The following is a 117,078-nucleotide window of genomic DNA, read 5'->3' as shown; positions in this document are numbered from 1 at the left end:
TCAGTGCCTCAAGAGGCAGATATAGTGTGATCCTGGGTTGGTGACAGAAGATAAATGAGCTTCTGGGAGCTTGTGTGCAAGTCATTCTACTGAGGGATGGCTCCAGCTTGATGAGCCTCACTTAGGAAAAGCCAGCCTGAGGGGGGAAGGGAGGAGAGGGTTCTGTATCCTCGTCACATCCTGCACCTCTGCTCCGGCCCCTGAAGCTTCCCTCCTGGGCTACAGAGCTCTGGACAGGCTGAAGAACCATGGCCCCATCCCTGTCTGCCCTTCTCTGTCTTGGTGAGTCCTGAGGATTGATCTGGGAAACGCTGAAGGATAGGCAGTGGGCTATGAGACTAAGAATGTTTTAAAAATTGCATCAGAACTGAATTTGAGGACAGCTGGTGACCTATGAGGGCCCCTTCCTTTGTTGGTTGGGAAAACCGGGACCCAGGGAGGTGGTGTTTGTCTGTTATTCTGTTCTCTTCTTGGCTGGGTCAGGAGAGAAACAGGTCTTCCAGTTTTGGGTGCAACTTTGTCTCTATACACTGTGTTTTAATTGTTTAATTATTAATTCATATTTTGTATGTGGACTTGGTGACATCAGGACTAGATTACAGATTTGTCAGCAAACCTCACGGCACGGGGACAAATAATCCCGCCATTTGCAACAATATGGATGGACCTTGAGGCCATTATGCTAAGTGCAATAAGCCAGACACAGAAGAAAATACCGCACAATCTCACTTACGTGTGAAATCTAAAAAAGTCGAACTCATTAAGGCAGAGAGTAGACTTGTGGTTGCCAGGGGCTGGGGAGTGGGAGGAAATGGGGAGATAGGTGGACAGAGTACAAGCTTCTAGTTATAAGATGAGTAAGTTCTGGAGATCTAATGCACAGCGTAGGGACTATAGGCAATAATACTATAGAAATTTACTGAAAGAGTAGATCTTAAGCATTTTCACCAAACCAAACCAAAAATCAAAACAACTTTGTGAGGTAGTGGACGGGTGGTGCTAATTTGACAGTGTGAATGTCCATCAGATCATCATGCTGTACACCCTAGAATACAGTGTTTCTTTGTCAACGATACCTCAATGAGGCTGGAGTAAGAGCCTCCCGTAGTGGGATTGGTGGTAGGATTATGTGTGTTTATTGCCTGCCCTGGCTAGGCAGGTTGTGTGCACAGTTCCCTTATTTATTCAGAAGAGCCTCATTGCTAAAAGGATGGAGGCTCCAAGGAGCCAAGCAGGAAGGAAGAGCTGTGTTAAGGGGATAAGAAAACACGCCATGAGCACAGACCACCTGTCAGTCATTCATTAACACACACTCACATGGCACTTACTATGGGCTAGATATTACTCCATGTTTTTTAGCAGACACTTACTTAATTCCCAGAATGGCCTGACGAGGTAGGGCCTTTTTCGTACCCCCATTTTACAGAGGAGAAAGCTGAGGCCCAGAGGGATTAAGGAACTTGTTTAAGGTCACACATCTAGGGCTCAAATAAACTCAAGAGTTTAGTGCCAAGTTCACATTCTTTATCACTAAAATATGCTGCTGGTGTTTGAATCTACCTCCTACCAGCTGCAGGATGGTGGACAAGATACGGTCTCCATAGTCTGATCTGTAAAATGGGGCTAATAATGGTCCCTAACCAGAAGGACTGTGGTGATTCAGGGTCCATCCAGGAAGTTCTCAGAAGGGCACTGGGAGTATTTTCAGTCACGCTAGAAGGTTGGATGGAAACCCACGAAAAGACCAAGGTGGGGTTGTGTTGGGCAGCAGACAAAGGTGTGGGTAGAACTTGGGTACAGGGAGCAGAACCTGGTGTGGATAGAGGTTCAGAGGGGGCTGGAGACAGGTGTGTCACCCCTGAGCTCTGGAGTCAGGGATGATCCAGGTTCTGCCACTTCTTAGCTGTGTCAGCTCAGAGAAACTGCTTAGCCTCTCTGTCCAGTTTCCTTATGTTTATCATGGAGACAGTAACTGCCCCTTCTCGTGTGTGTGCACACCTGAGCGTGTGTGTGTGTGTGTGTGTGTAAGGATAAGAGTTACCAGGTAAAATACAACATGCTCAGTGAAATTTAATTTCAGGTAAACAACAAATAATATTTTAAGCCTAAGTATATCCGATTATATTTTGTGGGTCACACTATGAAAAGAATTTTCATTGTTTATCTGAAATTTATATTTAAATGGGAGTCCTATGTTTTTATTTGCTAAATCTGTGAGACTACTGTAACCCTAGTGAGACTAAAACAGGTTATGCTACCAACCCAGCAAAAAGGTTAAGAAAACTAATGATGTACTGTATGTTGGCTAACTGAACATTAAAAAAAAAAAAAAAAAGCCAGCTTGAGAGAAAAAGGCAGTTGTTCAACCTAGAGAAGGTAGAAGGCAGATGGAGGAAAAGCACCTCCACCAGAGAAAGTGGAATTGATTGATTATGCAGTTTGACAGGTGTGTAAAATTACACGGGGAGGCTATTTGGAACCGTGGAAAGAATCAGACACAGGGTCAAGGAAAACTATGCAGACGGCACTAAGCCAGACAAATATTGATTCCAGGTTCAATAAATAGGAAAAATATACAGGTACAATACTACACTCCTCAGGTGTGAATAATATTTGCACAGTCATAATGTAATTACAGAATATTGATTTAAACAAAAAGTTAGAACAGTGGGAAATCCATGATTAACACAGCCGGTGATCTCTAGACATGATAGAATGCAATAGATCCCATCTGGATCTAATGTACAGCATCGTGATTTCTTTTTTTAAAGATTTTATTTATTTGAGAGAGAGAGAGAGAGAGAGGAGAGAGAGCATGAACAGGGGGAGGGGCAGAGGGAGAAGGGAGAAGCAGACTAACCACTGAGCAGGAGCCCGATGCGGGCTCAATCCCAGGACCCTAGGATCATGATCTGAGCTGAGGCAGACACTTAACTGACTGAGCCACCTAGGTGCCCCTACAGCATGGTGCTTATAGCCAATAACACCTTGTTGCCGAATATCCTGAATGTTCTCACCACAAAAAAAGAAATGGTAATTATGTGACGGGATACAGGTGTTAGCTAATGCTGTGGTGGAAATCATTTTGTGATAAATCAACACATACCTTAAATTTACACAATGTTGTACATCAGTACTCTCGATAAAGCTGGGGGGGGAATAGACCACATCCTGCACACAGCCCCCTTTTCAGAGAGGAGACAGTTCTCTTCACAGTTGTCAAAAGTGTGTGCATGGGGAGGGGGGGCGAGGAATCCCGGGCTGGCTTTTTAAAAACTGTGGTAAAATAACAAACTTGACATAAAATGTATCATTAATGACATTTAGTACATTTGCAAGGCGTGCAAACATCACCTCTGCCTTGTTCCAAGACACTGTCTCCCCTCCAAAAAGACACCATAACCCATGACAGTCAACCCGCAACCCTCCTTCCCCAGCCCCTGGCAACCACGGATCTACTCTGTGTGTTTCCAGGCAGACTGACCTAGTGAGCACGTTTCAGATAAATGGAATCATACGATACGTGGCCTTTCATGGCCGGCTGCTTCTGGCACTTAAATTATGTGAGTGTGTGTGTCCTTAAAAAAAAAAAAAATGAGGACAAGAGAAAGTTACTGCCTGCAAATGTCTAAAATCACCTGCTTTGCATGCAGAAGTGTGGGCTCCGGGAGGTCCTAGCCTTCGGTGCTTTTCTTCTCTGCTCAGGGCTGTGTCTGGGGCAGGTGGTGCAAGCTCAGCACGGTGAGTCCTTCCCCACCCCGGAGTCCCGGAGTCCCGGGTCTCTCCTCTGGGCTCGGGAGGGTGGGGGCGATGGGAGCCCCGGGAGGGGAAGTCTGTTTGGAAGCTGCCCTCCACCAGGCTCCACTTCCCTTCTAGGCCCGCTGCCCAAGCCCTCCCTCCAGGCCGTGCCTAGCTCCCTAGCGCCCCTGAAGACGCAGGTGACCATCCGCTGCCAGGGGCCCCCGGGGGTGGACTTGTACCGCCTGGAGAAGCTGAGGTCCGGGAATTACCAGGATCAGCCCATTCTTTTCATCCCGGCCATGGAGGAACGTTTCGCCGGGTGCTACCGCTGTTCCTATCAGAATGGGAGCCGCTGGTCTCCCCCCAGCGACCGGCTGGAGCTGGTTGCTACAGGTACCTGGTGGGGCTCGGGGCTGTACCCGTGGCCTGGGGGCTCCAGGAGGGTGAGGAGGGGGATGGCGATGACGGCGAACCCCGAGACCCAGGGGGCTGGGATTGGGGTGGGAAGTGAAGCGCTAGCTACGTTTAGGAGAGATGCCCCAAACCGCAGGGATCCACGTAAGTGATACATCAATGCACAATCTTTCTAAAACAACAAAAACCAATGCGAAAACATCCACGCTGAACAAAACACCACACTTTTAAGACAGAATCAGGCAGTGCCGTTTCAAACCATACCTGAGCCGGAGGCAAAAGGCGACATGCATACCCTCTCTCCACGTTCTAATGCCTTCTTTTTTAATTTTTTGATGAAAGAGAGAGTTCTCAGCTTGTCCTTTTATTTCTAATGCATTTTCAAATGGTTATTTTCTGAACAGATTTTGAAAATATCATTGATGAGTTTGTTTCCCTAAAGCCAGGAGAGGAAAAGGATAATGAATTCTTTAAAAATTTTTCTTGGTATAAATGAAAGAAACTTAAAACAATTTGTGAGTCCTAATAGCCTACTTTGAAGTTTTTCAATTTTTTTCAACTATGTTAATAGTGTGGAAAAAATTAACCATAAAAATACACAAAAGTGTTTTGAGCCTTTTGCCTCTCCACTAGGCACAGTTGGAGTCTGTTTTTGTTTAAAATCTTGGTTATTTTGTTCAGTATGAATTATTTACATTAATTCTGGTTTAAAAATTGCATTAAAATAGTAGGCTATTTTGTTACTACTGTCATAGTTTGGGAGCTCCCTATGCATTAGGCAACTATGCTAAGTTGCTTCATTCAGTCATTCCCATTTTCTTTTTTCTTTTTTTAAAATTTAAATTCAATTAGCCAACATATAGTACATCATTAGTTTTTTTTTTTCACCTTTACAACTATGGAATTATCTTTATTTTTTAAATTTTTAAATTTTTTGGGTTTTTTTATTTTATTATATTAGTCACCATACATCATTAGTTTTTTTAAATTTTATTATGTTATGTTAGTCACCATACATCATTAGTTTTTTTTTTAAGATTTTATTTATTTATTTGAGAGAGAGAGAGAGAGAATGAGAGGGCAGAGGGTCAGAAGGAGAAGCAGACTCTCTGCTGAGCAGGGAGCCCGATGCGGGACTCGATCCTGGGACTCCAGGATCATGACCTGAGCCGAAGGCAGTCGCTTAACCAACTGAGCCACCCAAGGAGCCCCATCATTAGTTTTTAATGTGGTGATCCACGATCCATTGTTTTTGTATAACACCCAGTGCTCCATGCAGTACATGCCCTCCTTAATACCCATCAATGGGCTAACCTTTTTTTTTTTTTTTTTTTAAGATTTTATTTATTTGACAGAGAGAGAGAGACAGCGAGAGAGGGAACACAAGCAGGGGGAGTGGGAGAGGGAGAAGCAGGCTTCCCGCTGAGCAGGGAGCCCGATGCGGGGCTCGATCCCAGGACCTGGGGATCATGACCTGAGCCGAAGGCAGACGCTTACCAACTGAGCCACCCAGGTGCCTCCCGGGCTAACCAATTTTAAATTTTTTTAAATTATGTTCAGTTAGCCAACATATAGTACCTCAATAGTTTTTGATATAGTGTTCAATGATTTATCAGTTGCCATTTAAAAGAACACTGAGGCACAATTTCTTTCATGAGTGTTCTGTAGTTCCTAGAGTATAGATCCTTTACCTCTTTGGTTAGGTTTATTCCGAGGTATCTTATGGTTTTTGGTGCTATTGTAAATGGAATTGTTTCTCTAATTTCTCTTTCTACAGTTGCATTGTTAGTGTATAAGAAAGCAACTGATTTCTGTGCATTGATTTTGTATCCTGCCACATTACTGAATTGTTAGATCTATAAAGAGCTTCTCAAATTCAACAGCCAAAAAACAATCAAGTCAAAAAGTGGGCAGAAGACATGAACAGACACTTCTCTGAAGAAGACATACAAATGGCTAACAGACACATGAAAAAATGTTCATCATCATTAGCCATCAGGGAAATTCAAATCAAAACCACATTGAGATACCACCTTACACCAGTTAGAATGGCAAAAATGGACAGGGCAAGAAACAACAAATGTTGGAGAGGCTGTGGAGAAAGGGGAACCCTCTTACACTCTTGGTGGGAATGCAAGTTGGTACAGCCACTTTGGAAGACAGTGTGGAGATGCCTCAAAAAATTAAAAATAGAGCTACCCTATGACCCAGCGATTGCACTCCTGGGTATTGACCCCAAACACACAGATGTAGTGAAAAGAAGGGCCCTATGCATCCCAATGTTCATAGCAGCAATGTCCACAATAGCCAAACTGTGGAAAGAGCCGAGATGCCCTTCAACAGATGAATGGATAAAGAAGATGTGGTCCATATATACAATGGAATATTACTCAGCCGTCAGAAAGGATGAATATCCATCATTTGCGTCAACATGGATGGGACTGGAGGAGATGATGCTAAGTGAAATAAGTCAAGCAGAGAAAGTCAATTATATGGTTTCACTTATTTGTGGAACATAAGGAATAGCAAGGAGGACATTAGGAGAAGGAAGGGAAAAATGAAGGGGGGGAAATCGGAGGGAGAGATGAACCATGAGAGACTATGGACTCTGAAAAACAAACTGAGGGTTCTAGAGGGGAGGGGGGAGGGGGGATGGGTTAGCCCAGTGATGGGTATTAAGGAGGGCACGTACTGCATGGAGCACTGGGTGTTATACGAAAACAATAAATCGTGGATCACTACATCAAAAACGAATGATGTATTGTATGCTAACATAAAAAAAAAAAAAGAACACTGAGGCACAGATAGAAGGGTAGATTGATCTCCAGGATCACACAGCCCCTAAGGGACAGAACCAGAATTTGAGCCTGGGCACTGCGATACGATCCTGGTTACGCTCCCTGAACCCTTTTGTGAGCTGGTGGCAGGGCCGGTGGCTTCTCTAGGATGGATATACCTGGAAAGTTCCCTAACTCTTAGGAGGTGGGGGGACCTTCCCACCCCCATGGCCACACACTGGCCACGGTCTTTAACACAAAAGCTCTTTTTTCTCCCAGGAGTTTATGCCAACAAGCCCTCGCTCTCAGCTCAGCCCAGCCCGGCTGTGTCCCCAGGAGGGGAAGTCACTCTCCAGTGTCGGAGCCAATACAATTTTGACCAATTTGCTCTGTACAAGGAAGGAGATGCTGGGCCCCAGAAGGGATCTGAGAAGCAGTACTGGGCTGATTTCCCCATCACCGCAGTGACTGTTGCCCACAGTGGGACCTACCGATGCTACAGCTTTTCCAGCAAGTTGCCGTACCTGTGGTCAGCCCCCAGCGACCCCCTGGAGCTTGTGGTCACAGGTGAGGGAGCTGCAGACCAAGCCTTTCTTCTTCAGCTCTTGCACACTCTGGTGGAAGTTCCAGGGGAGGGGCCAACAGGTGTGAAGAAGGTGGGAGGCCAGGAGAAACCTGAGGCTTTGGAGGGTGTATTTGTTTCTAGTAGTGCTGTCACAAATCACCACTAACACACTGGCTTAAAAAAACATAAATGTATTATTACATTTCCGGAGGTCAGGTACCGAATGGGTCTCATTGGGACAAAACAAAGGTGTCTGCTGGGTTATGTTCCTTCGGGAGGCCCCAGGGGAGAATCTGTCCTGTACCTTTTCCAGCTTTTAGAGGTGCCTGCATCCCTTGGCTCCCGTGGTCCTTTCGTCACGAAAGCCAGCAATGTAGCATCTTCAGTCTCTCTGTCTCAGACTCTTCTGCCTCCATGCCTCCTGCTTTCACATTGAAGGACCCTGTGATGATACTGGGCCACCTGGATAATCCAGGATACTCTCTCCACCCCGTCATCCTCCCACTTACCATGTAAGGTGCCATATTCACAGGGCCTGGGGATTAGGACTTGAGCATATTTGGGAGGCTGTTATCCTGTCTACTACAGAGTCTATACACTAGAAAAAATAATTCTCAATACCAGTGATAATGCCTTGAATCTTGTCTAGGTTTCAAACAAACAAACAGCAGCAAAAAGCTTATGGAAATTACTTAAAAAATGCCACTATAATAGGAAGGAAACTTTGCCTCCCTTTACACCACTAACACACACTCAGTCTTTCTTATTTGTAATAGTCTAAGCACAAGGTATCTGAATAACAAAGCTTGCTGCTAAATCCTTTACATCAACTGATGTAATTTAAAAACCATTATTGAAGTTTCCTGCTCATCATTGTTTTACAGTTATGTTCCGTCACAAGTATTGAAGCAACTGAAGTATTTAAAGTCTATTTTTTTTTTTTTAAAGATTTATTTATTTACGAGAGAGAGCGAGAGAGAGGAAGAGAGCAGGGAAGGGCAGAGGGAAATTTTAGCAGACTCCAAGCTGAGTGTGGAGCCCGATGTGGGGCTGATCCCACCATGACTTGAGCTGAAACCAAAAGCCAGATGCTCAACCCGCTGCACCACCTAGGGGCCCCAAAGTTTATTCATTTATTTTTTATAATCTCTACACCCATCGTGGGGCTCAAACTCATGACTCTGAGATCAAGAGTGGCATGCTCTTCCTACTGAGTCAGCAAGGTGCCCTAGCAACTGAATTATTGAAAACGCCTCAATAGGGGCACCTGGGTAGCTCAGTTGGTTAACCGTTGGACTCTTGGTTTTGGCTCAGGTCATGTTCTCGGGGTCATGAGACGGAGCCCTGCAGAGGGCTCTATGCTCAGCATGGAGGCTACTCAAGATTCTTTCCCTCATCCGCTCCCTCCCACTTTGCTCCTCCCCACCCTGCTCACGCACTCTCTAAAATTAAAAAAAAAAAAATCTTAAAAAAAAATGAAACGTCCCAATATACAAAAGACTAATGACTCTATTAGCAAAGGGAAAATTCTTATCCTTTTGGTCTCTAGTGGATTAATGCAGGGTAAAATGAAAATGTACTTGTATTCAGACTTATTTTCATTGAAATCTAGCTAGTGAGGTCATTATTCAGTAGAAATTGCCCTCCATTTTTTGTTTTATTCAGGTATGGTTTCTAGACCTACAAGGTTACCCACTTTAAGTGTCCATGGTCTTTAGTGAGCTCACAGAGTTGTGCAACCATCACCACAACCCAGTTAGCCCATCTCCATCACCTCCGAGGGATCTCTGGTGCCTGTTTGCAGTCATTTTCCATTCAACCACTAACTACTTTCTATTTCTATAAATTTGCCTCTTTGGGGGAATTTCATATATCTGGATTCCTAGAACATGTGGTCTTTTGTGACCGGCTTCTTTCAGTCAGCCTCGTGTTTTTGAGGTTTGCTCACACCGTAGCAGCTGTCAATCCTTCATTCTTAAAACGTGCCTCTTTCAAAGAGGACAGCACAGTTCATAAAGAAAATGCGCATAAACACAGTGGAATATTATACAGCCCTAAAAAGACATGTGCTACAGTATGGATGAACCTGCAGGACGTTACACTATGTAAAAGAAATCAGTCACAAAAGGCCATATACTGTCTGATTCCACTCACGGGAGGCATTGGAAAGTTGTCAAAATCAGAGGCAGAGAGTAGAAAGGCTGAGGGAGGGGAAAAGGGGAGTTAGTGTTTAATGGACCCAGAATTTCAGTTTTGAAGTTGAAAAAGTTCCGAGATTTTTTGCACAACAATGTGAATGCACTTAATACTATTGAACTGTACACTTAAAATAAATAAAATGGTACAGTTAATGCACATTTAAAAAGAACTTGAAAATTAAAAAAAAAGACACATTTTCCTGCTATAATACTCAGAGGCATTTTCTTGTAAATCTTGGTGTCTTGGCCCAACTCCTGCTTTCTACTACATCTCTGAAACCTGTCCCTAATGTGACAACTGAACACCTCCACGGCTCTACCATCCATCATGTAGAACTGGGTTATTCCATACTTGTCTGTGTCCACCTTTGTCCCCTTTAATTTTTTAATATTAATTGAGAGATAATTGACATACAACACTGCATAAATTTAAGATACAGCACATGTTGATTTGATACATTTATGTATCGCAACATGATTGCCACTGTGGCACTAGCTAACACCTCCAACCCATCACAAAATTGCCATTGCTTTTTTGTGGTGAGAACACTAAAGATCTGGTCTCTTAGCAACTTTCAAATCTGTAATATAGTGTGGTTGACAGTAGGCTATGCATTAATCTCCAGGACTTATTTATCTACTGGTTGCAAGTTTGTATACCTTTGCCCCTTTAGAATGTTTGCAAAACTATGGCAAGAGGAATCCTTTTAGAACAGGTTGTTAAAATCAGATGATTTTGCTCAAAGCCCATAGTGCTCCCTGATGCTCTGCCCTCATCCACTCTGCCTCAGAGACACTGGCATCTTGCTTCCCCCCACCCCACTTTTAAATTGAAGACTAATTGACATACAATGTTGTCTTAGTTTCAGGTGTACAACATAGTGATTTGATATTTATATACATTATGGAATGGTCACCACGGATAAGTCTAGTTACCACCTGTGATGGTTATATTACTGACTACATCCCATCTTGCTTTTCCTTGAATATGCAGGCTCACTATGTCCTCAGGGACCTTGCACTTGCTGGGATGCTTTCTCCAGATCTCATGGCTCAATCCATTGCTTCCTTCAGGCCTTCTATCAAAGGTCACATTCTTGCCTCTCTGATGCTATCTGCCTCCTTCCCTGCCTAATTTTTCTCCATAGCACCTATACCTGTTCATACATTGTACTGATTTATGGTGTTTATCACCTGTCTGCCCCCTGCATCCTGGAATGTAAGCTCCAGAAAGACAGACGTTTGTGGCTGTTTTCTTTTTTCTTTTCTTTTTTTGAAAATAAACATATTAGGGCTTTAACCCTCTAAAATAAAATTTAAAAATTCAACATTAACATTTAAAGTGTACCAAGCGTGCAATTCTTGGATTTTGAGCAAGTCCATCTTACTGGGGATACATTCAGGTCATCAGTAACTAAGAGAGATCTGAACATTTCTACAAACAAATGAACAACAGTTCCTGGCACATAATAGGAACTTAAGTCACCTGTTTTAATTGTACAATGCAGTGGTTTTTAGTAAATTTAGAGTTGTGTGGTCACCACCACAATCCAGTTATAGAACATTTCCACCACCCTATCATATCCCTCATGTCCACATGCAGCCCCTCCCTCCTCCTCCCTCCAGCCCAAGGAAACCGCTAATCTTCCTGCCTTTATAGATTTGTCTTTTTTTGGATCCCTGCTCATTTATTGCTTCTTTCATTGAACGTATTTCAAAAGTACCTATGCTTTTTGTGGCTGTTCTTTGCTGGGGACCTGAAGCTCTCTCTCTATTGTATCTTTTCCTTTACGCACACCTGTTACACACACACACGTAATACATACATATAGTAATTAGGATAAAGTCTTAAAGGGTATCCGATACCTGCATAGCTGTCGCTGTGACATGCATTATGAATTAGAAGTACATAGTGCTGTTAGAACCTAGAAGGGGAGGCAGTTCGGGAACACTTCTCTGAGCAGTCGCTGTTCGACCTGGATCTTAGGGCAGAGCAAGAGGTAAACAGGTGGATGGAGCAGTGGGATGGGCTGCAGGTGTGCAGGATTGTATGAGCAAATGTCCTGGGGTGAAAGGAGGTGGGCAGGTTGGTGCAGCTACAAAGCTAGGGTGGTGGGGGTGGAAAGGGGTTGTGTTTTGCTACATGGCCATCACCCCTTCTCCCTACACGTATCCCACGGCTTCTGCCTCCTCATCTGCTTTCCAGGACTTGAGAGCTGGTTTTGCTCCTAGGGATAAAGTAAGGTGCAGGTCACAGAGATCCAGAAAAAGGGACAGAACTGAAGTTCAAAAAGCAGGGAGGGCAGCTACAGAGACTGTCATTTTTAATTAGTCTCAGAATGCGCTAGATGTGCTATTTAACACCCATGACAGTCCAGTGATGTGAGCTTCTTTGTATTCATTTTCTAGGTGAGGAAACTGGGTCGCAGAAATGCTTTATTATTTGTTCAGGATCCATAGCTAACAGAGCACAGAACTCTCTTTTTCTGATTTCCCAGGGACCTCTGTGACCCCCGGCTGGTTATCCGCAGAACCACCATCCTCTGTGACAGGTAAATTCTGGAGGATTCATCCTGGTGTCTGGGGTATAGACCAATAGACCCCTTCTTTTCTTTCTCCCCTTTATCTAGATTTCTCAATTTAATTCACTTGTCTCTTTCACAAATTTGATTTAAAAAATCACTTATTTCCGCCTGTAAAGAAGATTGGTATAATAATATTAGATAGACATTACTATGCTGCCCTACACCCCCACTTCTATCCAGCCTTAGGTTGATGGTTTATAATGTCTAATGTGAAGAAGAATAATCTGAGTGGCTTATAAAATCATAGATCCCTCGACTCTAGTTTTGAGTCTCTGATTCCATTGTCCAGTGGTTCTCAAACATTAGGGGGCCTGAGAATCACCTGGAGGTGATCCAGGTTTCTGGACCCCACCAGTTCCTGATTCAGAAGGTCTGGGATGGGGTCCAGTTATGTTCATTTCTTTCTTTCTTTTTTTTTTTTTTAAGATTTTATTTATTTACTTGAGAGAGAGAGAGAGCGAGTGAGCACAAGCAGGAGGAGCGGCAGGCAGAGGGAGAAACAGACTCCCCGCTGAGCAGGGAGTCCAATGTGGGGCTTGATCCCAGGACCCTGAGATCATGACCTGAGCTGAAGGCAGATGCTTAACCGATTGAGCCACCCAGGAGCCCCCAGTTATGTTCATTTCTAACAAGTTTCCAGGTGACACTGATGCTTCTGATCTGGGGATGTCACTTTGAGAGGGACTGCACTAAATTTTGAGTGAGCCATCATATTCTCCCATCTTCAAAGTATCTTAGTTGATTCTGGTGTGTTGCATACCACCCTGTGCCTTAAGAGACTGTGCATTAGTCTGTGGCATTTCTAACATTCCCTGTGTCTCAGGGTAGACCCAAATTCTGAGGAACAGAAGCATGTTGAAAAGAGCCAAGTTGGACAAGAACGTGCTGACTTGTGTGGTTGAGGGTGGTATGGAGGCTGTCATGCTAAACGAGGCACACTGCGTGTGCGCATGTGTGTGCATGTATTTCTCATTGGAATTGTAAAACTTTTATTTCTGAGATGTAGGTTCACAAGAAGTTGCAAAGACAATACAGAAGAATTCCCTGTACAGGTAGCACCTGTACCGTTTGCCTAAATTTCTCCAATGGCTATGCCTTGCATAATTAGAGTACAACATAAAACCAGGAACCTGACGTTGATACAATATTTGTATCTAGTTCTATGGCAATTTATCACATGTGTAGATCCATGTAACTACCACTGCACTCAAGATACAGAACTCTTCCATCCCCACAAAGATATCCCCCTCAGACTACCCCTTTATGGTTATATCCACCCACTCCCCTCCCACCGTTCCTACCCCCTGGTAAGTACTAATTTGTTCTTCTATTTAACTTTGTCATTTTGACAATGTTATATATAAAGGGAAAGGTTCGCCTATCATGGACTGTTTTGGGATTGACTTTTCTCATTCAGCGCAATGCCCTTGAGATCCATCCAAGTTATTGTGTTATCAATAGTGTGTTCCTTTTTATGGCAGAGTGGTATTCCATGGTATACATGTACTTCATGTTCAATCTAAATTCAAACAAAAATTTATTTATTTTTTTGAGAGACAGAGTGCATGCATGTGAGATGGGGAGTGGCAGAGGGAGAGAGAGAATCTTAAGCAGGCTCCACCGTCAGTGCAGAGCCCCACATAGGGCTCCATCTCAGAACCCTGAGATCATCACCTGAGCAGAAATCAAGAGTTGGATGCTTAATGGCCTGAGCCATCCAGGTGCCCCTCAAACAAAAATTTATTAATGAGGCTCACAGGAAGAGAAATAACAGAGAACAAATAATATCCAAGGTCTTACTATACCACAGATAGGTGAGCATAAGCTAGGCTTTGATGAGCTGGTTCCACCATACAAAGATTGTCCCCAGCCTTAATAGGAGCTACATATTTATAGGTTGTAGGGTTTTAGGAGATATTTTGGTGCCCATGTAACTGGGGAGGTCCCTGGTTAAGAAAATGGCCTTAATAGGGAGGGGAGCCTCTTGTGTTCAGAGGCTGGCACCAACCACTGAGCTTGCACAGATCTACCGGTCCACTTCTTACTTTTTAAATTGAGATATAAGTCACATACCATGAAACTCATCATACCCACCAGAATGGCAATAGTAATTAATAATAATAATAATAAAGCACAACAACAGGTGTTGCTGAGGATGTGGAGAAATTGGAACTCTCATACATTGCTGGTGGGAATGAAACATGGTGTCACTGCTGTGGAAAACATTTCAGCATTTCCTCAAAATAATCATCATATGACAACATCATAAAAGTACCACAGGACCCAGCTATTCCACTTGTAGCTATATGCTCTCCCCCCAAATAAAAAAATGTATGGCCATTCAAAAATGTGGACCTAAGTGTCCATAGCAACATTATTGATAGTAGCCCAAAAGAGGAAATAATGTAAGTCCATCAGTGGATGAATGGATCCATTTCTTATTCAGCCACTGAGGGATAGAAGATAATATGTCTTATAGCAGCTCTACATTTGTCTCTCCTCAGTGTCTATGCAGTGTGTGTCAGAGAAAGGGGTTCTGGGAAGCCCAGATATCTCAGAAGGGCTATGCAGAGTAGGGACTCCCTGGGCAGACTGACATTATCCACTTTCTTATTACCCTCTTGCCTTCCCAGAATTCCCAGAAGCCTCCAGGAAACTGAGCATCGCACTCATCAACAAGAGCTCTACAATTGGTGAGTAACCAGGCGCTCAGAGCCCAGCAGAGAGGATTATGAGGATAGGTTTTTCTCTCATCATCTAAGGCTTTAAGTCTGCTTCAGGAGATCACCTGACTCTCCCAAGGAAAGTCCTTGGCTTGAGGATCAAGGATGGGATAGAGGTGGGCTCTGAGCATGGGGACAGATATGCATTCTGGGTAATGTGGCCATTTCAAAGATGGCGGAGCCAAGGCTATGATGGGAAGACCATCACTCATTCCTACACACTGCTCTTCTGGCTTTGCTCTGGTCCATGTGTGTAACTTTTGTCCCCTATTTTTCACTGCCTCCTCTTATCATTGCAGTCCCGTGCAACATACCTCCCTCACGCTGTAATTCTCTTTCCCCTCACTTTTCCTGGAAAAAGTATCCACTTCCCTCAAGACAGAAACCTTGACAGATCCCCTGAGGATAGGTCCAATATCTCCACTGGGTCCACCAGACTTGAGCTCTGTTAGACTCCTGATGCCAGTAAGTTCTTTCTAAGACCCTGATGAGATTCTTTATCACCCTCTGTTCAAAATCCTTCTGGGTTCCCAGTCACCCTTAGGATATAGCCTGGGGTTCTCAGCTTGATGTTCAATGCTTTTAGATGCAATGCCCTTAGATCAGCCACTGTCTGATCCCTCCAGGGGAGGGACAAGATCCCTCCATTCTTGTCTTCATTCCTCATGCAAATCTCAGCCACACAGAGTCAGATGAAGCTCTCCTGGATCCCTGGCACCTCCTCCTCACTCTGCATCCAAGCCACTTGCTCTGCTTTTCCTTCCATTTCCTCCTGGCTTCAGTCCCTCAGGAGAGCCTTTTCTGACACTGGGTTGTATAGTTTCCTCTGTCCTATGGACTATTATAGCGATTTACACAGTATATTAAAACACACACCTGTCTGATGTGTATGGCTGAGCACCTGGAAAGCCTCTGGAGATATTTGTGGAATTAGACAAGAGCTACCATGTGTGGGGTGCTTAACATATACCAACCACTGTGCCTTATGCTGTTATTGTTATTGGTTTAAATTTCACATTAACCTGTGATGTATTATAATTATTTTCACTGGACAGATGGAAAAACTGGCCCATAGATATTAAGTCTATTGACAGAGGCCCCACATCTAATTAGTGATGAATCTAGGGTTCAAATCTAGACAGTCTGACTCTGTAGTTCATGTTTGTTTTTTTTTTTAAGATTTTATTTATTTATTTGACAGAGAGAGACACAGCGAGAGAGGGAATACAAGCAGGGGGAGTGGGAGAGGGAGAAGCAGGCTCCCCACGGAGCAGGGAGCCTGATGTGGGGCTTGATCCCAGGACCCTGGGATCATGACCTGAGCCGAAGGCAGACGCTTAACGACTGAGCCACCCAGGCGCCCAGTTCATGCTCTTCTTATGGTCATGGGATTCTTCCTCAGAAGTGTGTGCATTCAGGATAGGAGCAGGAACAGGGCTAGGGGAGATGACCTTATCCCTTTATACTTTCCCTTTTTGATTCCCAGAGCCTTCTAGGACTATCACCATCTCTCCAAAGGGGCCAGAGTCTCCAACTGGTAAGTGGTTTTCTCTGGACCTCTTCATTTCCACCCCTGTATTTTCCCCTAAAGCTGACTGCTTTCCCTGTACAGAGGCTACAGATCTATGGTCTTGGGTCCTGGTGTATAAAATACTAAGGGGAGGGTAAGTATCCATACTTGGAACTCAGAATTGGGCAATAAGATCAGGGGGGAAGGTTGAGGTAAATCTAGACAGCCTGACTCTGTAGTTCATGCTCTTCTTATAGTCATGGTATTCTGTCTCAAAAGTGCATGCATTCAGGATAGGGGCAGGAACAGGGCTAGAGGAGACGATCTTATCCCTTTATACTTTCCCTTTTTGATTCCCAGAGACTTCTAGGACTATCACCATCTCTCCAAAGGGGCCAGAGTCTCCACCAGGTGAGTAAGTGGTCCTCTCTGGACCCTCTTCATTCCCACCCCTGTGTCTTCCCCTAAAGCTGACTGCTTTCCCTGTACAGCACTATGATCTTGGGTCCTGGTTTATAAAATATTAAGGGGAGGGTAAATATCAATAGTTGGAACTCAGAATTGGGCAATAAGATCAGGTGGGAAAGTTGAGATTTTCTAAAGGATCAGGGAAAGATAAATTCCATCTCTTTCCACTCCTTGTAACAGTCTTTTCTGCTGCAATTAGCCAATGGCCAGGTAGTGTCTGTGTGTGTGTGGAGGGGTTGTATCAGAGGCCTATGAGGGGGTTGTATGGAAGAAATGATATTTAGAGAATTGGGCTTATCTAGCCCTAACCTTGGTGAGGAGGGGAGGAGCCCTCTAGGAAGGAGACTGACATTCTAGATAGCAGAGAATAGGGTCTCGGATGAGGGATATGGCTATGAGAAACCCAAGATGTACCTTGAAGTGGGTCCTAGAGATAGGCTTTCATCACCTGCTCCTGTCTCTCTTTGTTCCTCCAGATCTTGCCCAGCAGCACTACACCAAGGGCAATCTGGTCCGGATATGCATTGGGGCTGTGATTCTAATACTCCTGGTGGGGCTTCTGGCAGAAGATTGGCACAGCAGAAAGAAATCCCTGCCACGCCGGGTCAGACCTATCCGCAGGCCACTCCCACCCCTCCCGCAGACCCAGAAACCACACAGTCAGCAGGATGGGGGTCGACCAGATGGCCATAACCATGGGCACCACCATTAGAACTCCAAGGCTTGGTTGTATCTATGAGACAGGGGATGTAAAACCATGTGTGGAGTGTATGGAATGTATGAGCAGGAGGATAGTGGTTATAACTGTGGAGGAGGAGGACCTTGGGGCCTCTCCTTGGTGCCCCATCAAGGAGCTATTGAGCCAGTGTCTATTTGGCTTTCCATCCAAGGACTCCCTTCATTTGGGATTGGAGGTATCTAGTGGATGCCAGTATCTTCTCACTCATATCTTGCACCTTGTGGATCTTATGGCACCCTAACTGGACCGTCACACTGACCTCTTCAACCTTTCCTAATACATATTCCAGATTGACTTCTGTATCCCCAAGCCTCATAGCTGACCCTGTTCTATCCTCTGTACAAAACTCTCCCATGCTTCCTGTTGGCTCCTGTGTTTTCTCTGGGTATCCATGGTTTAGCTGATTAATTCAGACTAGTACTCATTTCCTGAGCCTCTCAGCCCAGGCTCTCCCCTAACCAGAAACATTTGGTTATATGTGTGAATACTCAGGGCTTGCCCCACCACACCTCCCCACCCTGAGGATGCCCTTCTCCTACTCCTTGATCTCAAATGCCATTTCCTCAGACATGGGCTTTGGGTTCATCAATTTATGGCCACATCCTCCTCCTATCTTGCTCCATAGTTAATACTACACTCACAGAATCTCTAAGTCACAGGTGAAATTGGCAGAGTATCTGTCCCTAAACTGATGCACACAGGCTTCTCAATTTCTTTTCCCCTAAAGGGGGCAACTATGGGGCATTTTGCACCCAAGGGATATTTGTCAGTGCCTGGAGATATTTTGGGAGGGAGGTGCTGGTATTTAGTGGGTAGAGGGTAGAGATCCTAACACTCTAAGAATGCACAGGACAGTGTCTCTCTCCTCAAGTATCTCTCCATTTTGAGATACACTTAAGATAACAAAGAATTATCTGGCTCCAAGTGTCAATAGCACAGAAATTGAGAAACCCTCAGCTAGAAGACATTGAGATTCCTTCCTAGCTTTAAAAAATTGTGTGCCTCTTTCTTCTTTTAACAACCCCACCCACTCCCACTGAAGGCAGCTACCACACCTCAGACCCTGAGAATGAAGATGCTCTAGGAAAGACCTATATCCAGCTGAACAAGAGCCCTTGAGAGAGAAACAGAAGGAAACTTGTAGGAAAATCCAGGAGCCCACACCATATGCAGGGACATCACTGAGATGATGACACACAAGCACATTAAATGGAGGTTTGAAGGGGATGTCTGGGAATGTGGCGTATTTGGTGAGAATGATGAACGAATGGACCCCACTGAAGAAATAGGGGAAAGTAGGATGATTGGAAGAAAAATTTAAATATTAGTGCTTAATAAAAAAAAATTGATTCTTACAGTTGTTGCTTTAAGGACTTTTGGGATTCTGTCTGTCACAAGGAAATAAGGGGGACTCTATGGGAAAGAGCATACCAGGAAGTACATACCATGAAGTTATGTCTTCTGTAAGTAAGGTTGGAATTATTAAAAAGCTAATCAGAGCAAGGACATGATCATATAAGGGCTTCACTGAAGTACTTAAGAATGCTACAAAATATTGTAGGATTGGTGGAGAAATACTCTACAAGGAAGACCTACTAGGCAGCTATGCAGGCAGGTCAAGGAATGCCAGAACTGGGCAGTGACTGGCAAGGTGAACAGACCAGTATGATCACAAACATTTCTGTCCCCCTTTTCTTTCTGGGTTAGGTTCTCCCCAAACAAAGAATCTTCTGTCTAAATTTGGTCAGAATCCATTAATAAAAACCTCCATGAATGCTTTCATGCCTTTATTTCTCTTGATAGACTCGAGATATAGGCATTCCATCCATAATGGGGTAAGCCACCCGTGTGTGTTTCATGGAAGCCAAAGCATAACCAAGGCTACCGTAACATCTGGCCAAGCACCTAACATCACTGAGAGGGCTCAGAGGAAGTTCACCATCACCTCGATGATTCTGGACTTTACTGGGGAATGAATAAGTCCAGGGGATTCAGAAAATAAAGTCATTTGAAGAAGGTTGGTTATTGGCTGGATCTGGATTATCACTCTCAATTGTCAGTTGTGGGTCATGTTCTTGGATTTCTTTCAGCAGCTTCTGGATTCGAGGATCAGATTCATCTATCTTCAACCTGGAGTTACAATGGAGCAAAAAGAATGTTTCTTGTTGCTTCAAGGAGATTCATTCCAAATGCCCAAGTGCCTGCAAGTCTCATGCTTTAGAGCAGGGGCAGGGGCAGTCTTTACTGATTATTGTATGCTCTAAAGTAGGGTTCCATATTGATTTGGTAGGGAAAGAGAGACAATACCAGGTTAACATTGTAATGCTTTTGCATGCTTAGATGTTCTCAGGCGATCCTCATATCATGCTTGGAGAGATGGAATTGATGGATACATCTGTGATGTAGTTCTAACACCTTCCTACTCCATAGCTCACTTTGGCAGCTTCTACTTGGTGGATCCAGGACAAAACACATACATTTGAACCAAGTTACTCAGACCAGACTTCAGTCCCCCTTGGCTACATATACTAGCTGACCAATACCTTTTATTTGACCTGTGATAGTGACAGCTTCATTTGTAGGATTCATCTTGTGGTAACCATATACATCTGTGTGATGTGGAAATGGGGAACAGGGTGAGGGGGGAGCAAGAGGGAATAAAGCAAAAATATGTATAGGGAGGAGGCAAGATGGTGAGTAGTAGGGGACCCCACTTCAACTAGTCCCCTGAATTTAGCTAGATATCTATCAAACCATTTTGAATACCCACAAAATCAGCCTGAGATGTAAGAATATATATCTGGATCTCTACAAGCAGAAAAGCAACTGCTTTTGACAAGGTGGAACATATGGAATCCTGAATCTGCAGGGAGATATCAGAAGCTACACAGAAGGGGAGGGAGCTGCCATAAGCTGGTGCCTGGAAAGTGACACAACACCAGGGCACAAAATTGGAACCCTTAGAAATCTGCTCTAGTAAGAGACACCCCTCCCTGAAGGGGCTTTGGAAATGAAAAGGCAGAATTCTAGGTAGGGCATTATGGTCTCAGATTATGAGGGACCACAGAGCAAAGGGAGATTCCTGAAATGGTAGAGGGCCCAAGCATTGGAGCCAGGAAGCAGGTTCTGGTCAGTGAGCCCAGGAAGGGACTCTCAGCTCGAACTGCCAGAAACCATGAACTGGGAGGGTTGATATCCACTCTTTTCCTGAACAGCCTGAAAAAATCTGGAACCTGCGCCTGCAACTGGGCAAAAACTCACAGAGCAGTAGTGGCTGGGAAAGGGCTTTAGGTCGGAACCCAGACCTGATTCTGGAGCTTTGGGTGCACATGGGAGCCCACAGCCCCTTGTGGTTTTAGGAGCACAAAGATACTTCTGGACCCCTGAAAACACTTCTCAGAGAGTAGCTGTGGGCATGCACCATGGGTGGCTGTGGCTTTCAGAGGTGCAAGCAGAAGTGGAGACTGTTTGTCCTGGACAGTTTATTAAAGATGGAAGACTGCAAATTTTCTGCTCTGGGCCAGAGGTTTGGCTGTGGCCATTTTTGCTCTGATCCCCTGAATAGGTGTTCCCCAGGGAACAAAAGAGGCACAGAAGACTGGTTTCCACTGAGCCCACCCCCTGAGAGGGGGTGGGGCAACTCTGCATATGCACCATGTCCCTCCCCCAGAATATAGGCTGGAAGAACAGGTGGATGACAATCCTTTGGATTCCATAAGACTGTAAAATCCCAACGCCAGGGGAAAATTGTATATTGAGCTCCAGGTTGTGGCCTAATGACTGTTTATTTTTCAGATATAATTCTCATTTTCTTTTTTTTTCTTTCTCCTTTTCTCATGCCATTTTCCCCTTCTGTATTTTTCTTTATACCTTCTCATTTTTAACTAGATGTCTATTATACCAACTCATTATTCATAGTTGCTTTTTGAACTTGTATTTTTACACACCCATATTTTTTATAGATATATGCTTTATTTTAGCCCATGTTTAAGTTAGTTTTACCTTTTTATATATACAAGTTTTACTTTCCCAATAATTTTAGGATGTAGTGTCCTCTAACACAGAGACCAAAATACACCCAGGAACAACTGAAACACCCTGCTCTGTCCACATTGAGAGATTATAGCTCCCTTTCCTCTCCCCCCTTTTTAAAAATTTATTTTAATTTATTTTTATTTTTTCAATTTTATTCTTGTGTTTCATTTTGGCTTTGTATTTTCAGTGGTGGTGTCTGACCACTCTGGATTTTGTTAGGGTGCATCTAGCTTGGGTTGTAGTTGACATTTTGGAATCCATCCATTCACTCAACCATCCCTTGACAGAATGACTAGGAGAAGGAAGTCCCAACAAAGAAAAGAACCAGAGACAATGTCCTCTGACACAGAACTAATGGATATGGATATAAGAAAGATGTCAGAGATAGACTTCGGGAAATCATGAAGTCAATATCTAGGCTTGAAAAAAGCATTAGTGACAATATAGAATCTCTAAGGGTGGAAATGGGATCGAATCAGGCCAAACTTAAAAAATGCTATGAATGAGATGTAGTTTAAACTGGATACTCTAACAGCCAGGGTAAATGAGGCAGAAGAAGGAATTAGTGATCTAGAAGATAAGCTGATAGAAAGGAAGGAAGTTGAAGAAGACAGGGATGGGCAGCTAGTAGCAGATGAAAATAGACTTAGAGAGATCAACTACGCCATGAAATGTTCCAATGTCAGAATTATTGGGATCCTCGAGGGGAGAGAGATAGAGAGAGAGAGGACTAGAAAGTATATTTGAGTAAATCATAGCTGAGAACTTCTTAATCTGGGGAAGGAAACAAGCACTTGTGTCCAAGAGGCAGAGAGGACCCCTCCCAAAAACAATAAAAATAGATCAACACCCCAACACGTGAGAGTGAAACTTGCAAATCTTAGAGCCAAGGAAGCTATCATGAGAGCAGCTAGTGGGAAGAGATCTCTTATGTACGGAGGGAGGAACATCAGAATAACATCAGACCTGTCCACAGAGACCTGGCAAGCCAGAAAGGGCTGGCAAGACATATTCAGGGTACTAAATGAAAAGAACAGGCAGCCAAGAATACTTTATCCAGCAAGGCTGTCATTCAGAATGGAAAGAGAGAGAAATAGCTTTCAGAACAGGCAGAAACTGAAAGAATATGTGACCACCAAGCCAGCCCTGCAAGAAATATTAAGGGGGACTCTGTAAGTGAAGAGAAACCCCAAGAGTCACATAGTCCAGAAAGAAACAGAAAACCTACAGAAACAGGGACTTTATAGGCAGTACAATGGTACTAATTCATGTCTTTCAATAGTTACTCTCAATGTGAATGGGCTGAATGCTCCCATCAAGAGACACAGGGTTTCAGATTGGATAAAAAGCAGGACTCATCAATATGCTGTCTACAAGAGACTCATTTTGAACCTAAAGATACCTCCAGATTGAAAGTGAGGGGATGGAGAACCATTTACCATGCCAATGGACCTCAAAAGAAAGCTGGGGTAGCAATGCTCATATCAAACAAATTATATTTTAAACCAGAGACTGTATTAAGAGATGTAGAGGGACACTATTTCATACTTAAAGTGTCTATGCAACAAGAAGATCTAACAATTGTAAATATCTATGCCCCCAACATGGGAATAGCCAATTATATAAACCAATTAATAACCAAAATAAAGAAACATATGGATAATAATACATTAATAGTAGGAGACCTCAACACTCCACTCACAGCAATGGACAGATCATCTAAGCAGACAATCAACAAACAAGAGCTTTGAATGACACATTGGACCAGATGGACCTCATAAATATTTACAGAACATTCCACCCTGAAACAACAGAATACTCATTCTTCTCAAATGCACATGGAATTTTCTCCAGAATAGACCACATACTGGGTCACAAATCAGGTCTCAACTGATACAAAAAGATTGAGATTATCCCATGCATATTTTCAGACCACAATGCTGTGAAACTGGAACTCAATCACAAGAAGCAACTTGGAAGGAACTCAAACACTTGGAAGTTAAAAAGCATCCTGCTAAAGAATGATTGGGTCAGGGGTGCCTGGATGGCTCAGTTGGTTAAGTGTCTGCCTTTGGCTCAGGTCATGATCTCAGGGTCCTGGGATCAAGTCCCACATATGGCTCCCTGATCAGCAGGGAGTCTGCTTCTCCCTTTCTCACTCTCCCTTTGCTCTCCCTCTCTCTCTCTCTCTCTCTCTCTCAAATAAATAAATAAAAATCTAAAAGAAAAATAAAGAATGATCGGGTCAACCAGGAAATTAAAGAAGAACTTAAACAATTCATGGAAACTAATGAGAATGAAAACACATTGGTCCAAAACTTATGGGACACTGCAAACGCAGTCCTAAGGAGGAAATACATAGCCATCCAAGCCTCTCTCAAAAAATTAGAAAAATCCCAAATGCACAAGCTAACCTTACACCTAAAGGAACTGGAGAAAGAACAGCAAATAAAACCTAAACCAAGCAGGAGAAGAGAAATAATAAAGATTAGAGCAGAATCAATGAAATAGAAACCAGAAAAACAGTAGAGCAGATCAACGAAACTAGAAGCTGGTTCTTTGAAAGAATTAATAAGATCGATCAAACCTCTGGCCAGACGTATCCAAAAGAAAAGAGAAAGGACCCGAATTAATAAAATCATGAATGAAAGGGGAGAGATCACGACTAACACCAAGGAAATAGAAACAATTATTAGAAATTATTACCAGCAACTACATGCCAACAAATTAAGCAATCTAGAAGGAACGGACGCATTCCTGGGAACTTACAGACTACCAAGACTGAAACAGGAAGAAATAGACAATCTGAACAGACCAACCAGCAAGGAAATTGAAGCAGTAATCAAAAACCTCCCAAAAAACAAGAGTCCAGGGCCACATGGCTTCCCAGGGGAATTCTACCAAACATTTAAAGAAGAAATAATACCTATTCTCCTGAAGCTGTTTCAAAAATAGAAATGGAAGGAAAACTGCCAGACTCCTTCTATGAGGCCAGTTTTACCTTGATCCTAAACCCAGACAAAGACTCCATCAAAAAGGAGAATTAGAGACTAATATCCCTGATGAACATGGATGCCAAAATACTCAATAAGATTCTAGCCAATAGGATCCAACAGTACATTAAAAGGATTATTCACCACGACCAGGTGGGATTTATTCCTGGATGCAAGTGTGGTTCAACATTCACAAATCAATCAACATGATGGAGCACATTAATAAAAGAAAAGACAAGAACCAGATGATCCTCTCAATTGATGCAGAAAAAGCATTTGACAAAATACAGCATCCTTTCCTGATTAAAACTCTTCAACGTATAGGGATAGAGGGAACATACCTCAATATCATAAAATCCATCTATGAAAAGCCCACAGTGAATATCATCCTCAATGGGGAAAAACTAAGAGATTTTCCCTTAAGGTCAGGAACATGACAAGGATGTCCACTTTCACCATTATTGTTCAACATAGTAACAGAGGTCCTAGCCTCAGCAATCAGACAACAAAAGAAATAAAAGGCATTCAAATTGGCAAAGAAGTCAAACTCTCTTCGCAGATGACATGATACTTTATGTGGAAAACCCAAAAGACTCCTCCCCAAAATTACTAGAACTCATACAGCAATTCAGCAATGTGGCAGGATACAAAATCAATGCACAGAAGTCTGTTGCATTTCTGTGCACCAATAATGAAGCAGCAGAAAGAGAAATTAAGGAATTGATCACATTTACAAGTTCACCAAAAACTATAAGATACCTAGGAATAAACCTAACCAAAGAGGTAAAGGATCTATACTCTAGAAACTATAGAACACTTATGAAAGAAATTGAGAAAGACACAAAGAGATGGAAAGACATTCCATGCTTATGGAGTGGAAAAATAAACATCATTAAAATGTCTATGCTGCCCAGAGCAATTTACACTTTCAATGCCATCCTTATCAAAATACCACTGACATTTTTCACAGAGCTGGAACAAACAATCTTAAAATTTATATGGAATCAGAAAAGACACCGAATCACCAGGGGAATGTTGAAAAAGAAAACCAGAGCTGGGGGCATCACAATGCCTGACTTCAAGCTACATTACAAAGCCATCGTCATCAAGACAGTATGGTATTGGCACAAAAACAGACCCATAGACCAAAGGAACAGATTAGAGATCCCAGAAGTGGATCCTCAACTCTATGGTAAACTAATTTTCGACAAAGCAGGAAAGAATATCCAATGGAAAAAGACAGTATCTTCAATAAATGGTGCTGGGAAAACTGGACATCCACATGCAGAAGACCATTCTCTTACACCATACACAAAGATAAACTAAAAATTTATGAAAGACCTCAATGTGAGACAGGAATCCATCAAAATCCTAGAGAAGAACATAGGAAGTAACCTCTTTGACATTAGTCTCAGCAACTTCTTTCAAGACATGTCTCCAAAGACAAGGGAAACAAAAACAAAAAGGAACTTTTGGGCCTTCATCAAGATAAAAAGCTGCACAGCAAAGGAAAGAGTCAACAAAACTAAGAGGCAATCCACAGAACGGGAGAAGATATTTGCAAATGACATTTCAGATAAAGGGCTGGTATCCAAGATCTACACAGAACTTCTCAAACTCAACACCCAAAGAACAAATAATCCAGTCAAGAAATGGGCAGAAGACATGAACAGACACTTCTCTGAAGAAGACATACAAATGGCTAACAGACACATGAAAAAATGCTCCACATCACTTGTCATCAGGGAAATACAAATCAAAATCACAATGAGATACCACCTTACACAAATTAGAACGGCAAACATTAACAAGACAGGAAATAAGTGTTGTCGAGGTTGTGGAGAAAGGGGAACCCTCATACACTGTTGGTGGGAATGCAAGCTGGTACAGCCACTCTGGAAAACAGTATGGAGGTTCCTCAAGATGTTAAAAATAGAGTTACCCTATGACCCAGCAATTGCACTACTAGGTATTTACCCAAAGATACAGATGTAGTGAAAAGAAGGGGCCCATGCACCCCAATGTTCATAGCAGCAATGTCCACAATAGCCAAACTGTGGAAGGAGCTAAGTTGCCCTTCAACAGATGAATGGATAAAGAAGTGTGGTCCATATATACAATGGAATATTACTCAGCCATCAGAAAGGATGAATACCCACCATTTGCATCGACATGGATGGAACTGGAGGGGATTATGCTAAGTGAAATATGTCAGTCAGAGAAAGACAATTATCATACAGTTTCACTCATATGTGGAACATAAGAAATATCGTGAAGGACCATGGGGAAGGGAAGGAAAAACTTAATGGGAAGAAATCAGAGAGGGAGACAAATCACGAGAGACTCTGGGAACCAAACTGAGGGTTACAGAAGGGAGGGGGGGTGGGGGAATGGGGTAACCGGGAAATGGGTATTAAGGAGGGCACATGTTGGGATGAGCACTGGGTGTTATACGCAACTAATGAATCATTGAACACTACACCAAACACTAATAATGTACTATATGTAGGCTAACTGAACCTAATAAAAATTATGTATAAAAGTAAGAGACTGAAGATATTAGCTGCCATGTTTCTTGTTGGCATTGTAGTCCTGGTTTTGCTAACACACACACATACATTTTTGCCCCTACTATTACATTTTACTTATTTTTTTTAAATTTTATTTTATTATGTTATGTTAATCACCATACATCATTAGTTTTTGATGTGGTGATCCACGATTCATTGTTTTCGTAGCATATATATTTTTTAAAGTAATTTACACACCCAATATAGGGCTTGAGATCATGACCTTGAGATCAAGAGTCACACATTCTATTGACTGAGCCAGTCAGGTGCTGTGGGAAACAGAACACCACAACGACCACTGGTGCATGTTCATTCAGACTGAGATCTCTGAGAAAACTCGAGATTGCAGGGTTAAAAATAAGCCGAAAGGATCAGAGTGAAATGCCCTTGGGACATGTGTGGTCTGTTCTAAAGTACGCAGCAGAAGATGTTTTGTAGATAGGAAGCCAGCTGTAAACAGCACACTATGCATTCCCTTCTTTGTTCTCTTAACCTGTGTTAAGGGCCGAGTACAATGGTGTTTACAATTAATTGATCACAGCCAGTTACAGATTTCTTTATCCCTTCTCACTCCCATTGCTTCACTTGACTAAGCCTGTGTATGTGGAAGAATGTGCCTTATTAAGCCCCTGTTGTAAATCATTATAGATCTATATCACTGTAGAAGGTATATTAGATTATGGAAAATAAACCTCGGCACCTCGGGCTGTTTGCTCAGGGTCCCCTGTGCCTCGCTATACTGTCGTCTCTTTTTTTCAGTTCCTTTGCCACCCCAGGTCCTCGACTCTCTGAGGTTGACAAGGTGCCCCTGGCTTTGCTAGCATATTAATCTATTTTTGTTTTGTGGTTTAAGATTCACAATACATCCATGCAATAAGGCTTCAGTTACAAGTTCTGGAGGTCTAATATACAGCATGGTGACAATTAATAATTCTGTACCATATATCTGAAATTTGCTAGGATAGTAGATCTTAAGCGTTCTCACGACACACGTATACACAAAAGGTAACTATATGAGGTGATGGATGTGTTAATTAGCTTGATTATGATGATTATGTCACAATATTTACATACATCAAAATCACAATAAAATAACTTTGGTTAAAGTAAGGGCCAAGGAGCTTCAAAATATTTTCAACATGACCCTCCAAGGTCAAATTTAATTTTGTCTATTCATGATTGTTGGAGGTTAGTCATGGTCTGCAGTAGAAGCACAAAATTAGTTCCCACAGTCAAGCTGTGTCTGGCCAAGTGATGAAGGAATCAGAAACAGTGTCACCATGCAAGAGAAAATGACTCTAGTTAACTTAAAAGAGCATATCAGAAGGATATGGGGTAGCTGATAAAATCAAAGAACTAAAAACCACATTCTGAATCCAGGGTTTCTGTGCCTGTCTAGGATCTGTGATTCAGGAAGAAGACACCCCTGCCCCCAATTGCTCATCTTGAGATTCAAAGACTCAGGAAAGAACATCTAAAGAAACAGCTCAAATGTTGTCTCTGTGTGGGCTTTACGCCTGGAATAAAACTCACTGATATTATGTAAAGTAAGAGGGCTAGCTCACCAGAATGGGGCTAAAAACAGAAACAAACACCAGAGTCTACACATTCCTTTCGACTAGCAAGCTACCTTGTTAAGTATACATATAATCTGTTTCTTCTACATAATTACCATTTCAAGCCATCAGTTGTCTACATTGCATCTGAGAATTTAAACAAGTCTGTGCAAGACAAAGAAGAGTTGTAGGGTTCTCTGTTGCCATGGTAGCAAGTAGACAACACAGCTCAGTGGCAGCTTGCTTTGATGACCAACAGAGGACACAGACTCCTTTCATTCCAAGTCAGACTCACTCCAGAGAACATGCTTCTAAGGCAGACCTACTGCCAGACCTCTGTTACCAATACGGCCCCAACACAAACTTTTTCAGGACACCACAGGAGAGCTGCAGCTTGATTTTCCTAACACAACAATGGCCGGCTGCCATAACTCTCCCTCACTTAGAAGAAGTCTAGCTTCTTGGCTTCAGACAGGGTTTGGGTCTCATCCTTTGACTCAGTTTCTCAGCATTAGCAACAGAAGGGACCAACGGGAGAATTATCAGACAATCAAACATCAATGGATGAAAACTAAATGTTAGCTGTAGTTGCCTACAACAAATTCCTATGGTTCGTGCTCCCCCCACAAACCTACCATTCCTGGAGGCAACACCGTGAGCCGCAGGAGGATCATACCTGAGTGTCCGGAGGAAGGAACGCTGAAGTTTCAAGGTGTCACACAGCATCTTTATTCCACTATACCCCAAGGAATTCTGGCCCAGGTCCAGAGTGACCAGGCTCTGATTGCTGCCTAGGGCAGATGAGAGGATTTCAGAGCTGAAAGGGGTGATGGCACATTCCTACAACCTACAGGGGAGACACAAAATTATTTAGTTCATTCAACCAATGTGTACTGATATGGTCCTATACCCCAGGCACACTCTTGGGTGTTGGGGATCCAACAGGGAACAACAGAAGTCTCTTCCCTCTGAGCTCATGTACTAATAGGAAACAGATGTCTGTAGTGTGTCATATCCAATAAGGTTATGAAGGGCAAAGGGAGAACCTGGGGGGTGCCCACTACAATGGTTGAAAAAGACCTGAGGGGTGAACCATATGAACCATAGAGAGATCTGGAGTAGGAGCTCCCAGGCAGAGACATAGCTTGTGCAAAGGCCCTGAGGTTGTGTAGGATTATCATGTAAAGCAATACTGAGGTAGCCAGCTTAAGCGTGAACCAGGGAGGGTTGAAAGAGATGCGGTCACAGATAAGAGGGAGCCATCTCACAGAAGGTTCTTAAGACATTGTAAACTTTGGATTTTACTTGGAATGAGATGGGGAACTATCGAGGGTTTTGAGCAGAAACATGACAAGAACTATAATTTAGAAGTTATTCTTAGTACTTGGTTGGAAAACTGTAGGGAACAGAGAAGGCAGAATACAGACTAGGCTGAAGGCTATACAACCACCTGGATGTTACCAGGAGGTATTGGGGGTATGAGAACAGATTCTAGATATCTGGAAGACGGCAGCAGTAGGCTTGGATTTGATATTTGAAAGAAAAAAGGAATAAAGGAGTTTGTTTTGAGCAAATAATATTGTACAAATGTTCAAGGGGTTTGCATATATATGTGTACACACACAGACACACACATGAGATTAGGTCATACATTTAAGTATTTCCCAGGATTTAGAAGAGGCTAAACTTAACACCAAACATTTAGCATACTTCCTGGCACACTGAATAACATGCAAACATATTTCATGATCATAGCCAACTCTTCTGGTGAATACAACCAACTCCATTTCCTAGAACACGTAACTGAGATGATACCATCAGGAAGTCAAGGCTTACTAGATACATCCCTACACCAGTAGTGCATGTGGTTAAGAGAGCCCCCTCCTCATCATTATTAACATCACCAGCCTCCTGCAAACAAGCACCTGCCATGAATTGTAACAACCAGAGGTTTCCCCACCTGCAAGCTCGAGGATTTGTTCAGTTGGCATCCTCACCAGTGCTGGGAGCTTTACAAATACTGTTGTCTGGGTCTTGTGGAGATCCCGATTTGAGTGGTCTGAGGTACAGCCTGGGTGTTGGGATCCTCAGAGCTGCAAGCATTTCTACTACACAGTAGAGGTTGGACACCACAACTCTGCCTTATCTTCTTGCGCTGTAGAGGCCAGAAAACTAGCTACCATCTGAGAGTCCCTCACAAGTAAGGTTCCAGATTCAAGTACGTTTGAGTGATGGTACCTAACTCACACAGGATTGTGAGACAGAACTGAGTTGAAGCCATTTATCTGCTCATGGAGGTGACATTTTCTGCAGTATCGAATTCCTAGCTCTCTGGAGGCTGGGAGCTGGGGCAGCGACTCCTTCTCGATGACTTAAGTGTTGCAGCTTAACATGGTCCACAGGTGGCCTTTGGATGACCTAGACTAGAAGCTATTCCTTTAACCGTTCTAGTGAATTTTCTCCCCCAGCTTTACTGATGTATAATTGACAAATAAAAATTTTATGTATTTAAGTTGTACAATGATTTAATATATGTACATACTGTGAAATGATCACCACAATCAAGTTAATTAACACATCTATCAGCTCACAGAGTTACCATTTTTTTGTGTGAGAACAATTTATTTGCTGAGAACTGTTTTATTGTTGAAAAGTAGAAGTTTTGGAGATTTTCTTAAATCTTTATGGAGATATAATTGACATAAAACATTGTGTAAGTTTAAGGTGTGAAATGTGTTGATTTGGCACATTTATATATATTGCAAGATGATTGCCACTGTACTGTTAGCTAACACTTCCATCCCAACACATAATTTCTTCTTTTGGTGAGAAAATTTAAGATCTATTTTTTTTAAACAGGCTCTTAACTATTAACTACAAGGGAACAAACCAATGGTCACCAGAGTGGAGGTGTATGGGGGAATTGGAAAAATAGGGGATGGGGATGAAGGAGTGCACTTGTCCTGATGAGCACTGGGTGCTGTATGGAAGTGTTGAATCATTATATTGTGCACCTGAAACTAATATAATACTGTGTTAATTGCACTGGAATGAAAAAAATCTATTCTTTTAGCAACTTTCAAGTATATAACAGTATTATTAGCTATAATCGCCATGCTATATGTTAGATATCCAGAACTTATTCATTTTTTTAAAAAATTTTACTTATTTGACAGAGAGAGACAGAGAGAGAGGGAACACAAGCAGGGGGAGTGGGAGAGGGAGAAGCAGGCTTCCTGCTGAGCAGGGATCCTGATGCAGGGCTTAATCCCAGGACCCTGGGATCATGACCTGAGCCAAAGGCTGATGCACAATGACTGAGCCACCCAGGCGCCCCTGGAACTTATTCACCTTTTAACTGGAAGTCTGCTTTTTTTTTTTTTTTAAGATTTATTTTTTTTGACAGAGAGAGAGAGACAGTGAGAGAGGGAACACAAGCAGGGGGAAGTGGGAGAGGGAGTAGCAGGCTTCCCGCTGAGCAGGGAGCCTGATGCGCAGCTCGATTCCAGGACCCTGGGATCATGACCTGAGCTGAAGGCAGACGCTTAACGACTGAGCCACCTAGGCACCCCTGGAAGTCAGCAACCTTTGATCAACACCCCTCCCCATTTCCTCCCACCCCTTGGCCCCTGGCAATCACCACTCTACTTTGTCTCTATGAGCTCAGCTCCTTTAGATTCCACATGTAAGTGGTATCATACAGTATTTGTCTTTGTCTTATTTTACTTAGCATAATACCCTCAAGTATCATCCACGTTATCTCAAATGGCAGGATTTCCTTCCTTCTCATGGCTAATATTCCATTGTGTGTGTATATATTTCACATCTTCTTTATCCAATCATCTGTTGGTGGACACTTAGATTGTTTCCTATCTTGGCCATTGTGAAAAATGCTGCAATAAACATGAGAATGCAGATATCTTTTCAAGATCCCGTTTCATTTCCTTTGGATATATATCCAGAAGTGGGATTGCTGGATCATAAGATAATTCTATCTTTAGCTTTTTGAGGAACCCCCATATAGCTTCCAGAGTGGCTGCACCAGCTTGCATTCCCATCAACAGTACACAAGGATTCCCTGTTCTCCATGTCCTCACCAACACTTGTTATCTCTGTTCATTTAATAACAACCATCCTGAAAGGTATGAAGTGATAGTTCATGTGGTTTTGATTTTCATTTCCCCAGTGATTAGTGATGCTGAATATTTTTTCATGTCCCTGTTGGCCATTTGTCTGTCTGATTTGGAAAAAAAAATCTCTTCATGTTCTTTGCTCATCATTTTTATTTATTTTTTGCTATTGAGTTGTATAAGTTCCTTATCTATTTTGGATATTAACCCCTTATCAGATATATGGTTTCCAAATATTTTTCTGTAGGTTGCCTTTTCATTTTGTTGACTGTTTCCTTTAGTAGACAGAAGCTTTTTCATTTGATGAAGTCCCCCTTATTTATTTTTGCTTTTGTTGCCAGTGCTTTGACCATCATATACAAAAAATCATTGCCAAGACAAACGCTGAAGAGCTCATGTCCCATGTTTTCTTCGAGGAATTTTACAGTTTCATGTCCTAAGTCTTTAATCCATTTTGAGGTAATTTTTGTGTATGGTGTAAGCGTTCAATTTCATTCTTTTGCATGTGGATATCCAGTTTTTTTCAAACCTATTTATTGAAGAGACCATCCCTTCCCCACTGAGTATTCTTGGTGCCCTTGTCAAAGATTAGTTGACTGTGTATGTGGGGGGTTTATTTCTGGGCTCTCTATTCTGTTGTTTTGGCTTATGTATCTGTTTTCATGCCAGCACCATGCTATTTTGATACTATGATTTCATAATATAGTTTGAAATCAGGAAGTGTGATGCCTTCAGCTTTGTTCTTTGTCAGAACTAATTTGGCTATTTGGAGTCTTTTGTGGTTGCCCACAAATCTGGGGATTTAAAAAAATTGTGAAAACTGCTATCCTACTGGATTTTAAAAATAATCAGGTTTGTTCCAATCTCTTGTATTTGCGCTGGGGGATTTGCTGCACCAATATTTTATTTCAGATAGAGAATAAAGTAAAAAAACCTAACTTACCATAGACATTTGAGGTTACACGTTGGCTTCTTCAAAGCCTCACACAGAAATTTCAGTCCAGCAATTCCTATGTGACTCAGCCCCAGATCCAAGTGTGTAAGGCTTGAATTTTGCTGGAGAAGTGTTGACAGATAACTGCAGCCACTGCTGGTTATGCTGGAGTACCAAAGCCTAGAAATCAATCACATGAAGAAAATAAACTGAGTCCTTCCTGAGGAGATGTACCAAAACCAAGCTCGTTGACCTCAAGCCACAGGTTTTACAGAAGCTTGCAGACAATGAGACATGGAAATGAAATCATGGGTGGAGTTATAATTACTATATAAGTGATTATATAGGCCCCACCCACCCCCTCTACTCCACACGTGCAAAGATGTCTACATCCTAATCCCTGGTCCCTGTGAATATTTGATGTTATGTGTAAAGAGGACTCTGCAGGTGTGGTTAAGGATCTGGAGGTGGGGAGATTATCCAGGTGAGCCAATGTAATCACAAGGATCCTTACAAGAAGGAGCATGAGAGTCAAAGCCAGCAAGGGGGAGAGGTAATGAGACAGACAGAAGGACACTGAAGACACTACACTGCTGGCTTTGGACATGGGGGAAGGGGCCATGAGCCAAGGGATGCAGGCACCTCTAGAAGCTGGAAAAGGCCAGGAAATGGATTCTTCCCTGGAGATATCAGAAGGAACACAGCCCTGTGGACACCTTGATTTTAGCCCAGGGAAACCCATTTTGGACTTCTGGCCTCCGGAACTTTAAGACAATGAGTTTGTGTTGTTTTAAGCCTCCGAGTTTGTGACAATTTGTTATAGAAACAGGAAAGTAATACAAATGGTATTTATTATTTCTACCCTAACTATGGGACAGAGAATATCCATCTTGCCTTGACTTGCAACTTCTATTAGGGAAGGGGCCAATTATACTTCCTAAATCCAGTTATTAGACAGGTAGTATCTAGAGGTAGAGGGCACCAGTTCTCATCTGGACAAGTCTGGCACTAGATCTTAGATATCCATTAATCAGCTACACAGGATATCAGTGGTACTTCTTCTTAAGCATTGAAAAAAAATTTTTTTTTGCCTTTCCCTGGTTTACTATTAGTGTTCTGAACTTGATATTAGCAGAAAACCAGAGATGATTGAACTTATCATTGGCTACTTTCATAGGCAGAATAATGTCCCTCAGAGACGTCTGTGCTCCAATCCCCAGATCTTACATGGCAGTTGAGATTGAGACTAGGGATCCTGACATGGTGAGTTACCCTGGACTATACAGAGGGGCTGAATCTAATCATAGGAGTCCTTTCTTACTGAAGTGGAGAGAGACTCAATATGTGGGCTTGACCCACTGCAGCTGGCTTTTTTTTTTTAAGATTTTATTTATTTATTTGACAGAGAGAGACACAGCGAGAGAGGGAACACAAGCAGGGGGAGTGGGAGAGGGAGAAGCAGGCTTCCCGCCGAGCAGGGAGCCGGACGTGGGGCTCGATCCCAGGACCCTGGGATCATGACCTGAGCCAAAGGCAGACACTTAATGACTGAGCCACCCAGGCATCCCCCCCAGCTGGCTTTGAACCAAGGAGCACAGCAGCTGTTAGGGGACAAGGCCAGCTCTCAGCTTGCAGGGACACCCATCCCACAGCCACAAAGAGGCAAATTCTGCCAACAGCCTGAATGAGCAAGGGAATGAATCCCTTCCTAGAACCTCCAGAAAGGAACATGGCCCTGTGCCTACTGGTCTTCTGGCCTATGGAAGTATACAAACCATGTTAAGCTGATAAGCTCATGGTAATTTGTTATAGCAGTAATAGAATACTACCATGGCTGCCTTTTAGTTTCAGTGAACTTTACTAAGTGATTGTATCGGCCTTGGCTCCTACAAGGGCCCCCTGTCACATTGCCAGACCCCAGGGAATAGCAGTCATGTGATATATCCAGGGATGTGGGGCCAGAGGCAGCCTTTCAGAGGAACTAACACACACCCCCGTGGCTTGGAAATTTGTAAATTTATAGAAACTTCCAGGACTATGGGGTAACAGAGGAAGGCCCAAGCAAGTTCTGACAACTTAGTAAAGTGGGGACATAGCTCACAAACAGAATTGAGGTCCAGAAAGAAGAGGTCTTGACCTGTAGTTCCTTAGAGTCCTACCTCCACAGGGGTGCAAACACGATGACATTTAACGTCTGAGTCTTAGCTTTCGCACTGCAAACTGGAGAGAAGATATTTATTTTATAAGGCTGGCTGAGTAAATGAAAAAAATCTCTGGCAAGACCTTAGGAAAATGCCTGGCACATATTAATTAATTCAGGTGCTTGATAAGTGTTGGCCATCACTATTTTTTCTGTTTAGATGCTTTGGGTGGCAGTAACATGTAACATAACTTGAAGACAAGAGCTAGTGGGTTGGTAGCATCTTAATTCATATGGAACTTTATATTATTTTAGAGTTTGGGGGCTGAGACAGAGGGGTAAAATCCTTTCCTTCTACCTCTCTCCAGCCATGAACTGAATGCTTCATGGAATTTTAAGTGAGTGAGTAGTTGTTGGATATTGGGTGCCTTAAGGAATATCCTAGATTAAAACTGGTTTATAGGAAATGCTGACAGTTACTGTCAGAGGTGATTTTGTAGATGGCAAGAACACTGGAGATGTTAACACTGAATAGAATCTCTGAGTAGAAACAGTCGATGCAGCTCCATTCCTTTCTCAAAATTTGTCCTATGATTTTAGTGTTAACAAGAGGATTTTACATAAAGTATCATGTCATCTGTGAAAAGAGAGTTTGACTTCTTTGCCAATCTGAATACCTTTTATTTCTTTTTGTTGTCTGATTGCTGTTGCTAGGACTTCTAGTACTATGTTGAATAACAGTGGTGAGAGTGGGCATCCTTGATGTGTTCCTGATCTTAAGGGAAATGCTCTCAGCTTTTCCCCATTGAGGATGATAAAAGACTTCACCCCCAAATTACTAGAGCTCATACAGCAATTCAGTAATGTGTCAGGATACAAAATCAATGCACAGAAATCAGTTGCTTTCTTATTCACTAACAATGCAACTGTAGAAAGAGTATTAGAGAAATAACACCAAAAACCATAAGATAACTCAGAATAAATCTAACCAAAGAGGTAAAGGATCTATACTCTAGGAACTACAGAACACTCATGAAAGAAAATGAAGAAGACACAAAGAGATGCAAAAACATTCCATGCTCATGGATTGAAAGAATGAACATTGTTAAAATGTCTACACTACCGAGAGCAATCTATACCTTCAATGCCATCCCGATCAAAATTCCAATGACATTTTTCAAAGTGCTGGAACAAACAATCCTAAAATTGTATGGAATCAGAAAAGACCCCAAATCACCAAGGAAATGTTAAAAAAGAAAAACAAAGCTGGGGGCATCACATTGCCCGATTTCAAGCTATATTACAAAGCTGTGATCACCAAGACTGCACGGTACTGGCACAAAAACAGACATATAGACCAATGGAACAGAATAGAGAGCCCAGATGCGGACCCTCAACTCCATGGACAAATAATCTTTGACAAAGCAGGAAAAAATACGCAATGGAAAAAAGACAGTCTCTTCAATAAATGGTGTTGGGAAAATTGGACAGCCACATGCAGAAGAATGAAACTGGACCATTCTCTAACACCATACACAAAGATAAACTCAAAATGGATGAAAGACCTCGATGTGAGACAGGAATCCATCAAAATCCTAGAGGAGAACATAGGCAGTAACCTCTTCGACATTGGCCACAGCAACTTCTTTCAAGATTCATCTCCAAACGCTAGTGAAACAAAAGCAAAAATGACCTTTTGGGACTTCATCAAGATAAAAAGCTTCTGCACAGCAAAGGAAACAGTCCACAAAACAAAGACGCAACCCACAGAATGGGAGAAGATATTTGCAAATGACACTACAGACAAAGGGCTGGTATCCAAGATCTATAAAGAACTTCTCAAACTCAACACCCAAAAAAACAAATAATCAAGTCAAAAAATGGGCAGAAGACATGAACAGACACTTCTCTGAAGAAGATATGCAAATGGGTAACAGACACATGAAATTCATTAGCCATCAGGGAAATTCAAATCAAAACCACATTGAGGGGGCACCTGGGTGGCTCAGATGGTTAAACGTCTGCCTTCGGCTCAGGTCGTGATCCCAGGGTCCTGGGATCGAGTCCCGCATTGGGCTCCCTGCTCCTTGGGAGCCTGCTTCTCCCTCTGCTTCTCTCTCTCTCTCTCTCCCTCTGTCTCTCATGAATAAATAAATAAAATCTTTAAAAAAAAAAACCACATTGAGGGGGCACCTGGGTGGCTCAGTTGGTTAAGCAACTGCCTTCGGCTCAGGTCATGATCCTGGAGAGTCCCGGGATTGAGTCCCACATCAGGCTCCCTGCTCAGCAGGGAGTCTGCTTCTCCCTCTGACCCTCTTCCCTCTCATGCTCTCTGTCTCTCATTCTCTCTCTCGCAAATAAATAAAATCTTAAAAACCACATTGAGATACCAACTTACACCAGTTAGAATGGCAAAAATGGACAAGGCAAGAAATAACAAATGTTGGAGAGGTTGTGGGGAAAGGGGAACCCTCTTACACTGTTGGTGGGAATGCAGGTTGGTACAGCCACTTTGGAAAACAGTGTGGAGGTGCCTCAAGATGTTAAAAATAGAGTTACCCTATGACCCAGCAATTGCACTCCTGGGTATTTACCCCAAAGACACAGATGTAGTGAAAAGAAGGGCCAAATGCATCCCAATGTTCCTAGCAGCAATGTCCGCAATAGCCAAACTGTGGAAAGAGCCGAGATACACTTCAACAGATGAATGGATAAAGATGTGGTCCATATATACAATGGAATATTACTCAGCCTTCAGAAAGTATGAATAGCCACTATTTGCATCGACATGGATGGGACTGGAGATGATGCTAAGTGAAATAAGTCAAGCAGAGAAAGTCAATTATCATATGGTTTCACTTATTTGTGGAACATAAGGAATAGCAAGGAGGACATTAGGAGAAGGAAGGGAAAAATGAAGGGAGGGGAGTCGGAGGGAGAGATGAACCATAAGAGACTATGGACTTTGAGAAACAAACTGAGGGTTTTAGAGGGGATGGGGTGGGGGGATGGGCTAGCCCGGTGATGGGTATTAAGGAGGGCACATACTGCAGGGAGCACTGGGTGTTATATGAAAACCATGAATCATGGATCACTACCCCAAAAACTAATGATGTATTGTATGGTGACTAATATAATAAAATTAAATTAAAAAAACAAGAGGATTTTAATGAGCTTGTTGGCAAATAACTCCACGTACACTCAGTTGCAGGTAGAGCTTACGTTACATGGTACTAAGAACATGCATAGGGGATGCCTGGTGGCTCAGTCAGTTAAGTGTCTGCCTTTGGCTCAGGTCACGATCCCAGGGTCCTGGGATCCTCCTTCTCCCTATGCCTGCTGCTCCCCCTGCTTGTGCACACTCTCTCTGACAAATAAATAAAATCTTTAAAGGGGGCATGCATTAAAAACCCCCAAACCTGGAAACCAGCTACATCCCCAAATCCCTATGAAATATTGACACTATGTTTTGTATTTTTTTTTTCTAACACCCTCCTGTCAGGTCTCACCAGATTTAAATGCCAGCATTATAATTGGGGTATTCAAAGGAACTATTAAATGCTTGCACCTGTCCTCTTTGAATCCAGCATGCACACATGCACACACACAGCAGCACAGACTTACACCAGCATCTGTAGTTGACAGTCAGGGTAACTCAAGCCTTCACACAAAAGCTTTACGCCACCATCTCCCAGGACATTCTTTGCCAAGCACAGGTGCGTCAGCCTCTGGTTGATGATCAAAGCAGAGGAGAGCTCCTTGCAACAGGCTTCTGTAAGGCGACAGTTTTCCAACCTGCCAAAGTGTCACACAAGTGGTAAGAGGGTGAGAACATTTCCAAAGCCCAATTTTCTTGGCTGTCGCCAAAGGCTAGAGTCTCCAGCTACAGCTCTTCTTGTTAGCCCCCTTCTTCTCTCATCATGTGTTTAATGCTCAATCATGAAGGACCAAGAGTGAGAGAAGGGTAAGATGCATGAGCCACCTGCCTGGGACCAGAAATGGGAACCAGGTGTCCACATCAGTAGGAGGTCCCATAGGGGTTTCCCTGTATGTCCCGTAGTACTATTGCTCTTCCCTCTGTGGCCCCAGACTTAAAACAGAGATGCTCCATGGGAAGAGAGGCAGTACTTATGATAGCCTCTGCAGGAAGCATCTTGGGCGTCTCAGAGTTGTGCACAACAACTTGGCACTCTCCTCCGGGAGCTCATTTGCTGTGAGGTTCAGGCAAGTGAGGGACTGGTTCATCTTGAGGGAGGAGGAGAAATGGGCCCATTGCTGGATGGTGGCAGAACAAGTCACCAACCTGCCAGAGAAATGGGAACAAGTCATTCTTAAGAATCAACCACTGGATAACTGTCTCCAGTTTTACCCCTCATTCCACATTATGTCATGTCCTGGACTAAATGATGTGGAGCAGTGGCTAAGTGTGGTCCCTGGACCAGCTGCATCAGCATCACCTGGGAAGCAGTTAGAAATGCAAATCCTCAGAAACTCTGGATGCAGAACCCACTGATTTCTGTTTTAGGGTGTCCTGTATCACCTGGAAGATTCCTGGGCCACATCCTCAGAAGTTGATTCAGAGGATCTGAGTGAGACCCAAGAATTTGGGTTTTAACAAGTTCCCAGGTGATGCAGCTGCTGCTAGTCTGGAGACCACATGTTGAGAACTACTTATTTAGAAATCAGTCAATCAAGCATATCAGGCAACAAGGTGCCCATATTCTATCCCTGGAGAGAATATTCTTACCATGGAGAATGGAATTTCATTGGGACATTATGTGTATCATGGCCTTTGGAATGAGGTTTCTAAAAAAAAAAAAAAAAAGTTCTGCCATTTATTGTATTCGAAAATGTGGCCAAGTTACTTAACTTCATCAAACCTCATTTCCATCTTTAAATTGGAAACAAGTCATACACTCATGTTGAGTGTTTATTAAAGTTGATAATTCACATGAAGTGCTAAGTGGACTATGTACCATATAACTAAACTTAAGTAAAATTCAATAACACTTTCTTCTCTTAGAGTCTAACCTATAATAGAGGAACCAAAGTTAACTTGGGCATTGGAACACAAAGTAGAGTATTTAATGGCTTCCCATAAAATAAAACAAATTTCTATGGAGTCTCCTCCTTCCATTTTGGGTATCCATTTACTCCTTGAGAAACAAGTTAATACCCCCAATCTTCAAATTTCACACTTGTCCTGGTGAATCCTCACAGGGAAAAGAAAAGAAGGTCATTGGTAACAGTCAATTATGACAGTGGCTACTATCAATAATGCAACAATGAATACATGTGTGCTTGGACTTGGTTTCATTCAGTCCTCAAATCCTTATGAGATGTGCATTACTCCATCCTATTGATGGGGATAAGACCTAGTTAAATAGCCCAAAATCATAGCAGTAGAGGCAGAACCACAATCTGAGACCAACAGATCACCTTAAACTATGTTCCTATTGCTACTCAAAAGTGGACAAGTGAGGATCAATGGAATCCCATGATGATTAATGAAAATCCTCACAGAGAAATCACAGGGAGTACATCCCAAGGTGAGATCTCTCAACCCAGAGGACTACCAAGAAAGGGAAAACCTGATGCTCTCAAAGCATCCTTACCTGGACAGATGAATCTGGACAGAATCTGGTATTCTGAATCATGACATAGGAGAAACATAAACCATGAACAAATTCTGAGAGAGGACTGTATCCAGTTTCTGAGCATTTCTTTGGACTTTTATGGATAGTTGTTCAGGTTGTTCAATGATCAATACAAGTGGAAACTAAACTCCAGCCCATTTTCTGTTCTGGGCCATGTGCCCTGAGTAGGACTGTTTCTAATCAGAATAAGGGATTTCTCCCCCTAATTTATAGAGTTGCTATATAGGCTTGTGGCAGCTCTGTGCACATGCTGGGAGTTTTCAGTGATGGTGGGATATACCTTAGGTATTGCAGATTACATTTTGGGTGTCTTAAGATCTCACACAATATGGGGAGCATATCATTCTGGTCATTTCCTTGAAGGGTCAAATGCGTGAGAGTCTCATGACCACCAAAAACAATGCAGAAGTTCTAATAAGCATCTGCTGGGAAAATATTTTTGAGGCTAGGGAAATGACAAGAGAGGTGAAATCTTGCATTTCTATATACATGGGAACAAAGGGCCACAACAGGTTTAAACATGGGAAACGGTTCATATTTTTCACCTCCACTGAGGTGTGGTAAAAAAACTATATATATTAAGGTATAAAACTTAATGTTTCAATATACTCCTACCTTGTGAAATCATCACCACAATCAAGCTAGTGAACATACCTATAATTCACATAATCACTATTTTTTTTTTTTTTTTTGTGGTGAGAACACTTGAGATCAAGTCTCTTAGCAAATTTCAAGTATACAACGCAGTATTGTTAACTGTTGTCACATTGGTGCACAGTTACATCTCCAGAACTCATTTTGCATTAACTGAAACTTTGTACAGCTTAACATCTAATTTTAGAAACTATCGGAAGCCCCAGTTTCTTTAGTCATCTCAGACTTTTGCAAAGGGGAAGTTGGTCATCAACAGTCGTTTCAGACAAAAGCTGTTCTGTGACTTTTTGAAAGAGATAAGGAAGGGTAGTAGCTTCTTCCCCTGAAGTGTTACCAATGGGCACATTTCAGGAGCACTATGTCCTGCTCAACATCTTGCATGTAGAATCAGGATCACATGGCTGGTATAACCCTAAGTGGCAGAAGAGCTCCTTCTTTCTTTACATTGAGAAAGAAACCTGTGAAAGAGGACACCTGCATCTGGAGAGGGTCTTGCTGGTACCAAAGCCCATTTTGCTGACTAAATCATGTTTGCTCTCCTTCCCTAAACCTCCCCCACAGTCTGCCCATGTGTAACCTTCCAGGACTTTTCCAGCACATGAGCAGCACAGGTGAGCCCCACAGGAAGACCCTGAGGTGCTGTCATAGGTGAACATGAGCACACTCTATTCTGATTACGAGTATTTAACTTGTGTAATTACCTTTTTCTGGTACTTCTGAGCCCCATCATTTCTTCCCAACTTCATTCAACTACATAGATTTTTGGATCATATTCAGACATACCCAGCCCAGGTCACAGGCCTGTCTCAGCACATCGACACCATCTCTTCAACAGTGCTCCCAGTCAGGGGTGATTTTGTACCCCCTGGGGACACCTGGCAATGTCTGGAGACATTTTAGGTTGTCACAACTGGGCATGTGTGGGTGCCACTGGCATCTGGAAGGTAGAGGCCAGGGCTAGGGCTAAAAATCCTATGATGCACAGGACAGGCCCCCACAACAAAGAATTATCTAGCCCAACCCCAGTGTCTGCAGAGGTCGAGAAATCCTGTTTACACACAGCCCTATGGTTGTCTTAATGGTATTAAAGCTGCCCCCAGGATCTGGATGTTCATCACAGTGTTTCATGGACAGCCAAATCATATTTCACATTGCATTAAAATTACTTTATAAGAAAAAGTGAAATGGTGGTTGCCAAGGGCTGGGGAGAAGGGATCATGGGGAATTATTGTTTAATGGGGGCAGTGTTTCAGTTTTGTAATATGAAGAGTTCTGGAGATGGATGGTGGTGGTGGTTGCATAATTATACATTTAAAAATGCATAATTGTGAACTTAAGAATGGTTAAGATGTTAAGTTTTAGGTTATACCACAATAAAAAATTGGAAAAAAGTGACTTCATATGATTCAGTAGACAAATGTAAGGTATGAACCATCTCAATTATGTCTTGAGTACCCAGTTGGACTTTGGGAAAGGAATTCAAATATTGCTCCAATATTAAAAATGTAAGGAACGTGGTTATGCCCTAGGGGTTTTAATCCTGGGATTAGCTTCTACTTACACCACTTTCCGAAGATTATGGGTAGCAGAGTCCATTTTTTCACAAAGAAGCTTCACTGATGAGGTACTAAGGAATGTCTAGAAATACTGGCTGATGTCTAGAAATACCAGATTCTTGTTTGAGTTGAACACGGAAAAAAGATCCATCCAGAAAGGAAACACATATTGATCATTCTGGAACCTACTGGGAAGAGGCAAAGGATGGAGGGTGCCTGGGTGGCTCAGTTGGTTAAGTGACTGCCTTTGGCTCAGGTCATGATCCTGGAGTCCCGGGATCGAGTCCCACATCAGGCTTCCTGCTCAGCAGGGAGTCTGCTTCTCCCTCTGACCCTCTTCCCTCTCGTGCTTTCTATCTCTCATTCTCTCTCTCTCTCAAATAAATAAATAAATAAAATCTTAAAAAAAAAAAGAGGCAAAGGAGGGAATTTACCAAATATTGCTGGAGAGAAAACTAACATTTGTCCATCACTGTGAAGATATTTGGGGGGAGGTTTCTCTGGGCATATAGCCCTAATAAATAAGTGTAGCTCTGAAAGTCAGATAATTTAATCACTTAGCATCACTATCAGACCACTCATCACAAGACATATCACTGGAGAAAGAACACAAACGTCTTTTTTTTAAAGATTTTTTTATGTATTTGAGGGACTTGGGAAAAGATGGTGGAGGAGTAGGCGACCCTATTCCAACTGGTCCCCTGAATTGAGCTGGATATTCACCAGACCACTATGACCACCCACGAAATCAGCCTGAGATGTAAGAAGATATATCTGGATCTCTACAAACAGAATATCGCAGATGGTTGGTTTTGAGGTATGAAGCAGGGAGCCGTGATTCCACAGGGAGATAATGGAAGATAAACAGAAGGGGGAGGGAGCCATTGGGATCCTGCACCACCGGTGTGTGAAAGCCTCCCACGCTGGGGACAGGGCACAGACTTGCAGACTGGTAGCAGTGGGGAAAGGACTTTAGGGCAGGCCCCTGGACTGAAACCTGGAGTGGCAGAGCTGCACGTGTGAACTGGGGGTGGCTGGTGGTTTTAGAAGCACAAAGGGCAGAGACGTGCCCTGACCTGGAGGTGAGGACTGGGAGTGCTGCTGAGGGGCGCACAACCCAGGATGCTGTTTTTTAGCAGCATAGACAGAAATGGAGATAGTGTGGCCTGGAGTGCTCACTGAAGAACTGTGATCTCTCTGTTCTGAGGCAGAGGGTTGGAAATGGTCTCTTCTGCTCTCTCAGAAGAGACGTGGAAAGCCACCAGGGAAAGCCACCAGAGAACAAAAGCCCCCCAAAACTGGTGTTTGCTGAGCCCATCTCCTGCCACAGGGGGCAGGGCAACTCTGCCCAAATAGGGTTGCCTGAGTAACAGTGTGGCAGGCCCCTCCCACAGACGACTGTGGCTGGGAGAACAAGAGGCTGACAACCCTAAGGTCCCTATAAGATAGGTGCATCTTGCTTGGGTTGTGGTCAATAATTTGGACTCTGTACATTCCCTCAACCACCCCTCAACAGAATGACTAAGAGGAGGAACCCCCAAGATCGAAAGACTCAGAGACTATGACTTCTGCCACTGATTTACAAAAGGATACAGATATAACCAGGATGTCGGAAATGGAATTCAAGGTAGCAGTTGTGAAGCTAGAATAGCTACAATAGCTAGAATGGAGAAATCGATTAATGGCAACATAGAGTCTCTAAGGGCAGAAATGAAAGCTGAACTGGCAGAACTTAAAAATGCTATCAATGAGATCCAATCTAATATTGATACTCTAACAGCTAGGGTAAATGAGACAGAAGAATGAATTAGTGATCTAGAAGACCAATTGATAGAGGCTTGGGAGAAACAGCTCAAAATCCATGAAAACAGAATTAGAGAAATAAGTGACACCACGAAATGCTTCAATATCAGAATTATTGGGATACATGATGGGGTGGAGAGAGAGAGAGAGACGACTAGAAGATATATCTGAGCAAACTGTAGCTGAGAATTTCCCTAATCTGGGGAATGAAACAAACATTTGTGTCCTAGAGGCAGAGAGGACCCCTCCCAAGATCAAGGAAAACAGACCAACACCCCAGCATGTAATAGTAGAGCTCTTAGAAATCTTAGAACCAAGAAAACCATCTTAAGGGCAGTTAGGGGGAAGCGATTCCTTCAGTACAGAGGGAGGAACATCAGAATAACGTCAGACCTATCCACAGAGACCTGGCAAGCCAGAAAGGCCTGGCAAGACATAACCAGGGTACTAAACGAAGAGAACATGCAGCCAAGAATACTTTATCCGGCAAGGCTGTCATTTAGAATGGATGGAGAGATGCAGAGCTTCCAAGACTGGCAGAAAATGAAAGGATATGTGAACACTAAGCCAGCCCTGCAAGAAATATTAAGGGGGGTTCTATAAAAGAGAAAGACCCCAAGAGTGATATACAACAGAAATTTACAGAGACAATCTATAGAAACAAGGACTTCACAGGCAACATGATGACAATAAATTCCTATCTTTCAATAATCACTCTCAACGTGAACGTCCTAAATGTTCCCATAAAATGGCACAGGGTTGCAGATTGGATAAAAAGACAGGATCCATCCACATGCTGTCAAGAGACTCATTTGGAACCTAAAGATACATCCAGACTGAAAGTGAAGGGATGGAGATCCATCTTCCATGCCAACGGACTTCAAAAGAAAGCTGGGATAGCAATTCTCATATCAGACAAATTAGATTTTAAGCTAAGACTGTAGTTAGAGACACAGAAGGACACTGTATCATTCTTAAAGGGTCTATCCAACAAGAAGATCTAACAATTGTAAATATCTATGCCCCCAACATGGGAACAGTCAACTACATAAGCCAACTATTAACCAAAATAAAGAATCATATTGATAATAATACGTTAACTCTAAGAGACCTCAGTACTCCACTCTCAGCAATAGACAGATCACCTAAGCAGAAAATCAACAAAGAAACAAGAGCTTTGAATGACATACTGGACCAGATGGACCTCATAGATATATACAGAACATTCCACCCTATAACAACAGAATACTCATTCTTCTCAAGCTCACATGGAACTTTCTCCAGAATAGACCACATACTGGGTCACAAATCAGGTCTCAACTGATACCAAAAGACTGAGATTATTCCCTGCATATTCTCAGACTATAATGCTTTAATGCTGGAACTCAATCACAGGAAAAAATTTGGCAGAAATTCAAACACCTGGAAGCTAAAGACGACTCTGCTAAAGAATGTTTGGGTCAACCAGGAAATCAAAGAAGAACTTAAACAATTCATGGAAACCAATGAGAACGAAAACACATCGGTCCAAAACCTATGGGATACTGCAAAGGCGGTCCTAAGGGGGAAATACATAGCCATCCAAGCCTCACTCAAAAAAAAAAAAAAAAATAGAAAAATTCCGAATTCACCAACTAACTCTACACCTTAAAGAACTAGAGAAAAAGCAACAAACGATGCCTAAGCCACGCATTAGAAGAGAAATAATTAAGATTAGAGCAGAGATCAATGAATTAGAAACCAGAAACACAGTAGATCAAATCAATGAAACTAGAAGCTGGTTCTTTGAAAGAATTAATAAGATCGATAAACTCCTGGCCAGGCTTATCCAAAAGAAAAGAGAAAGGACCCAAATTAATAAAATTATGAATAAAAGGGGAGCGATCACAACTAACACCAAGGACATAGAAACAATTATTAGAAATTATTATCAACAACTATATGCCAATAAACTGAGCAATCTGGATGAAATGGATGCCTTTCTGAAAACCTATAAAACGCCCAAGACTGAAACAGGAAGGAATTGACAACCTGAATAGGCCAATAATCAGTAACAAGATTGAAGCAGTGATCAAAAACCTTCCAAAAAACAAGAGTCCAGGGCCTGAAGGATTCCCTGGGGAATTCTACCAAACATTCAAAGAAGAAATAATACATATTCTACTGAAGCTGTTTCAAAAAATAAAAACAGAAGGAAAGCTTCCAGACTTATCCTATGAGGCCAGCATTACCTTAATCCCCAAACCAGGCAATGACTCCATCAAAAAGGAGGATTTCAAACTGATATCTCTAATGAATATGGATACCAAAATCATCAACAAAATCCTAGCTAATAGGATCCAATAATACATTAAAAGGATCATCCACCACGACCAAGTGAGATTTATTCCTGGGATGCAAGAGTGGTTCAACATTCACAAATCAATGTGAGAGAACACATTAATAAAAGAAAACACAAGAACGATATGATCCTCTCAAGTGATGCAGAAAAAGCATTTGACAAAATACAACATCCTTTCCTGATTAAAACTCTTCAGCATAGAGGGATAGAGGGAACATTCCTCAATTTCATAAAATCCATCTATGAAAATCCCAGAGTGAATATCATCCTCAATGGGGAAAAGCTGAGAGCCTTTCCCTTAAGATCAGGAACACGTCAAGAATGCCCACTCTCGCCACTATTGTTCAACATAGTACTAGAAGTCCTAGCAACAGCAGACAACAAAAAGAAATAAGAGGTATTCAAATTGGCAAAGAAGAAGTCAAACTCTCTCTTTTTGCAGACAACATGATACTTTATGTGGAAAGCCCAAAAGACTCCACCCCCAAATTACTAGAACTCACACAGCAATTCAGTAATGTGGCAGGATACAAAAATCAATGCACAGAAATCAGTTGCTTTCTTATACACTAACAATGCAACTGTAGAAAGAGAAATTAGAGAAATGATTCCATTTGCAATAGCAGTAAAAACCATAAGATACCGCAGAATAAACCTAACCAAAGAGGTAAAGGATCTATACTCTAGGAACTACAGAACACTTATGAAAGAAATTGAGGAAGACACAAAAAGAAGGACAAGTATTCCATGCTCATGGATTGGAAGAATAAAATTATTATAATGTCTATGCTACCCAGAGCAATCTATACCTTCAATGCCATCCTGATCAAAATTCCAATGACATTTTTCAAAGTGCTGGAACAAACAATCCTAAAATTTGTATGGAATCAGGAAAGACCCCAAATCACCAAGGAAATGTTGAAAAAGAAAAACAAAGCCGGAGGCATCATGTTGCCTGATTTCAAGCTACATTACAAAGCTGTGATCACCAAAACAGCATGGTACTGGCACAAAAACAGACATATAGACCAATGGAACAGAATAAAGAGCCCAGATATGGACCCTCAACTCTATGGTCAAATAATCTTTGACAAAGCAGGAGAAAATACGCAATGGAAAAAAGACAGTCTCTTCAATAAATGGTGCTGGGAAAATTGGACAGCCACATGGAGAAGAATGAAACTAGACCATTCTTTAACACCATACACAAAGATAAACTCAAAATGGATGAAAGACCTCAATGTGAGGCAGGAATCCATCAAAATCCTAGAGAGGAACATAGGCAGTAACCTCTTTGACATTGGCCACAGCAACTTCTTTCAAGATTCATCTCCAAAGGCTACCGAAACAAAAGCAAAAATGAACTTTTGGGACTTCATCAAGTTAAAAACTTCTGCACAGCAAAGGAAACAGTCAACAAAACAGGGAGGCAACCCACAGAATGGGAGGAGATATTTGCAAATGACACTACAGACAAAGGGCTGGTATCCAAGATCTATAAAGAACTTCTCAAATTCAACACCCAAAAAACAAATAATCAAGTCAAAAAATGGGCAGAAGACATGAACAGACACTTCTCCGAGGAAGACATACAAATGGCTGACACATGAAAAAATGTTCATCATCATTAGCCATCAGGGAAATTCAAATCAAAACCGCATTGAGATACCACCTTACACCAGTTAGAATGGCAAAAATTGACAAGGCAAGAAACAACAAATGTTGGAGAGTTTGTGGAGAAAGGGGGACCCTCTTACACTGTTGGTGGGAATGCAAGTTGGTACAGCCACTTTGGAAAACAGTGTGGAGATGCCTCAAAAAATTAAAAATAGAGCTACCCTATGACCCAGCAATTGCACTACTAGGTCTTTAGCCCAAAGATACGGATGTAGTAAAAAGAAGGGGTACATGCCCCCCAATGTTCATAGCAGCAATGTCCACAATAGCCAAACTGTGGAAGGAGCCGAGATGCCTTCAACAGAATGGATAAAGAAGATGTGGTTCATATATACAATGGAATATTAGCCATCAGAAAGGATGAATACCCACCATTTGCATCAACATGGATGGAAATGGAGGAGATGATGCTACGTGAAATAAGTCAAGCAGAGAAAGTCAAATATCACATGGTTTCACTTATTTGTGGAACATCAGGAATAGCAAGGAGGACATTAGGAGAAGGAAGGGAAAACTGAAGGGGGGAGAATCAGAGGGGGAGACGAACCATGAGAGACTATGGACTCTGGGAACAATCTGAGGGTTTCAGAGGAGGGGGGGTGGGGAATGGGGTAGCCCAGTGATGGGTATTAAGGAGGGCACATGTTGGGATGAGCACTGGGTGTTATACGCAAATATTGAATCAGGGAACACTCCATCAAAAACTAATGATAGACTGAATGGTGACTAATAAAAAAAAAACAAAACCCTACTACCCTGGATAGGTACTGTGGCTACTTGAGGGTAATGGAATGGAAGCACAGGAAAGTATCTAACTCACCGTACATCATCACATAGTAACAGAGTTCTAATACAGAACTCAAAGTGAGACAATAAGATCCCAGCACCTACGTTACCTCCTACCATCTTCCATCCCTCAGCCTATAACCGTGCTCAGCTGATTTGAAATCAAGGAATCCGGTTTCCAGATCATAAAAATTTATCTGAATAATTGACTTCTTATATTCCACTCTGCCTCTAAGTCTTGTGAGGCTGGTCATTCGTGTCACTCTGTCTTCTGAAGGATAATTGTCCTTTCTCCTACAGATGGGCAAGGCTACACAAGACCGTGTTTGGGGGTTGCTCTTCCAAAGGCACTAATGGAAGAGTAACTTTATTTGAGTCAATGTAAATATCTTCCTGTTTCAAAAGAGCCGGGAGAAGAAATAAGCAGTTTATAAAGGCAAGAAACTTCATTAGTAGATTTGACTCAACAGCAAGTCCTACACAAAGTAGACATTTTGTGGTTTGAAATAAGGGAAGGAAAAGAAGCCAGACAGAACTTAGATTCTGTCACCTCTAGTGCCCATGGCTGTTTTTTTTTTTTTTTAAGATTATTTATTTGACAGAGAGAGACAGCAAGAGAGGGAACACAAGCAGGGGGAGTGGGAGAGGGAGAAGGAGGCTTCCCGCTGAGCGGGGAGCCCGATGCAGGCCTCGATCCCAGGACCCTGGGATCATGACCTGAGCTGAAGGCAGACGGTTAACGACTGAGCCATGCAGGCGCCCCGCCCATGGCTGTTTTAAGACGAGGTTATACCTTTGGTTTTATTAGTGGTGCTTGCCTCAGTGAAAGACATATTTAAAATTAACAACCTCATTGTAGAACTTGAAGCAACATGAGGAGGACAAGCCATTATAAAGCTAGTTTGTGACTTTCAAAGAGCATGGTCTATATGCTCTGGGGAGAGAAATCTGAGGCTGTGTAGGGTTAGTGCAATGGTCTTATCAAGGTAAGATAATCAAGCCATTATGTAGACCGGGCTCCTTACCACCCTTCTACCTAAGGAAGTGACCTGACTGAAAGCATCTTGTGATTTAAGCATCCCAGGAGTTACAGACCAGCAACGCTATGGGCCTGCAGAAAGGAAAGTGGCAAAAAGCACCTGAAAGGAACGTTCATGAAAAGCATCAGTTTGTGTTTTGGATAAGAATGACCACAATCACACCTAAAGACATCCGTTGCCTTCTTCTCAGATGGGGGGCTCCGAGAACCAAGCAGCCCAACTGTGGTTAATTACCTGTCATTTCAACGTTGGCACCATTGCTGGTTTTAACCAAACCAAGGTTAAAAAAGAAAAAGTAAAAATGGAGACTATTTTGACTTGGGATCTTGGATGGGATAGGGAGAGGAGGCTATTCGTGCAATCTCATTTTCATTCAAAGCAGCTCTTTGATGCCCTCCTGCAGAAGAAAGATTTAGGTAAATCAGCATGTGGGCCTGTGTAAACGCTTGAATGAGAGAAGAAACAAAATCCGGACACAGACAAAGGGATAAGGTCTGTGGACTCCTGGTGATCTGCGAGGTGGAGAAATGTTTGTGCCCAGCTGTCATGGTCCTAACACCCCCTGGGGTGACTTGAGTTCATGGCTCTCTGCTAAATGGGGAAGGAATGTGAAGGAAAGTTAAGGGAATGTGTAAAACAGACACCTCCAACAGGAACGCCAGGAGGGCATTTTATTCTGGCTCCGTGAATATGCATGAGGATTTCAGATACTGAATTTGGATGATAATCTAGGGTTGAGGAAGAGGCAAGTTGATAAAATGAATGTCAGTATGTGTGTGTAGGGGGGAGGGCCCTACACAGGACCATGAGCAGTGGTCTTGGGTTGTGACAGGAGGACTTCATAAGCCAGCAGACTGGAGTTCTAATCCCACTCAAGCACGATTTTCTGAAACCAGGATCCTCAACATGGATTCCTCAACATGGAAGATTACACGTAGCCACCAGGTGATAAATAGTATTTGGAAAGTCTTTATGAGCTGAGCTGATGTTACTTGAGCCTACATCAAGAATAGAAAAGCCTCATGACTGACTGGGGTAATTTCACTGTGTCAGTTGTGTTAGGCAGGTACCCATGATCACCGATGGGGGCCAGCTTTCAGAAACCTTGTGGAATCAACCTCTGACTTCACATCTTTAATGCCTTTCCAACTGTCATGCAAAATGGGACAATCCCATACAAATGGGCAACCTAGACAACCAACATGAGGACTGAAATAAGGTAGAACCATCTGCAAAAATTGCTCAAAGAAAAAAGGAGACAGGTCTCAAAACAAGGTCTGGTTCCAAAGACCCCACTATTAATCTGAGCTTCGTGCTCCCCACCTTGAATGGCAAGCTGGCAGAAGAAATTCTGGCAAGAAGAAAATTCTGACCCTAAGCCACAGGGAGCAGGACACTCTGCCCTGTTCCTAATGCAGCAGGGGATGAGGCTGAAGAGGGCGACACTAACAGAGTGAACAGGGCAGGTCCTTACCGGTCAGCCTGAGCCTCTGATTCCCATGCAGCATCATTCTCCAGGAACATCCCCTTTTCTACCCGCAGCCACATTTTCTGCAAGTTTTCACAATGCTTGAGGCAGAATGCTGCGTGCACCATGTCCGAGGTATCTTGCAAATGCAGGGACACTTCCGTGACCTGGGCCATGGCCTCCTTCACAAGCAGCTCCTCTTGGGATTCAGAGACAGTACAAAATTTCCTTCGTGTCAGTCACCGAGAAGGGTCTGTTCTCGGCGGACCTTATTCTGCATTCCAGTAGCTCCTGCTTGACCTCCGTGGACACCGGGCAGCCAAACGTGGTCCCCAGCTCCCTGGCCCTCTTTTCATTGGCGAGGCCGAATAGGAAGCGCCCCACGGGGGCCAGGTGGGGGTTCTTGAGTCCTTCTTCCTTGGACAGCAGCCTCTGCACACCCCCAATGTTCCAGCCGGGGCTCCCCGCGTCTTGGTGGTCCTCGCTGCCCAGAACGTAGAGCGCAGCGGCCAGGAACTGCTGGACGCTCAGGTGGACGAAGCAGTAGCAGCCCTCACAGTCTCTGCCCTTCTGGAGGATACTTGTGTCCAGGAAAGGGCGCAGGTCAGACTCGTCCATGCCCAGCCTGCGCAGGTCGTGTCCATCGAACACCGAGGTCTGCGCCCACGTGCCCTCGGCGGCCAGCAGGCACAGGGCGCGCAGCGCAGCCGCGAGGTGTGGACCCGGGCAGCTGCCCTGCACCGGTGCGAACCGACTGCAGAGAAAGCACAGCAGCAGCGACGTGGCGGTCTGGCAGGTGGGGCGGGGGTCCTCGGCCTCGTCCATCTGCAGCCTCAGGCAGGTGCACACCATCCAGCACACCGCGGGCGCCGCGCCCATGCGGAACAGTGCCGCATTGCTCTTCATCAGGTGGAAAGCGCGCAGCGCCCGAGCCTCCTCTCCAAAGTGTCGCAGGAAATACGCCCTCCTGTCGCGTTCTGAGAGCCCTTCCATCTCCACCAAGAGTGGGCGCTCCACCAGGAACCGCAGCTCCCTCAGGGCCTCGGGCCGCGTGGTGACCAGTAGGGTGGCCGTGGGTAAGAGCTTTCTCTTCAGCAAGCTCCCCAGGAGGACAGGCGCAGGTCTCTGCGTCCTCCAGTCGCCACACAGGTCGTGCACCAGCGCCCCCACCCCCGAGGGCACGCGCAGCTCCTCAAAAGCATCAATGACGAACAGGAGTTTCTGCGCCTGGGCGAGGACCTGCGGAAGGGCATCCTGCAGGTCTGGGGCGCTCTCGGCCAGCACCTGTGCGAAGGAGCACGTCCCCTTGCGGCTGAGCACCTTGCAGCCGAGGTAGAAGGCGCGGGGGCAGGTCTGTGCGAGGTTGTCCTGCGTCCAGTCCAGCATGCACTTCTTGGCCAGAGTGGTCTTCCCGGCGCAGGTGGGGCCACCGTGTGTGGAAATGGCCCTGCAAGCATTTTCGGATTACAAAATGGGACCAGTGTCTCATATCTTTGGGTGACAGTGTGAATGTTTTCACTGGCTCCAGGCCAAAAGTTCTTCTTCCAGATTTGCTGGACCTTCTTTTTGAAAATACTTCTATATTTATCCTGTTTACCTTCAGTGATAGGAGGTAGGGGACAGGAAAGATATAGCTGATTATTCATTAGGAAAAAAAATACTTCGTGTTAAGTAGGAAAGAGACAATAGAGAAGTTTACAAAGAACTACCTGACACCAAGCTCACCCAGGAAGATAGGATACAGACCTGGCTTTTCTCCTTTCAAAACTTCCTTTGCTTCTTCTGGGTTTCTGACATCTTCTTCCTGTACATGTGTAAGTGCTACAAAAAACAAATTAAAAATGAGCTTGACACAAATACATGTGAATTTCTTTTACCAGAGATATGGTGTTAAAGCAGGCTCCAAGGAGTGCAGAATCTAATCTCTGTCTATATCGTGTGCTGGGAGGTGCAATGGCCGGGTTTATACAGATGAACAGAGTAAATGACCTTCTAAAGCAAGTCACCTGCCTCTCCTCTGTAGACCCATAGCAAGAAATATTTGTTCTAGTTGCTCTACCAAAACTCAACGTGATCTATTGAAACTACTTGTCTATCTTTCCCGCTGGACTAGACTGTGCACCAGGATATCAGGAGATAGATCTTCATACAGCCCAACCCATTATAGCTGCTCAAGTATCTGAGTAAATAAGTCATGTCATGCCTGTGTGGAATGCCAGACAATTCCTGAGTATCTGCCCAAGGTAAATGAAAATGTGTGTACGCCAAGACTAGCACATGAAGGTTCATAGCAGCGTTATACAAGGCAGTTACAAAGTAGAAAAAATTCAGACATCCACCAATGAACGGACAATCGAGTGTGGCATATCCACACAATAGAATATTATTCTGTAATAAAAAGGGATGAATCAGTGATACAAGCAATAATACGGACAAACCTCAAAAACATTATGCTAAGTGATGAAAGATGACAGGAAAGACCACATGTGTCCAGAAAAGGCAAGTCTAGAGAGACAAAATAAAGGGTTATGAACAATGAGAGATGATGGACTCTGAAAAACAAACTGAGGGTTCTAGAGGGGAAGGGGGTGGGGGGATGGGTTAGCCTGGTGATGGGTATTAAAGAGGGCACGTTCTGCGTGGAGCACTGGGTTTTATGCACAAACAATGAATCATGGAACACTACATCAAAAACTAATGATGTAATGTATGGTGATTAACACAGAGATAACAATAAAAAAATAAAAAAAAAAGTAAGGGTTACCTGGAACTGGGGGACAGAGACCAGGGAGTGACCACATGTGGACATGAGGGAACTTTTTGGGTTGATGTAAATGTTGTAAAATCAGATAGTGGTGATGGTTGCAAAACTCTGTACATTTATTGAAAGTTAGTAGTAGCACATTTAAAATGATTGAAATTTATGGATACATAGGTTGTACTTCACTAGGGTCATTAACAAAAAATACCAGCAGGCTGACTTGAGCAACTCACTGACATTAATCGGACCACAGTGCCTGTTGAGGCGAGTCACCCACCTACAGCACATCTCAACTTTCTCATCCAGGAGTTGAGATTACTAAAGTCTGAACATCTGAGATTGAAAAATCAAAGAAAAACTCCGTATGGTACACTAATTTTCTGTGAACTGAAAGAATTCCAGTTCTCTCCAATGGTCCTTTCCTTGCTTTGTTCTTAAGTGAGGGAGGAAGGCATTCTCTGTGAGACAACTGGTGATTATAAATAGTGGAGAAAATGAGGTTGGGGAGATGGAGCTCCCAAAGGGTGGGGGCAGAGAGGACACAACGGGGTGGGGTATGTGTCACTTGGCTTGCTCCAACCCTGGGTGTTCTAAGACCAACCTGGCTCCTTTTCTTCTGCACACTGTTGGGTTTCTTCTAAGTTTGCACATTTTGGTTCTGGAGTCCTGGTGATGCCTGAGGAAAGAGGGGGCATTATAGACTTGTCACTAGGTTAGTATTGAAACTTCTACCTGGGGAGAGAGTGGGACTTCAAGAAGACTTATGTTTGACAACTGGGTCTCATACTTAAGCCCCGATGACATAAAAAGGACCTTAACATGCTACTGGAGATAAAATTAAAGTGTGTCAGGCCACGATCTCAGGCTGCCATGCCTCTTCTGGCTTCCTGTGGTGGCTTCTTATGCAGTTGAGAACACACAGTGAGTGTTCCATGGGAGGGAGGTGTATGCACAATAATCTCCAAAGGCCCAATGAGCCATAAGACTGAAGAAAAAGGCTGACCAGTCCAGCTTGACGAGAAATGGTTTGTTTAAAAATTTTATTTATTTGACAGAGAGAGAGCACAAGCAGGGGGAGCAGCAGGCAGAGGGGGAGAGAAGCAGAATCCCCGCTGAGCAGGGAGCCTGATGAGGGGCTCTATCCCAGGACCCTGGGATCATGACTTGAGCTGAAGGAAGATGCTTAACGACTGAGCCACCCGGGTGCCCCCAAGAAATGGTTTATTAAGGGGATAGAAGTGTGTCTTGGGCAGCTCCAAGACCAGCCTATCTCCATGACCCTGCTTTCCTAGCCCTACAGGCTGGGAGTAGGAGCAGGGGTCCACCCAGGAGGGGGGTGAGAGTGGGTGTGTGCCACAGTCCCATCTCCAGAGCAGGTCAAGGACGACGTTATGCCCTGAGGGTGTACTTAAGGGTGTAAACAAAAGGAGAGACTGTGAAAGTGTGTGTGTGTGTGTTGGGGGTGTGGAGCTCAAGAAGGCTGCAGGTCACAGAGTGCTCATCATGGTGGATTTATCCTAGGTGGCGCCAGTCAAGTTCACACAGTGAGAGAAATGAGCACGTGTGCCCCATTACTCTGTCTTGAGGGCATCAGAAAGCTTTCATGGATTAATTTCCTGGTTTCTGATGAGGTAGATAAAACCACACTGTCCAGGGAGGGAATATAGGAACAGGGTGGAGTCCTGAAAGGAGAGGAAGTACTTTAAGCTCAACACTGGATAAAGAAGAGGTGAGTCTAGGAGAGTCTGGAAGAGATTCCCAGGAGGCAATGGGCTGTGGGCATCTAAAGTTCAGGGAAAATGCTGGTCTGAAGTTATCCTTTGGAAAGACTTCAGGCATAAATAGCCAGTAAGACTCCAAGGGATATCTACCAGGACCAGGATGCTGAGTGGTAAAATGGCCAGCCAGTCATCCATTTTGAAGATGAGGCAGAAGAACAAGAATTCTGAAAGAACGGAAGAAAAAATAATCCTTAACAAGCAACAAGGCAAAGGCAACAATGTCATAAAAGCCAAGAGGAGGATTCTGAACGAAGAATTCTGTGCTTTTAGCCCAAACACTTAATGGAATGAATACCAACTTTTTAAGCAGGCAGTATTCCTTTAAGTACTGCCAAATGTAAGATCTGATGGACCACCAGTCTACCTTTGATCTTTATTTAGGTCATCATTGTGGAACCTTTTAACACATCTGTGTATTGGTAGAAGTCAGGACATCCGGGGTTGAGATTATCAATGGTTGTGCCTTTGCTCTTCAAACCACCCTCCTGTTTACTGTTGCCTTGAGCCCAAGTCCTGTCATTAAGGATACTGGTGATTTGGGATGTTGAGAGGAGAGAATGTTGAAAATCACTAACTCAAAAATCCTTTTGGCTGGGGTTAGCAAACTTAATTTTCTTGCTCCTGCAAAAGGCCAGACAGTAAATATTTCCTGCTTTTCGGGCCACACCTCTCATCTCTGTCCTTGTAGGGCAAAAGCTGTCACAGACAACATATAAGCAAATAAGTAGGCCGTGTGCAAAGAAAACTTCGTTTATGAATAATGAAGTTTGAGTGAAAACCCTCACCTGTCCATTGAAGACAGGGAATATTAAACTAAAAACAGATCCCTTGCTGGAATAAAACTGGTCTTTTTTTTTTAAGGAAAAAGAAAATTGTAGGTAAGGCAGAGCCGTTTTGAATACCCTTGCCAAAGAGGAAGACAGAAAAGGTCCTCTAGAGCAGAGTGCTCTCCAAAACAAATATAACACCTGTCACAAAAGCAAGCTACCTATGTAATTTTGTATTTTCTAGTAGCCACATTATGAAAGGTATAAAGAGGTACAACTCATTTTCATAATTTTTATGTATCTAAAATGCTAACACTTAGATGTGTAGTCAGTGTAAGAGTTGCTCATGAGATGGTACATAAAAGCATGCAGTTAAAAGCCCATGTGTATTCTAGCCTTGTAGCATGCTTGAATCAAACCAGCCATGTGCCAAGGGTGTACTAACTGCATATGGCCACTCTGTGAGGCAGCAGAGCCCTGGACATTATAAAACCTTGGGTGCACACAGGCATCATCTGAGAAGCTTTCAAGAACCCCACACCTAGGGGAGACACAGATCATTTAGCTAAATCAGAGTCTCTGGTGACCAGTTCTGGACATCAGTGTATTTAAGCTTCTGAGGACATTGCCCAGAATGGTGAAAGTTGACAGCCACTGCCCTAAAACACTGTTCTCTACTCAGGGGCCATTTGGCAGTGCCTAGAGACATTTTTGGCTGTTGCAAGTGAGGGGACTGTGCTCCTAGCATCTCATGGGTAGAGGTGCTGGAATGCTAGCACTGGGGTCCCAGGGATGCTGCTAAATATCCTGCAATGCAAAATATGTCTCCTCACCCAGCCCCAAATGCTATTAGTGCGGCTGATCGAAGGGAAGGTAGGGGTTTCTGAGTGTGTGGAAGGAAACATGAGTGGGAGCTGAAAACCAAACAGAAGGTGTGTAATAATTTAACATCTTGGATGTATAAGAGAATGGGATCCAGAATATACTCCAGGAACAGTCTCAGAAAAGAGAAGGGATATAGACTGAGGAGACCAGGGAAGGTATACAATACCTGGACGGAGTAGAAATAGCTAGAATGAGAGATGCCACCAGACTTTATGAAGGTCTAGCATTTGAGTTCAGGACAGGTGGCCTCTCCAAGGCTCAATGTTATTCCTATACGTGTAAAAGCCTGGAGGCTACTCCTCCTTCCTCCTATGACACTGTGTGGGCTCGTTTCTACTTACCCCTGATCTCATCCTTTGCTCTCTCAGACAGATCTGTTCGGTTCATCTTGTCAAAGACCTGGATGGTCACCATCTCTACCCAGAGGCTGGGGCAGTGATTGGTGAGAATTTCTGCCAGTTGCTTCCCATCGGCCTCCTCTACCTCTGTCTCAGGGATGTGCTGTAACTCATCTTGCAGGGAAAGGGGCCTCAACAGAGACTTGAACTGGCTCAGCTCATCCTGGCTGAGCTGCTCCAGGAGGGGCTGCAGGCTGAAACCCAGCTGTGCAGAAGGTTCCATCTCACCCTGCATGAGAGATCCAAGCTTTGGGCATTAAAGAAGTAAGGAGAGAAATGAAAGAGACAGCAAATTGGTATTCCTGTCTTAAATACTGGTTGCTTCTGTGCCAGAAACTGGGCAATTCTCACTCCTGACCTGCTGCTTTAGGAACCAACTCTCCAAGATAGGAAAAATTCACACAAAACTCCCCTAGTTTTTGCCTTGACACAGCGGTTCCCATTTTGAGAGTCTGGGACTCTTTTGAGAGTGTGCAAATCCCTGACGATAGGTAGGAAGTCCATGCAGAGGCATCTTCTGAACCTAGCAGATCATGTTAATTTTTAGTAAATTTGGTGTACAAATGAGCTAATGAGAACTACTCACTTTAGCTCTCTAGAACAACCTGACATGTTGTTGTCTTAGTATGTTTATGGACCTTGACTACAAAACGGTCTCAAGTTGAAAATATCTCAACAGAGACTCACCAAGCAGTTGGATGGTACACTTTTTCAATTTGCCATTGCTTACAAAGAGTTATTTCCTAACCTCAACAGACATGGGTTTGAAATTCTATTCATTGAACAGATGAGCATTTGAGTCAAGGGTCCAATGGCCAGATTTCCAGTTGTAAAACAAGTATGCCATCACCCACCTCATTAAACGGCCATGGGCACTAGTTTATTCAAAAAAATTTCCCGTTGGGTGCCAGGAACAATTTTAGAACTAAAGGGACAGTTACAAAGATGGGTAAGAACCCTGCCCACTTGGGGTTTATACTCAATTTGGGTACACGTATAGGGTGCGAGAAGCAGACATTTCACAGATCAATTCAAACAGAAACAAGTGACATAAAAATATGAAGACAGTATGATACAGAAGCAGAATGAGGCAGATTTTACATCACATGAGCATGGACATTTTCTCAGAGGAAATAGGTCATTGAGAACATGAAGACAAGGAGCTACTAGCTGTGAGAGTTTTGTGGGGGGTAAAGTCTAAGCAGAGTGAATGAGTATTAAAGCTCGGGACTGAGTGGAGTTCAGCATGGGCACTCATTGAAACAGATGAACACAGGATGGGACTCATACCCTAGGGTCAGATCTCTGATCATGAAGGCAGTGGCTAGTTATATTTGGATTTTAAAAATTTGATTCCAGGTATAACAGGAAGCAGGTCTGAGGTTTCTAGCAGGGATGCCACATAATCTGACTTATACACAGAAGCACTTTCTCTTGCTGCATGCGGAAGATGGAGAGCCACACCAAGAAGCTGGTAAAGGAAACTTTTCACGACCCTTGAAGATGGTAAGGAAGGCTTTATTGGAGAGAGGGAGCTGCTGCTAGGGTTTGGAGGTAGGGGAGAGATGTGGAACTCAGCTCCCAGCACAGCAAGGACAAGTGGGGCAGATCCAAGGAGGTGGGGGTCAATGGGTGGGCAGTCACCAAGATTTGTGCTGAGGCCGACCAGGTCAGACCTCCACTGTGTTCCTGAGGTGCACGCCCACTCTACCTGCTTCTTCGTCACCAACTCCGTTCACAAAACCATGTTTCAGCCAAGAGCACTCAAGGAACATTGCTAGCCAGTGAAATCAGCTTAAGCCTTTTCGGTGGGGCTTTCTAGAATGTTATTTTTGTCCTGATAAAGAGAGGGCAGAAACAGCTGAGTGGCCTTTGACCTTTGTTCCTCCACCCTGCCAGGCACGTGGAGAGGGTACCTGCAATTGGGAAGTTGCAGTAGAGCTGCAAGAGGGAAGCTGGACCCTGGGGAATTAGCCTGCAGAACCTGCATCTGCTCCAGACCTTGGTGTGAGGGATGAACTCAAATGAAGCATCACAGGTGTCCACATCCTACTCTGTAGAGACATGTCCCCCCCTTCCACAGATACCAAGGCTGCTGGAACACACAGCTAATAATTCTGTTTGTATTGGGTTTGAAACCAATCTTCTTGACCATTCAACTTTCTTTGTCCATGTAAGCATAGATTTCTCTTTTCTTAAGGTAACATTCACGTAAAATTAACCATTAACCATTTTAAGTGAACAGTTCAATGGCATTTAGGACATTCACAGTGTTGTGTAACCACCACCTTGGATTAGTTCCAGACACTTTCATCCCCCCAAAAGGAAACCCCATACCCATTAAACACTTGCTCCCCATTCTCCCTTCCCCGCAGACCCTGGCCACCACCAGTCTGTTTCCCGTCTCCATGGATTTGCCTGTCCTGGAAGGTTCCCATAAATAGTCACACATTACAAAAACTAACTCAAAATGGACTAAAGAACTAAATACAAGGGAAAAAACCACCTAACATTTTGAGGTATTTATGAGCTGCCTGAAGTCTTATGCCAGTTTAAAAGGAAGGACATTTTTCTAGTGTTTCTTTTCATATTAATAAGCAACTATGATCCTCCCTGCCCAGCTCCCTTCCTCCCTCTGAAGGCAGAGAGCCACTGCTTGAGATCCTCAACATCTTGGTTCCCGCTCCCCCACCCCAGTCTGCAGAGTCCTTCCTGGCCCTATGGTCTCCTCAAATTTGACTTCAGGTCACATTTACCAACAGATTTCATAGGTCTTCCTTTTTTATTTTTATTTCTTTTTTTTTTAACGATTTTATTTATTTATTTGAGAGAGAGAGAGAGAATGAGAGATAGAAAGCACGAGAGGGAAGAAGGAAGAGGGTCAGAGGGAGAAGCAGACTCCCCGCCGAGCAGGGAGCCCGATGCGGGACTCGATCCCGGACTCCAGGATCATGACCTGAGCCGAAGGCAGTCGCTTAACCAACTGAGCCACCCAGGCGCCCAGGTCTTCCTTTTTTAAAAGGGATGATGTCAATGTCCCCCGCCCAAGTGCCATTTATAGGCCAATCAAGCCAGGTGTTCAGCATATAATTTAGCCCTGTTGAAAGAATTGGATGGGGTCATTGGGTAAAAATGATCCTTAAAAAGGCAGAGAAGAGGAATTTACAGAGGTTGCGTGCCAATTCTCACCCAGCTGTTAAGTGTTGAAGACAGTATTCTACTCAAAAGCAGTCTTATCCCAGAACCCATGATCTTGATTCCTCTAATTGATTCAAATAGATGCCACTCTAAAGGCTACAATAATTATACAGAAAAAATAAGGACAATTCAGAAGAGTAAAATCAACTAAAGACAGACTAAAGTATTCTGTTAAGCCAGCAGACAGATTCAGCAAATTGTGTCAAAACCTGACGGATTTTCACGGCTGGTGATCATTATACAATATTCACTGTATAATTACAGTGGAAAGAGAAAAGTTACACTTGCAATGTTGTTTAGAACTGCAGCAACGAAGAGAATCTTATATGGAAATAGTATATATATATACCCAAACATTCTGCAGTCGTATTAACAATGCAATGCAATGGAGGATTCTTATTGCCAGCCTTAGTCTTTAATTAGCATGCATTTTATTTGCAAAACATATTTAGTAGGAAAACAATTCGGCTACATTTTGGAGACTTGTCAGAGAAGGACCAAAAAATATCCTTCGCATTTCGCAGACAAAATCTTAAGAAGAGCAATTTCAGGAGAACAGTAGGACAAGCAACTAGATTGCAATGAATAAAAAATGCACAAAATTCTTGGGTATATGGGCATAGAATGCTGCTTCTAGAAACTCAACTCGAGAGAGAGAAACCTTTGCACAAAAAGGAGTTTCACTTGAAATCTCCCCAATAACCCTCAAAGGTGTGACACCCAAACATTCAAAGAAAGGGAGGAGAAATTTTTATTGTAGAGACTGAACAGTTGAAAAAAGAAATGGAGAAATGAAGTAAAGAAGCGGGAACGTTACTCACCTCCCCAGCCCTAGACCTCCTCTCTGACTGTGAGTGCTGCAGACACATAAAGCCTCCTATATAGGAGTTGCTCCAGACCCAAGCTCTGTGATTGGCTCTTAGGAGCCTTTGCAGAGAACGCCCTGCATCCACAGGTGGAGGCCATTTCCCGAGGGTGAGCCTCACCTTCTCCTAGACTAGAGGTTAACCTTGTCTGCCTATAGAACCCACCACCCTGGGGCATCATTTCAAAGTATCCGTTCCCAGAGATTCTGATTTATGAATCAGATTGGGGCTGCCCAGACATTGGGTTTCTTTAAAGATCCCCAGATGGTAATTGGGGGATGGGCATTAAGGAGGGCATGTGATGTGATGAGCACTGGGTGTTATATGCAACTGATAAATTGAACACTACATCTGAGACTAATGATGTATTATATGTTGGCTAATTGAATTTAAATTAAAAAATAAAGAACCCCAGATGATTGTTATTGCAGCCTATCTTGAAAAGCACTGCTCAAAGCCTTCAGCTGTGAATAGCTGCCCTGTTCTGTCATACCAGATATTTAAAAGTCCACCCACATTTCACGTTAAATATAAGTGACATGTAAATACAAAAGGTATATCAATAGCCAAGTTCATCAGTTTTACACTGACAATATTAATTTTTGTAGATACATAAATAACTTCAAAATTTTAGTGTTCAAAGTTTTTGAAAATTTTTTTAAATTTTATTATGTCACCATACAATACCTCATTAGTTTTTGATGTGGTGATCCACGATCTATTGTTTTTGTATAACACCCTGTGCTCCATGCAGTACGTGCCCTCCTTAATACCCATCACTGGGCTAACCCATCCCCCCACCCCCCTCCCCTCTAGAACCCTCAGTTTGTTCCTCAGAGTCCATAGTCTCTCATGGTTCATCTCCCCCTCCGATTCCCCCCCTTCATTTTTCCCTTCCTTCTCCTAATGTCCTCCCTGCTGTTCCTGATGTTCCACAAATAAGTGAAACCATATGATAATTGACTTTCTCTGCTTGACTTTTTTCACTTAGCATCATCTCCTCCAGTCCCATCCATGTTGATGTAAAAGTTGGGTATTTGTCCTTTCTGATGGCTGAGTAATATTCCATTGTATACATGGACCACATCTCCTTTATCCATTCATCTGTTGAAGGGCATCTTGGCTCCTTCCACAGTGTGGCTATTGCGGACATTGCTGCTATGAACATTGGGGTGCATATGGCCCTTCTTTTTACTACATCTGCGTCTTTGGGGTAAATACCTAGGAGTGCAATTGCTAGGTCATAGGGTAGCTCTATTTTTAAATTTTTGAGGAAACTCCACACTGTATTCCAAAGTGCCTGTAGCAACTTGCATTCCCCCCAAGAGTGTAAGAGGGTTCCCCCTTCTCCACAAACTCTCCAACATTTGTTGTTTCTTGTCCTGTCCATTTTTGCCATTCTAACTGGTGTAAGGTGGTATCTCAATGTGGTTTTGATTTGAATTTCCCTGATGGCTAATGATGATGAACATTTTTTCATGTGTCTGTTAGCCATTTGTATGTCCTCTTCAGAGAAGTGTCTTTTCATATCTTCTGCCCATTTTTTAAATTTTTTATTGTTATGTTAATCACCATATATTACATCATTAGTTTTTGATGTAGTGTTCCATGATTCATTGTTTGTTCATAACACCCAGTGCTCCATGCAGAATGTGCCCTCTTTAATACCCATCACCAGGCTAACCCATCCCCCTACCCTCCTCCCCTCTAGAACCCTCAGTTTGTTTTTCAGAGTCCATCATCTCTCATGGTTCGTCTCCCCCTCTGACTTACTCCCCTTCATTCTTCCTCTCCTGCTATCTTCTTCTTTTTCTCTTTTCTTAAAATATGTTGCGTTATTTGTTTCAGAAGTACAGATCTGTGATTCAACAGTGCACAATCTTCTGCCCATTTTTTAAAAATGATTTTATTTATTTATTTGACAGAGAGACAGAGATAGTGAGAGAGGGAACACAAGCAGGGGGAGTGGGAGAGGGAGAAGCAGGCTTCCCGTGGAGCAGGGAGCCCGATGCGGGGCTCGATCCCAGGACCCGGGGATCATGACCTGAGCCAAAGGCAGACGCTTAACGACTGAGTCACCCAGGCGCCCCTTTCTGCCCCTTTTTTGATTTGATTATTTGTTTTTTGGGTGTTGAGTTTGAGTTTTTTTTTTTAATTTTATTATGTTATGTTAGTCACCATACAATACATCATTAGTTTTTGATGTGGTGATCCATGATCCATTGTTTTTGTATAACACCCAGTGCTCCATGCAGTACGTGCCCTCCTTAATACCCATCACTGGGCTAACCCATCCCCCCCACCCCCCTCCCCTCTAAAACCCTGTTTGTTTCTCAGAGTCCATAGTCTCTCATGGTTCATCTCCCCCTCCGATTTCCCCCCCTTCATTTTTCCCTTCCTTCTCCTAATGTCCTCCTTGCTATTCCTTATGTTCCACAAATAAGTGAAACCATATGATAATTGACTTTCTCTGCTTGACTTATTTCACTTAGCATCATCTCCTCCAGTTCCATCCATGTTGATGTAAAAGTGGGGTATTCATCCTTTCTGATGGTTGAGTAATATTCCATTGTATATATGGACCACATCTTCTTTATCCATTCATCTGTTGAAGGGCATCTTGGCTCTTTCCACAGTTTGGCTATTGCAGACATTGCTGCTATGAACATTGGGATGCATAGGGCCCTTCTTTTCACTACATCTGTGTCTTTGGGGTAAATACCCAGAAGTGCAATTGCTGGGTCATAGGGTAGCTCTATTTTTAATTTTTTGAGGCACCTCCACACTGTTTTCCAAAGTGGCTGTACCAACTTGCATTCCCACCAACAGTGTAAGAGGGTTCCCCCTTCTCCACAACCTCTCCAACATTTGTTGTTTCTTGCCCTGTCCATTTTTGCCATTCTAATTGGTGTAAGGTGGTATCTCAATATGGTTTTGATTTGAGTTTCCTTGACGGCTAATGATGATGAACATTTTTTCATGTGTCTGTTAGCCATTTGTATGTCTTCTTCAGAGAAGTGTCTTTTCATATCTCCTGCCCATTTTTGGACTTGATTATTTGTTTTTTGGGTGTTGAGTTTGAGCAGTTCTTTATAGATCTTGGATACAAGCCCTTTGTAGTGTCATTTGCAAATATCTCCTCCCATTCTGTGGGTTGCCTCCCTGTTTTGTGGACTGTTTCCTTTGCTGTGCAGAAGCTTTTATCTTGATGAAGTCCCAAAAGTTCATTTTTGCTTTTGTTTCACTAGCTTTTGGAGATGTATCTTGAAAGAAGTTGCTGTGGCTGATGTCAAAGAGGTTATTGCCTATGTTCTCCTCTAGGATTTTGATGGATTCCTGTCTCACATCGAGGTCTTTCATCCATTTTGAGTTTATCTTTGTGTATGGTGTTAGAGAATGGTCGAGTTTCATTCTTCTGCATGTGGCTGTCCAATTTTCCCAACACCATTTATTGAAGAGACTGTCTTTTTTCCATTGCGTATTTTTTCCTGCTTTGTCGAAGATTATTTGACCATAGAGTTGAGGGTCCACATCTGGGCTCTCTATTCAGTTCCATTGGTCTATATGTCAGTTTTTGTGCCAGTACCATGCTGTCTTGGTGATCACTGCTTTGTAATATAGCTTGAAATTGGGCAACGTGATGCTCCCAGCTTTTTCTTTTTTTTTTAAAGATTTTTATTTATTTATTCATGAGAGAGAGAGAGAGAGAGAGAGAGAGAGAGAGAGAGGCAGAGGGAGAAGCAGGCTCCCAAGGAGCAGGGAGCCCGATGCGGGACTCGATCCCAGGACTCTGGGATCATGACCTGAGCCGAAGGCAGACGCTTAACCATCTGAGCCACCCAGGTGCCCCAGCTTTGTTTTTCTTCTTCAACATTTCCTTGGCAATTCGGGGTCTTTTCTGATTCCATACAAATTTTAGGATTGTTTGTTCCAGCACTTTGCAAAATGTCATTGGAATTTTGATCGGGATGGCATTGAAGGTATAGATTGCTCTCGGTAGCATAGACATTTTAACAATGTTTATTCTTCTGATCCCTGAGCATGGAATATTTTTCCTTCTTTTTGTGTCTTCCTCAATTTCTTTCATGAGTATTCTATAGTTCCTAGAGTATAGATCCTTTACCTCTTTGGTTAGGTTTATTCTGAGGTTTTTTGGTGTTATTGTAAATGGAATCATTTCTCTAATTTCTTTCTACAGTTGTGTTGTTCGTGTATAAGAAAGCAACTGATTTCTGTGCATTGATTTTGTATCCTGCCACATTACTGAATTGCTGTATGAGTTCTAGTAATTTGGGGGTGGAGTTTTTTGGGTTTTCCACATAAAGTATCACGTCGTCTGCGAAAAGAGAGAGTTTGATTTCTTCTTTGCCAATTTGAATACCTTTTATTTCTTTTTGTTGTCTGATTGCTGTTGCTAGGACTTCTAGTACTATGTTGAATAGTGGCGAGAGTGGGCATCCTTGATGTGTTCCTGATCTTAAGGGAAAGGCTCTCAGCTTTTCCCCATTGAGGATGATATTCGCTGTGGGTTTTTCATAGATGGATTTTATGAAATTGAGGAATGTTCCCTCCATCTCTATACTCTGAAGAGTTTTAATCAGGAAAGGATGTTGTATTTTGTCAAATGCTTTTTCTGCATCAATTTTGAGGACCATATGGTTCTTCTCCCTCCTCTTATTAATGTGTTTTATCACATTGATTGATTTGCGAATGTTGAACCACCCTTGCATCCCAGGAATATTCCCACTTGGTCGTGGTGGATGATCCTTTTAATGTATTGTTGGATCCTATTAGCTCGGATTTTGTTGAGGATTTTGGAATCCATATTCATCAGGGATATCAGTTTGAAATTCTCCTTTTTGATGGGGTCTTTGCCTGGTTTGGGGATTAAGGTAATGCTGGCCTCATAGAATGAGTTTGGAAGTTATCCTTCTGTTTCTATTTTTGAAACAGCTTCAGGAGAATAGGTATTATTTCTTCTTTGAATGTTTGGTAGAATTCTCCAGGGAATCCATCAGGCCCTAGACTCTTGTTTTTTGGGAGGTTTTTGATCACTGCTTCAATCTCGTTACTGGTTATTGGCCTATTCAGGTTGTCAATTTCTTCCTGTTTCAGTCTTGGCAGCTTATAGGTTTGCAGGAAGGCATCCATTTCATCCAGATTGCTCAGTTTATTGGCATATAGTTGTTGATAATAATTTCTAATAATTGTTTCTATGTCCTTGGTGTTAGTCGTGATCTCTCCCCTTTCATTCATAATTTTATTAATGTGGGTCCTTTCTCTTTTCTTTTGGATAAGTCTGGCCAGTGGTTTATTGATCTTATTAATTCTTTCAAAGAACCAACTTCTAGTTTCGTTGATCTGCTCTACTGTGTTTCTGGTTTCTAATTCATTGATCTCTGCTCTAATCTTAATTATTTCTCTTCTAATGTGTAGCTTAGGCATCATTTGTTGCTTTTTCTCTAGTTCTTTAAGATGTAGAGTTGGTGAATTCGGGATTTTTCTATTTTTTTGAGTGAGGCTTGGATGGCTATGTATCTTCCCCTTAGGACCGCCGTTGCAGTATCCCATAGGTTTTGGACCGATGTGTTTTTGTTCTCATTGGTTTCCATGAACTGTTTAAGTTCTTCTTTGATTTCCTGGTTGACCCAAACATTCTTTAGCAGGGTGGTCTTTAGCTTCCAAGTGTTTGAATTTCTGCCATATTTTTTATTGTGATCGAGTTCCAGTTTTAAAGCATTGTGGTCTGAGAATATGCAGGGAATAATCTCAATCTTTTGGTATCAGTTGAGACCTGATTTGTGACCCAGTATATGGTCTATTCTGGAGAAAGTTCCATGTGAGCTTGAGAAGAATGAGCATTCTGTTGTTTTAGGGTGGAATGTTTTGTATATATCTATGAGGTCCATCTGGTCCAATGTGTCATTCAAAGCTCTTGTTTCTTTGTTGATTTTCTGCTTAGATGATCTGTCTGTTGCTGAGAGTGGAGTATTGAGGTCTCCTACAATTAACGTGTTGTTATCAATATGACTATTTTGGTTAACTGTTGGCTTCTTATGTAGATGGCTGCTTCCATGTTGGGGGCATAGATATTTACAATTGTTAGGTCTTGTTGGATAGACCCTTTAAGAATGACATAGTGTCCTTCTGTGTCTCTAATTACAGACTTTAGTTTAAAATCTAATTTGTCTGCTATAAGAATTGCTATCCCAGCTTTCTTTTGAGGTCTGCTGGCATGGAAGATGGATCTCCATCCCTTCACTTTCAGTCTGGATGTATCTTTAGGTTCCAAATGAGTCTCTTGTAGACAGCATATGGATGGGTCCTGTCTTTTTATCCAATCTGCAACCCTATGCCATTTATGGGAGCATTTAGTCCATTCACGTTGAGAGTGATTATTGAAAAATATGAATTGTCATCATGTTGCCTGTGAAGACATTGTTTTTATAGATTGTCCCTGTAAATTTCTGTTGTATATCACTCTTGGGGTCTTTCTCCTTTTACAGAACCCCCCTTAATATTTCTTGCAGGGCTGGCTTAGTGTTCACATATCCTTTCATTTTCTGCCGGTCTTGGAAGCTCTGCATCTCTCCATCCATTCTAAATGACAGCCTTACCGGATAAAGTATTCTTGTCTGCATGTTCTTCTCATTTAGTACCCTGAATATGTCTTGCCAGGCCTTTCTGGCTTGTCAGGTCTCTGTGGATATGTGTGACGTTATTCTGATGTTCCTCCCTCTGTACTGAAGGAATCGCTTCCCCCTAACTGCCCTTAAGATGGTTTCCTTGGTTCTAAGATTTGCAAGTTTTACTATTACATGCTGGGGTGTTGGCCTGTTTTCCTTGATCTTGGGAGGGGTCCTCTCTGACTCTAGGACACGAATGTTTGTTTCATTCCCCAGATTAGGGAAGTTCTCAGCTACAGTTTGCTCAAATACATCTTCTAGTTGTCTCTCTCTCCCCTCCCTCTGGGATTCCAATTATTCTGACATTGGAACGCTTCATGGTGTCACTTATTTCTCTGATTCTTTTTTCATGGATTCTGAGTTGTTTTTCCCTGGCCTCCTCTTTTCCCTTTTTATCTATTAAATTGTCTTCCAGGTTGCTTATTCGTTCTGCCTCACTTACCCTAGCTATTAGATTATCTAGATTGGATTGGATCTCACTGATGGCATTTTTAAGTTCTGCCAGTTCAGCTTTCATTTCTGCCCTTGGAGACTCTATGTTGCCATTAATTGATTTCTCCATTCTAGTTATTGTCTTCACAATTGCTAGCCTGAATTCCATCTCTGACATCTTGGTTATATCTGCATCCGTTTGTAAATCTGCTGCATAAGTCATAATCTCTGAGTCTTTTCTATTTTGGGTGTTCCTCCTCCTAGTCATTCTGTTGATGGGTGGTTGAGGGAATGTACAGAGTTCAAATTATTGACCAGAACCCAAGCAAGATTCACCTGTTTTCTAGCGACCTTAGGGTTGATGGTCTCTTGTTTTCCCAGCCTGTCTTCTGGGGGAGGGGCTTGCTGGTCTGTTACTCAGGCAACCCTGTTTGGGCTTTCAGTGGGAACCAGTGTTTTGGGGCTTTTGTTCTCTGGCGGCTTTCCCTGGTGGCTTTCTGTGTCTCATCTGAGAGAGCAGAAGAGACCGTTTCCAACCCTCTGCCTCAGAGCAGAGAGATTGCAGTCTGTTCTTTAATGAGCTCTCCAGGCCACACTATCTCCGATTCTGTCTGTGATGCTATAAACTGCAGCATCCTGGGTTGTGCGCCCCTCTGCAGTGCTCCCAGTCCTGCATCCAGGTTGGGGCACATCTCTGCTCTTTGTGCTTCTAAAACTGCCAACTGCTCCCAGTTCTCATGGGAGACCCCGCCACTCTGGTTTCTGTCCTGGGGGCTGCCCTAAAGTCCTTTCCCCGCCGCTACTGGTCTGTGAGGCTGTGCCCCATCCCCAGCACAGGAGGCTATCGCTCACTGGCGGTGTAGGATCCCCACGTCCAGGCTCCCTCCCACTGCCGTTTATCCTCTGATATTTGCCCATGGAATCACGGCTCCTGCTTCGTACCTCAAAGCCGACCGCCTGCGATATTCTGTTTGTAGAGATCCAGATCTTCTTACATCTCAGGCTGATTTCATGGGTGCTCAGAGTGGCCTGGTAGATATCCAGCTCAATTCCGGGGACCAGTTGGAATAGGGTCCCCTACTCCTCTGCCATCTTTTCCTGATGGAAAAGTTCAAAGTTTTTAGAACAAATATATATCTACATCTCTATCTCTCATCTGTCTGCTCAAATTTGAAGAGTCTCCAGACCAATATGATATACAATAAATGGAATAAAATAAAATACTTTAATACAATAAAATAACAATATGCATGCACTCTGAACCACATGTGTAATTGTAAATTTTCAAACAGACATATTAAAAAGGGAAAAAGAACAAGGTAAAATTAATTTTTACAATACTTTACATCCAATATATCCAAAATATTATTTCAACAAATAGTCAATGTAAAAATAATTGGGGTATTTTACATTCAACATTTTGTACTAAGGCTTCAAAGTCTGGTCTGTACTTCATACTCATAGCACATTTCAATTTAGATGACCCACATTTCTGGTATTCAATAGCCATCTGTGGCTAGTGGCCACCATATGGGTTAGGTCTAGACCCAAGGACAGGAAAGTGACCACTGGTTTTAAAAAGGAGGGTCAAGAGATTGAAAGGGTTGGTCTCCTGGCATGAGTTTATTTCTACAAGGCTCTTGATGTATCTATCAAGAGTCCCTTATTCCACAACTTCTCGAACATTTGTGGTTTCTTGCCTTGTCAATTTTTGCCATTCTAACTGGTGTAAGATGGTATCTCAGTGTGGTTTTGATTTGAATTTCCCTGATGGCTAATGATAATGAACATTTTTTCATGTGTCTGTTAGCCATTTGTATGTCTTCTTTGGATAAGTATCTGTTCATGTCTTCTGCCCATTTTTTGACTTGATTATTTGTTTTTGGGTATTGAGTTTGAGAAGTTCTTTATAGATCTTGGATATCAGCCCTTTATCTATAATGTCATTTGCAAATATCTTCTATTCCATGACATTAGGAGAAGGAAGGGAAAAATGAAGGGGGGAAATCAGAGGGGGAGATGAACTGTGAGAGATTGTGGACTCTGGGAAACAAACTGAGGATTTCAGAGGGGAGGGAGGTGGGGGAATGTGTTAGCCCAGTGATGGGTATTAAGGAAGGCCTGTATTGCATGGAGCACTGGGTGTTATACTCAAACAATAAATCATGGAACACTACATCAAAGACTAATGATGTATTATATGGTGACTAACATAATAATAAAAAAAAGAGTCCCTTAAACAGACACATGAAAAAATGCTCAACATCACTAGCCATCAGGGAAATACAAATCAAAACCACAGTGAGATAACACCTTACACCAGTTAGAATTGCAAAAATTAACAAGACAGGAAACAACAAGTGTTGGCGAGGATGTGGAGAAAGGGGAACCCTCTTACACTGTTGGTGGGAATGCAAGTTGGTACAGCCACTCTGAAAAACAGTATGGAGGTTCCTCAAGATATTAAAAATAGAGCTACCCTATAACCTAGCAATTGCACTACTAGGTATTTACCCAAAGATACAGATGTAGTGAAAAGAAGGGCCACATGCACCCCAATGTTCATAGCAGCAATGTCCACAATAGCCAAAATGTGGAAGGAGCCCAGATGCCCTTCAACAGATGAATGGATAAAGAAGTGTGGTCCATATATACAACGGAATATTACTCAGCCATCAGAAAGGATGAATACCCACCATTTGCATCGACATGGATGGAACTGGAGGGGATGATGCTAAGTGAAGTAAGTCAAGCAGAGAAAGACAATTATCATATGGTTTCACTCATATGTGGGACATAAGGAACAGCATGGATGACCACAGGGGAAGGGAGGGAAATCTGAAGGGGGAGAAATCAGAGAGGGAGACGAACCATGAGAGACTATGGGCCCCAGGAAACAAACTGAGTGTTTCAGAGGGGAGTAGGGTGGGAGGAGGGGGTAACAGGGTGATGGGTATTGAGGAGCACACATGTTGTGATGAGCACTGGGTGTTATACATAACTAATGAATCACTGAACACTACACCAAAAACTAATGATATACTATACAGTGGCTAACTGAACATAATAAAAAAATAAAATAAAATCCTCTTCCCTTAAAAAGAAGACAGTCCTTTAGTAAGAGGAGGTGAAGAGGAGGTAAACTCTGTGCCTCAGTTTCCTCATTTGCAAGATGGGGATAACAACAGCACCTGCCTCATAGGAGAAGAGTATTTTCCCCACGTTCCTCAGAAAGATGAGATGTCAGCAAACATCCTCCTGACAGAAAACATAAGGGATTAAGTTAATTTCCCTTCACTCTTATAGACTTCTGTTTGTACCTTGACCCTTCTCTCCCAGACTCACCAAGATACAGCAAGGTGGGAAGAACCACGGACATGCTCATAGGTCCCAGAAACCCCTTGGCCTCAGTAATGCTGCTTTTATGAGGAACAGACTTCTCTGGCAAGTGACACAGACCCCCCAGGAAGTGTGAGAGGGACCCCACTCCCGACAGGGAGCAAAGGCAATTCTCATCCTCTTTCCTCCTCCCTCCTCGGTGGGGAGGAGCCTTGCAGAATTACCTGACATCACGAAGATGTTAATCATCTGAACTTCCTAATCTGATTCCTATTTCCTGTTCCCAAATTCCATACCAGCTTTTCAATCTTTCTATATAATGCAAGGGGTAAGAAAATCACAAGATAAAGAACAAGAAAGAAATAGTTTCCAGTCTGAGCCCTGCTCTGAAATACTGTGAACTCATGGCCTTTGCTTCTTAATTCTGAATTCCCTTCTTTATATACAAAGTAGAGGGAATGATAATGAGTTCCTGAAAAGCTACAATCACAAGGTGTGTAAATGGTCCCAAATAGACCTTGCTAGAGGCAGTAGTGTAATTATTATCCCCCTCACACTTGGCTTCCATCTCTATTCCCAACATAATGTCAGCATTGATTCTCTCCATGGGTGTCAATGTTGAACCTAAAGATGTTTACATTAGGTTAAGTCACATCTTTCTTCTTGAGTGTTCTCACTGGCTGAACCTCCCTGAATAGCTAGGCCATCTTTTCTCCTGGATAAACATGTAGTGATGACTTAAAGTCTTCCCCTGTTATACCCTCATGATGCTATCCTTGCAAAAAACCTAAAACAATGTATAACCAATCTTTTATGAGTTTTCATTTTGCTCCAGACAGGTACATTATGTGGAGCAGGTTTGCATTTAGTCTTCACAAAAAGGTTCGTAGCTTGGATTATTATGCCCAATTATGTAGTCATCCATGTAATCATACTGTGGATCTAAGCCTTTTCCAGTTGGATTCCATCAGGACATCGGGACTACCATGAGTGATGTGGTACACAAGCTTTATTACAGGGATTAGAATGTATGTGGTTGTGATTGCAGATGCATCTGGTAGTCATCCCGATGCCACTGAAGTTCAACCAGACTGGGTGTTGAGAGGAAAAGCTGGATGTGGTGTGGAGCAGACAAAAAGCATGCTAGAACTTTCAAGAGAAATCAGTGTCAGTCTATCACCACCTCCAACCTCAACGATGCATGGTGTTCTTCATCACAGACCTTCAGTAGTGCTGGTGCAGGTGCCAGTGGGCATGGTGGTGGGCTCACACCCATGGGGGTGAGCCAGCGGGTCCTGTGAAACATGTGTGGGCTGCAACACAAAGACACTGCACTTCCCACATGCACCACTTGAGGGCCAGCATACCTGTGGCTTCCCTTCCACCTTCTACGTATTGTGCCAATTTCTGTTGTCATCCCTGACCCAGAACCACAGAGGGAAGAAAAATTCTAGGAAACATAGTTCATGTTTAGCTAAATTGACATAGTGCAAAGCCACCAGTCTGCTCCTCATCACCTTGGTTTCCAAACACTTTTAAACCATACCTCCTTTCCAAATATGGCAACAGCAAAACCGTGGTTTCACTTGACATGTGCTCTTCATAAAACTAGACATGTGTGATCTCCTCTCAGGTAAAGGGGACAAAGGCTTCTTATCCATCCACTGATGTTCATTCCTTTCCTAGCTGAATCATGCTCTTCCTTTGATGACTTGTCAGGTAAATCACTGAGAAATGACATTAAATAGCTAGTAAGTCTTGACTTCAGCAACAACCGGAAATTTGGTCAAGTCTCCCTCTCTCTTTTTAAAATATTCGTACTGCATGAAGCACTGGGTGTTATACAAAAACAATGAATCATGGATCACTACATCAAAAACTAATGACGTATTGTATGGTGACTAACATAATAAAATAAAAAATTTTTAAAATATTTATTTATTTATTTATTTATTTATTTGAGAGAGAGAGTTAGAACCAGAGAGGGAGCAGGGGAAGGGGCAGAGAGAGAGGGAGAATCCCAAGTAGACTCCCCAATGAGCACAGAGCCTGACACAGGTATGGATCCCAAGACCCTGAGATCAAGACCTGAGCTGAAACCAAGAGCCAGATGCTTAACTGACTGAGCCACCCTGTTGCTTCAATCAAGTCTCTTTTTTTTAAAATAAGGAAGGGTAGTGGACACGGAGATGGAGACAAGGCAGGAGCAATGCGAGTGATACATGGAAGATACACATGCCATCGTGGTGATCACCCACATCTCTGGTTTATTTACACTTACCAGCATCTGACGCTCATGTCATGTTCAGGCAAGTCCCACTTTAGCATTCTTCCTGGGGTGTGGTGATGACTTCTTCCTGGACAGGAGCAGTCAATGCTAGGTGGTCCTCCCCCAGAGCCTCTGTCCCATGAGATCCATTTCTCTGGACATGGACAGATAAGCCAGCTGTGACGTTCAGTACCTATGCTCCTCGTGGCTGCAGTGTGCTGATATTGGCATTGTTGTGTGTAATTGCAGTGAAATGTGTTGATATCACAGTGGTGGAAGCTGGGACACGGTATGGTCTCTGACAGAAACAGTAGTGCCCACATCTGACCTGGCACATGGGGAATTTAGGGAATGAGGCTCAAGGCTCATTCACCAGCCCTCCAAATCACTCTGAAGCTTCACACTGTTATCTAATGCTCATTTTAAATGAATCAACAGTGATAGATTCCATGACACAAATGAATGGAAAGATATTCCATGCTCATGGATTGGAAGAATTATTATTAAAATGTCCATACTATTCAAAGCAATCTACAGATTCAATAAAATCCCTATCAGAATACCAACATTTTTCATAGAACTAGGACAAATAATCCTAAAATTTGTATGGAACCCCCAAAGACCCCAAATGGTCAAAGCAATCTTGAAAAAGGAGAACAAAACTGGAGGTATCACATCCCAGATTTCAAGATACTACAAAGCTATAATAATCAAAACAGTATGGTACTGGCACAGAAATAGAAACCTAGATCAGTGGAACAGAATAGAGAGCCCAGAGGTAAACCCATGCTTAGATAGTCAACTAATCTTTGACAAAGCAGGAAAGAAAATCCAATGGGAAAAAGACATTCTCTTCAACAAATGGTGCTGGGAAAACCAGACAGCAACATGCAAAAGAATGAAAATGGACCACTTTCTTACACTATACACAAAAACAAACCCAAAATGGATTAAATATCTAAATGTGAGACCTGAAACCATAAAATTCTAGAAGAAAACATAGGCAGTAATTTCTCTGACATTGGCCATAGCAACATCTTTCTAGATATGTCTCCTGAGACAAGGGAAACAAAAGCAAAAATAAACTATTAGGACATCAAGATAAAAATCTTCTGTACATGAAGGGGGCGGAGCAAGATGGCGGAGGAGTAGGAGACCTGGATTTCATCTGGTCTCAGGAATTCAGCTGAATAGGGATCAAACCATTCTGAACACCTACGAACTCAACAGGAGATCAAAGAAAAGAATGGCAACAACTCTCTGAACAGAAAAGCGACCACTTTCTGGAAGGTAGGACGTGCGGAGAAGTGAATCCGAGGCAATATTCGGGAGGATAGATGGCGGGGGAGGGGGCCTCTGACGGCCACTGCTGGCAAGTGATAGAGCCGCGGAGGACAAAATCGGAACGTTTAGAAGCCGGCTCCGCTGAGGGACGTCGCTCCAGTGGCTAAGCGGGGGGTGGAACCCTCGCGGGACAGTGTGGTCTCAGGACCCTCGGGGTCACAGAAAGACCGGGGGTGCCTGAGTGCGGCAGAGCTCCCAGGGATCGGAGCGGGGAAGCCGGCTGCAGAGACGGAGCCGAGGCGTGGGCTCTCAGCTCGGGGTGGCCATAAACTGTGATCCGGGGCACAGTCGGGCCACTGCTCCTCCAGCAGGGACCCAACAAGCAGCAGATCCGGGGAGACTCCCCTCCCTCCCCCGGGAGGAGCGGTGCGGGAACGCACTGCAGGGATCTGCTGGGTTTGGAGACTCCACACGGGGTCGGGTGCCAGAGATAGCAACGCTCGGTCACAGGCCGGGTGAGCGCGGAGTGCGGCCGGAGACCGGGGACACGGGAGTGACTGCTTTTCTCTGGGGGCGCACTGAGGAGCGGGGCCCCGAGTTCTCGGCTCCTTGGGGCAGAGATTGGGAGGCCGCCATTTTCACTCTCGTCCTCCAAAGGTGTACCCAGAGCTTGCAGGGAACAAAAGCTCCCGAGAGCAAACCCGAGCAGATTACTTAGCTGGGACTGGCAAGGGCGGGGCAATTCCGCCTCCGGCAAAGACATTTGGGAACCACGGCAACAGGCCCCTCCCCCAGAAGATCAGCACGAACAGCCAGCCAAGACCAAGTTTACCGATCAAGGAGAACGGGAGAACTCCAGCGCTAGGGGAATACTGCACATAGAATTCATGGCTTTTTTTACCATGATTCTTTAGTCATTCAAAGTTAATTTTTTTAACTGTCTTTTTTCTTTTTTTTTAATTTTTCTTTTTCCCTTTTTCAACCAACATCTTATCAATCCCTTTTTTAAAAAATATTTTTTATTTTTCATTTTTAGAGTCATATTCTATCCCTTTATAGTAGTTACCCTTATTTTTGGTGTATATATATATATATATATATATATATATATATATATATATAAGTTGTTCTCTCTTTAAAATTTTGAGATATAGTTTCTTCTAACAGATCAAAATATACCCTAAATCTCTAGTGTATGGCTTTGTTCTAGCCTCCTGCCTGATCACATTCTCTCCCTTTTTTAAAAAAATCCTCTTCTTTCTTTTTTCAACCAACTTCTTATCTTATCAATTAATTCCTTTTATAAAATCTTTTATAATTTTTATCTTTAGTCATATTCCATCCCTTCATCATATTAACCCTTATTTCTGTACATATATAAGTTTTTCTTTCTTTAAAATTTTGGGAGGTACTTTCTTCTAACAGACCAAAATACACCCAAAATCTAGTGTGTGGCACTGATCTATGCATCAGCCTGATCATATTTGATCATATTCTGTTTTTTTGTTTTGTTTTGTTTTTGTTTGTTTTTATCTTTTTCTTTTTCTTTTTTCTTTCTTTCCCTTTCTTTTCCTCCAGTTTCAGGTCTTTTCTGATTTGTTTAGTATATATTTTCTGGGGACGTTTTTACCCTGTTAGCATTTTGTTCTCTCATTCATCTCTTCTCCTCTGGACAAAATGACAAGACAGAAAAAATAACCTCAACAAAAAGAACAAGAGGCAGTACCAACTGCCAGGGACCTAATCAATATGGACATTAGTATGATATCAGAACTAGAGTTTGGAATGATGATTTTAAAGATACTAGCTGGGCTTGAAAAAAGCATGGAAGTTATTAGAGAAACCCTTTCTGGAGAAATAAAAGAACTAAAATCTAACCAAGTCAAAATCAAAAAGGCTATTAATGAGGTGCAGTAAAAAATGGAGGCTCTAACTGCTAGGATAAATGAGGCAGAAGAGAGAATTAGTGATACAGAAGACCAAATGATGGAAAATAAAGAAGCTGAGAAAAAGGGAGATAAAAAACTACTAGATCACGAGGGCAGAATTTGAGAGATAAGCGATACCATAAGATGAAACAACTTTAGAATAATTGGGATCCCAGAGGAAGAAGAAAGAGAGAGAGGGGCAGAAGGTATATTGGAGCAAATTATAGCAGAGAACTTCCCTAATTTGGGGAAGGAAACAGGCATCAAAATCCTGGAGGCACAGAGAACCCCTCTCAAAATCAATAAAAATAGGTCAACACCCCGACATCTAATAGTAAAACTTATGAGTCTCAGAGACAAAGAGAAAATCCTGAAAGCAGCTTGGGAGAAGAGATCTGTAACCTACAATGGTAGAAACATTAGATTGGCAACAGACCTATCCACAGAGACCTGGCAGGCCAGAAAGGACTGGCGTGATATATTCAGAGTACTAAATGTGAAAAATATGCAGCCAAGAATACTAGATCCAGCTAGGCTGTCATTGAAAATAGAAGGAGAGATAAAAAGCTTCCAGGACAAACAAAAACTAAAGGAATTGGCAAACACAAAACCAGTCCTACAGGAAATATTGAAAGGGGTCCTCTAAGCAAAGAGAGAGCCTAAAAGCAACATAGACCAGAAAGGAACACAATATGGTATTATGTACTTGAAAGTTGCTAAAGTATCCAATACATTAAAAGGATCATCCTCCACGACCAAGTGGGATTTATTCCTGGGATGCAAGGGTGGTTCAACATTTGCAAATCAATCAATGTGATAGAACACATTAATAAGAGGAGAGAGAAGAACCATATGGTCCTCTCAATTGATGCAGAAAAAGCATCTGATGAAATAGAGCATCCTTTCCTGATTAAAACTCTTCAGAGTATAGGGATAGAGGGAACATTCCTCAAGTTCATAAAATCGATCTATGAAAAACCCACAGTGAATATCATCCTCAATGGGGAAAAGCTGAGAGCCTTTCCCTTAAGATCAGGAACACAACAAGGATGCCCACTCCTGCCACTACTGTTCAACATACTACTAGTAGTCCTAGCAACAGCAATCAGACAACAAAAAGAAATAAAAGGTATTCAAATTGGCAAAGAAGAAGTCAAACTCTCTCTTTTTGCAGATGTCATGATGCTTTATGTGGAAAACCCAAAAGACTCCACCCCCAAATTACTAGAACTCATACAGCAATTCAGTAATGTGGCAGGATACAAAATCAACGCACAGAAATCCATTGCTTTCTTATACACTAACAATGCAACCTGTAGAAAGAGAAATTAGAGAAATGATTCCATTTACCAAAGCACCAAAAACCGTAAGATACCTCAGAATAACCAAAGAGGTAAAGGATCTATACTCTAGGAACTACAGAACACTCATGAAAGAAATTGAAGAAGACACAAAAAGATGCAAAAACATTCCATGCTCATGGATTGGAAGAATAAACATTGTTAAAATGTCTATGCTACCCAGAGCAATCTATACTTTCAATGCCATCCCAATCAAAGTTCCAATGACATTTTTCAAAGTGCTGGAACAAACTATCCTAAAATTTGTATGGAATCAGAAAAGACCCCGAATCGCCAAGGAAATGTGGAAAAAGAGAAACAAAGCTGGGGGCATCACGTTGCCCAATTTCAAGCTATATTACAAAGCAGTGATCACCAAGACAGCACGGTACTGGCACAAAAACAGACGCATAGATCAATGGAACAGAAGAGAGAGCCCAGATATGGACCCTCAACTCTATGGTCAAATAATCTTCGACAAAGCAGGAAAAAATATGCAATGGGAAAAAGACAGTCTCTTCAATAAATGGTGCTGGGAAAATTGGACAGCCACATGCAGAAGAATGAAACTCGACCATTCTCTAACACCATACACAAAGATAAACTCAAAATGGATGAAAGACCTCGATGTGAGACAGGAATCCATCAAAATCCTAGAGGAGAACATAGGCAGTAACCTCTTTGACATCAGCCACAGCAACTTCTTTCAAGATACATCTCCAAAAGCTAGTGAAACAAAAGCAAAAATGAACTTTTGGGACTTCATCAAGATAAAAGCTTCTGCACAGCAAAGGAATCAGTCCACAAAACAGGGAGGCAACCCACAGAATGGGAGGAGATATTTGCAAATGACACTACAAAGGGCTGGTATCCAAGATCTATAAAAAACTGCTCAAACTCAACACCCAAAAAACAAATAATTAGTCAAAAAATGGGCAGAAGACATGAACAGACACTTCTCCAAAGAAGACATACAAATGGCTAACAGACACATGAAAAAATATTCATCATCATTAGCCATCAGGGAAATTCAAATCAAAACCACATTGAGATACCACCTTACACCAGTTAGAATGGCAAAAATGGACAGGGCAAGAAACAACAAATGTTGGAGAGGTTGTGGAGAAGGGGGAACCCTCTTACACTGTTGGTAGGAATGCAAGTTGGTACAGCCACTTTAGAAAACAGTGTGGAGGTTCCTCAAGATGTTAAAAATAGAGCTACCCTATGACCCAGCAATTGCACTCCTGGGTATTTACCCCAAAGACACAGATGTAGTGAAAAGAAGGGCCCTATGCACCCCAATGTTCATAGCAGCAATGTCCACAATAGCCAAACTGTGGAAAGAGCCGAGATGCCCTTCAACAGACGAATGGATAAAGATGTGGTTCACATATACAATGGAATATTACTCAGCCATCAGAAAGGATGAATAGCCACTATTTGCATCGACATGGACGGAACTGGAAGGGGTTATGCTAAGTGAAATAAGCCAAGCAGAGTTCATCCCATTTCTCTCTCCAGCCCTGGGAAATCTACCTTGGATCTCTGTAGGTTTGACTTTCTTGGAAGTTCCCTATGAATGAGTCTCATGACAGGAGGTGTTTTGCATCTGGCTCCTTTCCCTTGGCATAAAGTTTTCAAGGTTCACCCATGCTGTAGTCTGTGTCAGTACCTCATTCCTTTTAATTTATTTTTATTGATTGATTGGGATGGAATTGACATATTACACTGTGTAAGTTTGTGACTAACATAATAAAATAATAAAAAAAGAGAATAGTAAGAAGAGCAGAGGTGAAGTCCTGACCAAAAAAAAAAAAAAAAAAAAGTGTGCAAGCTGTTGACCTGATACATTTTTTAAAAAATGTTTATTAATTTTTTTGAGTGTAGTTGACACACAAAGTTACATTAGTTTCAGCTGTACAACATGGTGACCCCATAAGTCTATAGGTTATGCTGTGCTTACCACAGGTGCAGGTGCCATCTGTCCCATCACATTGCTATTACAGTATCATTGACTGTATTCCTTATTCTGTGCCTTTTATTCCTGTGACTTATCCATACTGTAACTAGAAGCCTGCATCTCCTGCTTCCCTTCGCCCATTTTGCCCATGCCCTACCCCCTCTCCTCTGGCAGCCATCAGTTTGTTCTCTGTATTTACATTGACCTGATGCATTTATATATTACAATATGATTACCACCAAAGCATTAGCTAACACCTCCATTATGCCACATGATTACCTTTGTGTGTGTGTGTTTGGTGAGAACATTTATTTTTTTTAATATTTATTTATTTATTTGAGAGAGAGAGAGAGGATGCACATGAGTGAGGGAAGGGGCAGAGGCAGAGAATCTCAAGCAGACTCCCCACTCAATCTCACGACCCTGAGATCATGACCTGAGCTGAAACCAAGAGTTGGGTACTCAACTAAATCACCCAGGCGCCCTAGGTGAGAACATTTAATATCTACTCTCTTAGCACCTTTCAAGTACATAATACCATATTGTGTGGGGTTTTTTGGGGGGGAGGGGGTGCGGAGCCCAATGTGGGTATTGATCTCATGACCCCAAGATCAAGACTCAAGCTGACAGAGGGGAGTCTGCTTAAGGATTCTCTCCTTCTGCCCCTCCCCCCACTTGCTCACTCTCCCTCTCTCTAAAATAAATAATATCTTAAAAAAAAAAGAAAAAAAAAAAGACCCAAGCTGAAATCATGAGTCAGACGCCACCCAGGCACCCCCATAATACCATATAGTTAACTGTCATCTCCATGCTGTACATTAGATCCTCAGGACTTATTCATCTTATAACTTTGACCAATGTCTCCTTATTTCCCCCACCCCCTGGCCCCTGGCCCCAACCAGTCTACTCTTTGTTTTTATGAGTTCAGCTTTTTTTAGATTCCACATACAAGTGAGATCATACAGTGTTTGTCTTTCTCTGTCTGACTTGCCTCACTTAGAGAAACACCCTCATGGTCCATCCATGTTGTGGCAAGTGGCAGGGTTTGGAGAGCCTACTTAGAAGATGGTGAAGGCTTTTTGTCTTGATGAAGTCCCAGAAGTTCATTTTTGCTTTTGTTTCCCTTGCCTTTGGAGATGTGTCTTGAAAGAAGGTGCTGTGGCCGATGTTGAAGAGATTACTGCTTATGTTCTCCTCTAGGATTTTGATGGATTCCTGTCTCACACTGAAGTCTTTCATCCATTTTGAGTTTATCTTTGTATATGGTGTAAGAGAATGGTCCAATTTCATTCTTCTGTATATAGCTGTCCAATTTTCCCAGCACCATTTATTGAAGACTTTTTTCCATTGCATATTTTTTCCTGCTTTGTCGAGGATTATTCGACCATAGAGTTGAGGGTCCATATCTGGGCTCTCTCTTCTGTTCCATTGATCTATGCATCTGTTTTTGTGCCAGTACCATGCTGTCTTGGTGATCACAGCTTTGTAATATAGCTTGAAATCAGGCAACATGATGTCCCAGCTTTGTTTTTCTTTTTCAAAATTTCCTTGGCGATTCGGGGTCTTTTCTGATACCATACAAATTTTAGGATTGTTTGTTCCAGCACTTTGAAAAATGCCATTGGCATTTTGATTGGGATGGTGTTGAAAGTATAGATTGCTCTGGGCATCATAAACATTTTAACAATGTTTATTCTTCCAATCCATGAGCATGGAATGTTTTTCCATCTTTTCGTGTCTTCTTCAATTTCTTTCATAAGTATTCTGTAGTTTCTAGAGTATAGATCCTTTACCTCTTTGGTTAGGTTTATTCCAAAGTATCTTGTGGTTTTTGGTGCTATTGTAAATGGAATCGATTTCCTAATTTACAATGGAATATTACTCAGCCATCAGAAAAGATGAATACCGCCCATTTGCATCGACATGGATAGAACTGGAGGGGATTATGTTAAGTGAAATAAGTGAAACAGAGAAAGACAATTATCATATAGTTTCAATTATATGTGGAACATAAGGAGTAACGTGGAGGACAGTAGGGGATGGAAGGGAAAAATTAAGGGGGGGGAAATCAGAGAGGGAGATGAACCATGAGGGACTATGGACTCCGGGAAACAAACTGAGGGTTTTAGAGGGGAGAGGGGTGGGGGGATGCATTAGCTGGGAGATGGGTATTAAGGGGGGCATGTATTGCATGGAGCACTGGGTGTTATATGCAAACAATGAATCATGGAACATTACATAAAAAACTAATGATGTACTGTATGGTGACTAACAGAACGTCATAATAATAATAATAATAATAAAGAAGATGGTGGAGGCAATTTAAATGGTGGGTTTTCTTTCTCCCTCTGAGGATGACAGTCCTGCCTTGTGCAGGAGAGACTCCTGGCCTGGCTTAGACAGGTTCTAATGGCACTGGGCATGCTGCTGAATTATTTTTGAATCATGTTTTCTTATCAGTTCATGCAGTGGCCTGTTCCGGACACATAGTTCCTCTTTTACAAACTCAACCAGCTCTGCAGGTACTGTCTACCCCCCATAAAACTCACTCTGACAGAAGTCTGCTTAAACCTATCCTTCTCCCCTGCGGCCGATCAACTTGGGGATGTTACTTAACATTTCTGTCTCAATTTCTTCATTCGTAAATGAGGATGTTAAGAGCACATGTACCTCACAGAATTATAGGATGATTAAGTGAAAAAATGTAATGACTAGCTAATGGTGCATATTTCAGGGATAAATATGGGATTATTGGTCTTTCTAGTTGATTTTCTGAACCCTAAAGTGTGTGTGAATAAACAAGCATACACTTTATGCATTTGGTTAGTTAGTTAGCTAGCTAGTTATTGTGCTTAGTTGTAGTTCAGGGCACTGGTGGTCATGCAATACTATCTTGATTTGAATCCTGGATCAGCCAGTTACAATCCTGTAACTGAGCATTAGTTTTTTATTTAAGATTTTATTTTTTATTTATTTTTTATTCATTTATTTATTTTTATTATGTTCAGTTAGCCCCTGTATAGTACATTAGTTTTTGATGTGGTGTTCAATGATTCATTAGTTGTGTATAACACCCAGGCAAAGACCCCATCAAAAAGGAGAATTACAGACCAATATCCCTGATGAACATGGATGCCAAAATACTCAACAAGATCCAAGCTAATAGGATCCAACAGTACATTAAAGAGGATTATTCACCAGAACCAAGTGGGATATATTCCTGGGATGCAAGAGTGGTTCAACATTTGCAAATCAATCAATGTGATAGAACATATTAATAAAAGACAAGAACCATATGATCCTCTCAATTGATGCAGAAAAAGCCTTTGACAAAATACAACATCCTTTCCTGATTAAAACTCTTCAGAGTGTAGGGATAGGGGGAACATTCCTCAATATCATAAAAACCATCTATAAAAGTCCACAGGGAATATCACCCTCAATGGGGAAAAGCTGAGAGCTTTTCCCTTAAGGTCAGGAACATGACAGGGATGCCCATTCTCACCACTACTGTTCAGTATAGTGCTAGAAGTTCTAGCATCAGCAATAAGATTTTGTTTTATTTACTTGAGACAGAGAGAGAGGGAGAACATGAGTGGGGGGTGGGGGCGAGAGGTAGCGGAGAGGAAGAACAAGAAGCAGACTCCCTGCTGATCAGGGAGCCTGATGCGGGACTCGATCCCAGGATCCTGGGATCATGACCTGAGCCAAAGGCAGATGCTTAAATACCTGAGCCACCCAGGCACCCCTGAGCATTAGTTTTTAACATCAGTAAAAGTGAAACGTTAATCGTACCTCCTTCAAAATTAATACACATAAGAATTAATACAAAAGAAGTCAAATGAATACACATTTAAATGTCAACATAAATCAATACCATCAACCATAGAATGAATGAACTTGACCGTTATGATGAATTTTAATTAACATAGAGTATGGATGAATCTTAATATACTTGGTTTGAAGGCAGGAGGTAGCTAATTGCAGCTACATCAGCGATTCTGAAACAGGGTGATTTCACCCCCCATGGGACATTTGGCAATGTTTGGAGACATTTCTGGTGGTCAAAACGGGAGGGTGTTATTGATATTGAGGGAGTGGTGGCCAAGGCTGCTGGTAAACATCCGGCAGAGGCGCAGGATGGTCCCCTCAGCAAAGAATCATCCATCTCAAAATGTTGATGGTGCGGAAGTTGGAAACCCTGATCCAGATGGTCTAGGACAGAGAGTGCACATTAGAACTGCCTGGGAAGATTGTAAAGCCCCCTGCTTCCTGGAAGCCCACGCCAGACCAATTCAATTAGGATCCCTGAAAGAGGCTCCAGGTAATTTCAATGTGGGTCTCATTTTTTAAAGATTGAAAACCACCCCTTGGTAATCATAGTGGGAGCAATTTCACCCTGGGCAGGAAGACCTGATCCCATCCAGGGTCCTGCCAGCCAGTCATCGAGCTTGGGCCAGCAGAGTAATTCTTATTGGAGATTTTGTTTGCATAGAATACCCTCAGGCTGCAAGTAAACCAAGCCTAAGAGAGGTGAGTGCCAGTTCTAATTTTTGTTTTACTTATGATATTTTTTCTTTCCTTTATTTGAGTATAGTTGACACACAATATTATATTAGTTTCAGATGTACGACATAGTGACCTACAAGTTATGCACTATGCTGTGCTCACCACAGTATTGTTGATATATTCCAGTCCTTGTACCTATTGAAGTAAACAGCAGTGCTTGGTTGAGTCTCTACCACAGAACTTTGCAAGCTTAATGGGTGGCCTGAGGCTTTTAGAAGGGTGTTTGAGGTCCTCCAGCTGAAGTCTCTAAGTATGAGAAAACAGATTTGGAGCAGACATTGTGATTCCAGATGTAATTTTTTTTTCTTATGTTATTCTAAAGTGTCCACTGAGGTGTAATCATCCTGTAAAATCTGCCCATTTTAAGGGAACAATTTTTTAAACAGACTTACAGAGTTGTGCAACCATCCCTCAAACCAAAGTCAGAACCTCTTCCTCACCCCAAACAGCATCTTCATGCTCACGTGCACTATCCTCGTGTTGCCACGGTCACCACGGACAGGGCACCCTGCCTGTGAGCCGAGCTCGGTCTTCTGTCTGTAATTTGGGATGGCATCCTAGATTCGCAAAGACAGGCGTGGTGTCACAGGTCATGTAGACTGAAGGACTGCCGTGTGCTCATGCAATTTACGGGTATTACCCCCCAATACTTGTGGTGACAGAGCATCAAGGATGAGCTGCTGCTAATTATGTGTGTGGCACCTAAAAATTTTGTAGTTTTAGGGTGCAGCCTATTGCTAGCTCCTTGCCCAAGGGGCCTTGCTTTTACAAAGCCTGGTCTTCCTCCTGTGTTACTGACCCCTATTCAAAACCAAGGCCTGCACCTCCAACCCGGAGCCCATGGGGATTCGTCTCCTTTGCCAACCCACTTGCTGTCCTTTCTCCAAGGCTGCCTCTCAAGGGCTGCTTTTATCTGACTCTGCACATTTCCAGCTGCTGACCCCCTTCTTTTCTGAACCCATTCCTTCAGGGGCGAGGGAGCAAACCTCTTCACAGTGGCTACACCAAGGTTGTGTCTACTGCCATGATCAAAGGGCATATCACCCAGGGAAGGAGCCTCTGTGTTTGCACAGCTCCATGTGAGGCTTGTTTTCCACAAGCTCCCAGAAGATGCAGCTGGTCTGAGGGCCACATTTGGGGAACCATGGCTCTAGGCCTCCGATGCACCACGAGAAGCACAGATAATAGAATTTACCCTATCACACTTTGCAAGGATTAAATGGGATCTATGGAAGAGCCTATAATAGTCCACAGCAGATAGAAAATACTCAGATGTTAATTATCATAATAGCTCCTTAAAAAGACAGGGATTACAGACACATGTGAAGGAAATTATCCAGTTAGAGAGGTTACATTTATAATGTGAACATTTAATGCAATCATATTTTCATATTTTGCCCTTTGCTTAATTCTGTCACTTTTTGCATTAGAATATAATTTTATTTTAATTTAAATTCAATTAGCCAACATATAGTATATCATTAGTTTTTGATGCAGTGTTCAATGATTCTTAGTTGCATATAACACCCAGTGCTCATCACATCATGTGCCCTCCTTAATGCCCATCACCCAGTTACCCCATCCCCCATCCCCACCCCCCACTTCTGTGACTCTCAGTTTGTTTCCTGAAGTCAAGAGTCTCTCATGGTTTGTTTTCCCTCTCCGATTCTGTCATTTCTGAGTAAAAAAGCTATGCTAATTTCCTCTTAATTCTTGAAAATGCGTTTGCATTTGTATGTGCACTTGTGTATACATACATATAAATCTCTAGTTGTTTATATATGTTGATATTAACCATCATAATTTTTAAAAAAGTTTTTATTGATTTATTTGACAGAGAGAGCAAGCACAAGCAGGGGGAGCAGCAGAGGGAGAGGGAGAAGCAAGCTCTCCACTGAGCAGGGAGCCCAACTCGGGACTTGATCCTAAGACCCTGGGATTGTGACTTGAGCCAAAGGCAGACACTTAACTGACTGAGCCACCCAGGCGTCCCATATCATTAGGTTCTTAATTTGCATTTCCCTCAGGTCTAAAGAGGTCGAATGCCTTTTCTGTGTGCTTATTGGTCATTCTCTTTTTTGAGGTGCCTTTTCCAATTTTCTGATTTCTTTCCATGGAGTTCTATTTTGTTTTAACACACACTCGCTGGAATTCCTTGCATGCATTACGTTCCTTCTGAAAATATATATTTCAAAATATATGTCTTTTGAGTACGTATCCTCCCAGCTTGTAGCTTGATGCTGTCCTTTTAGTTTTCAGGCTTTTTTCTTTTTTTGGATAAACCTAAGGTCCCAATTTTTTTTTTTAAGATTTTATTTATTTACTTGACAGAGAGAGACACAGCGAGAGGGAACACAAGCAGGGGGAGTGGGAGAGGGAGAAGCAGGCTTCCCCCTGAGCAGGGAACCCGATGCGGGGCTTGATCCCAGGACCCTGAGATCATGACCTGAGCCGAAGGCAGACACTTAACGACTGAGCCACCCAGGAGCCACCTAAGGTCCCAATTTAAAATCAAATTTGGGTGATCAGTTTTTACCTTTACGGCTGCTACATTATCTTGATTATTTCCAAGAATGGGGATAGTCTTTATTTTTCTTTTTATGAGCTTTATTGACTTGCCTCTCACAATTAAGATTATAATCAATCTCCGATCAGTTGTGTGTGCTGTGATGCAGGGATCTGAGTTTATTTTTTGTGTGGATATGCAATTGATGCAGCACCATTTATGGAAGACTGCTCTTTCCCACAGCTCTGTGCCGTAGGATGCTGACTCTGTGCTGTAGGATGCAAGTCTCTAGTGAGCTGGCCCCCTTGTCTCATGGGTCCTTTGTGTACCTTACACCAGTTTCCTGTCATTTGCTCTAGTTTATAGTAAGTCTTTACCAGGGTCAGTACTAGGGTGAAGCAAGTGTGTGTCACCATGTCTCCTCCCAGTCTAAACCCTCATGTTCTGGAGTGACTTCCAACTCTTGTTTCTCTGCAAGTGGCGTTATTTTATATCTTTTCATTTCCACATAAACTTGAAACTTCACAAGTAGATGAATCTACAGAAACAGAATGCAGATTAGTGGTAGCCAGAGCCCGGATAAGGGGGAAATGGGCAGTGACTGCTTCATGAGTCCGGGTATCTATGTGGGTGATGAAAATGTTCTGGCACAAGATGATGGTTGTTTTCTTTTTTTTTTTTTTTTTAATTTTTTACTGTTATGTTAATCACCATACATTACATCATTAGTTTTTGATGTAGTGTTCCATGATTCATTGTTTGTGCATAACACCCAGTGCTCCACCAGAACGTGCCCTCTTTAATACCCATCACCAGGCTAACCCATCCCCCCACCCCCCTCCCCTCTAGAACCCTCAGTTTGTTTTTCAGAGTCCATCGTCTCTCATGGTTCGTCTCCCCCTCCGACTTACTCCCCTTCATTCTTCCCCTCCTGCTATCTTCTTCTTCTTTTTTTTCTTAACATATATTGCATTATTTGTTTCAAAGGTACAGATCTGTGATTCAACAGTCTTGCACAATTCACAGCGCTCACCGTAGCACATACCCTCCCCAATGTCTATCACCCAGGCACCCCATCCCTCCCACCCCCAACCACTCCAGCAACCCTCAGTTTGTTTCTTGAGATTAAGAATTCCTCATATCAGTGAGGTCATATGATACATGTCTTTCTAAGATGATGGTTGTTTTCAATGCCACTGAATTGTACACTTTAAACCGGTTAAACATTTTATGCATATTTTTACCGTAATAAAAATGAAATATTTTTTTTGAAAATGAAGATATTTAAAGTTCTCTTAATCTACAATACATGATCTACAAAGTACAGATAACCCTATGGGTCAAGCTCTCCCCCATGGGTATTTTACAAAGTGCAAAAGTGCAAAAAAAGACTGGACAACTGGAAGCTGGGGGAAGCAGAAGGGGACTTGCTGGTTAGAAAAGCCAGGTGGTTCAGTACTGTCTTAGAAGTTTGCTGTTTGGTAGCACGCAAGATAACTTGCCTGTTCTTGGTATTCCTCGTTTCCAGTCCTTTACAAAGTGTATTTTCAAGGTGAGTATCATCACTGACACCCCAACTTTGTCCCAACCCATATCACTACAGGTGAAGAGGAGTGAAGTAGAAACGCAATGGAGGAATCTTCTATCCTGAAGACCTTTTCGCCAGGAAATGGTGATGAATTTCACTACAACGTCACTCAGAGAAGCCAAAGGTTCTTATCTTTCTTGAATTCCAAAACACCCACACAGCGAAAGTCACACACGGTGGTGCTGCACGGTCCCGCGGGCGTCGGGAAGACCACTCTGGCCAAGAAGTGCATGCTGGACTGGACGCAGGACAACCTCGCACAGACCTGCCCCCGCGCCTTCTACCTCAGCTGCAAGGTGCTCAGCCGCAAGGGGACGTGCTCCTTCGCACAGGTGCTGGCCGAGAGCGCCCCAGACCTGCAGGATGCCCTTCCGCAGGTCCTCGCCCAGGCGCAGAAACTCCTGTTCGTCATTGATGCTTTTGAGGAGCTGCGCGTGCCCTCGGGGGTGGGGGCGCTGGTGCACGACCTGTGTGGCGACTGGAGGACGCAGAGACCTGCGCCTGTCCTCCTGGGGAGCTTGCTGAAGAGAAAGCTCTTACCCACGGCCACCCTACTGGTCACCACGCGGCCCGAGGCCCTGAGGGAGCTGCGGTTCCTGGTGGAGCGCCCACTCTTGGTGGAGATGGAAGGGCTCTCAGAACGCGACAGGAGGGCGTATTTCCTGCGACACTTTGGAGAGGAGGCTCGGGCGCTGCGCGCTTTCCACCTGATGAAGAGCAATGCGGCACTGTTCCGCATGGGCGCGGCGCCCGCGGTGTGCTGGATGGTGTGCACCTGCCTGAGGCTGCAGATGGACGAGGCCGAGGACCCCCGCCCCACCTGCCAGACCGCCACGTCGCTGCTGCTGTGCTTTCTCTGCAGTCGGTTCGCACCGGTGCAGGGCAGCTGCCCGGGTCCACACCTCGCGGCTGCGCTGCGTGCCCTGTGCCTGCTGGCCGCCGAGGGCACGTGGGCGCAGACCTCGGTGTTCGATGGACACGACCTGCGCAGGCTGGGCATGGACGAGTCTGACCTGCGCCCTTTCCTGGACACAAGTATCCTCCAGAAGGGCAGAGACTGTGAGGGCTGCTACTGCTTCGTCCACCTGAGCGTCCAGCAGTTCCTGGCCGCTGCGCTCTACGTTCTGGGCAGCGAGGACCACCAAGACGCGGGGAGCCCCGGCTGGAACATTGGGGGTGTGCAGAGGCTGCTGTCCAAGGAAGAAGGACTCAAGAACCCCCACCTGGCCCCCGTGGGGCGCTTCCTATTCGGCCTCGCCAATGAAAAGAGGGCCAGGGAGCTGGGGACCACGTTTGGCTGCCCGGTGTCCACGGAGGTCAAGCAGGAGCTACTGGAATGCAGAATAAGGTCCGCCGAGAACAGACCCTTCTCCTCGGTGACCGACACAAAGGAGATTTTGTACTGTCTCTATGAATCCCAAGAGGAGCTGCTTGTGAAGGAGGCCATGGCCCAGGTCACGGAAGTGTCCCTGCATTTGCAAGATACCTCGGACATGGTGCACGCAGCATTCTGCCTCAAGCATTGTGAAAACTTGCAGAAAATACGGCTGCGGGTAGAAAAGGGGATGTTCCTGGAGAATGACGCTGCATGGGAATCAGAGGCTCAGGCTGACCGGTAAGGACCTGCCCTGTTCACTCTGTTAGTGTCGCCCTCTTCAGCCTCATCCCCTGCTGCATTAGGAACAGGGCAGAGTGTCCTGCTCCCTGTGGCTTAGGGTCAGAATTTTCTTCTTGCCAGAATTTCTTCTGCCAGCTTGCCATTCAAGGTGGGGAGCACGATGCTCAGATTAGGGGTGGAACTTTACTTTGTTCAGTGGTATAGCTTACCTGTGGGGCACAAGTCCAGGGCATCCCTAGACATTCTAGACACCTCACATATTTTCCTTAACAATTCTTTATCCTTTCCTTAAACTAGAGCCACCATACTGTACCCATTCCACCATCCCCAGGACTTCGATCTGAAACTTCGTACCTACTGACCACTCTGACCCTGCCTCTGGCAACCACCCATCTGTTCTAGAAACTCATGGTTTTTTTGTTTGGTTGGTTTTTTTCTTTTTTTTCAGAGTCCACATAGAAGTAAGATCATACAGTATTTGTCTTTCTGCCTGACTTTATTTCACATAGCCTAATGCTCCTCAGATCCATCCATGTTGTCACAAATGGCAAAATTTCCTTTTTTGTGGCTGAATAATATTCTGTCAGATACACATACCATATTTTCTTTATCCATTCATCTATCAGTGGACACTTAGGTTGCTTCCACATTTGGGTGTTGTAAATAATGGTGCAGCGAATGTGGGAGTACAGATACTTTATCAAGAGTGTGATTTCAAAAAAAAAAAAAAGTGTGATTTCATTTTCTCCAAATACCCAGAAATGGGATTGCTGGGTCATACTGTAATTCTAATTTTTTGAGGAAACTCCATACTGTTTTCCATAGTAACTGTGCCAATTTACAGTCCCACCAGCAGGGCACGAGGATCCCCATTTCCCCACATCCCCCCAACACTTACTCCCTGTCTTTTTGATGACAGCCATTCTGACTGGTGTGAGATGATAGCTCATCGTGGTTTTGATTTGTATTTCCCTGACGACGAGTGATGTGGAGCATCTTTTCTTGGCCAGCTGGATGTCTTCTTTGGAAAACCATCCAGTCAGTTCCTCTGTCCATTTTTTTAATTAAAAAATTTTATTACGTTCAATTAGTCAACTTCTAATACATCATTAGTTTTTGATGTAGTGTTCAACGATTCATTAGTTGTGTATAACACCCCGTGCCCATTTTTAAATCAGTTTTTTTAAATGAATTGTATGAATTCTTTATATATTTTGGATATTAACCCCTTGTCAGGTATATGATTTGCAAATATTTCCTCCCATTCTGTAGGCTGCCTTTTCATTTTGTTGGTGGTTCCCTTTGGGGGACTGTCTATCAGTTCTTGTTACTTCTCCCATACATGCTTTTCAGTAGGTGCTCTGGTCCATCCCTTCCTTCTAGGTCACAGCACGACCATGTCTTTCTCCATCTCTGGATTGATCTCTGCTCGGTGTTCAGTTCAAATGAGAATCTGTGCTTCTTGGATGTGAGCCAAAGCTTCCTAAGTCACTCCTCAGTGAGGATTCTTTGTGAGCAAATCACCCGTGTCACCTGTCATCTCCAGAAATTGGTGTAAGTAGACACCAATCCTGTAACGATGATCCCCAGGCGTTTTTAATGTGGCAGCAGTATTTGAATGCCTGACCAGGCTCTGACCAACCAGGTGCTCAGAACACAAAGAATTGAAATGGTAGCTAGTGGGAGAATCGTATGTTGCATTGAGTTATTGTCATGAAATTTGGATGTTTCCATACATCTGCATATTTGAAACTCAGCCTGTGGGAAACAGGTACATGCATATCAGAAGGACACCTGGTGGGAACTGGGGAAATATTCCAGAGAGCACAGTTTTAAATACATGAATGAGAACGTGTCGGCGAGGGGTACCTGGGTGGCTCAGATGGTTAAGCGTCTGCCTTCGGCTCAGGTCATGATCCCAGGGTCCTGGGTTCGAGTCCCGCATCGGGCTCCCTGCTCCTTGGGAGCCTGCTTCTCCCTCTGCTTCTCTCTCTCTCTCTCCCCGCCTCTCTCTCCTCCTCTGTCTCTCATGAATAAATAAAATCTTAAAAAAAAAAAGAACGTGTCGGCGAGGCAATGATGAATTTATAACCAGTGTGTGGAACAGGATTGAGAGAGGAGTCTGAGTAAGGTAGGTTAGGGCAGAAGCAAATCATGATGGAGCCGCCTGGGCAGGTGATTGTTAGGGTTTAAAAGGTTCAACCGACACATGTCCAAGTGATAAACTTTGTAAGTTCTGTTCAAAATTACAGACGGATACATTACTGAAACTCCCCCCACTTCCTTAGAACAACATGCCTTAGAAAGCTTAATTAAGCCCCTGAAAATGTGCTATTTACTTGGGATAAATACCTATGCCAAACATCAGTTGACTTGCTTGTCTCAGAATGCCATGGGACTTGTGTGTTCAAAGCAATGAAATCTGACATGGGTTGGTGTCAGCAAAGATAGCAATTTCTTCTGTATGGCCTTGAAAGTTTACATTGCTCTGTAATGCTCAAGGCCTTACATGAGAAACAAGAATTAGAAGGCACCTGTAATTTGTTCTGCTAAGAGTTTAGGACAATGTAAGCAGAGGTTCTGAAAGGCTGGCATCCCCCTTAATCTGGTTCTCTCTGTGCTGAAAATTTCATTTTGAAGCCTCTTTTGGATAAGCTGCAGGGAACATTCATTATCTGACAATGAAGGGTCAAGGGTCATAAGAGCAACTGTGGGTTTAGGAAGAAGTGTGGGTTTAGGGAGAAGAGAGTATCCATTCCCCCCCGCCAACAGGGGGATGGATTGCCAGGTTTGGAGGTACAACTTAAAAACAGGCGAAGAGCCTCTAGAACTCAAGTGAAAATGAACATCTGAAATAGGAGGGTAGTGGGCAATAATGGTATGTGCGGAGTCTATCCCAAATTAGGATGCATTAAGCATGCTTCAAAAAGAGGTCCTGAGAAACTGCTTTCCCACTTATTCCTGCTATGCACACAGGATCACTTATGGGCTAGATTCATTATGTATAACATGAGCTTGATTGACTCTTACTCTAAAGAAGGTGGCACAGTCCAGGTGCCGGAAAAAAATCTTACTATTTTTTTTTTTAATGCTGAATTATTTCTTGAAGCCCACAGTTGGATTAGAGAAAATCTATGTTCTTTTCCACCTAGGATTTATTTTAATCCTATTTGAAATTCCACGTTCATGCTAGCGGAGAGGGAAATAAAAAAACCAACCAAACAAAACCCCCAACTCTTCATGGTCCACACCTTCAAAGAGTCTAATTTATTGGCTAACTCATAAACGATAACCTAGTGTAACCTAAGTGGAAACTGATCTGTGGGAATGCAAATGGCTGCGTGGGGCGATAGTAAGAAATACTTATTCTTGCTAGGAGAAGTCAGGCACTGAGGAGGAGGAGGTTGGGAGCTGAATGCTGAAGGAGATACAGGGTAGGACACAAAACTCAGGGAGAGGCTAGATGGCTCCTCTGAAGAACAGCATGAGCCAGGTCACAAGGGAGACCAAGCCCTCCAGCATCTGACCCATCTTCCCCCACCACCACAGACTACCTTCTTTGCAGTCCCTGCTTCTCTTCGTTCCAGCTGTCCCTCTGTTAACTTGCCCTTCACATCAGGGGCTTTCTTGACCATCTTCCCATTGTCCACCTTGTCTGGAGACCACTCCTCTCCCTGTGTTCACAGCACTCAAGACGGAATCCCTTTTCATTTTTTCCCAGGATTAAAAATGTTTCCCCTGCTGATGCTTACCGGGACTTGTGTCTAGCTCTTGTTGGTAAGAAGACTCTGACGCACCTGGTCCTGGAAGGTGGCGTCCACAGTGACAAGCTGCTGCTTCTGCTGTGTGAGACTCTGAGGCACCCGAGATGCAATCTGCGGTATCTGAGGTAGATCTCACAGTCCTTGCTCTTCTCAGCCGGGGGATGCTGTGCATTCCTCTGTCCCCCTGCACTTCTGGCTGAACTGGAAGGAAGGCAGAGCCACATGTCAGGACACCATGCCAAACAGAGGACATAGTCTCAAACAGAGGCAGAAAGCCCATCCACATTCTCTTTCTCCAGCCAGCTTGTCTTGTGCATTGAAGAGTGAGCCCCGAGGGCAAAGGAACACCCAGAATTCTGCATCCCCCTCTAGCCTGGGGACTTGGTATTTTAGACCCCGTGTTGTCTACCCGTTGTGGTTCAGAGCATCCATCATGACCACTCAGGAACATTGCAGAAGAATCCACTGTCCTGGGTCCTGGTATGTCTGGTCTGAGCCATTCCTCAGTGAGCCCTCCTAGTGAGGGCTCTGATTGTCTTTACCTGTGTCTAGGGGACCATTTTTTCCTTCCCTCCATTTAGTTGAGTGGCAGCCTGCAATACTGGCTAACAGCACAGATTTTTTTTTTTTTTTTTGGATTGGAAATGAGCTCAAATCCTTGCTCTAACATTTATGACCACTAGGATTTTGAGCTGCTTCCTCATCCATAAAGCGGGGTTTTAAGAATTGATGTGACCTGCTTTGCATAGGGGCCAGGCACAAAAGGTAGCTCTTACCATATTGATGATTTCTGATGCTGTGTCTCATTTACTTAGAAAAACATCTGTTGCTCTGAAGTTTTGGTAATGGATGTTTTAAGTGGATCCACTGAAGTTCCAAAAGACAAATAGCTGACTCAGAATCTCCCATTTGTGCTCACACGATTTGAGACCCTTCACATTCCACCCTGTGTTCCAATTACTTAAGTAAACGTAGGACATCCTTATTATATAGGCTAATCTGAGGGAAGAAAGGTATTCATTTTAAGAACTCCCAGTTTTACCTATGACATACATTCTACTGGGCACAGAATATGGATGGATTATATTCTCTAATTGCTGGACATGAAGGTATTGTCTCCCTGCAAAGCACAGATGGGGAAAGATATTACAAAGGTTTAGTAATTTGCAAATATTCTGAACATAGTAAAAGTGTGATGCAAACAACAGACGTGTACTAGAGTCCTGTAGTCTGATCTTTGTGTGCAAGAGTAGCTGGGTTTTAAAGCCCGGTATAAGGGATTAATGGATTTCCTCAATGATCTCCAAAACAGCTGTACTCTATTCATATGCTCATCAACAGAAGGAGTACCCAATTTTTATTTTTGCAACACTTAAACTCAACAAATTTTGGACCTGGCTGCCCAGGTGTCAAATGGTATCTCCTTGTTTTAATTTGCATATTCCCTAATAATTCATGAGGTTGACCCTTCTGAGTATCAGGCATCAATTTTTTCCCTATAGAATTGCATATTTAAATCTAAGTCTGTCCTAATCGGGACACACTCAGGCAGGGAAAGTGATCGTATAAAATGTAGGGTTTGAGAAATAACAGCCACAGTAGTGAAACTACATGCATACTTATATTACAGATTTTTTTTCTCTTAGATGATGTTGGATGTTGATCAGATGGCAGCGGGGATAATTGAAGAAGCAAAGGAGATCAATTCAGGCCAGGGCTGAGCACCTACTGGAGTAGGATGAAATAGAACTCAAGGGTATAATCTTCAGGGAAACATAATAAGCTGATGTGGTCTCTCTGTCCTCTCAGAAGAATGACTTTCCCCCCATTTATCCCACAGGCTGGGGTCTTGTTCTGACACCACTCAGCAGTGGGCTGATTTCTCCTCGGCCCTTGAAGTCAACCAGTCCCTGAAATGCCTGGATCTCACAGCCAGTGAGCTCCCGGACGAGTGCACCAAGTTGCTGTGCATGACTCTGAGACACCCAAAGTGCTTCCTGCAGAGGCTGTTGTAAGTACCGCCTTTCTTCCCAAGGAGCATCTCCGTTTTAGGTCTGGGACCACACGGGGAGGAGCAATGGTAGTACTGGATGTACAGGGCAACCCATATGGGACCTCCTACTGATGTAGACACCCAGTTCCCAGTTTTGGTCCCAGGTGGATGACTCATGCATTTTGCTGGCCCTTTTCTCATTCATGGTCCTTCAGGCTTTGGTCATGAGCACAATATATAGAGGGTATAGAATTAACAAGAAGGGCTGTCAGCTGAGGAGGTTGGGCTTTGGAAATGTTCTAACCATCTTGCCAATTATGTGGTGCTTTTTGCAGGTTGGAAAACTGTCACCTTGCAGAAGCCTGTTGCAAGGAACTCTCCTCTGCTTTGATTGTCAACCAGAGGTTGACGCACCTGTGCTTGGCCAACAACAACCTTGGGGATGGTGGGGTGAAGCTTTTGTGTGAGGGTCTGAGTTACCCCGACTGTCAACTACAGAATCTGGTGTAAGTCTGTGTGTGCACACACCGGGATTCAGGTAGGAGAGATAGAAGAGCACTTAATGATTCTACTTGAATGAAACTGGCAAGATCCTGGCATAAATTAGGGAAAGGACAGGCAGAAACAGATATTAATATTTGCATGTCTTTCAGGCAGGGATTACCTTCTTGCCTCTTCCTATGGTGGGAATTTGGGATAACCAATTGGTTCTCAGGTCTGATGTTTTGTGTATGTTTTTAAAGTTCACATGACCTATTTCTTCCCATAACTGGGAATGGATTGAGTTCTGTGGTAGGGCTCAATACATTTTTTTTTTTCCTGCAAAGGGCCAAATAGTAATTATTTTAGACTTTGTGGGCTATATGGTCTCTTTTGCAATTATTCAACTGTGCCGTTGCTGAGTGAACATGTAAGGACATCAGCGTGGTTGTGTTACAATAAAACTTTATTCACCAAAAACAGGTGGTGGGCTGGATTTGCCCCATGGGCTGTCATTTGCCCTTGTTATATGGGAACAAGCCCAGCATGGAGTACCTGTTCCCACTAGAAGCATACATAGTTAGGGTAACATTCAAGAGATTGTGTAGAGTATGAGGCTTATTTCTGTTCAGAAATTTTTTCTTGGCTTTGATTTCTCTGAGGCTCTTGTTCTACTGGGAAACTTCTGTCTGCCCCTTAGCTTTACGGCTTCCAGCTGGTCCTGGAAACTCTGTATTAATCTAGGATATCCCTTAATCCAGACATGCCCCAGTCATTTAAGACTAAAAAGAGAAAACAAGTATTCAGCTTTTGGTGGTGGACAGAGAAAATGAAAACATCTAATGAATACTGTTTAGGTAGACATACGAAGAACATAAAACTTCACAGGGCTGTCTACATAGTGACATCCTATCTTGAGAGTTGGCTTAGGCATCTAAACAGACAATAAAAAAATGTCCAGTCCTCATCAAGCACTCACTGTATATGAGGGACTCTACCAAATTTTGCAAAGGTTTTTTAAAAAATTCTTACAACCTCATGATATAGTTACTTTTATTTAAGATTTACTAACTGGGAAACCAGTGCTTAGCCACTTAGCTTGCATGTGGTCACATCTGTGTGGTAGGTATGAAGGCCCCTCTATCAACTGAGTTGCCAGCAATCATTGCTTTAAATACATAGAGTCAACATTGGATCAAGCCTCCACTTAGACAACATACAAAACTTAATCTTATACTTTTATACCATCGTCCTCCCCAAACGCCTCAGGTTCACTGATGACTTTAGGATCTCACACACTATGAAGCATGGTGTCCTTTGGTCTAGTCAACCTCCATCGTTCTTAACAGTGGCACTTCAGGATCCACAGCCTCTGTTGCAATTGTGCCATGCTTGGGGCATAGGGCTGGGAGGGTCCACTGCAGACCCACCTGCCTAAACTTACCATGTGACCATCCTCCTATGTGGTCTGGCCTCCCAGCTGGAGGACTCCTAGAAGCCTAAGCTTGTAGGAGAGTCTGCAGAGTTTAAATGAGAAGCCCAGTCACTAAGATATCAGGGATGTTGAGCTTTTGGTGTGCCACAATTCTGCTCAGACGATTAAATACAAGACATGAAATAAAACATAAAACACCTCTCTCTAAAGGGAAAGAAGTAGAACCTAACCATGCAGAGCATAATAGGGGCCTCAGATTCAGTCTTGGGTCTGTCTGACCCCAGAGCCTAAGTTCTTGACCTATAGGCTATGCTGCTGCTTTAGGAAAATCTGTGTCTTTGGAGATGTGCGTCTGCTTCTCCACAATTTATAAAAGGTGGTGGGCGAAGGCCAGTGTAACCTTCTGCCACCTAGGCAGGGTGGGAATGATGTAGTCATCATCATTTCACTTGTATGTTTTCACATACAGGCCTACCTGAACGTATATATCTTGCAGTAGAAGGTGTGTGCTCTTGGAAGTAACAACCACCTCACAGGGCGTAAGTCACAGATGAATGGGATTGTCTTTGCAGGTTATCTCATTGCAACATAACCAGACGCGGCTGCAGGTACATCTCAAAGCTCCTCCAAGAAGATTCGAGCTTAACAAACTTGGATCTGGGTCTCAATCCCATAGCTACTGGATCGTGGTTTCTCTGTGAGGCCTTGAAGAAGCCAAATTGTAACCTAAGATGTCTAGGGTAGGTACTTTTGCTCATTTTTAAGGTGTTTTGGAGATAGTTTATCTGAGATATTTTAGATATTTTAGAATGTAGACTGCAGTAGTGTCTCTCCTGCTCCGCTTTAGGAGGTAAATCCCTGCAGAAATTGTAAGCACCCAGTTACCTGTATTCAAAGTCATTCAGAGGCCCTGGAGGAGTGGGATGCAGGTGGGGACGACCTCCAGAGGAGTGGGCTTCAGGGGCATACTGCTTCTGCTGGGATCCAGTGAGCAGGGCACAGTGGGCCTGTCCCAGCTCAGTGCCTAGGGGACCATGGATGGTTACTGCCCCCAGGAAATGCAGTGGCTTCACCAACAGGAGGGTGGGCTGTGCATCACTTCTCCCTCACAAGTCTCCATCAAATGCAACTCATTGATGCAATGTATTTTACAACTAAAACCCTAATGTAAACTGAATCTGGGTCATGTAAATGCTTCCCTAGTCTTGTAGAGATGAGAAAGAACACCAGAACACATGGCGATTTTTGTTTTATGTCTTGGCCGTCCCTGGAGAACTCTTAAAATTCTTAATGGTCAGACTCCTCACAAAATTGATTAAATTCAGGAGAAGTAGAGCCTGGCATCAAAATCTTTAGAGATATTCCAGAAGATTCCAATATTCTCTAAGTTTGAGCTCCCTTGAATTAGAGGTTGGAAGATGCTAAACAAGAAAATCCACAGTGTCCACAGGTTGGGGTCTATCTTTTTCAATTGGGGCACAAGGACTCTGCATCATAGCAGGCATATTGAATAGGGTCTCTGACTTCAAAATGTGGTTCAGATCCCATCTGATACTTATTAGCCGTGACTTCTGACATTCCATTTTCCCCTCATGGTATGCATGATTCGTCTATAGGACAACTTCTCACAATGGTGCACTTCTTGCATTTATGGAGTTACATTGTGGGCTTGTCAATCTCATGACAAAGTTTTATGCAGCAAACACATGAATCAACATTTGTTACCAAATCTCAGGGTGTTCCCTATGCCCGAGCCCCTTTCTAACTTCATCTCGGCTTTTTCTCCCCACCTTGGGGCACATCTTCAACCAGCTTCTTTTCAGTTCCCAGAACACACCCCATTCCTTTCCACCACAAGGTCTTTGTTCTTACTGTTTGGTTTCCTTTTTTCTGACTAGAGCACTCAGACCCTGCAGTTTGCAGGGCTATCTGCTAATATTTCACTTCTCACCTTGGCTGTTATGGGGGACAACAAACTAGCTTTGATAGTTCCAGATCTCCTGACTATCCTATTGAAGTGCTCTGTTCTCTATTGATTGGGTTGGAAAATGGCACAATTCGTAGAACTATAATTTTTTGTTTAGTTTTTTTATTGAAGTGAAATTCACCTAAAATTAGCCATTTTAAAGTATACAACTCGGTAACTTTGGAATACTTACAATCTGTTTGGTCACCCCAAATGGGGCCTCCAGACCCCTCTGCTTTGTCTCCATTCTGTACCTATCCTGCTATCCATACTAATTCTGTATATTTCATATAAAGAGAGTCATACATATAATAAGTGGCTTTTTGTGTTGGGCTTCTTTCAGTAAATATAGTATTTTCAAGATTGATCTATGCTGTAGCAGGCATAAATACCTCATTCCTTTATATGGTGGAACAATATCCCATTGTAGGAATATACTGCAACTTGTTAATCCATTTATCGATTGTTTTATTTCTGAGGGAATGGGATGCATTTCCTGTGTCTTCAGTGCCTATTATAGTGCCTGGGGCAGCAGAAGGATGGTTAGTGATGCGGCATATAGATGTGCAGGTGGTGGAGTGCTCAAGGGTCCATGGCTGAGGGAACATGGGTCAGCCCACTGGACTCTATATAAGCTAGCACGAGGCATATTTACCCTAAATGGTCCCACCCTCTGCCCTCCACTGGCAAATGCATCTTTTAGTCTGGAAGAGCTCTGGGACAAGGAGATGAGGGATGGAGGTGATGCTAATATATTTCACATTACTGAGTATAATTAATTCACTTTAAGGTCTAGGAGGAAACAGTGTTTGTCTCTTCACCAACTCGAAGGCTTCTGTTTTTTTTTTTTTTTCTTCCTGCCTTTATATCACAACCTCACATTCACATCACTTTGAGGCATCTCCTTCCAGATACCGAGCAGATGACCATCTACACTTCCAGTGCTAACGCTCTCATTTGGGCTGCCAACTCTCACATGGAGTGTTGTGCAGTCTCAGAGTTGGTCCTTGATTTCCAGGTTTGTTTCAGTCTGCAAGCTGGACCAGGACACGTCTATTTCAAAAGACTCAAAAGCTCCCCAGGCCACTGCAGATAAAATCTGAAGATTTTTCCAGCAGTTTACAAGACTCTTTTCCAGCTGGGCATTTCAGCTTCACTGGCTTACATCCCACACTTACCATAATGGCTCACTCTCCTTCTTTCACTTTTTTCTCCTATCACTTTCCCAATGAAGAATTTACCAACCACCATAAAGCTACCTAATCCTTCTCTGGCCAATTTACCCTAATCCTGTTCCAGTGCCATCATCCACGGTCTTCAATGTTCTGATGGAAGTCACTAAAATAAGCTCTATGAAGAAAACTATTATTTTTTTAAAAAATTTTTTACTACTAGTTCCCCAGCAAGCCAAGAGTGTGCCTGGTAACACAGTAGGTTCTAAGAAAGAACTGACTGGGTTTCTGTGCTCTTTCCCCACAGGCTCTGTGGCTGTTCCATCACTTCTTCCTGTTGTCAAGGCCTTGCATCTGTTCTCATCAGCACTCAGAGGCTGGAAACTCTGGACCTGGGCCAGAATATCTTGGGGCAAAGTGGAATAACGGTGCTCTTTGAGGCTTTAAAACAGAATAACAGCCCCTTAAAGATACTCAGGTTGGAGATAGATGAATCTAGCGTGGAAATCCAGAAGCTGTTGAAGGATGTGAAAGATCACAATCCAAATCTGACCATTGAATGCAGTGATGCCAAAGCAAGCCTGTCCCCATGTTGTGAATTCCTGTCTTGAACACCCTGAGACCGTCTTTAGTGACTATGTGTCTTGAAGGGGGTGATCTGATATCTCTAAGACACACCATGAACTAGAGGGTCACATGTGAATTACTGGATCAAAATATAGAATTTAGCACTGGCTTTTCCTCTCTGGTTTATGAGAAATTCTGCACAAGTCACATACCAAGTTTATGTCAAAATGTCTGTTATTTCACAAGGACACAAGCATAATAAAAGGCAAAGAACTTTGTTTGAAGCTGTACTTATTAATGTGCCCAAGACCTAATTTAGAGTTATCTTCACACTAGGGATACTGGTCTAGGAAAAAAATATCACTACTTCATAGATGGCTATGTTGGTTTCTTTCATTTTTTTTTCTGCCCTAGCTCAGGTATTTCTGGGTCAAATTTAATAGATGCTTGATGAGTCTACATGATTAGTGTGGCCTGTGGCTTCCTTAATCAGTTTGAGGATATTTTTTAATTTTTATTATTTTTTTTAAAGATTTATTTGAGAGAGAGAGCACAGAGGGAGAATGAGAGGAAGAAGCAGACTTCCCGCTGAGCAGAGAGCCTGACGCAGGGCTTGATCCCAGCACCCTGAGATCATGACCTGAGCCAGAGGTAGACGCTTAACCAACTGAGCCAACTAGGTGCTCCAGTTTTAGGATATTTTAACCCAGAAGTCAGTAAACTTTTTCTGCAAAGAGCCAGATAGTAATATTTTAGGTTTGTAAGCCATATGGTCACTGTCACAATGATTCCATTTTGCTGTTGTAGTGTGCTAACAGCCATAGATAATATTTAAATGAATAGGTGTGGCTCTGTTCCAATAAAACTTTATTTATAAAAATAGGCAACAGGCCAGCTTTGGCCCATGAGCCATAGTTTGTCAACCCCCATTCTAATCTAGCCTGTTATTTATGAGGTACAAATCTGACCACATCATTATTTTTAAACTTTTTTTAAATGTTCATTGATTCATTAGTTGCATATAACACTCATTGCTCATCACCCAGTTACCCCATCTACCCACTCACCTCCCTTTCTGCAACCCTGTTTATTTCCCGGAGTCAAGAGTCTCTCATGGTTTGTCTCCCTCTCTGATTTCTTCCCATTCAGTTTTCCCTCCCTTCCCCTCTGGTCCTCTGGGCTATTCCTTATATTCCACATATGAGTGCTTGTGTGTGTGTAATCTACTACATTGGAAAACACAGCTTTCCCTAAGTTATCCACATTCTGTTGCTGATAACTCACAGAAAATGTGGGAAAACCACTCTAGAATTTTCTTAAAAAAATGCAAAATCACTACTTAGCACTGATTCCCAGACACTGACAAAAGTGAGTGATCTATATCCTTACTTAATTTTTCTACCAAATTTCAAGTAGCCCTATCATGCATCCCTAAGACTGAGAACGCTGACACAGGGATGTTCCAAAAACAATGACCTGTAGTTAGCGATCCAGGTTAACAGCTTAAATAACATAGAATTGTTCCCTTTGGATTTAGGAGAATACTTATTTCAGTGACGTTTTCTTCCCCAACATTTTCACATGATGGAACTATAAAAACCCCCAATTACAATTTTTTAGGGGAGATGAAAAGGTCTTCTTAAAACCTCATTCTTTTTTTTTTTTAATTTTTTTATTGTTATGTTAATCACCATATATTACATCATTAGTTTTTGGTGCAGTGTTCCATGATTCATTGTTTGTTCATAACACCCAGTGCTCCATGCAGAACGTGCCCTCCTCAATACCCATCACCAGGCTAACCCATCCCCCTACCCCCTCCCCTCTAGAACCCTCAGTTTGTTTTTCAGAGTCCATCATCTCTCATGGTTCGTCTCCCCCTCTGACATACTCCCCTTTTCTTCCTCTCCTGTTATCTTCTTCTTTTTCTTTTTTCTTAAAATATGTTGCATTATTTGTTTCAGAAGTACAGATCTGTGATTCAACAGTCTTGCACAATTCACAGCGCTCACCGTAGCACATACCCTCCCCAATATCTATCACCCAGCCACCCCATCCCTCCCACCCCCAACCACTCCAGTAACACTCAGTTTCTTTCCTAAGATTAAGAATTCCTCATATCAGTGAGGTCATGTGATACATGTCTTTCTCTGATTGACTTATTTCACTCAGCATAACACCCTCCAGTTCCATCCACGTCGTTGCAAATGGCAAGATCTCATTCCTTTTGATGGCTGCATAATATTCCATTGTGTATATATACCACATCTTCTTTATCCATTCGTCTGTCGATGGGCATCTTGGCTCTTTCCACAGTTTGGCTATGGTGGACATTGCTGCTATAAACATTGGGGTACACGTACCCCTTCGGGTCCCTACATTTGTATCTTTGGGGTAAATACCCAGTAGTGCAATTGCTGGATCGAACGGTAGCTCTAATTTCAACTGTTTGAGGAACCTCCATACTGTTTTCCAGAGGGGTTGCACCAGCTTGCATTCCCACCAACAGTGTAGGAGGGTTCCCCTTTCTCCACATCCCCGCCAACATCTGTCGTTCCCTGACTTGTTAATTTTAGCCATTCTGACGGGTGTGAGGTGGTATCTCATTGAGGTTTTGATTTGGATTTCCCTGATGCCAAGCGATGTTGAGCACTTTTTCATGTGCCTGTTGGCCATTTGGATGTCTTCTTTGGAGAAATGTCTGTTCATGTCTTCTGCCCATTTCTTGATTGGATTATTTGTTCTTTGGGTGTTGAGTTTGATAAGTTCTTTATAGATTTTGGATACTAGCCCTTTATCTGATATGTCATTTGCCAATATTTTCTCCCATTCTGTCGGTTGTCTTTTGGTTTTGTGGACTGTTTCTTTTGCTGTGCAGAAGCTTTTTATCTTGATGAAATCCCAATAGTTCATTTTTGCCCTGGCTTCCCGTGCCTTTGGCGATGTTTCTAGGAAGAAGTTGCTGCGGCTAAGGTCGAAAAGGTTGCTACCTGTGTTCTCCTTTAGGATTTGGATGGACTCCTGTCTCACGTTTAGGTCTTTCAACGATTTGGAGTCTATTTTTGTGTGTGGTGTAAGGAAATGGTCCAGTTTCATTCTTCTGCATGTGGCTGTCCAATTTTCCCAACACCATTTGTTGAAGAGACTGTCTTTTTGCCATTGGACATTCTTTCCTGCTTTGTCAAAAATAAGTTGACCATAGAGTTGAGGGTCCATTTCTGGGCTCTCAATTCTGTTCCATTGATCTATGTGTCTGTTTTTGTGCCAGTACCATACTGTCTTGATGATGACAGCTTTGTAATAGAGCTGGAAGTCCGGAATTGTGATGCCGCCAGCTTTGCTTTTCTTTTTCAGTATTCCTCTGGCTATTCTGGGTCTCTTCTGGTTCCATACAAATTTTAGGATTATTTGTTCCATTTCTTTGAAAAAAGTGGATGGTATTTTGATGGGGATTGCATTGAATGTGTAGATTGCTCTAGGTAGCATTGACATCTTCACAATGTTGATTCTCCCAATCCATGAGCATGGAACGTTTTTCCATTTCTTTGTGTCTTCTTCAATTTCTTTCCTGAGTATTTTATAGTTTTCTGAGTACAGATCCTTTGCCTCTTTGGTTAGATTTATTCCTAGGTATCTAATGGTTTTGGGTGCAATTGTAAATGGGATAGACTCCTTGATTTGTCTCTCTTCTGTCTTGTTGTTGGTGTATAGGAATGCCACTGATTTCTGTGCATTGATTTTATATCCTGCCACTTTACTGAATTCCTGTATGAGTTCTAGCAGTTTTGGGGTGGAGTCTTTTGGGTTTTCCACATACAGTATCATATCATCTGCAAAGAGTGAGAGTTTGACTTCCTCTTTGCCGATTTGGATGCCTTTGATTTCTTTTTGTTGTCTGATTGCTGTGGCTAGGACTTCTAATACTATGTTGAATAGCAGTGGTGAGAGTGGACATCCCTGCCGCGTTCCTGACCTTAGGGGAAAAGCTCTCAGCCTTTCCCCATTGAGAATGATATTCGCTGTAGGTTTTTCATAGATGGCTTTTATGATATTGAGGTATGTACCCTCTATCCCTATACTCTGAAGAGTTTTGATCAAGAAAGGATGTTGTACTTTGTCAAATGCTTTTTCTGCATCTATTGAGAGGATCATATGATTCTTGTTCTTTCTTTTGTTAATGTATTGTATCACGTTGATTGATTTGCGGATGTTGAACCAGCCTTGCAGCCCAGGAATAAATCCCACTTGGTCGTGGTGAATAATCCTTTTAATGTACTGTTGGATCCTATTGGCTAGTATTTTGGTGAGAATTTTTGCATCCATGTTCATCAAGGATATTGGTCTGTAATTCTCTTTTTTGATGGGGTCTTTGTCTGGTTTTGGGATCAAGGTAATGCTGGCCTCATAAAATGAGTTTGGAAGTTTCCCTTCCATTTCTATTTTTTGGAACAGTTTCAGGAGAATAGGTATTAATTCTTCTTGAAATGTCTGATAGAATTCCCCTGGGAAGCCATCTGGCCCTGGGCTTTTGTTTCTTGGGAGATTTTTGATGACTGTTTCAATTTCCTTAGTGGTTATAGGTCTGTTCAGGTTTTCTATTTCTTCCTGGTTCAATTTTGGTAGTTCATACATCTCTAGGAATGCACCCATTTCTTCCAGGTTATCTAATTTGCTGGCATAGAGTTGCTCATAATATGTTCTTATAATTGTTTGTATTTCTTTGGTGTTGCTTGTGATCTCTCCTCTTTCATTCATGATTTTGTTGATTTGGGTCATTTCTCTTTTCTTTTTGATCAGTCTGGCCAGGGGTTTATCAATCTTGTTAATTCTTTCAAAGAACCAGCTCCTAGTTTCGTTGATCTGTTCTACTGTTCTTTTGGTTTCTAGTTCATTGATTTCTGCTCTGATCTTTATGATTTCTCTTCTCCTGCTGGGTTTAGGCTTTCTTTGCTGTTCTTTCTCCAGCTCCTTTAGGTGTAGGGTTAGGTTGTGTATTTGAGACCTTTCTTGTTTCTTGAGAAAGGCTTGTATTGCTATATACTTTCCTCTCAGGACTGCCTTTGCTGTATCCCAAAGATTTTGAACAGTTGTGTTTTCATTTTCATTGGTTTCCATGAATTTTTTTAATTCTTCTTTAATTTCTTGGTTGACCCATTCATTCTTTAGTAGGATGCTCTTTAGCCTCCATGTATTTGAGTTCTTTCCGACTTTCCTCTTGTGGTTGAGTTCTAGTTTCAAAGCATTGTGGTCTGAAAATATGCAGGGAATGATCCCAATCTTTTGGTACCGATTGAGACCTGATTTGTGACCTAGGATGTGATCAATTCTGGAGAAAGTTCCATGGGCATTAGAGAAGAATGTGTATTCTGTTGCTTTGGGATGGAATGTTCTGAATATGTCTGTGAAGTCCATTTGGTCCAGTGTGTCATTTAAAGTCTTTATTTCCTTGTTGATCTTTTGCTTAGATGATCTGTCCATTTCAGTCAGGGGGGTGTTAAAGTCCCCCACTATTATTGTATTGTTGTCAATGTGTTTCTTTGCTTTTGTTATTAATTGCCTTATATAATTGGCCGCTCCCATGTTCAGGGCATAGATATTTACAATTGTTAGATCTTCTTGTTGGATAGACCCTTTAAGTAGGATATAGTGTCCTTCCTCATCTCTTATTACAGTCTTTGTTTTAAAATCTAGTTTGTCTGATATAAGGATTGCCACCCCAGCTTTCTTTTGGTGTCCATTAGCATGGTAAATGGTTTTCCACCCCCTCACTTTCAATCTGGGGGTGTCTTTGGGTGTGAAATGAGTCTCTTGCAGACAGCATATTGATGGGTCTTGTTTTTTAATCCAATCTGATAGCCTGTGTCTTTTGATTGTGGCATTTAGCCCATTTACATTCAGGGTAACTATTGAAAGGTATGAATTTAGTGCCATTGTATTACCTGTAAGGTGACTGTTAACTGTCTGTTGTCTGTGTTCGTTTCTGCTCTTTGCTGCTTTTAGGTTCTCTCTTTGCTTAGAGGACCCCTCTCAATATTTCTTGGAGGGCTGGTTTCATGTTTGCAAATTCCTTTAGTTTTTGTTTGTTCTGGAAGCTTTTTATCTCTCCTTCTATTTTCAATGATAGCCTAGCTGGATATAGTATTCTTGGCTGCATATTTTTCTCGTTTAGTGCTCTGAAGATATCTTGCCAGTCCTTTCTGGCCTGCCAGGTCTCTGTGGATAGGTCTGTTGCCAATCTAATGTTTCTACCATTGTAGGTTACATATCTCTTCTCCCGAGCTGCTTTCAGGATTTTCTCTTTGTCTCTGAGACTCGTAAGTTTTACTATTAGATGTCGGGGTGTTGACCTATTTTTATTGATTTTGAGAGGGGTTCTCTGTGCCTCCTGGATTTTAATGCCTGTTTCCTTCCTCACATTAGGGAAGTTCTCTGCTATAATTTGCTCCAATATACCTTCTGCCCCTCTCTCTCTCTCTTCTTCTTCTGGGATCCCAATTATTCTAATGTTGTTTCGTCTTATCGTATCACTTATCTCTCGAATTCTGCCCTCGTGATCCTGTAGTTGTTTCTCTCTCTTTTTCTCAGCCTCTTTATTTTCCATCATTTGGTCTTCTATATCGCTGATTCTCTCTTCTGCCTCATTTATCCTAGCATTTAGTGCCCCCATTTTTGATTGCACCTCATCAATAGCCTTTTTGATTTCGACTTGGTTAGATTTTAGTTCTTTTATTTCTCCAGAAAGGGTTTCTCTAATAACTTCCACGCTTTTTTCAAGCCCAGCTAGTATCTTTAAAGTCATGATTCTGAACTCTAGGTCCGACATCGTACTAATGTCCGTATTGAGTAGGTCCCTGGCTGACGGTACTACCTCTTGTTCTTTTTGCTGAGGTGATTTCTTTCGTCTTGTCATTTTGTCCAGAGGAGAATAGATGAATGAGAGAACAAAAGGCTAACAGGTTTACAACGTCCCCAGCAAATATACTGTATACAAATCAGAAAAGACCTGAAACCAGGGGAAAAGAAAGGGAAAGAAAGAAAAAAGAAAGAGAAAAAGAAAAAAGAAAAAAAAGATAAAAACAAAAACAAAACAATTCAAAAAAGGCAGAATATGATCAAATATGATCAGGCTAGTGCATAGATCAGTGCCACACACTAGATTTTGGGCGTATTTTGGTCTGTTAGAAAAAAGTGCCTCCTAAAATTTTAAAGGAAGAAAGACATATATGTACAAAATAAGGGTTGATACAATGAAGGGATGGAAGATGACTGTAAAGATGAAAATTATAAAAGATTTTATAAAAGGACTTGGTAAGATAAGTTGTTTGAAAAAAGAAAGAAGATTTAAGGAAAAAAAAAAAAGGAAAAAGGGAGAGAATGTGATCAGGCAGGAGACTAGAACAAAGCCATACACTAGTGGTTTAGGGTATATTTTGATCTGTTAGAAGAAACTGTACCTCAAAATTTTAAAGAGAGAACAACTTATATATATATGCCAAAAACAAGGATAACTACTATGAAGGGATAAAATATGACTCTAAAAATGAAAAAAAAATAAAAAATGTTTTTTTTTTTTAAAAGGGATTTATTAGATGTTGGTTGAAAAAGGGAAAAAGAAAAATAAAAAAAAGTCAACAAAAATTAACTTTGATGAAATAATGAATCATGGTAAAAAAAAAAAAAAGAAGCCATGAATCTATGTGCAGTATTCCCCTAGCGCTGGAGTTCTCCTATTCTCCTTGATCGATCAACTTGGTCTTGGCTTGCTGGCTGTTTGTGTTGATCTACTGGGGGAGGGGCCTGTTGCTGTGGTTTCCAAATGTCTTTGCCGGAGGCGGAATTGCCCCGCCCTTGTCGGTCCGGGCTAAGGAAGCTGCTCCAGTTTGCTCTCAGGAGCTTTTGTTCCCTGCAAGCTCTCGGTACAGCTTTGGAGGACCAGGGCGAAAATGGCGGCCTCCCAGTCTCCGCCCGGAGGAGCCGAGAACTCGGGGCCCCACTCCTCAGTGCGCCCCCAGAGAAAAGCAGTCACTCCCGTGTCCCCGGTCTCTGGCTGCACTCCGTGCTCACCTGGCCTGTGATCGAGCGTTGCTATCTCTGGCACCCGACCCCGCTCGGAGTCTCCAAACCCAGCAGATCCCTGCAGTGCGTTCCCGCACCGCTCCTCCCCGGGAAGGAAGGGGAGTCTCCCCGGATCTGCTGCTTGTTGGGTCCTTGCTGGTGGAGCCATGTCCCGACTGGGCCACAGATCACAGTTTATGGCAACCCCGAGCTGAGAGCCCGCGACTCTGCTCCGTATCTGCAGCCGGCTTCCCCGCCCCGACACCTGGGAGCTCTGCCGCACTCAGGCACCCCCGGTCTCTCTGTGACCCCAAGGGTCCTGAGACCACACTGTCCCGGGAGGATTCCACCCCCCGCTTAGCCACTGCAGCGACGTCCCTCCGCCGAGCCAACTTTTAAAAGGTCCGATTTTGTGCTCCGCGGCTCTAGCACTTGCCAGAAGCGGCCGGCGGAGGCCCCTCCCCCGCCGTCTATCCTCCCAAATATCGCCTCGGATTCACTTCTCCGCACGTCCTACCTTCCAGTAAGTGGTCGCTTCTCTGTTCAGAGAGTTGTTGCTACTCTCCTGTTCGATCTCCTGTTGAGTTCGTAGGTGTTCAGAATGGTTTGATCCCTATTCAGCTGAATTCCTGAGACCAGACAAAATCTAGGTCTCCTACTCCTCCGCCATCTTGCTCCGCCCCCAAAACCTCATTCTTGAAGAATAATTGCCTGCATTACAATTGAAAGCTGACAGGTGTTTGGGAGGTTCCGTTCCACACTCTGTCCTTCATTGTTGCTGCTGGGATGTCTGCTCCGGTCTAATTGGGGCCACTCTGTGGGCAATGGCTCCTTTCATTCTGGCTGTTGTCGAGCTGATTTCCTCTGTTTGTGCACTGATATTTTCTGGTATGGGGTTCCTTCCTTGCCTTTCCTATTTTTTATTTATTTTATGCTGCTAGGGATTCAGTGGAAAAAAGACAAGCTCTTCAGCAAATGGTGCTGGGAAAATTGGACAGCTATATACAGAAGAATGAAACTGGACCATTCTCTTACAACCATACACAAAGATAAACTCTAAATGGATGAAAGACCTCAAGGTGAGACAGGAATCCGTCAAAATCCTAGAGAAGAACATAGGCAGTAACCTCTTCGACACTGGCCACAGCAACTTCTTTCAAGACACATCTCCAAAGGCAAGGGAAACAAAAGCAAAAATGAACTTTTGGGACTTCATCAAGTTAAAAAGCTTCTGCACAGCAAAGGGATTCAGAATTTTGGAAAAAAATTCAGCCTTTATCTCATTCTGTACTGTCCCTCTTCCATGTTCTGTACGGTCTCATTTCATCTTCCTTGTCTCTTTAATCTCTCTTGCGCATTTTTCTCTGCTATTTTGTGGGTTGCACATCACATTAATTAGTTGAAAGAGAACTAGTCAGCAGGAAGTTCAAGGCCACAAATTAACACAGGATTCTTCTATCTCAAGGATGGAAGTGGTGTGGCTTACTTAGCCACTGGGTGGCACATGGAAGGACCCAGTTTCTTCTACTGTTTGGCGTTGCAGACTTAATCAGGATAAATGTCCTCAAGCGCTCATGGCTGTGTAGTATTTGGTGTTCCACTCAGGGGATATTGGCTTCCCAGGCTTTTGGATAATCATGTTTACCAGGATGTGGACAGGCGAGGATTTCAGGGAGGTGTGCGGTGGGGAAACTGAGTATGACTCAGGGGAAGGGATCAAGTAATTGGAGACGGGGCTGAGGTCTTCATGTGGATACAAAGCGTTTAAGGAGGGCATGTATTGCATGGAGCACTGGGTGTTATATGCAAACAATGAATCATGAAACACTGCATCAAAAACTAATGATGTAATGTATGGTGATTAATATAACATAATAAAAAAATTAAAAAATATACACAGTGGCAGTGGGTTGTGATTGAGAATGTCTGGGTCAGACCCTATATTGGATATCGGGTATTTAAAATACATGTTTGTATTAAGGAGGGCACATGTTGTGATGAGCACTGGGTGTTATAGGCAACTAATGAATTGTTGAACATTACATCAAAAACTCATGATGTACCATATGCTACCTGAACACAATAAAAAAAAATACATGTTTGTTGAAACTTTGCAGCAGTCCCCCTAGCCCCTAAAGGTCCTATTATTTTACCCATTAATAAATAAGGGGATACAGGGGCACCTGGGTGGCTCAGTCGTTAAGCGTCTTCCTTCGGTTCGGGTCATGATCTCGGGGTCCTGGGATTGAGCCCCACATTGGGCTCCCTGCTTGGCAGGGAAGGCTGCTTCTCCCTCTCCTGCTCCCCCTGCTTGTGTTCCCTCTCTTGCTGTCTCTCTCTTTGTCAAATAAATAAATAAAATCTTAAAAAAAAATAAGGGGACACAGTGAGAGGGTTCAATGGTTTGATAGGACATAGCATCTAAGAAGCAGATGGACTTGAAACTAGTGTTCATCAGATGGTAAAGTCTAGCTCCCTTTGTGCAGAAATCAAAAGGTCTTATGGATTTGCAAAACAGCATAGAGTCTGAGTGGTTCTCAGCAGGAGTGACTTGCCACCCATGGGACATTGGGTAATGTTGGAGATATTTCTTTGTCACCACTATGGGGTGCTCCTGGCATCTGATGGGCAGAGACCAGTGATGCCACTAACATCGTACAATGCACAGGACAGCCCCCACAGCAAAGAATGGTCTGGCTCAAAATTTCAGTAGTGCTAAAATTGAGAAACTCTACAGTCTCTGCATTCATTACTACAGAATAAGTGTCCTCAACCAGGGGACACTTGGCAATGCTTAGAGACTTTTTTTACTGTGATAAAACACACATAACATCAAATTTACTGTTGTCATGTTAAAGTGTGGAGTTTAGCAGCACTTAGTATATTCACCACTATTCATCATCCCCAGTATCTAGTTTCAGAATGTTTTCATCACCCCAAAGGGAAACTTCATACCCACTAATCTGCTTCCTGTCCCTCTGTGTTTGACTGTTCCAGATTTTTTTTGGCTGCAACTGGTTGTGCGACTAGCTTCTAGTGGGCAGAGACCCAGGGTGCTGCTGACCATCCTACAGCACACCACACCCCCACAAAAAAAAAAAAAAAAGAACAGAAGCAGACTCATAAATACAGAAAACAAACTCTTGGTTGCCAGAGGGTGGGTGGGTGGGGAATAATCAAAATAGGTGAAGGGGGTTAAGAGGTACAAACTTCCAGTTATAAAATAAATAAGTCACAGGGATGAAAAATACAGCATAGGGAATAAAATCAATAATATAATAACATATGGTGACTACACTTATGGTGAGCATTGTGTATAGAATTGAATCACTATGTGTACACCTGAAACTAATAAAACATTGTGAACTATACTTCAATAACGATGATAAAAAAAATCCCATCATTCTGGGGTTGAAAACCCCACAGCAGTGGACAGCTGCGAGGCTTCCTGCCTGATTCTATGTCTTCAGGACACTGCACCATGCTGGGTAAATAAACACCTAGGAGGAGGAGTCTACTCTTCCTCCTCTCTACCTTCCACAGGGCAGGTATTGGAGACCTCAGCCTCCTGGTGTCAGGTGGGCCCCACTCTCTACGCCTATGCCTCCACAAGACCCCCCCAAATCAGCCCCTTACTAGTTCAGCTCTGCAGGTGCACGCCAGCTGGGGAATGACCATCGTGCCTTCTACTCTCCCATCCTGCTGAGCCTGGGGAGTCCAGAAAGAAGGTGCTGGGCCAACCTGCGCCCAGGATGGGATAGAAACCCTGCAGGTGTGGGGTGCTCTCACCTGGGCTTCTCTTCCAGCGCTGTGTCCAGGCCCAGGATCCCCTAGTCAGAGATTCAGTCCTGCCCCCCACCACATGCTTACTTGACCTTCTTGGTTACAGGGTGGCTGGGGAAGACAGATGTGGGGTTATAAGCTTCCTTCTCCTATAAAAAGCCTCAGGATAGAAGGTGGCCCGGAGAGCTGAATCCAGGAAGATTCAGGGTTTGATCCTACTTGCCAGACACACTTGCTAGCCCTTCTCTTTCAGGTCTTCCCAATTCCGTGATTGCAAATGGGTGGCCTGTAATTGCAAACAGGTGGTCTGGGTCAATCCATGACAGACTCTGGGGGAGTCAGAAGTGGAACATTCCATCATGGACAAGGAGGGGGAGCCAGAAAAGGAACATTCTATCATGGGCCAAGGTGGGGGGAAGAAGTGGGATATTCCATCACGAGCCAAGTGGGTGGGAAAGGAAATCCAGAAGTGGAATAATCCGTTATGGATCAAGGGGGTTGGAAAGCCAGAAGTGAAAGGATCCATGATAGAACAAGGGGGAACCAGAAGTGGAACAATCCACCGTAGGTTAAGAGGGGAGCCAGAAGTGGAACAATCCATCATAGACCAAGGGGGGGAGTCAGA

At 43.0% G+C, this 117,078-nt stretch overlaps 3 protein-coding genes across 3 annotated transcripts; 2 read left to right on the top strand and 1 right to left on the bottom strand.

The window, feature by feature from the left end:
• The first annotated feature begins 248 nt into the window (after positions 1-248).
• On the top strand, positions 249-17,693 carry GP6 (glycoprotein VI platelet). The gene is made up of 8 exons (XM_027619343.1): positions 249-282; positions 3,706-3,741; positions 3,877-4,134; positions 7,212-7,499; positions 12,194-12,247; positions 14,914-14,973; positions 16,874-16,924; positions 17,458-17,693. The coding sequence occupies exons 1-8, from the start codon at positions 249-251 to the stop codon at positions 17,691-17,693; spliced, it is 1,017 nt and encodes a 338-aa protein (XP_027475144.1).
• A 1,848-nt stretch (positions 17,694-19,541) lies between these two features.
• Positions 19,542-59,875, bottom strand: LOC113936284 (NACHT, LRR and PYD domains-containing protein 2). Its single transcript, XM_035724922.1, is given in 12 exon segments — positions 19,542-19,850; positions 29,551-29,721; positions 33,948-34,118; positions 39,703-39,873; positions 40,202-40,381; positions 42,016-42,180; positions 43,951-44,130; positions 53,067-53,270; positions 53,272-54,490; positions 54,493-54,657; positions 54,807-54,881; positions 59,596-59,875. Coding segments are annotated over 12 exon segments (3,120 nt in total). The 3' UTR covers positions 19,542-19,711.
• Positions 59,876-61,102: 1,227 nt separating this feature from the next.
• LOC113936285 (NACHT, LRR and PYD domains-containing protein 2) lies at positions 61,103-104,659 on the top strand. The gene is made up of 10 exons (XM_035724921.1): positions 61,103-61,126; positions 62,028-62,082; positions 63,774-63,825; positions 91,655-93,235; positions 94,622-94,792; positions 96,960-97,127; positions 98,843-99,013; positions 99,331-99,501; positions 101,483-101,650; positions 104,356-104,659. Exons 1-10 carry the CDS (start codon positions 61,103-61,105, stop codon positions 104,657-104,659), a joined length of 2,865 nt encoding a protein of 954 aa, XP_035580814.1.
• Positions 104,660-117,078: the final 12,419 nt, after the last annotated feature.

This window comes from Zalophus californianus, chromosome 17 (genome assembly GCF_009762305.2).
Source record: "Zalophus californianus isolate mZalCal1 chromosome 17, mZalCal1.pri.v2, whole genome shotgun sequence".
In the NCBI taxonomy this organism is placed as follows: Eukaryota; Metazoa; Chordata; class Mammalia; order Carnivora; family Otariidae; genus Zalophus; species Zalophus californianus.
The sequence above is the reverse complement of the archived record's forward strand: the minus strand, read 5'-3'. Positions and strand labels throughout refer to the sequence as shown.

What these genes read in the sequence shown, in the direction of transcription:
- LOC113936285 (XM_035724921.1), top strand. Translation starts at nt 61,103, where the DNA reads ATGGAGAGCCACACCAAGAAGCTG. An exon ending in AGAGCCACACCAAGAAGCTG is followed by an intron (nt 61,127 to 62,027) that starts GTAAAGGAAACT and finishes CCTTCCCCGCAG; the next exon opens with ACCCTGGCCACCACCAGTCT. An exon ending in TGTCAACTACAGAATCTGGT is followed by an intron (nt 99,502 to 101,482) that starts GTAAGTCTGTGT and finishes TTGTCTTTGCAG; the next exon opens with GTTATCTCATTGCAACATAA.
- GP6 (XM_027619343.1), top strand. Translation starts at nt 249, where the DNA reads ATGGCCCCATCCCTGTCTGCCCTTCTCTGTCTTG. An exon ending in GTCTGCCCTTCTCTGTCTTG is followed by an intron (nt 283 to 3,705) that starts GTGAGTCCTGAG and finishes TTCTCTGCTCAG; the next exon opens with GGCTGTGTCTGGGGCAGGTG. An exon ending in GCTGGAGCTGGTTGCTACAG is followed by an intron (nt 4,135 to 7,211) that starts GTACCTGGTGGG and finishes TTTTTCTCCCAG; the next exon opens with GAGTTTATGCCAACAAGCCC.